The 122,500-nt window shown below is 38.2% G+C and overlaps 10 protein-coding genes and 1 long non-coding RNA gene across 13 annotated transcripts in view; 5 read left to right on the top strand and 6 right to left on the bottom strand.

The window, feature by feature from the left end:
- Positions 1-11,272: 11,272 nt before the first annotated feature.
- On the bottom strand, positions 11,273-30,297 carry LOC110047419 (immunoglobulin-binding protein 1-like). Of its 3 annotated transcripts, none has more exons than XM_020753170.2 (12): positions 30,164-30,297; positions 26,808-26,920; positions 26,289-26,373; positions 24,619-24,672; positions 18,795-18,926; positions 17,960-18,010; positions 17,550-17,619; positions 16,543-16,628; positions 16,126-16,173; positions 14,212-14,315; positions 12,354-12,457; positions 11,273-11,812 (listed from the first exon to the last, which is right to left on the bottom strand). In XM_020753170.2, exons 1-12 carry the CDS (start codon positions 30,278-30,280, stop codon positions 11,772-11,774), a joined length of 1,005 nt encoding a protein of 334 aa, XP_020608829.2. In that variant the 5' UTR covers positions 30,281-30,297; the 3' UTR covers positions 11,273-11,771. The 3 variants fall into 3 exon arrangements, with proteins under 3 accessions (XP_020608829.2, XP_020608844.1, XP_020608836.1); XM_020753185.2 differs by lacking the exon at positions 11,273-11,812 and adding an exon at positions 13,084-13,145; XM_020753177.2 differs by lacking the exons at positions 11,273-11,812; positions 12,354-12,457 and adding an exon at positions 12,578-13,145.
- Positions 30,298-30,375: 78 nt separating this feature from the next.
- Positions 30,376-40,606, top strand: LOC110047452 (protein FMC1 homolog). Its single transcript, XM_020753206.2, has 3 exons — positions 30,376-30,461; positions 35,280-35,423; positions 39,127-40,606. Exons 1-3 carry the CDS (start codon positions 30,381-30,383, stop codon positions 39,244-39,246), a joined length of 345 nt encoding a protein of 114 aa, XP_020608865.1. The 5' UTR covers positions 30,376-30,380; the 3' UTR covers positions 39,247-40,606.
- Positions 32,634-34,375, bottom strand: LOC149115358 (uncharacterized). Its single transcript, XM_089284876.1, has one exon. The coding sequence runs from the start codon at positions 34,139-34,141 to the stop codon at positions 33,113-33,115; it is 1,029 nt and encodes a 342-aa protein (XP_089141002.1). The 5' UTR covers positions 34,142-34,375; the 3' UTR covers positions 32,634-33,112.
- On the bottom strand, positions 40,381-59,597 carry LOC110047411 (uncharacterized). The gene is made up of 10 exons (XM_020753158.2): positions 59,052-59,597; positions 56,216-56,304; positions 55,016-55,158; positions 53,777-53,829; positions 52,268-52,429; positions 50,022-50,138; positions 48,592-48,657; positions 47,397-47,577; positions 46,250-46,320; positions 40,381-43,386 (listed from the first exon to the last, which is right to left on the bottom strand). The coding sequence occupies exons 1-10, from the start codon at positions 59,175-59,177 to the stop codon at positions 42,322-42,324; spliced, it is 2,073 nt and encodes a 690-aa protein (XP_020608817.1). The 5' UTR covers positions 59,178-59,597; the 3' UTR covers positions 40,381-42,321.
- LOC149115357 (uncharacterized) lies at positions 48,664-49,617 on the top strand. Its single transcript, XM_089284877.1, has one exon. The coding sequence runs from the start codon at positions 48,891-48,893 to the stop codon at positions 49,560-49,562; it is 672 nt and encodes a 223-aa protein (XP_089141003.1). The 5' UTR covers positions 48,664-48,890; the 3' UTR covers positions 49,563-49,617.
- A 10,278-nt stretch (positions 59,598-69,875) lies between the features above and the next one.
- LOC149115356 (uncharacterized) lies at positions 69,876-77,775 on the bottom strand. Its single transcript, XR_016206032.1, has 2 exons — positions 77,520-77,775; positions 69,876-76,641 (listed from the first exon to the last, which is right to left on the bottom strand). It is a non-coding gene; the product is annotated as an uncharacterized LOC149115356 (long non-coding RNA).
- Positions 77,776-79,475: 1,700 nt separating this feature from the next.
- LOC110047486 (nucleotidyltransferase MB21D2-like) lies at positions 79,476-83,662 on the top strand. Its single transcript, XM_020753243.2, has 2 exons — positions 79,476-80,912; positions 81,409-83,662. The coding sequence occupies exons 1-2, from the start codon at positions 79,535-79,537 to the stop codon at positions 81,513-81,515; spliced, it is 1,485 nt and encodes a 494-aa protein (XP_020608902.1). The 5' UTR covers positions 79,476-79,534; the 3' UTR covers positions 81,516-83,662.
- Positions 83,663-86,869: 3,207 nt separating this feature from the next.
- On the bottom strand, positions 86,870-90,563 carry LOC110047475 (sodium-dependent phosphate transport protein 2B-like). Its single transcript, XM_020753232.2, has 4 exons — positions 90,413-90,563; positions 90,169-90,298; positions 89,791-90,063; positions 86,870-89,083 (listed from the first exon to the last, which is right to left on the bottom strand). Exons 1-4 carry the CDS (start codon positions 90,485-90,487, stop codon positions 87,744-87,746), a joined length of 1,818 nt encoding a protein of 605 aa, XP_020608891.2. The 5' UTR covers positions 90,488-90,563; the 3' UTR covers positions 86,870-87,743.
- Positions 90,564-96,165: 5,602 nt separating this feature from the next.
- On the top strand, positions 96,166-103,272 carry LOC110047495 (V-type proton ATPase subunit F-like). The gene is made up of 5 exons (XM_020753255.2): positions 96,166-96,290; positions 96,377-96,458; positions 100,906-100,988; positions 101,675-101,797; positions 102,267-103,272. Exons 1-5 carry the CDS (start codon positions 96,228-96,230, stop codon positions 102,294-102,296), a joined length of 381 nt encoding a protein of 126 aa, XP_020608914.1. The 5' UTR covers positions 96,166-96,227; the 3' UTR covers positions 102,297-103,272.
- Positions 103,273-106,878: 3,606 nt separating this feature from the next.
- Positions 106,879-112,188, top strand: LOC149115355 (uncharacterized). The gene has a single exon (XM_089285670.1). It carries the CDS (start codon positions 106,879-106,881, stop codon positions 112,186-112,188), a length of 5,310 nt encoding a protein of 1,769 aa, XP_089141796.1.
- A 970-nt stretch (positions 112,189-113,158) lies between these two features.
- Positions 113,159-122,500, bottom strand: part of LOC110047505 (deoxyguanosine kinase-like) — a 9,528-nt gene continuing 186 nt past the window's right edge. The window contains exons 1-8 of the mRNA XM_020753263.2: positions 122,106-122,500; positions 121,544-121,630; positions 119,371-119,492; positions 118,470-118,546; positions 117,855-117,912; positions 116,204-116,274; positions 115,507-115,588; positions 113,159-114,337 (exon numbers count right to left, since the gene is read on the bottom strand). The exon at positions 122,106-122,500 is cut by the window's right edge and continues 186 nt beyond it. Coding sequence (XP_020608922.2) covers positions 114,221-114,337; positions 115,507-115,588; positions 116,204-116,274; positions 117,855-117,912; positions 118,470-118,546; positions 119,371-119,492; positions 121,544-121,630; positions 122,106-122,478 — 987 coding nt within the window. The 5' untranslated portion in view covers positions 122,479-122,500 and the 3' untranslated portion in view covers positions 113,159-114,220. The remainder of the gene's footprint in view (positions 114,338-115,506; positions 115,589-116,203; positions 116,275-117,854; positions 117,913-118,469; positions 118,547-119,370; positions 119,493-121,543; positions 121,631-122,105) is intronic.

The following is a 122,500-nucleotide window of genomic DNA, read 5'->3' as shown; positions in this document are numbered from 1 at the left end:
TTATTTGAAAACAACAAACGACCAGCCTCGCTTTCGTGCAGTGTTGATCATGTGATCAGTATTTACTACTTAAGTCTATGGATATGTATTAGATAAACTAAATTAAATATTTCTGGTAATTTTGTGGAAATTTATTGTAGTTAATTGTATTTCCACGCCATTTTATATTCGAGCCTCGATTCCATGTTGAGCCATATAGGTCTAAAAATGGACCCCCCATAGCAGCCGGTGCAGGTTACAAAATTGCCGACAACATTTTTTGTGTTCCTCAGGTTTCCCTTAACACATTTAGGTAGGTGGTTTGCTTTCACCATAAAAATCCCACGGAAATTTATTTTAAGACATATGCTCCCTGACTATATCAGATGACCTCCTGACCTCAGAGGTCAGTCGAGTTGTTTATTCACTGTACGGGGACTGATTTATTTACTCATGAGTCGACATGAGGCATATGGACATGAGAAACTACTTTGCTACGGTTTGAAGCGAATACTCTATCATATTTTTAAAGGACTCTCAACTGAGCAAGACGATGAAAACAGCCAGGACTTTGTGTGCCACTCAGTGTCTCGTCTCAAATATAAACATTGTCGACTGTTTTACTGGAAATATTTTACAGAACAGCTCACAAGGACACTGGGAAGTTAAAATCGTTTGTATAGCAGCAGAAGGAACGTAAGTAACGGTGAGTCGTTGTTTCCTGTTTTAAACCGTTGACTTCTAAAGAATAACCTTGTAATTTGCATAAATTTGAACTCGGTTACATGCCGTAACATTTTATTTTACTGACGGAGAACATTTTAATTCCCAGAGCTATACCTTTTCGGGTGAAAAAAACAATAACCAAGGTTTCCTAAAATGTAGATATTTTGACCAAATGATATATACCAGAGGCCATTTATACTAGTCAAAGTTGGTCTTTATTTCTTCCTTGCCGAGAGACACAAATGGCGGCTGTACAAATACCCTTCGTTGCAAAGCTACAAACAAAACTTCAAGAAACTTATTACACGATTTTAAAGTATAAGAATGAAATAATATTTGTGCCAAGTTTTGTTTTCATAGGATTGTTTTTACGCCCCCGCTGTTTTCGTAAAGAAGCGTGAAATTCTGAACATTTTAAGCCGCGAAAACCGCCATTATATGCAAATTGCGAACTTTCTTAAATTTTGGCCGTAAAATAAATCGTTGGAACTTTAAACTATTTTTCCATGAATAAGTTCACCCAAAGGTATGTTTTGGCGAAATAAAAGAAAAATCGATTTTTCGTGAGTGTCTTCCGATTCTCGACACTCTCAGAAAATCACTCTTAAGTTGGAATCGCCCGATAATAAGATGTACATAAGCTTACATGGTTAATGAATGAACGTAAGTAAATAAGCTTCTTCTAGCGCTAAATATATTCAAATATAAGCTAGATTTGGGCAACCTACCTATTAATTCCCGCTCCTTCGTTATCACTTTGGTAATTGCTGCATTCCACTGTTCTTGGGAATCAATTTCAAATACTCTGCCCTTTGGACAGTTCGCTGTAACTTGAAAATCTTTCACACTGATCGTCACTCTGAATCTCGCTATTTTTAGCTGGCTACACCGATCTGCGATTCCAAATCCTTCTCTTACTCGAAAATAAAATCAAACAAAATCTTGTCACTTTCGCCCCCGATTCCCATTTCAAGGGACCAGCGCATTGCTGGTTTTTCTTCGCCATTTCGATAAATTGCCGCAGTGACAGGCAACAGAACAAGATCGGCAAACCACCTTTCCGCCATCTTGTCAATAGGCTGATTTAGCAAGAGAACGGGAACGTCACTTGACAACGGCGCGCGCAGAACAAACACCCAAATATGGTCAAATTACAACAGAATCCAGCTTATTGCGCGCGCCCTGCAGTCGTCATCTGACCATATTTGGTTATTTGTGCTGCGCGCGCCGGCGCCGTCGTCAAGTGACGTTCCCGCTCTCTTGCTAAATCAGCCTAATCTGTAACAACACAGCGTCAGATTCCCGCCAACTTGTGACCCTCGTGACCTCTAACCCAGACTCCCAGCTGAGAGCCTTGACTTTGTTTGAGTTCTTTGACTCCAGACTAAACCAGGGCTAAACCAACGTCGGAACGGCAGTGGTGCATAAATGACCATAAATAAAAACTCCGAAATAATGCTCTCTATTTCTTATATCAGAATGTTTTCGTACTGTAATTTTTCGAATTTTGTTCCCCTGTTCCCAAAAATTGTCTAATGTTCCCTTGTTCCCTTCGATATTTTGCCAATGTTCCCTTGTTCCCCAAAACCCCTGGGAGACCCTCATTTGCTTTTAGTAGAGATTACACATTACATTTGGAAACCCGCTAGTCTGATGATTTATTCATCAATTATACATGTATAAATAAGGGTCTCTATATTTTTTCACAGTTATTTGCACGAATGATAAATTATTGTTATTTACTGATTAATGTTATTGTGACGGAATAAAGTTTTGCTGGTTGCAGTTGCGTCCCAGTGGCGGATCCAGACTTTGAGCTAAGGAGGGGGTCCGGTTTTGTTTTACTTGCCCTGCCGACTTTTCGTCCTTCAGTCATTTCTTCTCTTTTCACCCAGAATAAGAGGGGAGGGCCCGGGCCCCGCGGGCCCCTCCCCTAGATCAGCCACTGCTTCCTAACTAAAGTGGGGAGTGAGGGAAGGGCCTCAAATTTTAGCTATGGTTTGTTTTTCCTTTACGCATCATTTCCACAAGTAAGTTATTAAAAAAAAATTGGGGTGGATGCTCTAAAGCAAACAAAAGTCTTGCCTGACCACAAAAGGTTTGTTCGTGTGTTTTGGGGGATGCTATAGGGGAGGTCTCAATAATTAAAAAGAGGGAAGCTAAAAAACAGATATTGTATATATCTTTAAAGCAGAAGCTTCTTAACAGGTAGTAACAGGTACATACATAACAATCTGTGGAAGACACAAACTAAATTTCATGTTCAGACCATTTGCTACATCATCCAGGTACATAGTGGAGTATCATAACAAGGACCTTTGACTCATTTTGGCAATTTAATATCAATACATTTTGGACTGTCAGAATCTGATCTGCTTGATCTTTCAGAGAGAGAAAAACACACTCACCTTCGGATTTCCATTGCCACATTTGCTTAGCAAGAGTGATATTTCTTCGTCTTTTCACCTGGCTCTAAGTTTCCTTTTGAGCTTTTCATAATGGAAGACAAACGTTTCTTCAACCCACTGCTGATTCGAACGTAATTTTATGATTTCTTGGGCTATGGTCAGCGACAAAGTAATTGTTGTATTAGCTGGTTGATTCTCAGAGTTTTAAACGTTTCTTCCCACCTTCCCAAGAACTGAGATAAGTCATATCTCGGCTTAAGAACGGTAAAGCACCCGGTGTGGATAGCATTAGTGTAGAAATGCTAGAAGCCAGCCCTCCAATTGCTTGGACCAGCTTCTGAATATCTGCAATCAGACTCTTGATCAGTGTAAAGCACCATCTGACTGGAAGAGAGCTCTCCTGGCCAAAATACCCAAGAAAGGTGATCCATCTATTTGTGACAACCACCGAGGGATATCCTTACTTTCAGTACCATACAAAGTCTTCTGCAGAATGCTCCTGATGAGGATGCAGGATGGAGTTGAGAAGAAATTACGGCAAGAACAGGTTGCCAGCCGAAGAGGAAGAGGGACAACTGAACAGATTTTCATCCTCAGGAATATCTTAGAACAGAGCGCTGAATGGCAAATACCCTTGTACATTGGTTACATCGATTTCAAGAAGGCCTTTGATAGTGTGAGAAGAGACAAGCTCTGGACCATTCTCAGGCATTATGGCATTCCTGACAACTTTGTCGACATCATACAAGAGCTTTATGATGGAAGCACCTGTTGCGTTGTTGAAAACGGACGAACATCAGATTGGTTTCCTGTAGAGATAGGAGTCAAGCAGGGCTGTGTTATGTCAGGTTTTCTCTTCAACATCATTATCAACTGGGTAATGAGGAACACCACCAATGCAAGGAGAGGCCTGAGGTGGAAGAATACCACGGTCCTAGAGGACTTAGACTATGCAGATGACGTAGCCCTTCCCTCCAGCCGGCACAAAGATCTTCACGAGAAGTTCAGCCGCTCAAGGTATACCGGACTCTGTATCAACACCACCAAGACAAAGGTGCTACGAACAAACGCTAAGGTCACCGACACGATTTCCATTGATGGCTTAGAAGTTGAAGACGTCAACTCCTTCATCTACCCAGGTGCCACAGTCCATGGAGCCGATGGGTCACATAAAGACATCTGACGCAGGCTGTCAGTCGCAAGAAGAGCATATACCACTCTAAATCCTCTCTGGAGGTCTAAGACATGCAGCAAGCACACCAAGCTGAGAATCTTCAAGAGCTGCGTGATCTCTGTTCTCCTGTATGGCGCTGAGATGTGGAGGGTTACATCAACTGACATGGAGCGCCTGGATGTCTTCCATCGAAAATGCCTAAGAAGAATCTTTGGCATATTTTGGCCGTACACCATCTCCAACCTTGAACTCTATGAAAGAGCTAGAGAGGGTCCCATCTCAGAAACTTTGAAGGTCAGATGATGGAAATGGATCCGTCGGTCACGTTTTCAGGAGAGAGAAAGATAACCACTGCAGAGTTACGCTCACCTGGACCCCTGAAGGCAAGAGAAGGCCCGGCAGACCATAGATCATTTCGAGGAGAACCATTGAAGCCGAACGGAAAGATCTGAGATGGACAAGCTGGAATGGAGTTGAGCGGGAAGCTCAAGACCGTGATGGATGGCACTTGTTGTTGCGTGGCCTTATGCTCCACTCACGAAGGAGCGAAGAGGATGAGTGAGTGAGTTCCTACCTTCTCGGCTGCTACAACAGGCGACTTACTTCTTTGGTTGCGTGGAAACTTTTACGATTCCTTCGGATCGATCGGGAATGGTCACCATTTGTTTTGCGTTTTTTTTTTTTCGTAAAGCGCGCCTGTGTCAGCTGAGCGAAGGTGCCGCCATCCGGGCCGGAAGTAAAATGGAATGCGTAGAGCTTTGTAATTTTCATTTCTGCTGCGCATTCATTTTTTGTCAGCCAATGAAAAAAATTCGAATTTTTTGGTGCGTCCAGAGCTACTCGTCATATCACTCGACATGTCACGTGACCAAGGACGGCAGTTATTTTTCAGGTAGCGCCAATTGTTCGTTTTTATTGCAAAAGTGAAACGTTACTGTGGCTGCGTAGCTTTTAGAATTACACACAGGTCGGTTCAATAAATATCAGCTGCTGTTTTCAATCTACAATAGTGTGTTTGTTAGGGTTCAAATGTATTGCTTCTCCTTAGCGGCTTGTTTATTTCTTGCCTTAATTGTGTCTGTAAGAGAGACCAAAAGGTTTCCACACCCCGCGTTTTCCACACCCCGGAACCCCGGCCCCACGTTTTCCACCTAGCCGAAAAAATGCTCAAATATTGCTGCAGACTCCGTGGCACCTAATGAAAGCGCAAATTAATTTAATCAGGGGTCTCTGTAAAGTGCGGACCGGATGGCGGCGGATGGCGGATGATAAAATGAGGATGATAGTATGCGGATGACAAAATGCGGATGATAAAATGCGGTAACCATATTACGAATGATAAAATTCGGACAAGCATCAGTTTTGTCATTTGTTTATTTAACGCACGCCGTCCATGGTATAGTGAGAAAATTAATTAGTTTTGGGAATAAAGCTGTTAAAACGTGCAAGAAAAACAGTGTTCCGGAATATCCATATGTTCAGTTAGGAATATTGATGTGTACTTTTGGGACAAATTTCTAAAATTAGTCTTAGGTCGTTGTAGATTCCCACGCCGTGCCGGATACGCTTCAGTAAACTACCATTTCACGATCATCTGTTACTGATGGACTATTTAGTTCGTATGAAAAAAAAAAACAAGATGCAAACTTATTTCCCTGTAAATGTCAATAGTAAGTAACTGACCTTTCTTAGGTTGAAACACCAAACAAAATATATTTCTGATATATTCGATTGTGTCTGTGAAAAATCCGACGAACTTTGACGGGTTTCGCTGGAAAGGGCGTGCAAAGCTATTTTAAGCACTTCTTCATCTGGAGTTTCTTTGTGGTTTTAATGCGGACTGTTAATTTTAAAAGAGTTGTTCGGGTTTTTTTTAGCATTTTCTTTACTTTTCCCAATTCGTCCTTTTTTCCAAGTTTTTGTAATTTTTCAGATAAATCACCGATTTTACGCTTTAAAGTTGCCTTGCAATAGTGTGACAGCTGTGCTTATTAACTGTTGTACATTCAAAAAGAACTCTTTACAAAAGTTTAAGAACGTTTCCTCCTTGTGTTCAAGTTTTGTTTCCGCTATTTTAATGGCATCAAATCTGTTCCAAAACAACAGCTGTAAAATGCTCTTACCTTCCATTTCCAAAGGTCTTATTATCCTGCCGATCTGAAGATGAACCCGCGCTTTCACTAGACAAGCACACCAGGAAATGGTTAGCAAAGATTTCGAGAAATAAAGATAAGGTCGAAGTTCAATCGACTGAATTAAATCCATCAACTCCCGTTTTCGAAACAAAGATAGATTCAGTCAGAGAATCGTCGCTGTCGGACGACCCCATAGCCCTTGTGCAGTCCACTTGCGACAGAGACACCTTGTGCACAACACATGTGCAGTCTTTTGCTGCGAACACTCTGTGTGCACAGCAAACTTGTTGACTAGGGTACATCGGGAAGCCGATCTGTAACCGTGGAAGTGTTTCACTTATTGTGAAAATGCTGGTTTTCGGCAGAGGAAATTTGCTGAGAAGTAAATAGCCGAAGTCCTTCGATGTGGTAAAACACGGAGTCTGAATAATTACTGTTCCTTGATCAAAGTCTTTTCGTGCTTTTTTTTAGTTTCACTTTTTTTATAACCGGCGTAAAAATGTTTCGACCTATGAATTCTCTAGACCTAATTTTACAACTCAGAATGTAAGAAAACTTTTTTCCCCTCGATCCTATATTATCATTCATTATTTTGTCATCCGCATTTTGACATCCGCGTTTTACCATCCGCATTTGGTCATCCGCATTTTTCCATCCGCATTTTATCATGCACATTTTCCATCCGCCATCCGCCATCCGCCATCCGGTCGACTTTTTACAGAGACCCTGTAATCAGTCTTTGAGGAGTCTCATTCATACCGGCCAAGTAGCGCTGTTTATCTTCAATACTTTTCGTTGAAACGCTTCTCAGCCATCAATATCGTTGTGTGTTAATTTTGTATTGTTTTATTTTTGACAACAAAGGTGGCAACAGAAAAAGAAACTGATATTTCGTGACTATCTGATAATTAAATTAGTTTTTGTTCATCGGTGATTAGAAAATTTGCAGTTTTAGTAAAACAACATCGTTTCTGTTCCGTTTCTTCATCACTACATCAGATATTTAACTTTCTTTCATTTATCTCCAAAAACAAGCATATCTTCCATGTGTTTTGGAGAAAACAAGGGTTTCATGTGACATGCCCTTGCGAGGAAAACAAAAGTATCAGGTTACAAAGTTGGCGTGAAGAGCTAAATTGTCACGTTTGCTTCTTCAACGTATTACTAAATTTAAAATGGAGGAAAATCAACGTAAAACACCAGTAGTAATTTGTACGTAATTTTTGAATCTTCAAGGAAAAAACAACCTTGAAACATACACACTGCTAAGGGGAAAAGCCCTAGCAGACTACCAAAGTAGATACAAACCGGAAGTGAACCGAGCAGGGGTGAGTACTTATGGGACTACCGTACCACAGCTATCAATTGCACTCTGCACTATCCGAGATTCTCACTAGCTTTGTTAACAAGAGCACACTGCTACGCTACTATCTATCACATAATAGCTAGTGAGTAGCGTAGCCAATCAGAGAACGGCATTTGTGATAATACGCGAGTAGATTTGTACTAAAACAAGTCTTCATTTGGCGCGAAAATATACTCGGCTATTTGTCCGCGGACATAATCTGTTCGATGTTCTGGGTAGCAAACAGTTTTCCGAGAGCTACGTTCTCGGAAAACTATCAGCTTTGAGGAACAGATAATGTCTGAGGACAAATATCCGAGCATATTTTCGCGCGAAATGGCGGCTATCGTAACACAGTAAACGGTTTGAACCCAGGAGTATCAGTAGTTCGTATAGTGTGATCGTCCGGGTGAGTGTGGTTCTGAAAAGAACTCACCCGGGCGATCACAATATACGAACTGGAGGCTATTGTGTTTATTATCCTTGAAATATTTTTCGCAACCCACGCGGTTTTTTGGGCTTTCATTTTACGGCTGCTCAAGTTGTGTGTATACATGTAACCGCGATAGTCAGTCATGTCTTCATAGTGTTTATCTCGCGGAAATATCGTTCTGACAGTTGCCTCTTGAAAATTTATGTTCTTAAAACTAACAAATTTGCTCTCGAAGCTTCGCTTTTCGAGCAAATATTTGTTTTAAGAACTTAAAATTTCTGCGGGGCAACTATCAAACCGATAGCACCGGGACGAAAAAACAGAAATCTCGAACTCATGATATAACTGTTGATTATGCCAAGGCGTTCGTTATTATAATAATAATAATAATAATAATAATAATAATAATAATAATAATAATAATAATAATAATAATAATAATAATAAATAAATAAATAAATATTTATATAGCGCCTATCCATGCCTGCTCTAGGCGCTGTACAATTCGCCAAAATGATCTGTACTAATCTTAATAATTAAAAATGTGCATTTAAGAAAGTAATAGAAAGTAAAAATCGCTAAGAATAATAAGTTTTCTTAAAAAGATGAGTTTTGAGTTTAGATTTAAAAGAACTTAGATTGTCACATGAGCGGATAGAAACAGGTAGACTGTTCCAGAGTTCAGGAGCGGAAACAGCAAAAGCTCGAGAACCATATGTCTTCAGGTGAAAATTCGTGGGGTTAAGAAGTAATAAGTGTGATGATCGGAGGATTCTGGAAGGTTGGTAGTACGCTACTAGATCTTGAATGTAGACAGGAGATTGTTGATGAAGAGCCTTAAAGGTAACTAACATAATCTTGAATTTAATGCGTTCAGAAACAGGAAGCCAGTGTAATTCTTTCATTATTGGAGTGATGTGGTCATACTTTCGGGAACAGGTGATAAGTCGGGCAGCGGCGTTCTGAACAGACTGGAGCTTTTTTAAAGCACACTTCGGTACATTGTACAAAAGAGAGTTGCAGTGGTCGAGTTTGGAAGACACAAAAGCATGGACCAGGATCTCGGTGGTTTTCGTAGATAAGAATTTCCTTATCCTGGAGATGTTGCGCAGATGATAAGAGGCTGATTTACAAATAGAACTGATATGCGGAAGCATAGTCATGGTACTGTCAAATATCACACCGATGTTTCTAGCAAATTGAGATGGCTGAATTATGTCTTGACCAAAACGGATTGGTGGTAGAGACTGCTGCGGGTTGTGTTTCGAGTATAGATAAAGAAGTTCCGTCTTGTCCTTATTCAGTTTTAGCTTGTTAAGAGACATCCACTTGTCAAGATCAGACAAACATTCCTCAATTTTTCCAACTGCATTAGTTAATTCGACGTCGTTGTTTGTTGAAAAAGAGATATATAACTGAGTATCGTCAGCGTAGAAGTGAAATTGCATTTCGTGGTACCGTAGAATGTCAGCCAGTGGTGCAGTATAAAGTAAGTACAGGATAGGCCCTAGGACCGAACCTTGGGGGACTCCACATTTAAGCTCACGAGACTGATTTTTTTCCATCGATTAAGGTAAATTGTGTGCGGTTTGTAAGATAGGAACGAAACCATTCAAGGGCAGTGCCACAGATTGAAAACTTGGATTTCAGTCTTGTTAGAAGAATGTCGTGATCAACAGTGTCAAAAGCAGCAGATAGATCAAGCAGCAGGAGTATAACACAGTGACGATCGTCAATGGCACGCAAAATATCATTGTGTACACGTACAAGAGCGGTTTCACAGCTATGAAATCGCTTGTAGGCTGATTGTAGCGGTTCATTAAGTTGGTTGGATTCCAAGTAGTCCTGAAGACGTACTGCAACAACTTTTTCGATGATTTTTGAAATGACCTTGAGATTTGAGATAGGCCTATAATTACTAAGGATTTCGTGGTCCAAGGATGGTTTCTTGAGTAGTGGCAGTAAGACGGCGGTTTTTAGTGAAGGAGGCACATATCCAGATTCCATTGACAAGTTTACAATCCTGCAAAGCGTGGGTAGAAGCATGTCAAAATTTTCTTTTAACAAGACGGCAGGCAGAGGGTCCAGGCTACAAGACCTAGACACAACAGTGCGTGCAACTTCCGAAAGTTCAACGATTGAAGTAGGTGAGAAGGCATTTAACTGACAGTCAAGTGTTAATTTGTCCAAAGTACAGAAGAGATCAGGCATTTCGGCAGCTTCGAGTTTACATCTTATATTGATAATTTTATTTTCGAAGAAAGTGATAAAATTATTGGCCAGTTCCGTAGCCGAGGAACAAGACGGAAGACACTTCTCGGGCTTCCTGTGGAGAAGGCGGTCGATGGTGCGAAAAAGAGACTTGTTATCGCGATAACTTGTTATATCGCGAGACTTGTTATATCGGGATTCAGTGTGGTGTTGTGTCACCTGTAACTCGAGTTCCCTCTATCAATATATAATTCGTCGTGTTTCCTAACGTTTTTTCGATTTTGTGGTTCGTTGTTCGTAAAAATATCTTCCCCTAACTTCCATCATGGACTGTTCTCAGCCTCTGTATTATTCAACGCACGCAAGAGAAAAAGCGAGCGAGGCGAGTGCAAAGCACGAGGGGGTAGGGGCGGGGGCCGGGGGGGGGGGGCGAGCGAAGCGAACCAAACGAAGAATATTTACTCATTTAGCTATTTATCGCTGTCCCCACCCCCTACCCCGTTAAGTCTCTCGTTTTGCGCTGGCGTCCGGTTCTCTCGCGATTCTATCCGCCCGTTCAACGATCGAATAAAAATAGGAGAAAATAGAGGGCTTTGAACAGTCTACTTCCATCAGTGTTTATCTTGAGTATTTTTAGTTACTAAAGCCGTCGTTGTTTGTTTTCTTTATTTCAGATTAGAAGAAATGTACCATGGTCCAAGTGACTTGAGTATCTTACACTGCCAAGTCGACTGACATACTTCTTTAAGTAAGTTTACTCTGATTCAGATTAATTTAGCCGGTATAACGTCTATTAAGAGTAGACACACTTCTACGACAACAGACGGCATGGAGTAAATCACAACACAAAAGCGAACAAAATACTCTCGAGGCCAGACAAGGCATTTTTATTCATACATCTGTCGAGTGTATCAGTATGAAAACTCCTTTGATCCTTTCATTCGTTTGAATTCGTTCGCATTGTTTCATTCTGTGGATCTAGGTGTCCTAGAGATATTGCGATCAAAAGGTTGGTTTTCAAAGAAACTGCTGTACTCGAGGGGATTTTTAAAAATTTCTCCTGGGGTGTGGGAGGGACAAGCTGTCATTCCGGTAAAAATTCGTCTCCTACACAGACGGGTGGGGAGGTCGGGTGTTAGGTCAGTGGGTTAGATAACATTGCTCTATAGTCTCTCAGTTAACTGACATCAACGCAGTTCACCTCCACATAATACAGAGGGGAAAACATTTATCCTATCCGTAGGTGAAAAAGCTCTTCTTCTTAGAACAGTTTCTCAATCTGGGAAAGCGTGACGCGTGATGGCCGTCATTATAGCGTGGCATTGAACGGCTGGTCTTTCTTCAATCTGCCGTTGTCACACTAGCCCATATTCTCTCTGTTACCCCAACCACGACGATGATCTACAAAAAGAATAAACGTATAAATAGCTCTTATTGCAGTTGAGCCTGCGGTCAAATATTCCGTTGTTTAAAAAGGCATACAAACGAGGCGACAGGGCCAATAGAAAACGAAATTGACCCTTTCGCCTCGTTTGTATGTCAAACCGCTGATAGCTTCAATAACAGCTATTGGATGTCATGGATGACAACATAAGTTTGCGCAGGCTAGCGGCTGGTTCGCTAAGTTTCAGGCGGTTCGAGTACATTCTTGCAAATGGCCACACCAAATCTCAACCAGAGGTTGGGCTTCTGCGTACCATTTCCCAAAACCCTGAACCATCCAGAAGTGTAGCAGCTCTCGTAAGCTTGTAACTCTTTTGATTATTAGCAGCTGTTATTGTTTTGGGGTTTTGGGGTTGGCGTTAGGCATTGTTTCTGTTGTTTGTTCTATTGTCCTCTCAAAGGGTATCACAAGCCATTCATGCGAGACCTTACGAGTGCTGCTACCCGACCCGATCCATCTGGTTACTCCGTGTAAATAGTAAACAAAATTTTCGCCTACCATCTTTCCACTCATCCCAGTCCCTCTTCTTCTGAAGTTTATCTGGGGCGTCCTCACTTTCGGACTCTTCATCACTCGACTTCTTCTCATTCCGCTTTTGTCCACTAATAAATACGAAAGATAAGAACATTGCTTGTAGTAAGATTTTATACTAACTACTTATTAACCTTTACGGGAAAATCTCAAACCGCGTCAATCTCAATTTCAATCCGTTTTTTGCTTCGTTTTTGCAAGCCTGTAATCGGCCCGTGGGCATACTTGAGAATAATGTCCTACAATTAGCCAATCGGGCCGCGCGTTATATCGGCTACAAGAACAAGCCATATGATAAAACTGTGTATTGTTCAGTTTGGGAAATGACTGGGTAACTTAAGTTTGGAAGGCTACCACTTTGGACTAGGCTATAAGCCAATTTCAGAGTGGCAGTACAAGACATTTATTGTCTCTTTTGTCTATCCTAATTTCAACAGTACGAAATCATAGTGCATGTTAATTATATTGTGCCTGGGACCATATGCTCTCCCCTTTGGGATATATAAACCAAAGCTTCCATTTGACCCGAATTCGTCTGCGAAAATATGGGAAGTTGTGAGCTTAGAAGAACTGATAAAATTCAAGGACTTCAAGTAGTGGTTATTGTGTTTGGAAGTAATGGAATTAAAAAAGTTATCTGATAAACACAAAAGGATATGGCCACTTCACGTATCAATCGATCATTCCTATCTCATACCAACTATTGCTATTGTAAATGATGAGCCTTCCTTGCCATGGCTCCTTTAGGGGACGTAACAACTGAAAAGAAGTAATGACAGGTAATTCGCATTTTCTTTGCTTTGTATTACCCCCCCAAACGACCCCTTTGTGCAGCGGCAGGAATAAAGGCGAAGCCACGAGAGACGGGTCGACGGGGGAAGCGAGCCGGTAAGGGACTATCTCTCGCGCCTTCGCCTTTCCTCGTTCCGCCACGCACAAGAGCCTGCTCGCAGGGTAAAAATCACACGACTTCGTCATCCAATCGCAAGTAAAAATAAAATCGATCCTTACTCGCTTCCACTGGTTTCCCACGCTACACGTCAGCTGCATCCTTTTGTTTGGAGTTTTGATTGTTTCAGTGAATTCTAGGTCCTCTGTGATTGGCTGGAGTGATTACTCTGGTCGGGGTTTTACGATACTCAATTGAAAACCGCACTAAACACAGTTGAATTACCTAATGTGATAGGAATGCTTTACAGTGAAGTAGTAACTTAGTAAGAAGTAAAGAGATATTTAGGAATTTATGTCCATGATTCTTGTGAATACATAGCGAGCAATGAAGCTACCAACCTCGTTCCCAGGCTTTCTCTCCTCTGCCTGAGGGAGGCAGAGGAGAGAGAGTCTGGGAACGAGGTTGTGAAGCTACTTGGAGTAGTCAATTACAGAAAAGCACAAATATTCTCCAAAACTATCTTTTTCACCATAAATCGGTCCAACTGACCATTCTTAGCCTCCAACTAGCAAAATTTGCCTCAATGAAGGAATTCATACATTTTTGGTTAAAAGGTTAGTAATATCCATGTGAATGAAATGGTCAATTAGGAATATTGATTCTATAACCCGCCTGGCATCACAAATAAAACGGGTCTAAATCTAAGGGGACACACTAGTAACTGCAAAGATCTCTCTCATGAATTAAACGTAAACATCAATAATGACGCATTTAGGCATCAAATACTATTCAAGCTGTCAAATCTTCCACGTATAACTTAATTCAACAATACGCCAAGGAAGCAACATTCAATGTGGTTCACGGCAAATTCAGCAAGTTTTCTACATGTGACGAAATGCGAAGTATTAAGTAGATCTGGAAGATATAGCTTACTCTTTATAATCCAACACAACTTTTCCCTCTAGAATTTCCTTTTCTAAGAATTCCTCTTGTGACATGGTAGGAACACTGGGGTAGCCCGCACCAAACACTTTGTCCTGACAAAGCAACATATATTACGTGTAGTAAACGTTAAACTTTTGTTAAATTCGAAAATGCACAGTACAAGGGACGTTTCCTATAACATTCTCGGAAACCCAGGAAAAAAAACAGAAGTGATGAAAGTTTACAAGTAACTTTCGTTGCTTCACCGTGTTAACTTCGCCCTTCCCCAACTAATTCCCCCTAGGCCTCCGAGCGTGTTCCCATAACAGTGAGTGAATTTATAACACTAATTAGTGAAAGGTAAACTCGCACGGTGTTTTCGCAAATTATTCTGCGATGAATTAGGCAACAGGGAAATCATAACAGGGACTGCGATTTGGATGTCCGATCTTAATTGGCAGGGATTTTTACGATTGTTTCTCTCTTTGAATTCTCGAAAAGTTTGGATTGGTCAAAATAATAGTAAGAACAAATTATTTTTCTGTGACGAATTAGGCGTCTGAGATGCATAAATTCGTTGCTTAGTCGAATTATGCGGAAAAATCAGTCTTTGGTTGATTCGTCTGTTAGCACCTCTTCAAGATGGCTTTGACAAGAGAAGATCACGGTAGGAGAGTAAATCCCCCATATAGGCCTTGTACCCAAGGTTATCCCTCTTAAGTTATTTTTAGACTTCGTACCCAGTTGTTCCGTGGATGTTACTCGCGCGATGCGTGGACAGCTTAAGCGACTTTCTCGAAACTTCCTGAGACGAAATGGTGGGAAATGCGGAGAAAAATTCTTTTATAAGATTTGATTTTCAAAAGACGTTGCAAAGCACAGATGCTTTGTGCTCGCTTGGCTGTTCATTTCTTTGCCGTTCATCCAGTTTTTATTGTTTGAGCAGAGGACTTCTGTGTCTTATTCAAACTCCTATTGACGCTACACGTGAAAAATTAACCTCCACAGCGTTGGAGGTTTTCCTTCAATATGTAAACAAAACATAAACAAATCGTCCACGAAAACATCCGCGCAATGTGCAAGTAACTTCCGCGGAAGAACTTAGTATCATGTCTAAAAATAACTTAAGAGGGATAACCTGGCGTATGAGGCCTATATGGGGATCTCTAGCCTTGATCTTCTCTTGGTCTTAGACAAGATGGATAAATCGTTCCACTGACAGCGCTTAATTTGGCAGTGATCACAGGTCATCACAGCAACATGACAGAGTTCCTTGCCCATCGACTGTCTGCAAACAGTCAGCTGACAGTTGAGCGACAGAAAAGCAACAGTCGAGACATTTTTTGGGGGGGCGGGGGCTGTTCTTCACCTTTACCCTAATTTCTATAAAAAAAAAGTGACCAAGTGATCGCCAGGCTGTTAACCATTCCCAGACACTGGACACATTTACTGCAATGGCATCCATACCAAAGTATGGTAAAGATGCTTTCCATGTTTATATTATCAACACTAGAATTAAGGAATAAGAATTCACAGTCTGATTTCTATTTAGATTAGCCCACAGGTGCCCAAGCTCGCAAAAGAACATCACTGTACATACAGTAGTACTCAGGTTTAAAATGGGACAATCAAAATATAAGAAGTTTGTGCTGGAAACACTATTCTACATTGCAAGCCTAAAAAATACGAAGGAGTATAGATTAAAATAAATCTACCTTGCTTCCGTTCTGTGTTTCACTATTTCCCGTGAGGTTTCTGGGCTGATTTATGGCAATTTAAGTGGCTTTTATCTTCAATTCTTGACCTCTCTAAAGGGTATACTGGTAACCTGGGTACTACTGTATGTATAGGGACGTTCATTTGCGAGCTTGGGACACCTGTGATTAGCCTTTCCATCAAGGCCTGCGAAAAACTATTCCATACCTTAATCATCTCCCTTGTTATCAGGATTGGTTTGAAGCCCTGTTGAGACTAAAACAAAACATGTGGAGCAATGAACAATCAATCGGACAGACAGTCTTGCTATGTAAGAAGAAGTCTGCATAAGTGCAACAAAGAAATACATGTTAATAAAAACAAAGAATAACATCACGTCATGATTCCCCCAGACTAGCAAGTCTGCCCTTTGGTATGGCAGAATCAAAAGGTCTCAATATATATGAAGACCAAGACAAATGGTGAGCAATGCATATGAATATATGAGAGACCAGCTGCTTAAGTTGTGTACACGACTGCGATGATCATTTATGTCTTTGCATTTTTCTCTGCAGTTCATGTCTCCACACTTCAAATATAGGTATCTGCGAAAGCTAAATAGTTGAGCACAATTAGTATTCCAACCTCAGCAGCAAGGGGCTTGTTTTCTTGATTACGGTCGTTTCCTTTTCCCTTTAGTACCTTCATGTGTTCAAGGATTTCCATTTCACCTACAATGTTCCAAAGTAAGGACAAAAGATCAGCAGTGCATGTTATATTGAGATGCAGTAGCATATCGAAGCTTATAATCCATCAAATATTTGCGCTCGCATACGATTAGTCTAAACACGTTACGTGACTGCTAATTCTCCAGCTAAAACTGGGGAATATCCGGGTGATATTCCCCAATTTTCAGAACCACATGTGTTGTGAGAAATATTTGAAAGATAATGAAGACAATGGCCTCCATTTTGCACAAAAATATGATCAGATACTTGTCCTTGGTCATTATCTGTTCCTCAAAGCTCACAGTTTTTCTGGTGCTACACTCTTGGAAAACTGTTCGCATCTCGGAACAGATCATGTCCACGGAGAAATATCCAAGCATTTAGCTCACCAAATGGAGGTTATTGTTTATATAATCGTTAGCTCATATATTTTGAATCTGAATCAAGCAACTCGGATTTTATTGCTAGTCAGAGCGATTAATTTTTTTGTATTCTTGGGAAAGAAATGAATTAGCTCAAACAAATATAAACATTTAAATCTTTCTTTGAAAATTATTAGAATGTTGAAAAAAAATTTCATTAAGAATTTTGTCAGTTCATTGGATAGAGTGCCAATTTATCATGGATTACCACTGGGTGCAGATTGAAATAGCCTGCGTAGCTAGCAGGATTTGTGAGCAGGCGATTTTTGATGGTGGAGCCATCATTTCTTGCGGCTGTGAGCAGCTTCACACCAAAACAAAGCACTCGTGTGAAGTCCCTCCAGCTACACAGGCTACACAAGATTGAAATGTCTTGTCCAAACTTTTGATCCTACTATACACAAAAGTACACATAAAATGTATACTCTGTAATAATCCAGGACAATGATCTGATTTGTAGAAGACATGTTTCACCATATTTCCAACATAAAACAAAACTTACTTTGCAGACTTGTAAGATGCTCCACAACCTTACTCACCCACAGCTTCAACAGAACAACATAATAGTTCCTCTGTAAACAAACAAAAAACCTGTTCTTGAGACAGTTTTCTTAACATTCACAACAAAGGTAACCCACAAAGCACAGGAATGATGGTGATTAACATCTATAATTTTTTGAAAATTTCAAAATGAAGTCAAGCATACATGCTAAAATGGCTGAAAAATTCCATGGACTAAACTTAAAGCAATTCCTCTCCTAACAGGCTGGGTATTCTCCCTTTATTATTGAAACTAGGAATGAGGTTCTTCTAGAACACGAATTTATTATTTTGCAAGTTTTAAACATGTCTTAAATATTGGTAGTTATCAAATTATAGAAACATTAATACGAATATAAAAACTTCAAGTACCTGAACATCTTCATCACCTGTAGATGATTCTTTTAGGATGTTTTTTAGTTCCTGCAAATATAATTATCAATTACCTGTGTTAAACATGCAAGATTGATATGTCTGCATTTTCAAAAAACAAATGAAGACACCAATAGTATAACATCCATTAATAATTTTACTACATGTACATACACTATGATTGGTCAATTTAACAGTGTCTTCTACCATACAACCCACAAACATTTTGAAGCTGTTTTTGTCACTAAAATGCCTCAGGACGTTTTTCCTTTCTCTTTTTTATTTACACAAATGGCAATGTTTACCCTGCAAGCAGAGGTCCGTTCAATCTTCCTGAGTCTTCTTCCTGACTTTCCTAGGAAGATCGAAGGGACAACTGCTTGCAGGGTAAGCAATGTTATAAACCATTTACCAAAATGTAGCGTTGGCCTTTCTGTCAGTGGAGCTTTCAATCATTTGAAAATTTATTGTTAGTCCACCAAAAGCAATTTTATTGCATACCGAATTATCACCACTCTTGCAAAGATTTGTGAAGTAAAAACCACGAAGACGAAGTTAAATTTCTATATTTGTACAGTGTTTCAGTGTAGTCATTTTCCAGACCAGCTCCCATCAACCTGTCTATATACACACTAGCTCTGATTACACTGCTATGCAAGACTGCATCACTGCACAGTGGTGTTAATACTGTAAAACTTCAAGTAAGTAATGAAAACCAAATGTATGATGTGAAAATGGCAACATCAAAATACCGACAAAATGGACATTTAAAAATATAAGGTGGCTCTGAGCCCTGTTGCAGCTCTCTTGACTTGTGACCTTAGACACCTCTTACCTTAAGCTGTCTTTCCTGTTCTTTTTGTTCTTTATATCTTGTTATTTTTTCTTGTCGACTATTTGCCATTTGATTGATACTTTTTTCTTTCATTTCTGAAGAACTTGATGTTTCTGTGTATCTTGACAGGTCCTTACAAGAAGAGCACAAATAAAGTTAATTATGGTAAGTTCTACTGAAAGTCAGTAATCCGTAATTTTTTTTAGCTGTACCAAGTATACAAATGCAGGGTTTTTGTTTGTTTTTCTTTGTTAAAAAAGTATCGTATTGTAAGTGGCGTAAGTATATAACAATGTAAGTAGTGTAAATATTGTGTGGTAAGAGAAGTTAAACTACCATAATGTAAGTAACGTCATGTAATGTAAGTGAGTTTTTCCGGGTAAGTACCTTAATGAAGGTAATGTAAGTATCGCATTGTAAGTAAATTATGAGTATAACAATGTAAGTAGTGCAAATATTGCATTGTAAAAGTAGTGTTAGTACCATAATGCAAGCAACATAATGTAAGTGGAGTATTTTGTATATATCTAAATGTAGGTAATGTAAGTATTGCATTGTAATTAGTGTTCTTTATGTGGAATTTTTTTTTAAAGTTATACTGAAAGAGGCACAAAAGAAACATTAATGCAACACTTTCTCATCATAGCAGAGCTCTGGTGGCCCAAAGGGCCGCCAAACAGAGCCCCATAACTATAGGAACAGAACCACATGCATGTATAGAAATAGATGGTCAACATGGCTAGCAGCATGTATCGTGGGCGCATGCGCCTAACGACGACAATGTCACGCAACACGGCGGCTAAATAGGTCAACCGAGGCGCGCGGGAACGCGTTTGCGAACGGGAACGGAACGGATACAGAACGGGTACGAGAACGCGAACGGAACGGGTACAGAACGGGTACAGAACGGATACAGAACGGACACCAAACGGAAATGGAACGCATACGGAGCGGTTACGAATCACAAAAATGGAAAAAAAAGCGTTCTCCAGAACGCAAACTATAAGAGAACGCGTTCTTCAGAACACATGGTAGTAAGTTACGCTATCAGAGTGCTTACCAAAGATTTGGAGACGATGTAACTTTAAATACACGTTCGTTCAATTTTTGTCCAGCCCGGCGATCTTGAGAAAATGACAGAACGAATCATCGTATGTCTTTTTTTATTTCTTTTTACACGCACTAAGCAAGCATCTTCCCTGCATCTTCTTGTCCATTTCATGTTCATCGCGGCCATTTTGTTATTGTCAACAAACTTAACTTATGTCCAAATAAGGAAATGGATGGACGAGTCGAGTTAGACTGGGATTGAAAGGTTTCCTCGTGAAGAGAAACAAAACAAACCATCGACTTCTTGGTTGACCTTTATTACGGTGTTGTTCACCAGCTTTGCGGAAGGATCGGCGAGGATAAAGTTCAGTCTTTACTGAAAATTCGCCTGTGAAAATAACGTCAGTAAAAGTATCACAAAATGCTCGCTTCGGCTTTTTGTCAGTACTTTGCACCTCTCCCGTCCTCCAGCCAAGTTTCTGCCGCATTCGCCGAACAGTTTTCGCCGATACTTCAATGTTAAATCTCACTAAAAGTATTCGTGTAAATACAAGAGCCGAAAGTTCGTCTTTTGCTTGCATTTTTTTTCATCGATGGCGTTAAAAGTGCTTGGCAAGCTGGTTTACTTCTTCCTTTCCTCGGGCAATCACACAGATTGCCGGTCGCTTCGTATCGTTTCGGAAAAAGACTTACTATAAACTGGCCTTGAAGTTATAATACCATCTTCCCGTATTTTTCGAGTAACTGGACTCATATTTTCATCACGAAAATTTAAGTTTACTGTCCCTATTCTCGCATAAAGGCGACAGTTTTAACCCATGTTATGAAATGCAAATGAGTGTCGCTAATCTTGTAAACGAGTTCTCGGAAACCTCGTTCCTTTGAACGAGTTCCAAGAACGCTTACCGATGGAAAGCTGAGAGAACGGGAACAGAACAGCACAGAACGGATGCAGAACGGGAACGGAACGGATACAGAACGGATACGGAACGGATACAGAACGGATACGGAACGGATACAGAACGGGAACGGGAACGCGTGTGGAACGAAAACAGAACGCGTTCGGTCAAGCGTTCCCTGTTAGGTTTCTTCTTATCGGTACCGTAGCGAACATATTTGATATTGGACATCCATGTTATGATCAATTGACAGCTGTCAAAACAAGGTATCTGCTGACCAGTATCACATGATAATATTGTGGGCTCAGGTTTAGAGCTCATTGAGGTCACATGTTTTTTAAAGTTGACCGCTGACCAAGTACTGGTTTTAAATTGGATTGCGGGCTCATTTTAGGTTCACTTGTTAATCAGGGCCAGGTTGCTCAGGAGGTATACAAATGTTTTTCACTGCTTTTGTTTTGTGTAGTTTGAGATTATTGAAACTCAAAACAGAAAGCCTAACAATATGTATATTTGATCGCATGGGCCCGAGGGCAACTAAGGATTAATTTCACATGTATTTTCAAAGTTTTCACAAAATTGCCTGAGTCACAAAGCGACGAGGACAATTTGAAAAAGTTTGAAAATACAAGTGACATTAATCCTTAATTGCACAAGGGCACTTGCCATTACTTGTTTATCACATAAAGGGCAAATTCTGTACAAAGGAAAACTGTCAAGGTCTTGCCATCATGTAAACAGGTTTGCCAGTTGTCATCAAAGAACAGGCTAGCAGTAGAAAGGAAAAGCCTACTATAGTAGTAAGCAAAACACAGCAAGTTACATTCACTCAAAGCAATTTCTTAACAAATAAAACTTTAAGCAAGCTAATTTTGTTTTCAATCTGCTTTGCAAAGCTTGCAATGGGGTGAAACTACTCCGGTCGATGAAAGACATAAACAAGTGTCCAAACGAGCTCTAATTAACAATTAGACCCGTAGCCTGCAAGGGCTACAGGTCAATAGCCCATGAGGTGAAGCCTCATGGGCTATTGACCCGTGGCCCTTGAGGGCGAAGGGTCTAATTGTTTTCGTATCACCCAACTAGTCGGACAGAAAAGGCAATAATAAAGTTAGCAAATGCAAGTTGAAGAAATGTTTATTTGGGAATAAAACGAAAGAAAGCGTCACGCTCGATTGTGCCAATTTCGCTACTCGAGGACTATTACTAATAGTCCTCTAGTAGCGTAGCCAATTAAAATGCAGGATTTGCATTAGTCCACTAGTTGGGTGATACTAATAACTTCTAGAATCCTTTCCACTGTAAAAACTTAACGTACCAACAAAATTTACACTCTTTTTTACGCCAATAAGGTGACCTGTGATACTAATAAGGCGACCCGCAGCAAAACGGAGAAATTAACTTTCAGTTTGGCAGCCATGAAGTTCTGTAACTCTATGCTTCTTGCAACACCAGCCGTCTCAACGCAAAGTTTTTGCAGGCTGCGAATCAATGCATTTTTGGATGGAAAAATCCTTTGCTTTTCCACCAAAAGACTGCGCTTTGCTGCGTGTCAATTTTCTTTCACATTAAGATGAAATAACCACGTTTAGGTCAAACTCAGAAGCAATACGTTTCTGACATTTCTGACATTCCGTGACAATCCGTTTGAAACCAACTTAATGCAGGCGAGCTCAGCCAATCAGCATCAAGTAACCAAAAGTGATTACCAAAAGTGCCCTTGTGATTTAAGAAAAAATACCCTCGGTCTCAGCCAATCAGCTTTCAGTAATTTTGCCCTGTATGTGATAAAAACAGAAAACCTCACTGCAAAGTTACAAAACTCAAATCAAAATTTTGCCTTATCCTGGGTTAGCTTAATCAGGCTTTGAAAAACACGGCCTAGGAGCTCCGCTTTTAAGCTTGGCTAAATCTATATATCATACTGTCACTAACCCACTGCTAAAATTATTTTTCTTTTTGTACAAGTTGTAGGTCAAATTGTTTTCCAGATTATTATATGACTGAGAACATTTACTTGACAAGCACTGCTGTGCCATTTATTAATACGTTAGTGCATTTGTAATATAGTAATGGTACTGTAAATGTATACAAGCTCAAGCAATAATTGATTAAGATTACAGTATACCTTCGGGTCGGCAATTTTCTTCAAATTTGGAGTTTTGGGTCAAAGTAGTGGTCGAGGAATAATCTCTAATTTCTGAGAAAAATTTTTGAGGCTAAATATTGGCGGAGAAATAGCGGTTTTACATTTTCGCCGAAAGTAAAAGTTTACCTTTTGATTGATAGCCCTATGGAGCCTATGCAATCAACCGAGACGATTTTCACGGGAATAACCTGTATCGATGTCACGAATTGACTTCTCAGTTGTTCAGCATTGTTGTTCTGACTACCCACCATTTTTGGTATTAGGTGTAACTCTATTAAGTTATAAGTAAACACAGACCACATTAAAAACATGGACTAGTTCGAAAAAGCGAAAGCAGCGACGAATGAATGAAAATAGATCAATGAGTGAAGTGAAAGTTCGCCACGTGGATGAAGCTATAGCTATCGTCTAAGGGGGGCAAAATATTCGTAGTAAGAGAAAAGAAAGGTTCTGTAAAAATTTCGGAACTTGACAGCAATAACAGGGATGTTGACAGAGACTCTTCTGATGAGTCCGATGTCGACGAATCGTCGGACTCATTGAGACTATTTGAAATATTATCCATACAGAGTTGACCACACACAGTTGCTCCCCGCACTTTCTTTTGTTTGTTTCCTTCGCTCAGCCACTCTAGTGTTCGTATGCCAGACCAGCTTCAAGAAAAACCGAGCTACAGAAAAATTATCTTTCCCCCTTCGGCGCCGTCAGCGCATTGCGAAACACAGGGGTTTTTTAGAGATTCGCACGTAAATTTCACCAGGAGGTTAAAGGTGGTAAACTTTCCATGCACTGATTGGCTCAGTTATCTGAGAACCCAGTTGAAGGCATTTGTGCGCGGAGTTTGTTTGCGAAGCAGAAGATTTTTCCTAGCACTGTTTTCTCGAATAAATTTTCTCACTTGCAGCAGACAATTTAAAGAGTTATAACTCAAAGGGAATTTGTTCAATTGCCCTCAAATTTGGACAGCAGCTAGTTTAACATATAAACTACAACAGTGTGTCTGGGAATTGTTAATTTCGAAATACTTTTTCTTCGAGAGTGATTTTTGTACAATCACTCTACATTTTTTTTAATCCTATTTCGAAAATGTTCTGTAACTTTTTACACAATTGAATATGCCAAAACGCAGACATGTTTTTAAAGCGCTTTGTGCCCTGAAACCGAGGAAAAAATTAAATTGGCGAAATACGAAATTCGTTTTGACTTGTAGCTTTCGAAAGGTGATTTGGGCGCTCGCATTTAATGGTCGTGAAAAATTCGACAATTCATTTTATTTTGAAATTGTTGGCATAGTTTGATAGCCAGCTCTATAAGCTTTAATTTGATATAGGGGTTTAAGTATCCACGGCTTAAACTGCACATGCTACATCGCTTGGATGCGAGACACCCCTGAAGGTATACTGTAACTTAAATAATTATCTCCTCAGAGCTTTATTATCTAGCTCTCTGCACGCACTGCAGGCCTATGATGAGGGAGCATCATAGGCCTGCAGTGCATGCAGAGAGCTAGATAATAAAGCTCTGAGGAGATAATATTAACACTACTCAACTTGATATCTGGAAATTCTTTTAAATTGCACTCACCTGGAGGCTCATACAATTTTGAGAGAATTTTGAAATATCACTTGTGCCAACGTGAACATATCACTTTTATTACTGTGTATCTACATAATTTCTGTTCAACAACAACAAGTTTAAAACAATGCCAGATAGCAGGTGTGCTCACCATATCTATGACCCCATAATTCTTGCATCTCTTTAAATAGTCTATAAAATAAACCTAGTGCATGAAAAAACACAATTGTTAGTATGGCAAAAGTAGGATACTCATGTACATGTAAAGCCTGACAGACTCAGCCTGCTAAGTCCTGGTGCTGGGATAAAACTCATGTGACAAAAGAGGGATATTATTAAAGTGCAGTCATTCTTGCTGTCTGCTGTTACCTGCTCTCCCTACACACCACCACTCACTAACCCTAAGAACTACTGGTTCAGTTTTTTGTTTTGATCACCTACAGACACATCATTTAAGTTTTAGTAATAAGTATGTTCTGAGCAGTTATCAAAATGTCAGTGAGGGTCAGACTATGTATAGCACATGATTACAAAAATGATGCAGGATATCACCCTTTATAAAACAACTGAGATACTACGTGAGCTCTGATTGGTCAAAAACCTATCATTTATTGTTCAGGTAAACACATGGATGCAGCACCACACGAACTCATGACACTGGTGAGAACAAAATAAACAGTTTCAGATTTCACCTGCCAAGGTATCAGTAACACAAATATCTTTTCATTCAACATATACATAGAAATTTGTAAGGAAAAACAGGACCAGAATTTGGTCACACTATAATGTTTGATCTTGTTTTCCATGGCAAAAATTTTTTACGCTGTTTCCTTTTACTCTTGAGTTTAGAAGAAAGTTTCAAGTGCTTTAAGTGCTTTCCATGGTCTGTTGAGGACACAGTTCTGACTGCAGCCCAGCTGGACAGATCAATTTGGGTTGTTCAAAAGGCATGGAAAAGATTCCTTTGAGTTGACTTAAGTTTATCCGGCAGTAGTTTTAAGTTTGAACTCAAGCATGCATGAATAAAACAAAAAGCTTAAGCTAAAATGAATTTGGGTTCAATTAACTTTCAAGCAACAGTTTCCACTTAACAAACTACATATAGAGAAACATAGGCTTCAGAGCCTTGAAATAAAGAGTGATAAATTCCGAATAAATTTCAGATGCAGCATTTCTGGAACCAACCTTTATTCCATTTGCAAAAGATTGGAAAGTCATCACTGAATCACTTCCCTAAGTGTAAGAAGTTTTCACTACTTGCAAACTTTTTTCCTTTCATGTGACTGATTCTGGCCACAAATCCCCGCATTTCTCCATCAAAGTACTTTTGAATTAATTAATACACTTTCTGCCTTTCACTGATCGATAACCTTTTCCTCTCCTTTCTTAAAACTTTAACAGCCCTTAATGTTCTTGTTGCTTTGCCCCGCAGATTTTGTGTGCAGTGTTGACTCTGTGCTTTCATTCTTTCAGTCACTGTGATTGGTTTGCCATGTCACCTCATGAAGTTTTTGAGAACAAGCAAAATAAATTTTCCTCTCTTTGACAAACATTTTCCATACTTATTTCATAAAAGCACTAGACCACTCTTTCTCTGGTTTTATTGGTGCATTAAACCCACTTGGGATATTAGGTGAACACTCAAAAAGATTGTAAATCACTCGCATAATGGGTTGTGATTTGCAAGCTCTTCTTGTGTTTTCCAAGCATCACACATGGCTTTATTGTGCCTGTAAACTCATAGAAAGAGTGTTTAATTGCTCAACTTTTTTATTAATCAATGACCCATTCAAGATATGAAATGTTCTGGTGAAAACACACCTTTGTAATGTTAAGAGTAGTCATTCTATCAGAAGCCGTTTGTTTAAGAAAGAGGTCTCCAAGAAATGCAGGTAGCAAAAGGAATCTGAGAACAAAGAAAAACATTCAAGTTTAAATTTCATAAGCCACAAGTGGGAAGCTACCTGAGTCATAAAATATTTTTAGATGTACTGTTATTAAACAGTAGGACTGAGCTGCACATGAGAAAGTTATAATCAGCAGAATATTTCGTAAAGGACACTACTGGTAGAAATTCTACACAGAGTCATTTAGGATTTTGACAGGATCCTAAGTATAAGACCCTACAAGATTCTGCCTAAGATAAGTGAAAGTTTGATTTACAAAATTGAGTGGTGTCATAGATTTGTTGTACTTTTCAGGTATGTAACAAAGGATTAATGCTTACATTTTTCCTAACAAATCATCCCAGTCAAAGATTTTGATAGCCAAAGTGCTTGAGGCAGGAAAACTTATCACCCATTGTAACATTAGCTGAATAGAGCTTTACATCAGACTCACCTTAACTCAGAAGTAGGAACTTCAGATAATTCTTCATTTCTACTAAATAGAGCCAAACTATTGACCATTTCTGTTGCTTGGACAAAATGATTCACAGCTGTGGTGACCTTGTTCTACAAAACCAAAATAGAAAGAAAGGAATATTGTGCAGGCTCTCTGACTTCAATTAACTCGAGAAGTCATGGAAAGCAAACTTAGGGTCAGAGGTCAAACACAGTTTTTGATATCTGTGTTATATTTGTCATTTTTTTAAAACTCTTGATCCTTTGGCCTCCAAATATGGTAAGATGCAAGTAAGAGCATAGACTTCAGCATTTTGATAGTTTAGGAAGAGTTGTAAGGGGGAAGGGGGGTCTGGCACAGTTCATGAATGGGAAAAATACCGAATCATGGATCACTGATATGAAAATCCCTTTTTCCCGAAATCACAAAAGTAAGCGAGTAACATACTCTTTTCAACAACCTGCTGTTATGCTAGAAAGAGCATTTGAAGAAAGCAAAATCGTGAAAGGCTAACTAAAGGCTCAATATTCCAACTCGCATAGCTAAATCACTCTTGATAGGTAGTTGATAGTTGCTGATGCCTTACAAGGCATTAGGATAATTAAACAGAGGTCACATTTGAATGTTTTCAGCCTTCATAAATCTTCCGGAGGACTTGCGTCTTAAAATCACGTAGAACAGAGTGGTGAAATCACAAATATCGGTAAACAATTAAAGTTCTTCATGGGTTACACAAAACCTTCAAGTCACGAAGAATAATTTCCTAAATTCACATTTCACAGATCACAGATCACAGATCACGAGAGTACCCCTGTACTACCCTCTTTAGCTGATGTTTAACTGTTGCTTTGGTACCATGAATGGCTGTAAACAGGCCTTTAATATCAGGTTTCATTCATTTTCAGAAAATGTAGTAGTTACATTCATCATTTGCATGCAATAACCTTGTTATAACACATTCAACTGAACAAATTCTTGGCCTGGGAGATGGGAATTTGACCAACTGAAAGATTGAAATGCCTAATGCCCAGGGATTGTACAGGGAAGGATGTTGAAGTGTCAAACTGACTGATACGTTAGTACTTTACACATTTGCGCAGTAAAGTTTATGTAGAACTTGGGGTGATCTCCTCTGAAAAGCTTTAACGAGCTTGCTGAGATCATCCTGCTACTAAATAAGCTAATGTAAAGTCAAGCAATTCACTTTGTCAGGAAAAATATCAGTGGCTGGCAAATAAAGTCCATTGATTGATACCTAGCTAAAGGTACAAGTGAGTACATGAAATATCATATATTTCAACCTTGGAGAAAAATATGAAGACATGATTGATCATCTCAGTTCTATACACAACTTAAGGTTACTTCAAACCTTTGCGGGTGTCCTCCAGAAAAAAATTCGTACGCGTGCTGTTTTGAAGGAAACCCCCACAAACTATATATCAATGCAAAGGTTATAAAATGTAGAATGAGATAGAATTACCTATATTCTTTTTTGCTGACTACTTTCCTAAGGCGGCAGAAGCTGTTAATGCCAAAACAACCGACTGAAATTCTGGTAAATTAATCAGGTATCAAATGCGATCATTGATACAAAATAACGGTGCAGTGTTAATCACAAAGCATCAATCTCTCAAAGCGTGTCAGCATTTTCTTTCATTTCTATTGGTTATCTTCTTAGAGATCTGTCAAGTTCCACTATCGAAAAAATTCACGTAACGTGTTGGGTTAGAGACCACCACGAAAAAAGTATTTGAAATAAAAGAATTCGCCGGCATATTTTTGTTGCATATCTATCAGTGAATGTTCTGGCCAAATTTCAAGGAAAACCGTCGATTCTACATACCCTTTTTAATTCATTTAAAAAGGAGTGATTCTCTTGAAAAACAAGTGCAAGTTTTCACCTTCTAAAGATTTATAAACATGTCACGCCTTCTCAGAGGGATGTCAACTCAAAATGTCACCAGCCAATGAAATAACAGAAGCCCTAGCGTTCTCAGTGAGGAAAGTTGAGCTTCACGGTAAAGCGATAGTGTTACAGTCACGTTTTAGGTGCATACGTTTAAGGTCGGTGGTCAACAATAAAGGGCAAAATGGAGAAAAGCGATGTGTAACAAAACAAAAAGAAACTGAGGAGCAATTGCTGAAGCGTGATTACAAAAAGGCACTCTTGATGGACATGAAATCTCAAATTGAAGGTATTTGATATAGGATCTCTGGATTAAGCCGTTTGCCGCGAAAAGGTCGCCAAGGAGTCTAAGCCTTATGGGGATTATGACGCCTTAATGGTTTATAAACTTTTATTAAAAAAACCTCTTTTTCCCAATAACTCACGTGCATTTTAATATTTTATTTTCATTTTTTGGAAAATGTTACCTTGAATAATGAACTTTAATTTGGTTGGAAAAAAGAAAATTTGGAAAAAGTAGCCCCGTAAAGGTTTGGAGTAACCTTAAGCAGTTGTGAAATTCAAGCCTGAAAAAAATTCAGGCATGAACGGGATTTGAACCCATGACCATGTATATAACTGCGATGATCAATCATGTCTTCATATCTTTCTCCCAGGCTTAAATATATGATATTTCACATCATAGTATGTTCATCTAAAATGCATCAAATATTTTTGCTCGTGTGTGATTGGTCTAAACAAGTCACATGACTGAATATTCCCCAGCTAAAACTGGGGAATATCTGAGAATATTCCCCAATTTTCAAGACTGCACATGTTGTGAAAAAGATTTGAAGGTAATAAACACAATAGCCTCCATTAGGCATGAAAATATGCTCGGATATTTGTCCTTAGACATTATCTGTTCCTCAAAGCTCACAGTTACGCTCTTGGAAAACTGTTCGCTTCTTGGAACAGCTGCGGACAAATATTTTTCGCACCAAATGAAGGCTATTGCTTATATATTCACTTGTATCTTCACCATCTCTGGATATATAACGAACTGACAACGTGACCAGCTCCCAGTTGGCTTGATAGCTCAGTTGGTAGAGCACTGCACCTGTATCGAAGAAGTCATGGGTTCGAATCTCGTTCAAGCCTGAATTTTTTCCGGGCTTTAATTTCACACCTGCTTAAGTTGTGTATAGAACTGCGATGATCAATCATGTCTTCATACCTAGCTAAAGGCTTAAACAAGTTCTCGCCATTTGAAGTAATCTGAGCTTATGCGCATTAATCAAGGCACAATTTATGATACAGAGGCACTCTTAGAACTACTCATATGGATAAAAATACATTGTAATCCTGAGCTTACATTTGGGAGAAATTTGAAAGCTTACACGTACATTAAGAAATTCAAAATAAATCAAATACAATTTAAACACCCCTTAAATTAACTAAACATTACCTGAAATATCTCCGATGAGCTTGGCTCATCATAATCTTCTAACTGACTGTGTAAAATGAATCCTTTTTGAAAGATATCTCTCAGAGAAGTTCCTTCCTCAACATTCTTGGCCGCCATATTAGACTCGTGTTGACAGAGACAATGTGACGTTACATGAAGGATAATCTAACACTAAAAGGTAGCCGCTGATTAAAGATTTGGTCCCAGTCATTCAAATATGGTATCTCCGGTGGTATCTCCTCCTTTACAAGTTCTTCGAAGAATTTTTAAAGAGTTGAAAGTTCTATCACGATTTAAGGTAAAGGCTGGGCTAAACTCCAGAATACCCGGCCACTTATTAGCATCTCATTGAATAAGAATAGCAACTATTGTTATATACCTCGTTCTTCAAAGCCCTCCGACACGGGTGAATAAAGTGGCCGGGTATTCTGAAGTTCTAAACGCATATTGGAGAGTTGGTCAGCGATCGAATTCGCGCTCCCTCCTTTGGAATACCGTAACAGTCTTTCATTTTCTGTCTGAAGCTCTCAACAAGGTGATCTATAAAATTATTAAGGTTAACAGCTCGGTTAACAGATTGAAATGATCAATAGACTCGGAGAGAAAGTCAAGGCCGATGATTACTAGTCCCCAGTCTCTTTGCAAGCATTGTTTCTACTGGGAGGAGTGAAGGTAATCTACGATACTCCGTAGAGGACCTAGAGAGTATAGAGAACGATAAATTTGCAATAAATCCCACAGGTATTTTTAAGATAAAGTGGTTCTTATAAATTCTGATAAAATAGCCTTTTTCATAATTTACTTTTCTAAATATATAGTCTAAAAATATAAAAAATAAATATAAAAATATAATCCACCATGTATGTGAGGCAATTTCAAGCAAATTTTAAAATGATAAGAGATGCTTTAACTCAAGAACAATGGCCAGTTGCCTCTGTGAGAAAAACCTGCAGGCAGTAGTTGTATTCATCATCTCAGACTCAATATTTTTATGTCTCCTTTCCCAGATGCAATTAAATACAACTTAATGAAAAAACTATAGTCAATTATTTGGTCAACAGCCGAGCTTTGTTTGCAAAGAGCGCCCCCCAAAAATGTAATCCAGATCCAGTGTTGGGATAAATTTTGGCCACACGAGGTGGCCGCTTTATTGATTAAATTATACATAGTCAAATAAAACTAATTAGGAACGATTATTTCGTTCGTAAAGCTCTAGCAAAGGTGAGGGCACGAGAAAAACGGCAGGCCCACAATAAAATACCCAATACAAAGAAATAAAAAATATACGAGGTGGAGGAAGGGAGGAGGAGGGTTGAACTCGCAGAGTGTTAGGTCTGGAGACAAAGAGGACGAACTCGAGGAACACGCATCATCTTATAGGTCTCAATGGAAACGAGGCTATGTACTTTTCCGTCTCAACTCGTGACTATTGCCAAATAATCAATCTATTGTTAGTTAGGTCATCAGATAGTCTCGTGACTATTACTCAATCCTTTTGTTACGTTGCACAAATTACACTCCATCCCCCTCCGGTTGAACCCTGCTCACTGCCATTCCTCCCTAGCTTACCTTAGTTGTTAAACTGTGATAGTTACATTTAATAATTAATAAAAGTGGGTAGGAGTCATAAACACTTTTATTTGGCGGCAAATAAATTCATTTATGTCTCCTTTCCCAGATGCAATTAAATACAGCTTAATGAAAAAACTATAGTCAATTATTTGGTCAACAGCCGAGCTTTGTTTGCAAAGAGCGCCCCCCAAAAATGTAATCCAGATCCAGTGTTGGGATAAATTTTGGCCACACGAGGTGGCCGCTTTATTGATTAAATTATACATAGTCAAATAAAACTAATTAGGAACGATTATTTCGTTCGTAAAGCTCTAGCAAAGGTGAGGGCACGAGAAAAATGGCCGGAAGCCTCCAGAAGAGAGGCCCGCCCCACCCGAGGACTGGTGACCAAATAATGATTGACGTGATTGTATATAAACAGCAAATAACCACATCACCTGCGTGTGGACTAAACTTGTAAAGAAACTACCTTGGTCGATAGGCTAGGTGTACGAATATACTGGAGAAAGGCGTTAGATTTCCACCTTCCTAACTGGCGGATCTGTGTGTCGGTAAAACCTTTGGCCGCAGCCCAAGTGGCTGCTCCTATTCGAAAACTGTGCGATTTGTACAAAGCAGGATCGAGCTTACAAAAGCGAAGTGCCCTATTGAGTTGCTCCACAAAAAAGTTTCTTTTAATGGGCACCCCGTCTGGCCAACAAAACAAAGGACCGCGGGCGGTTCCTCTAGTAGATATGAAATCTAATATAGTTCTCACTGGACAACATAAGTCTTCTTTATAGAGATAAATAACAAAGGGGGGCCCGGTATCACTATGTTTGTACTTAGAAATTGTGAGCTGCAGGGCGGTGACCTGCCCTAGGCGGTTGAGTAACTGCTCCAGCTACGGAAGCATAATAAGATTACTGTGATTGCTACTGTTAACTGTGATCTCGCCAATACGCAAAAATGCAAAAAAGGCTAAAGAGCACATGGCTGATAACATATGCAATTGATACGCTGATTCCGTTGTGTGCTCAAAAGAGGCAATGAGTCGCGTTAATATCGGTAATGTAATTGGAAGACGCACATCGTGCGACGGAGCTAACTTGCGATAACCCTTGAGAAGTTGTCTAATGATTGCAGTTTCTGTTGGATCATTGACTCCTGCTAGCTTGTGAGCATAGCCAATAGCTGATAAATAACTGGTGACAGTTGAGCAAGCATAATTAAGTGAATAAAGGTGTGACACATATAGTGCTACAACAGCTGGTGTTAAAGGTAAAACTAATGTTGTGACACCTAAAAAAGATTGTGCCCAATCTGTAAATAGTTTCCAGGATCGTTTGTATACTTCAGTAGAACCCTTATTTAAGCTAGCAGCTAAAAGCGTTGTAGTTATAGAGGCCAACTCTCCGGAAGAAGAGGCACTGGAACAAGCGTCGGTTCGCGATCCATGCCCTGGCCAAGGGACTTGAATTTCGTGACCTGTAAGCGCGATAGAGCATCAGCTTTGACATTGAGCACCCCAGGCACGTGAATAGCCCGAAATAGAATATTATGCTTTAAACATTGCAAAACAAGCGCCCGCAAGCGAGCTAATAGCTTTTTATCTTTGGTTGTTTTCTTATTAATTACTTCTACTAAGCCTTGATTATCAGTGTGAAACAAAATACACTTATTTTCTAGTTTTGATGCCCATATGGAAATGCTTACAACGATAGGAAACATTTCTAGAATTATTATATTTGTACCTATCCAGCGATCGGGCCATTTACCGTAAAACCAGTGCGAGCCAAAAACTGCACCGTAACCTAACAAGCCTGCTGCATCGGTGTAAAGGTGCAGTTTTGTAGATGAAAGCCAAACATAATCTAAAAAGAAGGATCTGCCATTGTAGGCTTCTAGAAAAGTAAGCCATAATTGAAGATCAGATATGGTTTCACGATTTAGACGTATAAAATAACGGGGGCGTTTAATCCCCACCGTTAAATTAATTAGACGGCGCAAAAATGTTCGGCCGGGTACGATAACAGAACAAGTAAAATTAAGAAGACCGATTAAAGATTGTAATTCCTTCAAAGTCACTTTTTTCCTAGTTATAAAATCTTGAATAAGAGTATGGCATTTAGTAAGCTTGTCACTAGGAAGTCGAGCTTCCATTAGTGTTGTGTCTAGTTCAATGCCCGCGAAGGACAAAACACAGCTAGGCCCCACTGTTTTCTCAGGCGCCATTGGCACACCAAGTTCATCACATGTCCGAAGGAAAGCTTTTAACTCATTATCACAGGATGAAATAGAATTGCTAACGATAAGAAAGTCATCTAAAAGATGCAAAATGCCTGGTATCTGCAATTTATTACGGGCTATCCATTCTAGAGTGGAGCTAAAAAACTCGAAAATTTTACAAGAACTCGAGAGCCCCATGGCAAGATTCCTGTCAACATAAAATTTATCCCGCCAACAAATACCCAGCAGGTTGTAATCCGAGGGACTGACCGGAATAAGACGAAATGCGTTTTTTATATCAGTTTTAGCAAGCGCACAGCCCCTGCCTGTGTGCCTTACTAATCTAATCGCATCGTCAATATTAGCATAATGAACACTGGATGCAATTTTTGGAATATGTGAATTGATTGAACGCCCCTCTGGGAAAGATAGATGATGAATTAAGCAAAACTCCCCAGGTACTTTTTTAGGAATTAGGCCAAGAGGCCTAAAATGATAAGAGATGCTTTAACTCAAGAACAATGGCCAGTTGCCTCTGTGAGAAAAACCTGCAGGCAGTAGTTGTATTCATCATCTCAGACTCAATATTTGTTTTGATGAATACAACTGCCATGATTCCCTGCAGGTGCATCTCATGGAGGGAATAGGCCATTACTGTAATTACTAGGGTTTTTATAATCATAAACCATTTGCATGCTTCCACTTTTGTAATGTTTTTTTTTTTGAAAATATCCATACCCCCCCCCCCCCCCATGTTATGTTTATTGGGTTTAATGCCTCCAAATCACCTCCTGAAATTCCAGTTTAGCTTCATACTTTCCTTTAACAATTTTGACCATTGAGATCTTTCACCCCTTTGGAATTTTTGATAACCTTCCATGGGTTGAGTAAGGATATTTTCTGGAAGTACACAGTGGGGATTTCTTATTAGAGTAGGGGCACTCATAAAAACAGCTAACACTCAAAGGGGCTTACTTATTAGAACACCTGAGCTCTCATTAGGAGGTGAAAAAATCAAATCATTACAGTAATCTAATTGGTTCTTAAGAGTGATCAACCTGATTATCACTGTTACAAAAACAGTTGCCAAGAAAAATACAGAATCAGATTCAACTTAATTTAGGGTTAACATAATTTCTGAAATTATTACTCAATTTACAAAATTACATAATAATTATTATTATTAATATATATTATTATTATTATGATTATAATTATTATGATTGTGGGTGATGAGAAATTAGAAAATTAGAAATTAGAAAACACAGGCAATAAAAATTCTACTGTTCTACTTGTTACTGAGATATACATGTATATTTTCATTTATTTTCCTCAGGAACCAATCACTTCCAGTTTAGAAGGTCAGTATCTTATATCAGAATATCGTCACTTTTCTCAGGCTGGAGAAACATTAGCACACAAGCTTTACTGTGACTGTCTGTTCTATCTCTGCCTGCTTCAAAGTCAGCGAATGGCACAGGTACAAACTAATTTTATCATTGACTCTGCCAACTCTGTTAAACAGTTGAATCAATGCTGTTTGGTTCTTGTTTTACCAGTAAGAGAAATTTTGGCTAGCTAGCTTGAGCCAAAAACTATTTTGATTATTTATTTTGCACACAAGGAAGTTCCAGTTTAAGACACTGAAGTCAACCAACCAATCACCACACACCCTTGTTTTCTTGAAAGATGACACTGTTGAATTGCACTGTTCCAAAAAATATCCATAACAACAACAACAACAACTTTTATTATTACTATGACTCACATATTTACAATTTTTACAGAAATAGATATACAGATTAAGTTAAAAATGCTTGATAATAGCAACACCACGAACCCGCAGGTAGCCTGGGCTAATCTAGGTGGGCCACATCTATATTTATATTAAAAAAATAAGTAAATAAATAAATAAATAAATAAAAAATAAGATTGTCATGCAACTACTTATAGAAGGATTTACAAAACCATTTAATACAAGTACATTTACATATTTTGATTGACACTAGGAGCTGTGATTTACTAGTGATAAACTAAACTATGGTTAAAATTAATCAGGAACTAAATTCAACAACTTGAGTCAGGGTGTCAACTTCAACATAGTCATCCCTATCTGAAAGTGTCTCAAATAAAAATCTACGAATTGTTTTCTTAAAGATTGGTTTAGATAAATCTCTCCAGTCTGGAGAAATTTGATTCCATAATATCGCTCCAGTTCTCGAAAAAGAGCGTTTGAAAATTTCCAACTTAACTCCTTTCCGAAGATAATTCCCTTTTGCGGCATGCCTTGTGTTGTACCCATGAATTTCATTTGACCTAGTGAAAAGAGCTCTGATAGGCGAAGGGGCTAGTTTTTTCCAAATATCATGCATGAGATTCACAACTGTGTCAAAATAGATCATATTTACAGGTAAAATCTTTGATTGAATGAAAAGAGAAATAGCATGTGCATCACTGGGTGCAAAATAAATCAGTTGAAGAGCTCTTTTTTGGAGAACAAGTAGTTTGCCAATGTTCGACTTGGCTGCGCGACCCCATACACAAATCCCGTAGGATAAATATGGCAGAATAAGCGAGCGATAAATCATTAAAAGAGTTTCAGTTGGAACAAAGTGTCTTAGCCTGGCTAGAATTCCAATAGTCTTACTGATTTTCAATGAGATAAAGTCGATATGGTGCTTCCACTTTCGGTTACAATCAATAAGAATTCCCAGAAATTTCACAAAATCTTTACGATCTAGAGAACAGAACTTATTGGCACTGTTATCATACATTTTGATTCTAATTTCCTTATTAATCTTCTTCTGGCTCAGACAAAAGATGACAAAATTGGATTTCTTGATATTTAGAGTAAGCTTATTGCAATTAACCACTCCGAAACTTTACTCAACTCTGAGTTAACTACTTGTTCAAGTACTTTTAAATTTTTGTGAACAAATAGGATAGTGGTGTCGTCTGCAAAAAGAAAGAAATTTAATTTATCAGAAGATTTGGGAATATCATTAATATAAATAAGAAATAAGAGAGGACCCAACACAGATCCCTGGGGGACACCACAAGGATTTAGTTCTTTAGGTGAGACATGCCCATCGATTTGGGTTACTTGGGATCTTCCCTTAAGATAGGATGAGAACCATTCTAGTATAATTCCTCTGATTCCATAGCGGTACAACTTATCTAATAGAATTTCATGATCAACTGTGTCAAACGCCTTTTTCAGATCGATAAACACTCCAGTAGAGAACATCCCTTTGTCCATGTTGTTTTGGATCCTATTTACTATATCAATTAATGCATGCTGTGTAGGGTGTTTCTCTCTAAAACTGTACTGTGACTCATAAAACAGACCATTTATCTCAAAGAACGATTTTAAACGCTTGTACATTAGTCTTTCAAGGATTCTGTTGAATATAGAGAGCAGCGATATAGGACAATAATTATTGGGGTCGGTATCCTCACCACTTTTGAAGACAGGGACCACTTTAGCTAGCTTTAATTTACTAGGAAAGGTTCCCTCAAGGATCGAAGCATTCATTATTTCCATTAGTGCAAATACTAACAGGGCATGGGTAAACTCCATGTGACTTGTTCAAAGGTAATAGCGATATCTCCAATTCTACTTCACCAAATAAAAGGTCTTTGGATTATTAACAAGAAATTCCGAAAAATGGTGTTCCGGGTGGGGTAGCTTAGCAGCTAAAGCTGCTCCACATGAAGCAAAGTGTTTGTTCAGGATCGAAGGTAATTCCTTCTGATCATAGATTAAACGACCACTGCTTTCATCCTTTAAGGCAGGGATTTTTTTCATTTTTTTCCTTCTGCGATTAATGAGTTCACTTATACCTGCCCAGGTCTTCTTCATGCTGAAAATATTCCATTGAAAATAGTTATGAAAATATTGTTTCTTACTTAGTCTAATTAGAGTTGAAATTTTATTTCTATCTAGTCTATATTGATCTTTAACGTTAGAATGGTATAGGCTGTTCTTAATATTGATTGATTTCCTTATACCCTTGGTAATCCATGGTTCAGAAAGTTGTCTTGCTCTGCGTTTTGAGACAATTTTAAAAGGCACGTGGGTGTTAACTACCTTGTTGAGTTTGTTGTAAAGTTTTGAAAACAATTTATCGTTGTTCATATTTGGTAGAGAAATTATTTTATTCCAGTTAATATTTGACACCTCCGCTAAAAATTTAACTTCCGAAAAGTGCAAAAAATCACGGACTTTTTTAAATCCGTTAACACTCCTTTTCATTAGGTTATTTGACATTACACAGAACTGCAAAAAGTGATCACTGATATCTAAAATTATATTACCACAGGATAAGAGATTGGTTGTATTATTTACAAGTATGTTATCAATTAAGGTAGCAGAATTTCCGTAAACTCTTGTAGGTTTATCTATTAATGGGATAAAAGAATAGCTCTGTAGCGAGAGTAGAAAATTATGCGCATAATTGCAGCTTTCAGATTTGAGGAGGTCGATGATGAAGTCGCCAACTATGTAAACAGTTTTGTCACAGGCATTAAACCATTCAACCGTTAAGAAAGAAAACTCTCCGGAGACATACTCAAAGACATAGCCACTAATGTTTGGATTAAAATCAATTTCCATACCTTCCTTATGGGAAGTGTTTTGGTTTGACCACCCCAACCCCCTTCCAACACACATCTGGAATTCCAGTTTAACCTCATACATGTACTTTCCTTTAAATTTTTGGGTTTTGAGACCCCCTTCCCCCATCCCCTTCCCATTTATGGACCTTTTATGGGGTGGGTATTGATATTTTCTGGCATTGCACAATGTGAGCACTGGATCTCAATTCATTAAACTAAATTCACAAGAATGTATGAAGTACAGATGTCTTTCAGATCAGTGAAGAAATAATTACTCGTTAATTTAACCTGTAGTTATATATATATATATATATATATATATATATATATATATTTGTTAGGTAGTCTGTCGGAGTATAGGGTCTTTGAATCTAAAGAGTGTAGTAATGTGTATTAGCATAGTTATTATTATAAGGCCCAGCACAGATATATCACAACACTGAACAGTAATGAGCAGTGACTACTAGTCATTTGTAGCAACCATTATTCACCTGCGAGATCGTCTGTATTTCAATTTATCCATTTTACATCCAAGAGAAAACCATGAGATTTAATTAATTTTGTAGATGCTTCATGCAAAGTACAAGGGTGCCGGTGAGAGACCTGTTGAGGAGGTGGCTGGCTTAGTGGGTTTTAAGCTTCCAAAGCAATACCAAGAACCTCCAGGTGATACAAGTAAAAAATGACATGAAGTGCTTCATGCAGGGCAAGGATAATTTCCATGCAAGATAAGTTTTGTTGCCGTTATTCAACTGCAGCTTATCAACAAGTGGTGAATTTACTGTACCAATAGCTGAGGTTTAAGAGTGTGTTCCTTTTTGATGATCTGGATCAGAATCAATGATTCAAGATCACTTTGATTGTGGTACATTAAAGGAGTCCACAAATCCTTGCCCAAAATGGATTCATCTGTTCGTTTGATGCAACATGATCCAAGTGGTCTTGGATCCTTGATGCTGATCTAGATCATCCCAAAGGAATGCATCCTAATCATCAAGTGACTGACCCAGTTGATGGTCAAAGCCAGTGATAAAAAGAAGAGTGGGAGGCAAAGATGAAACCATTGGGTGCCATGATTACAGGAACTTGACACAAGGAGTTAAAAAGAAAACAAGTACTTATGATGTTGTCACCCATTGCTGATTTACAAATCTGTTGTTTCATGCTTTCAAATGGAGCAAAAAATCTGATCAGAGACTTGACTCTCAGATCACCATCAGCTGCTGTTACATCATTGTTGTCACATGATTCATTGCTACATTGCTATCATCTCATGACAAGAGATCTGCAAGATGGCTGCTTAATGTTTGCAGGACAGAAATGGTTATAGATTAAAGTGCCATTTTGTTTCTTTTGTGATATTTTCTATTTCTGGTGCCAAGTTTGAAGAACACAATATTCCCTGAGATATTCTCTCTCCTTTCTTTCTTTCCTAATTTGCATAATACAAAAATGTCAGTAACTCTAAAGAGAAAGAAGATATTCCAAAAAGGAAAATGCCATTCTAATATATTTTGAAAGAACTGTCAAATAAGCAGCAATTATTTTTCATTTCATAGGCACTTTAAAGTAAACAGGTAGCTTGACTAAATAATGTTTAACAGGACCACGATTTTAATTTAACAAAAACAGGCATCATTTTGCCTTATGTTTCGTATTGACGTTTCTTACTGAAGAAAGTGATTGATCTGTGATGAGAAACACTCTTGTGTTGGATACATCACCCAACCGTTTTATTTTATGCTTCGCCTTAAGATACAGATAGCTACTTAAACAAATTTCAAACATCTCTGATAAACAAAAAGAATAACTTGAGATAATTTTGGATCAGCTGAGTTAAAAAGCTTTATTTCACGGTAAGCTCTTCTAGCCAGTTGCAAAACCATGCATTGTCAAGCAAATTACACCAGTATTGGCCTAAGAAGGCAAATGGACGAGACACCAATGTACTTCAAACAATCAGCTATTAGCAATGTAGAGCTGTAAAAATTTACCTTGTATGGTAAATATTTGCCTAAAAAGGCTAATAAAGATTCATATTTATAATCTTTGCTTAGAATACTTGTAGTCTCGGCTGTCCCTGTTTTATGAATTACTTGGCAAGGACATAGAATTTCAATATGAAGATATTGTTGCTTTAACTAAAACCTTAGTGAGCAAATCTCATCCAGAAAATATGCAACTAACTGTAACAAACAGATCAGAGTTTAAAAAATAAGTCACACAAGTTTTTGTTTTATAATATACCCAGGCTACTGTTAAGGCAACATCAAAATAAGCTTCCAGCACTTATCTTTATCTTTCTGTTCAGATTTCAACTACAATTTGTATTAGTTTCAAATACAAATAATTCCAATTACTTTTTGTAGCCAGTACAATGTCTCTGATTTGTCAGCTGTGCTATCAAAGCATGGCTGTGAGGCAGTTTATGCTAATGTTGAGCTGCCAAAGTCTGCTGCTGCTGCTGTATAATTTTGTACTTTTCCTCTCAAGGAATTGGGCTGTAGAAATTATAATTACTGTTGCAAACGTATTTTACGGGGGCAAATGAATGCTGTCTGCAATAACAATGAATACACTACACCTTATAAGCTTAGGAACTCTTTAGAGTTCAGACCATGTTAGTCTAAAAATTATCTTTACAAGATCTAAAACGGCTATGTTTCCGGGACCATTATTGCAGTTCTCGTTTTTCGTTTCATATCTATCTATTGGTATCTATTACAATGTTAGCAAAATTAATATACCTTAAACCACTCACGTCTGGTTGAACTCTTGAAGGGAACTTATGAACCCCTTACTTTTCAACTTTGAAGATACAGTGGAATCCTGATTTTTTGAACCTCCATGGGAAACGAAAATTGGATTGAAAGATTGAGTAGCTTGAGAAATCTAGGGTCATATTACATTGTTTGAGGGGAGGGAAATTACTTTGGGTTCGCATTATCAGGAGATTAAAAAAATCAAGGATTTGATAAATCTGTATTCCACTGTATATCCTCAATGAAAAATAGAGGCCATTGTCAAGTTTCCCTTTGCCTCTGTTTCAAAGGGAGTTCAGGTGCAAAATCTTAAATTAACATTTTACAAAAAAGGTCTTGCACTAGGATCCAATTAAAACAGAGACAAAAGGCAACACAGAAGTGGTCTTTTGACTTATTGCACTATGCTTCCGGTAGACCATTGCATCTGCTATATCTAAGTTGTTTCCAGTGACAAGACCACAAGTCTTTCACATATAAAAATTCATGACAGCTTGACTTTCGATGTGATTAGAGATACTTACATTAGGTTGAACAGACTAATGTACTGTCTAACACAAGCGCAAGTCAAACACACTGTGTCAATTGCACTGTATTAAGCATAATAACATGTTTGACATGCGATTGCAGTCTTGTAGTGAGGCAAACAAATCATGGATGTTCTGGCCTACTGGAAAGAGTAGTACTTGAATTTTCTTGCTCTTATAAGATTCACAACAAGTGTCACCGATCACCTTAGGAGAATAAACCCTGAGAACAAGGTTGGAGTATGATTTTTTTAAACTTTGGTTGAGCTTTTGTACCAAACAGGTTAAATTGCTCAGTTGATTTATTAACTACAGATGCATAAACAGGCATGTAAAACTTTAGGTGACATATTTGTTATGAATCAAAGACAGTGGAAAATTTGTTATCCAGCAGCATTTTCAACAATGAATAGAGCAGCTCCATGCACAGGTTCCACTCTGTTGAGATTCAAGCGTATATTGAGCCTCTTATTCAACTCTGTGATTCAGTCAATGGTACATTGGATACTGCCTCATAAGTAGCTACTCCATTTCTCATCAATCCAGGCTCAACAAGCTGTGTGTTTTCTTGTGGCCTGTTTTGACCTTGAGGGACTGAGTGAACAATGCTATCATCATGCACCTGGGCAAAGCTTACAGCAGCAGTGGCTACTGCAGGGCGTGAACTTTTCACTGGACTTCCCTCTGATGTTAAACAAACAAGGGCTTTCACACGATCTTCTGTGAATGAGAACTGACCAACTGGCATGTTGGTAAAATCCAGCTTAGCTGGCTCTTTTTCTTCACTTGGATCCTCCTGTTTCTTGGCATCAAGTTCTGCCTTTAATGAGATGTTTTGGCGGCTCTTTCCAGATGCCATTCGTTTCATCATTTGTTTTCGGTTACAGAACCAAACTCTCACAGTGACGGGTTCAAGTCCTAATTTTGTAGAAAGTTCATTAATTTCTGCAGTGGTAGGCTTTGGATTCTGCTCAAAAGTGTGAATTAAATACTGAAGAGTTTCATTTGAGAAGGAAGTTCTTCTTTTACGTTTTTTGCACATTCGTAATCCTTTGGCGCACTCTTGTTCTTTCTGTTCAATCCATGCTTGCAAAACTGGCTTCATTTTCTCTGCTGCCTTAAGCCCAAGATTTTTTGACTCAAATCGAGATATAAATGACTGGCTGTAAGAGGAATGTCCATTGCTGTGTGACAGCTCATTACCCACATCTTCCTGGGTGTATCCCAGAGCAATCCGTCTTGCTCTGAAGGACTCGATGAAAGCTTTCATATCTGTTGTTAAACAAGTATCTGACAAGGTGCCAAAAATCTGTGCAGAAGAATTTGGGGACTCTGAGCTCTCTGACACAGTGCTTTGGCTCATCTCTTGTGATGGAGATGGCTCATCACTCTTTCCCACCTGGATATGTGGCACTACTGATGGAGGGAGGCCAAGTGAAGCAGCTGGAATGGTGTAAGTGGAGAACCCTGAAATGACACCCTCTCCAGTTTGAGAAGCTGGAAGAGCTTGTATCTGGCTGGTAATAAAGTGCCCCATCTGTGTGCCAAGAAAACTCTCAATTAAATATGGAAGCAAATCAATATGCTACCTGATATATAATACACTTAAGCTAAAAAAAAAAATGTAAACCTTATTTAAATCTTATTACTTAATCTTATTAATTAATTACTGGTCCAGAGGGAAACAGTTTTGTTTTCTGGAGGATCTCAATGTTTCCTGATAGGAAGTCTAGAGAAAAAGCTCAAGATTCAAGGGAAAACAAATAACTATCTGTTTCCCAAGGGACCAGTAAGTAAGTGTTTTGTTATATAGCTGGAGTTCAGTGTAAAGTAATAAGGTAAGGAGAAGTCAAAGTAACCTATGGTTAATGCAAAAGCGGGCAACAATTATGTAACAATTTAGATTTAGCTGTTGGCATGTGTGCTAGCCATGGGTAAGGGCGCTTTCACCCATGCATGGGTGAAAAATGATGTAGCTGTGATCTTTGTATTCTCAGAGCTTATAAAATAAACAGAATTTTGTGTGCACTCTGATTGATTCAAAATGTGTTTTTGGGCTATAAAACAAAGAACAGCCCTGTCTTGTTTTTTTTCAAAGATTGACTTTATTTTGATTAGAAGAAAGACAATCACAGTGAACTACATGTACACAACTTACGTAGCTGTGACAAAACCTGAAAAATATATTCCAGCCCTTATCACAACTACCTAAGTTCTGTATTTCACCATGATGGTCTTTCTTCTAATGAAATCTTTATTTCACAGTTCAAATCTATCAATTTCATATATTCTATTTCATTAACTTCAACCACAAAGCATTTCAAAGAAGCCAAAGGCATGTAATCTACTCTATTTGAGAACACTTTCAAGAGAAATAGAGAAAACACTCCCTTGCAACTTGTGTGTTACAAAATAATATACACTTCATCACTGGCCCTGAGAGAAGACAAAGCTAAGTGCTTCCCCCAAGGGAACAGCAGTTAAGTATTTTGTTATATATTTGGAGGTAAGTGTAAAGTAATAAGGTAAAGAGAAGTCAAAGTAACCTATGGTTAGTGGGAGAGAGGGTGAAAATTGCTTAATTGTTACCCACAGGGCAAGATTTTGATTTAGAGAAAGAAAACTTTGCCAGTATGGCAGATCATAACAGATCTGAACGGAATAGAACAATCTTTGTTTACAGTGTCTGCCTCATTAGCATACGCGATACAGTTTCTACACAAGCCACAAAAACTTCAGTTCTGAATATTGACAGGGCATACCTCAATTAATTGTCCCAAGGAATTTGAGTCTGATGAAGTGAATACTTTTTGTGTATACAGGTTTAAAAAATCAAAATTTTACAAAGGATCTATGAACTCATCAACACTTTTGCCACCCAGAAATGTTGCAGTGTTTGAAAGCCAATTTCCCTTTGAATATTACACCCAAAGTTCCGAAACCTTCAGCTTCTCTGTGCAAATTTGTATGTTAATTCAGGGGAAAAATGTAAACAATGCAGCCAGCAAAGATTCCCCTACAAAACAAACAAACCATAACAGCAGAAGATGCTATGGTGGGTTACAGCAGTAGTTGCAATGAGTTACTATTCTTTACAGAAAGAGTTTGTTGATAGTCCTTCATACTCTTAAGGCCAATCTACTTATCTCAATGATTTGGGATAGCTTTGACTTGTTAGACTTTGTCAAATTAAGTTCAAGTTATTGAGGATAAATTTACAAAGAAGATGACCTTTATTGACGTAGTGCAAGATTCAAGTTATCAGGGGTTTGAGTAACTGTGAGTTCATGCTACAATATACACTTAATTAATGGTTCCGAGAGAAACGGTTTTATTTTCCAACAAATGTCAAGACAAACATTGAGATTCTCAGGAATTAAAACAAAATTAACTGTTTTGCAAGGGACCAGTAATTAAGTGTCTTGTTAAATAGCTGGAGTTAGTGTAGTTGAAGGTTTACGTGCAAAAGGGGCGTATATAGCATTTTGGGCTGATTTTTATTTTTTGCAAGATCGAACTGATTTTTGGCAGACTGACTTGCTTTGACATGAAAAGCATCGTTGTGTAATTGTTTTTGTTGGTTTGTGCTTTGTTTTCGAGAAATAACGTATGCAAAAAACTCAGTCTTCCGAGTGGCATCTTTTGAAGTGAATCCTTCGAAGGTGGATTTCGACACAACGCGAACTTAAACGGTTACTTTCAGCAGCTTCGACAGCACGTTTTTTTTTTAAATAGATGTTTTTATTTTTGAAAGAAGTGGAGAAATAGACTGGAAAAAAAATCGACCGACCCCATATCAAACCGGTGTCACGACAAAACAAACTCGAATCCGGCCTGTTTAGTGCCTTATTCACTTGCGTTACCAAAGCAACAGTAAGAGAATAGCCCAATTATTATGAATAATAAAACTAGCGGCAAATGCCATGCTTCGGTGACTTCGTGGTTTAGCAAAACAAAAGGTTTCTTTTTTTTTGTTCAACAAAAGATCTCCAAAAGATACCCTTGGAAAACTGAGTTTTTTTGCATACGTTATTTCTCGAAAATGACGCGCAAATCAACAAAAACAATTATGCAACGATGCTTTTCACATCAAAACAAGTCAGTCTGCCAAAAATTAGCTCAATCCTGCAAAAAATAAAAATCAGCCAAAAAGCTATATACGCCCTTTTTGCACGAAAGCCTTTAGTTATAAGTCACGAAGTCTAAATAACCTATTAGTGGGAGAGCTGGCAACAATTGCTTAATTGTGTTTTATTATAATTTTTTTTTTGGAATAACAATGCAGAATACCTTGTTCTACAGTAGAGACCCATAAGCATCTACGCTTTTTTATGAATTTCTATATTGCTCTCCTAGTAAACCCTACAGAAGCATCATGTCAGCACTCGCCATATACTTACTTGAACACTGGACTGAATCTGGTTGGTATTTTGACAAAGTTGATCCGAAACAATGACAGACCTTGTGTTTCCTAAATCAGTAACAGAAGGTGTCTCATTATGGTTACAGTGACTTTCAGTTTTAAATTCATGCCAGAATGTGAAAAAGGCCTCTCAGGGGTATCTTCTTTGGATCATGTGTACTTAAGTCATCTGCGATCAATACTCTCAATCAATACCCTTGATGGACATCTCAATCTATACTCAATTGACATCCCAATCAACACTTGGTTGACACTCTATTGACACTTGATCAACAGTCGGTCAATAGTCTGCCGAGTGTCGAACGACTCATATGCATCAATCAATTAGTCAACTTAGTTGGCTTCTCTGGGCTTCCTTGCCTATAATATACACTGATATGTTGATCGAGTGTCAACCAAGGCATCGATGGAGTGTTGATCAAGTATTGATCAAAGGTATCAATCGACACTCGACCGCAGATGCCTTTAATACGCATGATCCTATTCTTCTCATGTTTTAACATTTCTCAAGAGTGACTACTAGACAGGTGTCAATAACAAACACCTCTACTTATATGAAAACAAAGTCTGGTATAAAATTTTATACCCTTGGAATGCTAAATAGTATAGCTCATGATCAGCTAGATTTTTTTTCCTTTTTTTTTTTCTTAAAAAAACAATACTTGAACTTCCAAGCAAGTCTGCATACATAAGACTATGTAATGATACTCTTGAGAATTCTTGCTTTCAAATTTCAAATAGTCACGTGCATATGAATGAATAATTTTTAGATGGATAAATGAACAATTCTCTAGGCCAGGGAATATCACATGGTCAGCAATGAAAACAAACTGCTCAAGCTCAAAAGTTCTATTATATAACCCACTGTAATTCTTTGATTTAAATACTGCACTTCTTTGAGTTGTGTTAAACTGGGTTCAACTCATTGAAAATTTTCGTATTTAAACCTAAAATGAATGTACGAGCATAGTGGATCAAACACCAAATGTACAACACAAGAAACAACAACACAAAGGTGTGATATTTGTAGCATATGATTTACTGTGCATCGTCAAAGTTACAACAGAATTACACTGCTTTATACTGTGACAATGTGCTGAATGATATAAAACCAATTTAGGTACCTTGCATCACTGAGGTAGCTATAAACTGTTGATGCATTTTTTTAAGATCAGCAACAATCTTTTCCTCAATTTCACGCCCAGCCTCCAGCTCGGAATCTGACATCCATATGGCTGTCTCTTGAGATGGTGTGATCATAACAACAGTCTTCTTACGAGTTTGTAGGATGTTGGATACCACTACCTATATGTATAACCAGGCATCTGCATCAGTTACACAACTTATACTGTTTCCTGTAGGCAGACACCTTCCATGAGCAGACACTCTTGGCCTCAGCCACATACAAGCACTACATTTCTAGCCTTCCAAACACTTTTTCTGATTATTTTAAAGCAGTTAGGGGTAAAAAATCTGGCCAAGACAAACAAGCATTAGAGATCACTGTTCTGCCATTTTGTTACTTTCAAGTGGTAAAATTCGTAGTTACATAATCCATGCCATCAAAAACCCTCAACAAATCAACCCAAGCAAAAAAATGGTATGGCTATACCCCAGGCATGAAAGAAATGCTCTGCCCAAATAGCTGAACAACTCAAACAATGGCCAATTCTCTCTATGAGATGTGCCTAATGAGAATCATGGAGGTTGTATTCATTAAAACAAATATCCAGAAAAAGATGATGAATACAACTACCGTGATTCAATGCTTGCACATCTCAAAGAGAGAATGGGCCATGGATAGAACAACAGCACTTTTAAGCATTCACTGCATTGGTGTACTTCTTAGGGGCACCAATATGGCAACTGTTCAGTACAAAAATGGTTATATAAATTGCTATTTGTTTTTACTTCATGATTAGATCTGAAAAGAATAGATTTAGATTTCAGACTTCTGATGATGTCAGATCAAAACCACTAACTGGTAGGTCACTAGACCCATGAAACCCTTACATTGTATGTACACCAGACCAAGCATACTACATGTATTTCACAACCAAAATTTTAGAATAAAAAGAAGAGAAAATGTACACTATTTGTAAGAACCAGGCCGAGGATTGTCAATAGGCAGTGACTTTTCCAATGCCGTGCTCTAGCTGTAGAAAGCCTGTATTTGCTGGGGAAATTCATCCAATCAAGAATAAGTGAGGAAATTAACAAGGAAGGAACTGGCTTTTTAAGATGCTTCCTTTGGAATAGACTTGGTCTTACCCACTAAATTTGAACAAAATAGTCAGATAAGAACGTTTTAGTACTTACCTGATGTGAGTACTTGGCTAAAGCTTGTCTTGCTTTCTTGGAGATTATGTTCATATCTGTCTCCAACTATAAATAAACAAAGGAGTTCATTTTAATTCATTAGTTTTAGGTGGCTCCCACATGACAAGAACTAATTTAGCTGTACATTTTTAATGATAGAGTTTTCAACATAGGATAAGTGATGAAAAAACTGTTCTTGTTTATAATTTGTAATGCCCAAGTGAGACCTCTTAAAGTAACATACTATTGACTAAGTCAGCCAATCAAAAATACTGCATGATTCAAAGGTACTTGGATGTATGACATGGTTTTTCTCTTTCGGCTATTTGTTCAGTTGTAAGATTCTCAAGTCTAAATCCAGAACTGACCTGAAAAAAATTGAATTTTTATTATTATTATTATTATTATTATTATTATTATTATTATTATTATTATTATATTACTTTATTATTATCACATTATTACTTTATTATTATCACATCTCGGGTGATCAGCTGGGAAGAGGTTCTAATCGAGCTCCAGATGCGAGATTAGATATTCATGCGCGCGGGTTCTGGGAGAGCCAACGATCAGCATTCTTTGACGTGAGGGTTTGTCACCCTAATGCTGATTCGTATAGGGACCTAGAGCTCCAACAGATATACTGCAACCATGAGAACGAGAAGAAGCGCCTTTACACGAGGAGGGTTTTGGATATCAAACAAGGAACTTTTACACCCCTTATTTTCACATCAACAGGCGGCATGGGAAACGAGTGCTTGCAATACCATTCCAGACTGGCGCAGCTAATCTCCATCAAGAAAGGAGAACATTATGCTAAAACAATCTCCTGGATAAGAGCAAGGACATCCTTCGCTTTACTAAGATCCGCACTAATCTACCGAAGAGGTTCAAGAGCTAGAAGGAAAGCCTTTTGTGACTTTAAGAACATTGATATTGACGTTGAAACCCAGGAGGGAGCCATTATGTAAACACTGTTGAAATAGGTTTTAATAGTTTATTTCTTTTATTTACTTTTACCTTGTAATATACTGATAATATACCGATATTGACGTTGAAACCCAGGAGGGAGCCATTATGTAAACACTGTTGAAATAGGTTTTAATAGTTTATTTCTTTTACTTACTTTTACCTTGTATATACCAATTTGTATGGAATATGTTAATTAATGTTATCATGATAATAGTAGTATTAGTATTAGTTGTAGTAACCATGATATCATGATTAGATACGGAAACATGTTTTACAGGTTTAACAGACATCAAATTATGTAAATATTATAGCATTTTGTAAAGCTTAGCTCTAGTTTTTGTCACTTACTTTATTATTATTATTATTATTATTATTATTATTATTATTATTATTATAATTAATCTTTCAAATAATATGTTAAAATATACAAGAAGAGTTTTTGAAAAATGTTTCTGCACCTTAAATGAAACAGTAAATGCTTGTGGTATCCATTCTTTCACTAAAGGAGCCATCATTTTGGGGCACTGTACCAAGTGAAGCTGCAGTGGAGCATTTGATTGAATTTTGTGTTTCGGCTGTACAATATTGTAAAGAAAAACACAGTCAGCATTTAAAGGGAACAAAAGGGTAGAAAACAAAAGGTTATTTTACAGTTAAAGTCAGAAAACCATGAACACCTAAAATATGTTGGGAATGTTTCTTGTAGCCAATCACGAGCGAGATCTTCAACCACAGAAACCACAGAAAACAGATGAGTTTCCATGCACGGAACACAATTTGTTTTGTTTTAAAAGGTCTCAAAAGAAAACCTCTATTCTGGTTAAACAAGAAATTAGATCATTCCTGTTACAGGCTATGTATTATAAACACTAGAAAAGAGGGTTTGGGATATAGATGTGAAAAAAACTTTTTTCACAAACCAATACAATGTGCCGGGCCGACACAACTGGCAACCATTGAATCACTCAAGCGCGAATGATCCAAATCAGTGCTTTCATTATTTCATTTCTTTATTTTGATAATGGCGAAAAGTGACGAGCAATATTGATGAAAGTGGAAGTCCTCATTATATTTCTGTAATAAGTTAATCAAATGCAATTTATTTGGGAAGGAGCAGGAGAAAATTGAGGTGTTTACTGTTAGCCACAGCTAATTCCAAAATTAGCAAACATTTGAATTTATCATTGTCATTCTTTTCAGGGTCTTTAGATCACCAAATCATTGGGCCTAAGGAATTGTAATTATTTGTGAAAATAAAGAGTAGCTACCGGTAGTTTAACCAAAGATGATTCTAAGGTTAGCAAAACCACCAAAATTTTAAAAATTTATCCACTCCTATTTATAGCCACGCCAAATTAACCGTCGCTTTGCTTGAGTAACTGTACACATCAGTGGGATTCTTGTTTTCCAAAATCCCTCAGACAACGTACTGGATGTGGTTCTTGACTTTCAGTAATATATAGAGATGGAGGGTGTATCTTGGAACAAAAACCACAAGCTACATTTACAGTTCCATGACTGATCCCCTGACAGATGGAATACATCCACTTTCTGTGGTTTCTGTGGTTGAAGATCTCGCTCATGATTGGTTATAACATAACAGACATTCCAGACATATTTTAGGCGTTCACGGTTTTCTGACTTTCAATGTAAACCTAAAATTATACATAAAAAATGATGAGTGAGGTTTAAAGAATTTCAGAGTTGGATAATATTCTGCACACAAAGGGGTTAAATTAATATTCAAACACTAATATGAAATGATAATGATTATCAGCCAGGTATGAAAAGAGAGAGGGTTTGGCTTTGAAAAAAAGACAGTGACTTTTGTTTGATTCTTAGCCGTTGAAGCTAGCTCTTGCTTTTAAAAGAAATAGTATGCGTCACCAGGTTTTTCATTATAACTTCCTGTAACAGTTATAAGGAACACGGTTGACAACTCTAATAAAAACTGTTGCCAGGGAACCTGTAGCAAAAATTGCCGGAAATTGAAACACATCACCCAGAATACTCAAAATATTTCTGGGAAACTAGAGATAATATATTCGTATATTACAAAACAAACATTCAAAAAAGCTTTTAAATTTCTAGAGAATGGCCTGATTTCACTATGACATAGCACAACTTGAACAATGTTTACTTGGTTCCCCCATGCATAATATCGCAAGACAATATCCTTGAAATATTGACAAGACATAATATCATTGAAATAATATCAATTCCAGATCGACTGGACAGGGTTCATGGCCTGCCTGGAAACACTGTGTTAACTGCTCTTGGGCAAGATACTTTATTCTCACAGTGCCTCTCTCCACCCACGTGTATAAATAGGTACTGGCCAATTCAATGCTGGGGTGTAATTCTGCGACATCTGGCCTAGCATCTCATCTGGGAAGACTAGAAATACTCCTCATCCCCTCACGTTACTGAAACTGGAGATAAGGGCAAGCCTGATAGACCACTTGGCTCATATGCAGACTTCATGTTTAACTTTGTGGTTATGTTAAATGTTTGTTTGGGTGTATTTACAGACGTTACTGATTTACAACATTAACTAGTCTACCATCTTTCATAAAATTTACTTTCCAGACCAGCCTGTTTCGTTGGGCATTTAAAAATTCTGTTGCTACTCTGGAGATATAGTACAGCACATACTTCAAATTATATCTAAATTCCACAAAGAATTAAACTGCATGTGGCCTACCAAATCTTGAGGAGGAATGTAGAAATCAGAGACAGCAGCTGCCAAGTACAACATGACTGTGGGTCCATGAGGTGCAAGAGACTCTGCCACACCCCTCAGAAGGAACAAGTACTCAGTCAGAGTACTAAACTCAATCATAAGTAATGTCCCAGCAAGTTGTACCTGACAAGAACAAGCACCAACATACAACTATTATACAACTTCAGTTTACAAAGGACAAGGCTATTGTGGGTGGGAGAATGCTGCTTTAAGGTCTAGATATGCAAGTTTAATAAACAGTAATAATATAATCAATAAATCCCAACAAAAAAATCACTGAAGAGATCAGTGATCATCACAGTTATACACACAACTTCTGCAGCTGTGAAATTAAAAGCCTGAAAAAAATTCAGGCTTGAACAGGAACTTGAACCAATGACCTCTGCCATACCGTTGCAGTGCTTACCAACTGAGCTATCAAGTCAACTGAGAGCTGGTCACATTGTGAGTTCATAATATACCTGTAGATGGTAAAGAATGCAAGTGCATATATGAAAGATCATATATATTATGAACTCGCTCAAGGAATTTGAATCCCGTTCAAGCCTAAATTTTTTTCAGGCTTTAATTTCACAGTTTGTGTACATAACTGCAAAGATCATTGATGTCTTCATATCTTTCTCCATAGTTCAAATAAATGATCTTTCATTTATTCAATCTTAGATCAGTGAGCAAAATGTTCATAATTCAGGGTACAAAGAAAACCAATTTTTGACCTCTACAGGCAAGATGTGACTATGATGCACCAACCTCAAAGTCAATCTCACTAGCCCCAACAAAATTTCAACTCTTACTCGGCGCTCAAAAAATTGACATCTGGTTGTCAAGGAAAAGCATGTGTTGATTTTCTCGATGGGCAAGTAACTTTTCACACTCACTTCCCCTGGGCAAGGGACCAGGCAAGTTGTCTGCCTACTAAATAAAAAAATGTAAACCAAAAAATATTTGCCCAGGGCAAGCAAGATTTGAGGACTGCTTGTCCAAGGGGCAAGCTAGAATTTAAGTTTTTTTTTTAAGCCTTGTTACAGTCCTTAGAACTACAATTTGAATTTCCTCAAAAATATTCCCAAGAAACTTCACTGGCCTGTCAGGCTAATAAAGGACACAATCCTCAAGCCTTGTTACAGTGCTTAGAACTAAAATTTGAATTTTCAGTGCTTACAACTACAATTTGAATTTCAGGGCAAGCAAGATTTGAGAACTGCTTGTCCAAGGGGCAAGCTAGAAGTTTTTTTTTCAAGCCTTGTTACAGTCCTTAGAACTACAATTTGAATTTCCTCAAAAATATTCCCAAGAAACTTCACTAGCCTGTCAGGCTAATAAAGGACACAATCCTCTAGCCCCCATGCAAAATCCACCAGCCTTGGGCTACTGGACACCATTTTCTTTGCACACTGAATCTATCAGAGCTTGAAATATAGCTTTAATGCAGCGCAAATTATACCAAAAATCAATCACAGTTTTGCATACCTGCCTATGCATCTTGAGTACTTGTGTTAGTTTTGGTACTTTACAAGGGTTAACTAGTAATAATAAAGGATATCTATCTATCAATCAATCAATCAATCAATCAATCAATCAATCAATCAATTTAATAAAGTGGCATTAGGTTGCCCTCCATATCTGATGTAGAGGCTCATAAATGCTTAAGAGAAAATTAGTACAAAAATTATTGTTTAAAGAATATAGAACATATTAAAAATATAGAATATAAATATCAGTAAGAATACATATTAAATGTTTTTCCTACAAACACTAACAGGATAAAAAAAAAGTAGATACACAACCAAGTTAATATAAGCAACTATGATACCACCCCAAAATTAAGAACAAGATGCTATTTCCCTTTAGAAAACAGTCCTAAGAAAATACACACGCTGATTGGTTAAAAATCGTGTTTCTATAACTCAATAGAAACACAGAACTAGCATGAGCTGTCAACGTAATGATGGTATGAGCAAAGAGAATTTGCATTTTGATAATCAAAGTTAACCAGTTGTTTTCCTTTTTTTCGTCACGGTGTTTTCTAAAAGAAATAGAAAACATGTTCTCCGTGTTTCTATCAAGTTATAGAAACACTCGTGAAAGTTTGGGAGAACTCAAAAAAGCTGTGGCCCTCTTGCTGCTAATGTGTTGTTCCAGAAAATATCCATACCCCTCCCACAGAAGTTTTTTTAGCTTGAACCCCCCCCCCCCACCCTGCCCCTCCAGAAATTCCATTTTAGTGTCATACTTCCCTTAAAAAATTGGGCTTTTGAAACCCTATTTCCCCTTGGAATTTCCGTTAACCTTCCTTGGGGTGGGTATGGATATTTTCTGGAAATGCACAATATGATATTTCTTGCGTTTTTATTAAATTTATGTTGGAGTCTTTCTGATAAAAATTGTATGGTTCCAGAAAATATCCATACTTACCCTAAGGAGGGGTTATTGGAAATTCCAAGGGGAAGGGGGAATCAAAAGTCAAATCAAAAATCCCCCCATGGGAGGGGTATGGATTTTTTCTGGAACAACAAATTATATTTGGCTATATATTCAAAGTATAACAAAGTTTGATGCATTAGAATTTTTAAGAGTGTCTCTACATCACACAGCAGCCTATTACCCTTACATTTGCACATTAACTAGGAATGAAGTGTTTCCCATTTAATACTACTTGACATGTATAAATCCTTATTTCTGTTTTCAGAAACCATGATTACTAACTACCTTCAATCTGGCTTGATCCATCAGGCAAGTTCTTGACTTGCAACAGTTCCATAACATCTTGAGAAGGAACATGGCGAGTGAAGGGACATAAAGACCCTTGCCTGTGTAGAAATATCACTGCATAGCCCTGCTGAAGAAAATATCTTGGGAAACAAAATTTAAGGAATGAAATGCTATATAGAGAAACCACAGACGTAATTACCAAATAAACCTTCAATAATTGCTACAGTTGTTTTTCTTAACTTACTATGCTGAGGAGCTCAAAAGTGTAACTGTGTTTAATTCATTCACATTATTTCGTCCATGCAGACTATCCAATTAGAAGTCAAAGATGACTTTTCTTGGCTTCTGATTAGATAGTATGAGCTGAGACCACAATAAGCCTGCAGATTTTGCTCAAAGTTCCTAAACAATGGATAACCACAAAATAATGACACTTTTCAGGACTAAACTTTCTCTTTTTATCACAGCATAGTCTGCAAACAAGACCTTTATGACTTAAAAGCTTAGTGATTTTAATTGGCATACAGTCATGATATGCAATCATAATGTTAAATTAATCCAACAATTTCACATACATGTATCTGCTCAGGCAACGTCTGATGACAAACTCTTATTTCCAGCACTGACCTTTCAGTTAGGACTGACTACATTTTTAATTACAAAATGTGAATGCTTCAAAAAGGATGTCCAAATAAAAGAATCCCTTGACTGGAATTTCAAAAGTTAGGATTGCTTGTGTGAAGGTTACTTCTTGAACCTAAGTGACCTTGTAACCTGCTAACAAGTTAACATGCTTATGTAGCCTACTCTGCATATCAATGAATCACTCCTCACATGCTTATCTCCCATCTCCACTCAAGAAGTGCCCATGATTTTTGCAAGGAAGATCCATAGTGATGACCTAGCTCTAAAGAGACCAGTGTTACTTTCTCTGATTGGTCTTATATTGCTAACTTTTGGATTTCAAGTATAAATAACACGCGGTCCTAGACACTATTCAGATCTCTTAACAGTTATGTTAAATTCTCTACATTTTTTTTAAGTGGGAAAGATTGAAAGTGCTAGGGGAGATCTGTCCTCCTGGACTAATCTCTAACCCTCAACCTTCTGATCCCTGAAGAACATCTATTTAAAAACTTGTTTGTGCATAGAATTATTAAGATTCATTCTTTCTGTGTAGCATCTTTAGCAGGATACTCAGCTGAAGCAGATCCTCTTGTTCCAATGCTGAAATTGTCAATGAAACGAACAGCATTTTCCTCCAGTGGAACACGGGTGCCTCCAGACTATAAAACAGAATTGGTACATTAATTAATTTTTATATTGACTCACTTTCTAGATATATTTGGAAGCAGATGAGCAAATCTCCTTATAGCTCACAAATTCCAAAGGCAGAAAGAATACCCTAATAATTGTTAAAATATATTATTCTGCCACATCTGATAAATTAAGATCTCAAATAGGGACCTAAAAACAAAAAAAACTGGTTGCCAGAGTGTTGTCATGGAAGTCAAATCCAATGGCTCAGCCACATTCTTAAAATGGATCAGTTTCATATTCTTAAAGTTTCCTTGTGATGGACAATAGGGAGCTTTAGATTGGACTACGAGTACGAGATTGAGCACGAGTACGATTTTCAATTTTCAAATCAGTGATGTTTCCAGAGCCCTAGTTTTTCATGTTGGTTTTAGGCCGAGAGGGTAGCTCATGGGATGAAATGGGTATGTGTTGTGATAATGTGAAGCCTGAAAACTAGAACTGAAAAGTCGTTCTCGTAGTCGTACTCAAATCTTAAGTCCCCTACCACCTGGCAAAGGAAACCTGCTTGGCCAAAAACCACCTGGTGCCAAACTGTGAATGACTAAGCTCAGTGAGGTAAAACTGACATTGGGGCTAGCACAACATGCTGCACAAAATAGAGATAAATGGAGAGGGAATGTTGTTGCCTTTTGTCCCACAGCTTCATGCCATTGGGAACTGGAATCACTCAGACATCAGAAGATTGGGGCTGACATGAGTCAGCTCAAGATGAAAGCCCAAGACAGAGACATCTGGAGGACTCTTGTAGGTGGCCTATGTCCCAGGAGGGGTTATAGGGGTTTAGCAAGCAAATAACTATGTCCTACAGGGGAAGAAGATAAAGTAAGTACGTTATTGTTATAACCAAACAGTTGCAATCACAATTGTCCAAGGCAACTGTAAGGATATTTTTTACTAAGATCTAAACTCCATGGTGAAGCCCTGAGAGACCATTAGAAACTTCATCTCCTGAGAATCAAAACAGCTTTGAGCCAATCCACATTCCAATAAAGTGCTCGAAAGGAATGGAGCAACCTTCCCAAACAATTCCACCCCTGCAATACCCTGACAACTTTTAAAACAGAAACTTTTAAATTTTTAATTGACTTAGATAAGGCACAACACAAATTTTATGTAGTGTGTAGATTTTCCACTCTTTTAACATCGTGTATCCAAGCTACCTTCTGGCAACATATTTTTCATGGTGCCCTTCACCAAAACAGAAAATTTGACTTCATCAACAGATTAAAGGATTTCCATCTCTGTTGACATGCTTTGCAGTGATCATAATACCACTGGGTCATGTTCCACACATCTTGTTCTTACTTTTGTTGGTAGTTTCTGACATCTGTTTATTCATCTTGCCCCAAAACTCCTTCACAGTCCCATGTTACTACAACAGTTTAACCCACCTCCTGGGTGTGTAGTTTCTCCTGGACTACCATCAACTGGTGCTATTCAAAGACTTCAAAAGCTACCATCTCACAAATTTAATTTTACTGCATAGTTTAACTTATGAAATGTAAGGTCTCTGAACAGTCTCTTGGCCGAGACGAAACACCGCATCAGACTAGCCATGAACATTTCACAAGTATTTGACAATTGTTTAATATAACTTAACTTTGTTTATAAGCACCAACATACATTAGCTGACTGCCACACAGGACTGTTAAGTAGAGTTACACAAAACTTGATGACACAGGATATGGTTGACTAACAAATGTCAACTTCACAGCAAATTAAAGCTCAAATTGATTCACTTTGGTCAAAAGAACTTTTCGATATATTTTTTGTATATAATTTTTAGTTTGTGTCCTGAATGACATGTGGTGTAAATATCAAAGATACCTGAAGTTCTTTTCACAAATGTCATTTAAGCAAGATTTGGAGCTTCAAGGTCCCACTCTTTAAAACTATTTTCGGCATTTATTAAATATTCAGGTGAGCACAAATCAAACAATTCTGAATAATTAGTTCACTTGAGCAGAAGATTATTACATTCTCTGTTTTATTCTACTTCTGCTCACTGCTCTTAGCATATAAGCTTAAAGCTGGGTTCGTGGCCATGCGATGTTCTTAGCTAGTGCTTTACGACAATACAGTTACTGAGAAAAGTAGGGAAGGCGTGATTGAAAGACGAAATATTATGCAAATATCACATTTTCATTACAATGAAACTTAATGGTCTCGGATGAGAGAACAAACGCCCTTTCGACAGTAGTACTCGCACAAGTGGAACGAAAGTGGGATGCAAATTTACCTTTAATCTTTAAAGGATTAAATCTAAACATGGTCACGCTGTCGTACACACATATATTAAACTCAGTAACTTTCTCATAATCGATGGTGCCAAGGCATCTACGAAAACTGAACATAACCTGAGATAAATTCACTTAGGTTCTGATAACTACAACACGTTTAAATTGAAAGTGAAACGGTCGTTGTTTTACGCTTCCACGCTTCACTCGTCACATACGAAGTTTTGGTTGTGTAGTTTTTAGCAAACCAATAACTCCATTTAAACCATCAATTCCACAATTTGACAACCATAAACTAAGCGTATATGTTTTTTTCGATTTACTTTGCATTTCTGCTGCCTCATTTAGCCATAATATATACTGTTCCTTGCATGTTTTAATCGTAATGGCAAGATTAAGGAGCGTATGTGCATAGATTTCCGGACTGACTGATTCCTGCAAGAAATGCCTGTAGTAGATACGGATTGACAACTCACCGTCACAAAGACAATGTCTCTTCCAGCTGCCCGTTGAGTTCCTGCAAATTCACTAACAGTAGCTCTGACTTCTTTCAAGTTTCCAGGAGGTGTTTGTCTCGCGAAAAATTCAACCCAATCCGCCATGACTCATGAATTATCCCTCATTACATATTCGGCTTTGATTTTTCACAAATCTGTTTCCTCCGCCTTCAGTAAGACCAGGTATTCGTTTCTTTTTCCAAACAGGCCTTAGTTTGATAACTACACTTGGTGACAACGCAATTTCTTTCCCTAATTTCGCCTATTCAAATCAAAATTTAAACGCACAGAAACCGAGAAGTCACAGTTAATTTCGAGATATCGAAGAATTAATTTCCTTAAGACTGCATAAATTATTACAGACCAAAGTCGTTACAGCCAATCAGCGGACAGAGTAAAATCCACACCAGCCCTTACGTAAACAGAGCAGAAAGCAGAGCAGAACAGAGTTGAAATTCCACTGTTGCGGGAGTTAATTATTACTATCTCAGTTCAATGTTTTCCCCCCAATTTCTCATTTTCACTTTCAAAAATAAAACATGTAAGACAATTTCATACCAGGGTGTATGTCACGTGACCTTTGTGGTTCTGTTTTTCACCTGCCCACGCATAGCCTGCGAACGCAGACGTATTTCCGGCTGTCGCTTGTCTCCGCCGAAAATAACGTCTGCGAACCCGAGCCAGGAAACGATTTCTGTGATGTAATGACTTTTGTTTCTCCTTGGCCAATCAGATCCTATGATAGAATGAAACTCGAGTGCTCCTCGCAGCGAATACCTCGCGCAGTAGTTCTGAGGCTACTTGAGCTAAGCTGTGATTGGCTTAAAATTCCTACGTCACATAAATCGTTTCCTGGCTCGGGTTCGCAGATGTTATTTTCGGCGGAGACAAGCGACAGCCGGAAATACGTCTGCGTTCGCAGGTTAGCCCACGTACGAAGAGGTAAAAATAAATTGTTGCGTGGCAGTAAAATGTTTTCCTCGTGCTATCGAGGTTGTTGTAGTATATAAACGCGTAACGGAGGAGTCGAAGGATTTTTTTGAGGGGGGAGGGAGGATCCTGGATACTACAAAACTGTTTGTCCTCACAAACTGATTTTCTTTAATACGAAAATACAGCTTCATTGCTTTTTCGGTTTTCCCACTCGTTGAGTAAAGAAATTTTTTTTCCTAAGAGTGGACGGACTTATCAGATGAATCGTATCCATGCATGGTCAAAGAAGGCTTTCATTATCCAAGCTAGTTCTTTAGGTGTCAACCTGGTCATCAGAAGCTGTCAGTTCCAGTGTTCTAACTTTCAACCTTTTTTTTCCTCTAGCGGATTTTTTCAACCGTCTTCTTTCTTTCCCTTTGCAGGAGACCACCTCTTGGATTCTTGCAGGGGCTCATGCTGCAATTTGAAACAGGTAAGTGAAGTCATTTTGTTTTATGCATATGTAATAGCTGGCGGTCAGACAGTAGTTAAAACTTCCATTTTCACTACCCCGTTAAGTGTAACAATCACCTATGGTGTTTATGAGTCAAGAAGCCGGAAGGCGGGTGGTGCACGCGGTGTATAGCAGCAAGCATGAGCGCTGGTTCATTGCGGAAGTAACGAGGAGTTTTTCACATTAACGTTCCCACACAAACAGGTCCATAGCTGAAGAAGTAATGACTGAGGCGATGTTCATGGTTATATCCTCTTCCAAGGTATTTAGCAGTGTTTAACTTCCCCCCTCCAGAAAAGAAAAACAACAACAACAACAACAAAATAACTAGGCAAGTGCCTCGGTTTGCTTTATACTGGCTACGGCCCTGCTAACCAAGGAAATGTAACTTTATTAGTTAGTTACCTGCCATAACATAAAAATAAGATCAGCAGCAGTAGAGGACTAAACAAAGATTCCTTCATACGAGGTGTGATAGTTGATGTTAGTAGTCAGAATACTACTACTATTACCATTGCCATTGTCACTGCCATTGCTCACAGGGCAATAAAGGGGAATTATGGGCAGTTATGTCCCTGGTTACAGTTATTTAACCAAGCTGAAATTTTCCCTAATTATAAAATTTGCTTGTAGACTACGTGACATGTCACGTGATCATTTTGTTAAAATTTAGTACCAGGAGCCCATCACTCGGAGCCTTCATAAGTACTATCAGGAGCCATAATCGGGAACGGAGACTGTAAGTCTCGGGATTCGCGCGCACCTATGATATGGGACAATTTTTCTATTTTAGAACAAATTGCGCCATCCTGACGTCATATATCCGCGCGGATTCACACATGTGTCGGGGGCTCTCGCGTGGATGTTGTCACGTTGTGTGATCAAATGGTGAGAGTTGAGAGATTCTTTTGCGTATTTTTCACAGCGATGGCAGGGAATAAGACAGGGAATACGAACCAGGGCGCTTATATGTAGTTTTATGCTCTGAGCTAACGGAAAAGGTGGGTTTTTCAGGGTCGAAAACAAGACTTCAATCTTGCGCTGGGAATGAATACTAAGATCTGCTCTCCCTAGTTGTAAGCTTACGCGTATGTTTTTGCGTTTGTTCTGACTTAAGAATATAGCAAGAAAACTCTACACTCTGGTATCGAGTTAATTTGTGAGTTTCTCAGACAATGGTTCATCATAACCAAAACCTGTTTTGACGGTTTCTTATCGTTTCTGCTTGTTTGGTGAGTTTGCAAAAGTTTTTGAAAGGAAAGTCTGACGCGTACAATTAGCTCATTTGCATAGTGCAGCTCGTGCACTTTCAAGTCCGAGTCGGTGTTTGAATTGTCAACAAATCTTGACAAAGATTTCTTTCGTTATCTTTTGTGCTGAGATGCTGTAACAAATTTCACGAACGCAAAAAAGGCTACTAACATCAAGTGTGTTTCTTCAACATAAGCATAGTGAAGTTTTACACTGCGAAGATGAAAATAGACAAGGAGTTTTGATAGCTCGATCAACAAACTCGAAATCGTTATTCCAAGTTGATTAAAGAAAGCGTCATCGTAACTTTGCTGATTATTTCTGCTTTATTCACATATTTCCAGCTTAGCTTTTAATATGTTCTCAAACATTTATCAATCTTAAACATATTTAAAAACTATAGAGTTATTGTTTGAGTTCGATGTACGCTTTCACACGAAAGAGCGGCGGAAGTACAATTTGTCGTGTTTACTGACTGTACTGAAAACACGCATCGGCGGGCGCTCTCATTCATTGACAACAGAGAATTTACTGGATTTTTACACGAATAAAACTGAGCAGTATCTACGGACGTAAAGTTATTGGGCCTTGGATGAAACATCAAGCGTTGCTTAAAATTCAAGCGAAACTCAAACTAGCAATTATTCAGGAGTGCTCAACGGGAAAAATTTTAAAATTGACTTGTTGCTCGAAAGTATTGATTGATATCCAATAAGATATAAATAGTTAATAATTAACAACCGTGGGAAAATAATATCCGCTCCGCATCGCCAGCCAGTAGAAGATAGCCAAATGAAGTTGCCAGCCAGGAACCGTTTGGGGGATGCTTTTTCCCAGCCAGCACAACTTAAGAAACGTTGGTTTTCCCAGCAATTTTTACATTACTTTTTGCGCCAGCCAGGAAGAGTATAAATAACTTTTTAAATTCAATTTTAATTTAATTAACTGAGTTAATTAAATTAAAATTACGTTGGAACTAATTAATTAATCAATTAATTAATTTGACTCAGTTATAATTAATTAATTTATTAATTATAACTAATTAATTAATTAATTAATTATAACTAAATTAACTAGTGAACATAAAAAAAACAAAAAATTTTACTTACCTCAAAAAGGAAACACTACAATTATCATTGAATGGCAGTAAGATTAGGACAGTTCTCCATCCATGCAATAATTCATCTAGCAGTGATTTATAGCCCTCCGCAAAACAGTTGTCGCTGAAAGTATCATAACTGAACTGAGTCCAAGGCCATTCAGACTACAAGAACTCATTGCTCCATTCAACTGTTAATGAAAAATGCAAAAGAGATTGCATTTTTTCTTCCAAATCTATACAGGCTTCAATGGAAATGTAGCATGCATAAAAAAAAAAAATAGAATCCAATAGAATTAGATGTTTGTTGTAAAAAAAATCTATAGAAACCATTTATTTTGCGATAACATGAGCAATAACTAGAAAAGTAAAACTTACGATAAATTAATTGCTTAACTGCCACTGCTGTTTAGGGTTGTCAGCGTTTTTAGGAAACCAATACCACAACCGACCCAGGTTCAGACTGCCTTAGTTACCTTTTGAAACTGGTAGATAATTTCAAATGTACTATAGTGGATTTTATGCTCGGATCTGTTCAATACTTAGAGTTAGCTCCACTAATTTGCAAATTGTAATTGAATTTTTCCTCTCAGTCCATAATGCGAGGAACAAGGGTTGGAAATGAACCTCGAGCTCGCACATTCAAGTTTTTAAACTGCTCTGGTGCACCTGCCCCCTTCAAACTTAACGACATAACTTTTTGACAGCCCCGAGTATATCTTTAAGTATTGGTGGCACTTACGAGAAATCGTACCTAAACCTCAGAATCTATAATCCAGACCGTATTAATTGCCCCTTGCTAGCTACAAATAGAAAAACTCAACATTGAGAAACTAACAGACATTTTGAACTAGTTTTCATTCTCGGGCCAGAGCAATATTAATAGTTCATTCGTTTGCAAATTTTGAAAGAATTGTGAGAAAAAAAACAGCTCTGGTGCACCTGCCCGTTCAACCATAGTCCCAACTACAAGTGAATATATGAAAGACCATATATCTTCTTATAATCCCAACTGCAGCTCCGAGTCAAGTGTTGGCGGCACTTGTGAGAAATCGTACCCTAGTCTCAGAATCTATAATCCAAAACATCCTAATCCTCGTTAGCAGATGCACTAAAGAAAGTGCATTCTTGCCCAAACAGCGTCCCTCTAGGAAGCTACAACATCATCTAACGATGTACTTTTCTAACAGACCATATGCAAAAATGGCTACCAATGCCTTCTGTTGTCTGGTCACGTTTCTTATAACGTGATCACACTAAAAAAGCAAATGGAACAAAATACTAAAAACGCATTGGCATTTTGGTTTAAAGGTTACAAAGTAGAGACTTATTTGACGGATTATAAAGGAATAAAACGACTCTGGCCTACATAGCCTCACTTTTTTGATAACGTATAATTGTGAACTTCTCTAAAATAAGTTAAGATGTTCAGAAGAAGTTTTGGAGTCGCTTGCGAGATCACAAACACTTTTCTAAAGTAAGTAAAGATGTTACGAAGTTTTGGAATCCCTTGCGAGATCACAAACACTTTTCTAAAGTAAGTAAAGATGTTACGAAGTTTTGGAATCCCTTCTGAGATCACAACTGAACACTTCTCTAAAATAGGTTAAGATGTTCAGAAGAAGTTTTGGAATCCCTTGCGAGATCACAAACACTTTTCTAAAGTAAGTTAAGATGTTTAGAAGAAGTTTTGGAATCCCTTGCGAGATCACAAACACTTTTCTAAAGTAAGTAACTTGAGTAGTTACGAAGTTTTGGAATCCCTTGCGAGGTCACAAACACTTCTCTAAAATAAGTTAAGATGTTCAGAAGAAGTTTTGGAATCCCTTGCGAGATCACAAACACTTTTCTAACGTAAGTTAAGATGTTACGAAGTTTTGGAATCCCTTGCGAGATCACAAACACTTTTCTAACGTAAGTTAAGATGTTACGAAGTTTTGGAATCCCTTGCGAGATCACAAACACTTTTCTAACGTAAGTTAAGATGTTACGAAGTTTTGGAATCCCTTGCGAGATCACAAACACTTCTCTAAAATAAGTTAAGATGTTCAGAAGAAGTTTTGGAATCCCTTGCGAGATCACAAACACTTTTCTAACGTAAGTTAAGATGTTACGAAGTTTTGGAATCCCTTGCGAGATCACAAACACTTCTCTAAAATAGGTTGAGATGTTCAGAAGAAGTCTTGGAATCCCTTGCGAGATCACAAACACTTCTCTAAATATTAAGTTAGGCTTACATGTTTCAAGCAAAATTTATCTCCATTAAGCTTACTTTATTGCATTTGACAGAGAACACTTTTCCCCTAATTAGCTGACGTGTTTTCGCCAGTTTAGGAAAGTCTTTTGAGATCAAACACTTATTCATAACCGTGTTGGGACTAAGTGGAAATAACTCCGAATTTCTCGAAAAGATATCAGGATTCTGGGATAATTTGGGAAGATTACCAGCAGTCGTCTACAAGTAAAATAATCTTTTGTTTTCTCACAATTCTTTCAAAATTTGCAAACGAATGAACTATATGTTTAATAAACATTGCAAGACCACAGCAGCGACCCTAATTCAAAATTTGAGCATTTTTTAGCGCCCTTCGTTCGTAATAGTATGAAAGTTAACCCGGTATCATGATAATCAAACATGCTTCAGTTATTTCGTATTTAGAGAAGGAGTGACCTGAGAGAGTGTTTTTTCGAGGTAAGGTCATCATATCTGGTCATCGGTGGGCAACGATATTTTCGCGCCAATGTTAAATAAATTAAATTTCAACTCGTGCGTGCTGGCGGAACGAGAAGACTTCTCGCAGTTGCACTTGTCCCGCTTCGAGAAAGATTCGACTTATGGCAAGCCTAAAAAAGACGAACTGTTATTCTAGCGTCACGTGCCCCTCAAGAAACTATGGCACACGTGATAAAATTTCGCTGCTTTACATCGCGATACAGTTCTTTCGGGATTTGCGTCAAAATTGCACGAAAATACAAACGCCAAAAAATTGCATCGTTTGTAACCCTGGAAATCCAAGTTACCTTTCTCTTAAAACAAGCTTTGTGAATGTAGAAACAACGGAATGTTAAGCTACGTATAGAACCTTGTTTGTCTCCTTGTTTGGGACGCGTTCAAGCCGAACTCATACAAATAAAATATATATAAGTATATTCGCGCGCGCTATTAAACTAAGAATAACCTGATTGGTAACCATACAAATGAAGCACAAAAGACGCTCACAGAATTCCACCCTTGAGACTTCAAGACGTAAATTTCGTAGCAAAACATCAGGGACACCCAAGGGAACGGTGGAATATCTTTTCGGAAGAAGTGTAAAATCAAAGGAAACAACAGCTCATACGTTCAGATAATAAGATTCTCTTAAAGTTTCTGCCACATTACCATTATTCTAAAAAATCCGAGCAGAACGAACTGTTCCATTCTCCATAAATATAGCAGTATCATAAATATAACAGTATCAATAGCCCAAAAACGATATAGCGAAAAACAAAACAACTACAATCCGCGACTTTTGCTTATTAAAATGTCCTGATCTGTCTGTCTGTCTGTCGATGTATGGTAAGCACACACTCAGATGAAATGTTCGCGATATGATGAGAATACTTGTGCCTAGAATTTGATTTAAATTTAAATACTAAGTGTATATAAGCTTACTAGCTATACTAGTAAACATGTTACATCTAAAGTAGACGGCGCGCATAAGCATTTGTCAAAGACGATACTATTCCCGGTACTATCGCACGAAAGACATACAACAGCTTACAAGACTGACACACCTCAGTAAATGGTCTTTAGCTGCAATAGCCTCACACGAAACGATTCCGACAATTGCTGAAACAAAATTGTAAACATCTAAATAAGTAAATCAAGAATTTTCGACATGTGTTAAACAACAAAGAAGATCTGGTCGTCTAAACGGAAAGTACACCAAGAAGATAATGCCCGGGGATAATGCACATAAAATTAATTGTTATCCAACTTGGTCAGAACAATAACGGCAAATACAGAATAGTAGAGTAGGTCTGAAACTACACAGCTAACAGACAAGAGAAAGCATAGGAAACTTACCTTGTTGAAATAAAATCAACTCTCCTATTAAGAAACCGTTTCCGACTCTGTAGAGCGCTGTAGCCAAAAGCTTTGGCTGGGAAGTGACCGTACCCGGCCTGCAATAGCAACGTTTTCGCTTTCAAAGTTGACAGCTCAGCTGTCACACAGGGGTCATATAACTGCTGTGTAATATGACGCAGCGCATGCCTGGATAGACGAATCCTAAATGACCATATCACTAGGCCTGAGTCCATTCTTCGCGCGAAATGCCTTCGGTTGATGAGTGCATGCTAATTTCCCGGGGCTAATTTCCAGAGTGGCGGCTGGTAATGGAGTCTACCAGGGAAAACCTCACATTAAAATTTACCAGCTAGATTCATGCCAAAAATGCGCATTTTCCAGCTAGGATAAGCTTCCGAGTTTAAACCAGTAAGCAAGCAATTGTTTTGAAGCGGGCTTCCCAGCGAGTTCCATGCCAATGCTTCAGAATCCCAGCCAGCGCACTAAGCCCTGCGGAGCGGATATTTTGTATATCGGCTTCGGTGAGCACTCCTGATTATTTTGTTTTACTTTTCGGTCGCGATAGACTGACAAATTCCTCGCAAGTGTGTGGCAAGAGGAGCTAGGAAACTATGAAGCCCTGAAGCTCTGCTATATCTAAATATATCCAGCTAGTTTTTTGCTGTGTAATGGAAAAGCTGTTAATCTTCAACATATGTGAAATTTAAATTGGAGTAATGTACAGCTCATGTAAAAGAAGCATCCATCGGAACACAACTTGGTCAGCGATATATATAAGCTTACAGCGGAACATACCTAAATTCGATACTGTCTTACTTCACTCAAACTGGAGCAGCTTACGACGAAAATACTTAAGCAAAATTCCAACAGACGTGAACGCGTTGAGTTGTGGGCCAAAAACATGAAAATTTTCGGGAATTTCGGACGCCATGTCCTCCGCGCGACATCCGCAAAAATCCTCGCAGCATGTACGCGCGTGTGCCGCAGGCGATGGCGCAACTTGTTCTAAAAATAGAATTATTGTCCCATATCATTGGGACAACCCTAATACTAGAAATGGCGCGCGCTTACGGTCTCCGTCCCCAATTATGGCTCCTGGTACTATAACATAGAGTCAACCCTTTCTCGTATCATTCTAGTTTTAGCGGAGCTTCAGCGCGCGAAGCGCGCAGCGAAGCACCATGGGTAAGCAAAATTGATAACCCATCAAGCCGAGAAAATTTGGTTATGACGTCAGCGTACGAGCGAGCGAACGCCGTCCGTACAGACTCTGGGGGAAGGGGAGGGGCGTCTCGCGGTAGCCCTCACGGGGAAGCTGGGGAATGCCATCTGTTCTGGGCGGGATTTTTCAGAAAAGTCAGGGAAAAAAAAAAAAACTTATTTCTATTTGTTATGTTGACAAACGATCGGAGGGGTTGATCTAACGTTTTCAAGATAGGGTTTAACTGAAGCAGAACGTGAAAGAGAACGGCAGAGAGCAAGGGTTGACAGCCAAAGAAGTGGCGAAGAAGATCGCGAAAGAGCGGGCCAGGGCTAAAAAGGAGGCGAGGTAGTACTGAACAGTGCTGTGAATTAGATCGAGTTAAGGCTAGAGAAAGGATATGAAATAATACCGAACAATGCCGTGAGGCAGAGCGAACAACGGCTATAGAAAAGAGCTGGAATACCCGAAAAACTTACTCAGAAGACTACACAACTTCGCGCGTCGAGATGTGCAGCCGTGCAAGAAGTCACATGATTTCATCAGGTGATCAACAAGAGAAATCAAACTTGTTTCTTGTGTTTAGAGGAAAAAACACAGCGGGAAAAGAGTAGTTGATTCGTTGATCTATCGAAAAGATTAGTTCAGTTCAGTCTTCGCAACTTTTGCTGGAAGTTTCTGCCTATAGGATTCATACTGAAGTGAACTGCCAAATTGTTTTACATAGAAACTTTCGCGTTTTCCATAAAAATTATGTAGTTGCTTCGGCGAGATAAGCTTAGAAGTTAAGCTTATATTTTCAATAGGAGTTTTAAAGTCTCCCTGATTATCTGATTTGGAACCATACTGGGAGAAATTTGATAAATTTCAAACAATAAGACTAGAGTCGTTGTTGAATATAAAGTTGCATACTGTAAACAAACAAGCTTAGTTTTCTGTTGTTTTTCGCCGTATACCGATAACCTCACGTCTAAAAGTAATAGAACTGTATTTGTAAATACTGCCAGCCGAGTTTTGAAGTTTTCTTTGTTTTAGTAAGGACAGCCGCTTTGTAGACTGCTATAATTTCTTCTTCTGTTTACCTTGGGAAGAAGGAGAACCATCGATTTGCTACCCTTGACAGCTTTTGACGCTCGTATGTTGTCGTCCATACTGCGTTCACAAATTATGGAGACTTCCTCGTTTTGTTTGGTTAATTTATTGGGTTTAGTGAAATGTTTGGCTGAATTTCTTTTAAGGTTATTGGTAAAAGCCTGGTTAAGCCACGGCCGAAAAAAGGACTGCAAAGCCGTCGGCGAAAATAATATTCAAATTACGCTTTGGCGCGAATAATTATTAAACTTGAACACCGCAAGTCTTTGAGATTTTGGACGTTTTCTGGCTTCTAAATGCATTTGTTGGCTTTAACTGGAATGATAATAAATCTTAAACGAATTTTCTGTAACATTTCTGGTATCCTTCGTTTGATTCAGGTGTAGTGATACCCATATTGTGTTTATGTAGTTTTCCTCGGTTTTGTTGTTGTTGTTGAAATGTCGAGTGGATGATTAGTATGACACTAGGCTTGCTGGTGCAGCAAGTATGGAATATAATTTTCCGAAATAGTAAATCCATACACTCTTCTGAAACGTGGTAAATTGCTAACAGCACCTCCATATTCCCCTTTTGCACATGAACATGAACTATTTTTTCTACATCAATCAGTGACCCTGCATGCCATTGGTGCCACTGCATTTGGGGATACACGGTCCCTATTTTTCAATTTTTTGGGGGCTTTTCGTGTTCAACTTTGGTGCATGTAGGATATATTTTTTATCCATTTAGCTGTAATTTTACTGATGTCTTAATTAAACATATCTTGGATTTGGTTGACCAAATGCACATATGCATCAAAACCTCCGAGTGTGTTCAATTGTCTACATGTAGTGAAGGCAAAATATGTGTAGATGGTATAACTTACTTATAGCTTACTGATTAATTTTTGACATAATTTAATTACAAAATTGTATATTTGATGGGGTCACCCAGTAGTTAACAGTCCCTGTAGTCCACAATCTTCGTGGAGAAAAAAAAACACATCAATTATTGAAGTTGAATTATAAAATTATTAATGGTAGCCCACATGTAAGTATTCATCCACAAAGTGTTATTTTTACCATTAATGCCAGGGGAAGTTTTTCATTGTGAATGTTGCAATGTTGCAGTGGATCTCATTATATTCCTGTATGCTGTTCTTAATACTGTACAGCTGTCATACCTTTAACCGTATCTTTTTACAGTCACTTTTGGGAAGTGTCTTAAGGCTATGTAGAATTCCAGTATTTTTTAAAAGGTAGACAGTATTAATGGCATATTTTATGAAAAAAAAAATGAACTATCGATGGATGTACAGCATGAAGGCAAATAGCAATGCACAATTATGTTACAAAATACATGTACAAATTCATGCCACCACTGAGTCAATTGTAAACATTGTAATATTTAGATTTAGCCAAGCCTAAAAGTGGAGCTCCTGGGCCAGGTTGCTCAAAGCCCGAGTAAGCTAACCCAGGATTTTGATGTGAGTTTTGTAACTTTGAGGGTTTTTTTCTGTTTATAATGTCTGGCCTTCTGTTTTGAGTTTCAATAATCTCAAACTCCATAAAACATAAGCAGTGAAAAACATTAGTATACCTTCTGAACAACCCGCCCTGATCAAGAAGTTAACCTAGCTTGAGCCCACGATCCAATAGAAAACCAGTACTTTGTCAGCAGTCAACTTTTTAAAAAACAGGTGACCTTGATGAGCTCTTAACCTGAGCCCGTGATATGGTCATATAATACTGGTCAGCAGATACCTTGTTTTGACAGCTGTCAATTGACCATGACATGGATGTTCAATATCATACATGTATGATTAAACTATGGCCGCCATGTTCCGCGGCGTCAGCTTTGTTGGGCGCACCTGCCATGATCCACACTGCTAGACATGTTGACCATGAAAAAATAGTTCTATGGTTTTCTACTTGTATGCGTGCATGTGGTTCTGTTTCTATAGTTATGGGACTCCGCTTGGTGGCGGCCCCTGGGAGCTCTGCTATAAAGGTGGCTGTGTCATATACTGTTTCACATAAAATGGAAAGCAATAAGTTCATGGTTTAAGGTTACTGTATACCTTGAGAGGTGTTTCGCATCCAAGAGAAGTAATGCTCCCCTTTCACACCGTACTGTAGCTACCTAAACCCCTATATCAAGTTAAAGCTTATAGAGCTGGTTATCAAATGAGACCAAGAATTTTGAAAGAAAATGAATTATCCAGTTATCCAGGCCCCCTAAGGGGAGTGTCCAAATCACCTTTAGAAAGCTACAGGTCAATGCAATTTTTTTGCTAATTTAATATGTTACTCAGATTCTAGACCCAAAGTGCTTAAACATTACAATATGTCTGCATTTTGCCATATTCAATTTCAGTGAACATAAAAGCTACAGAACAATTTTGAAATAGGATTAAAAAAATATATGAAGTGATTGTACAAAAATCACTCTTGGGGAAAAAAAAATCAAAATAAAATATCCCCTAACATGTTTTTGTTGTTTACATGTCAAATTAGCTACATCGCTTAGATGCAGGCACATGGTAACCCTAAAGACACAGCATTTACAACAGAGTGATTCTAAACTATATCCTTATTCTAGATCTAGACTACACAATTATATCATGGTCACTGAAGACTGCATAACCTTCATGATCTAAAGGCAAGGACAAGATCAGATCTACTGACTTTTTCAAAAAGAGGAAGCTTGGGATTGCATAACCCCAGATATGCATGTTTGCCAAGATGACTTGACATCCCAATTTGTTTATATTTTGTTTTTGTTTTTTTTAACCAGCACATTCAATGCAGACTGAGGACAACAAAAGAAAAGCCACTAACTGGAATGCAAACAGTTTTAAGACCTAAATGGAAGATCAAGATGTCTATAATTATTTGGACCTGGACAATAAACATAAACTGAGAAGAACGTTGAAGCCACTAGATGGAATGCAAACAATTCATAGACACTGCAAAAGTGTTACTCTTTTCTTTTCAGTCCAGACTGAAGTGTCATCATGTTCAAGATCATATATTTCATGAAAAGGTTGCAAGGATCATATTTGAAATAATTTTCCTAATAGGTCTATTGCAATAGTGGATGACATCACCCCAGCAAAGACAGGAAGATCTTCCAGTGTCATTTGTTGATTGCAATTATACAAAGTAAGTAAGAGAGATACCAAGTAACAGAGACATGCTAATTGAACTTTGACAATCCTACCTGCAAGACAACTCAGAAGACTTGCATGAACTCTCCAGATCACATGAAATACATCAAATGAATGGTTCTTGATCCTTCTCAAACAGTACTCAACAATCAATGACACAAGATGCAACTATGGTACTGACAAACATGATGCCTGTGCTAACCTTTCATGAAAGCATATACATTGCTGATGAAAACTTTAAATAAGCATAAAAGCAAATGACTTTTAATTAATTAAATTAGGAAAAAAGTAGACAGAGTTCTAGAGCTGGTATTCTTGGTTTGCACTGTCACACAAAAATTAATTTGAATTGACCATTCAGTGGATATATTCAAGACATTGTGATATTATAGGAGATAAATAAAGAAGACACCTTTCCAAGTTTTAGCTCTACAGGCTGTGCATCTTCCCAAGCTTCAGATATTTGTTGAAATATTTTGTGCAAATTTACAGAGCCCAGTATGGAACTGCCATGTTGGTGTACCTCCATTGTACACCAACATTGCAGCAGGCAAATGTTGTAAACATCTGGAAGTTACTTTGGATATCTGGGTGGCTGATTAACTGAACTGAACAAGCAAATATCTAAATATTAAGCACTTTTCCTAATACTTTAACTTCTAAAAAGGCTAAAAGCCACGAGATAAGTAAATATTTTTTGACAAATGCTTTCGTAGCTTCATGTTACACACCACCAAAACTCTGAAATTCAAAATGTGCTTGTTTCCAGACAAAGTAAGTTATTAAGGTGAAAAGTTGTTAAAAGATATAAATTTACACCCCTCTTATGCCTGATGAGGATAAAAACTTTAACTGGTGACTCTTTAGTTTTGGATTTTAGAAAATGATCATGTCATGTGCAAATGAAGATTATCCTTGAGGTCAGATTGGGTAAGATTTGAGTCCTAGATTGAATGGTTTTTTTAGCATGAACATCTCAATATTGATTTTATTTCAAACAAATTAGAACCTAGAAGTTCACTAAACAGCTTAATTATTTAAGTACCTGTATTACCTGTAAGGCTTATAAGTTAAGGTTACAGTATACCTTCGGGTCGGTAATTTTCTTCAAATTTGGATTTTTGGGTCAAAATAGTGGTTGAAGAATAATCTCTAATTTCTGAAAAAAAAAATTGAAAAAGGCTAAATATTGGCGGAGAAATGGCGGTTTTACGTTTTCACTGGAAGTAAAAGTTTACCTCTTGATTGACAGCCCTATGGCGCGCATGCAATCAACCGAGACGATTTTCGCGGGAATATACCTATATCGATGTCACGAATTGACTACTCAGTTGATCAGCATTGTTGTCCTGACTACCCAGCATTTTTGGTATTAGGTGTGTCTCTATTAAGTTATAAGTAAACATAGACCACGTTTAAACCATGGATCAGTTCGAAAAAGCGAAAACAGCGAAGAACGAATGAAAATACATTAATGAGTGAAGAAGCGAAAGTTCGCCACGCGGATGAAGCTATAGTTATCGTATAAGGTGGGCAAATATTCGTGGTAAGAGAAAAGAAAGGTTCTGTAAAAATTTCGGAACTTGACAGCAATAACAGGGATGCTGACAGAGACTCTTCTGATGAATCCGATATCGATGAATCGTCGCACTCATTGAGACCATTTGAAATATTATCCATGCACAGTTGCCCACACACAGTTGCTCTCCGCGCTTTCTTTTGTTTGTTTCCTTCGCTCAGCCACTCTAGCGTTCGTATCCTTTTTAGTCTTCCCCATTTTGCCAGACCAGCTTCAATAAAAACCGAGCTACAGAAAAATTATCTCTCTGCCTTCGGTTCCTTGAGCGCATTGCGAAACACAAGAGTTTTTTAGAGATTCGCGTGTAAATTTCACCAGGAGGTTAACGGTAGTAAAGTTTCCCTGCACTGATTGGCTTAGTTATCTGAGAACCCAGTTGAAGGCGTTTGTGGGCGGAGTTTGTTTGCGAAGCAGAAAATTTTTCTTAGCGCTGTTTTCTCGAAGAAATTTTTTCACTTGAAGCAGACACTTTAAAGAGTTATAACTCAAAGGGAATTTGTTCAATTGCTCTTAAATTTGGACAGTGGCTAGTTTAACATATGCACTACAAAAGCATGTCTGGGAATTGTCAATTTCGAAATACTTTTTCTTCGAGAGCGATTTTTGTACGATCACTCCACATTTTTTTAATCCTATTTCGAAAATGTTCTGTAACTTTTTACTGCAATTGAATATGCCAAAACGCAGACACGTTTTTTAAGCGCTTTGGGCCCTGAACCCGAGGAAAAAATTAAATTGGCGAAAAACGAGATTCGCTTTGACTTGTAGCTTCCTAAAGGTGATTCGGGCGCTTGTATTTAGTGGTCGTGAAAAATTCGACAATTCATTTTCTTTCAAAATTCGTAGTATAGTTTGATAGCCAGCTCCATAAGCTTTAATTTGATATAGGGGTTTAGGTATCTACAGCTTAAACTGGACGCGCTACATCGCTTGCGCGCGAGACACCCCTGAAGGTATACTGTAACCTTAAGGGAAAACAGCAAGTTCAACTCCTTCTACATGTACATGAGGGAGTTGTTTGACTCAAGAAAATAGCTTTTAGCTTCTGAACTTATTAGCTTGCAAAGAAAGTCATGTCTGATAGCACAAAGCCTAGCAGTTCCTTGGGAAATTCTTTGAAGAAATTCAAACTACAGAAGTACTGTGAGAGATTAATTTTTTGGGGGCTAGCGAGAATGACTTTTAGACAAGTACATCATAGTTACAGCTTACTGAGAGGATAGGCCAAAAAATTGGTTTTCATTTCTCCACACCCTGCTTATACTTAGTTATACTTTGCGAGATGGTGCAAACCGTTCCAGCAGAAGTGAAGAGCACTAATTGTATCTTCAAGTTAGATACAAAAATCTCCAACTTTACACAAGGGTACACTTATCTATTAACTTTTGATATTTTTGGGGGAGATATGGTAGAGATTTAGGAACTGAGTAAACAAAAGATATAATGATTAATTATAATGCTGTCTTTCTGCTTAAGGAGGCAATAAGAATGTCACCAAGCACAGGAGACAGTTTTGTCACATGATCAAAATTTCCATTACATTGAAAATGCATGCTCTTTTGTCAATGATCGAATCTACAGGTGGATATACACAACTTCTCCCACTTCATATGAATGTCCTAAATATAATGGGTGACACCTCAGAATGTCTGAAAAATTAACTACCCTGAAAATTGATGCTTGAAGTACAAACAGCCCTATGCATTTTAAGCTTGCTTGCCAATAGGAGAGGAGTGATGTGAGTAAACAATTGAAAATCTTTTATGTTGTACTTTCTGGTTGTGACTCCTGCAAGTCAAAACTACATACAACAGAAATACCACTAACAGCTTACTTGTTAGGGGTTCAAGCAAAGTTTCCCAATAATGTATTCTTAAAATGCAGGAAACACTATTTTTTAAAGAAATACTTATTACAGTCAAACTCACAAAACCATGAACACCTAAAATATGCCTGGAATGTTTATTGTGTAATAACCAATCACAAGTGAGATCTCAAACCACATAAACCGCAGAACAAGGATGTATTGTATAGGTCATGGAACTATAAATTCATGTATAGTTTTGGTTTTCGCTTTGTCCCAGGATAAACACTCTGTCTTTATATATTACTGAAAGTCCACATAATTGCTATCCTTTTGTATCAAGAACCACATCCAGTATTTTAATAGTTTGTGGGATTTTGAAAAACAAGAATCCCCCGATGCTTACAGTTACTCAAGTAAAGCGATGGTTAATTTGACACAGCTATAAATAGGGATGAATAAAAATTTAAAATTTTGGTGGTTTCACTAACTTTGGTATCATCTTTGGTTAAACTAGCAACTCAGTTTGCTTTCCAATAACTGCAAAGGTACCATGCACTTCAATTGTACAATTTTATAACAGTGGTTGGCCTTTTTAGGGACAACACATTATAGTACATTGGCCAAAATACAAATAGTCCAAAAACGAAGAACAGTCTAGAAAGTAAATTTAACAAAGCCTGTAATGATTACAGAATGATTAAGCCTTATTATTGTTTTAGTCAAGCAACACATACTTAGTATAAGCTTTTGCAGACAAGGATAGTACAAATCTGGAATGATATTCCCACAACTCTGGTTACCATTGTACTATCTAGTGAAACCACAACCTGCATGCCTCTTGTATGATTTGTTTGTCAAATAGAACCAATAAATTGTATCCATTTTAGCATTCTGCAAACAGAATATAAATGGACATAAATAAATAAACAAATTAATTATTCAAAATTATTCCATTAAATTACTGTAACTAACATAATAGCCACCTAATTTGTTATAAACTACAACTAGATTCTAACCTGGGACCTACAGAAATTTGATTACCTATGATATTTTGAACTTTAACACCCAACATTTAAGTACATTGTATATGGGAGTAGACTCTTTTTCCTTTATGTTCTAAAGATACTAATTTATGCACTGCATCATTTACTCTGTACTGATGATACTGCTTACAAAATTCCAACAGTTTAGCTGTTCTATACATTTAAATGATTCTGTGGTTATTTTATGAAAGGGCCTGTACGGTCGAATATTCCTTGATGGCCTATGTAATTTAGTAATGTACAAAGATGTTCCGATTTCACTTCCACTTTCCTGGCAATCAAATTGAAAATCGTCAGTGTAAAACGCAGACTGTGGACTGCAAACCGGGGTAAAATGCAGACTGAGAGTAAAATGCAGACTGCAGACTACAGACTTCATAAGTACGTATCGTTTTATAATAATAGTATCAGGCGCTGGTCTTAAACATGATTATTCAGGCTAATTGCAGTGAAAGACTGTGCTCCGGTCAGCTGAGTCGCGCTCCGGTTAGACTGAATGTCACTCCAGTTGGCCTGGACATCACTTAGGTTAGCCTCCAGTTAGCCTGTTTTCGCTTAGGACTCAATGGTCAGTCTACATTTTAGTCTGTAGTTTGCAGTCCGCAGTCTGCGTTTTACACTGACCGAATCAAAAATCTAGTGCAAAATAAGCCTACTTACACTGTAACATTGTAATCAACCCTAAAGCCTACCACTATCAACAATGAAAAATATCAGATGGCTTACCTCTTAATCTTTTCAAGAAAGTACCTATTCTTGTGTCAACATTTCATGGCGTTCAACTTCGAATTTTTCTGTTGCGGATCTTGTTAGACCTTTCGTGAACACGTTGCTTATGATCTGACATGTTTATAACTGAGCGTTAATTTTTCCGATACCTAATAAAGAGGAAAAATCACTTGAAACCTAAAAACTCTGATCAAAATGGTTAAATCCGACGTGTTTTTCAGGGTTATATACTTGCCACGAGCGGCGAATTAATGTACTCGAAAGAGGAAAATCCGCTGAGTGCAGGCGCAGGGCTACGTGAACGGCAACCCAACATGGGACGATTTGTGCAACGAACGTTCGAAGAGATCTAGATAGAAAAAAGTCGTGGGGGAGGGGGAAGGGGTGGCCTCTTAAGTTCCCCTGAAATCTGCCCATGAATTAAGGCTCAATTTTCGCTTTCATTATCACATCATCTAGACTGCGAGCAGTCTCTCTCTTCCTCGAAAATCCATGGGGAAGAACGCAAAACAAGTAAGCGCGCGAGCGTGACTCATGACTGTGAGCGTGACGTGCGAGCAACGATGCCGCGAGCCGCTAGTAGCGCGGACATCGGAAGACGGCTGCTAGCGGCTCGCGGCATTGCCATTCGTCGCTCGCACGTCACGCTCACAGCCACGCTCGCACGCTTACTTGTTTTGCGTTCTTTCCCACGGTTTTCGGTATAGCATGCGTGGGGCCGCGCACACGAGGAATGTGTTCAATACAGAAGAACCCTTTCTCTGTTCTTCTCACACGTTGATTTATTTGGTGCATACAATTCAGCCCAATAGCCCTTTAAGTTTAATGCTTAGCTTTTTTTATTTGCATTACAATGTAATCCAACACGGATGCCATGCAAGTTGGATTATAAACAATTTATTGGCTGAGGTTTTTGTGATATCCGGAATAATCAAGGTGGAGGTAAGTGAAGCTGATAACACTAACCGAGCCCTTGGTTATTTCGGATATCACAAAAACCGAATCTAATAATTGTTTTCTTATACATTGATTTAAAGAAAATAACGACAAACGCATTACCGCACCGAACACAGTTTATTTTCGACAAGCCATGTTCTTACTTCGCTGTCCGTGAACTTGACGTTACTCTTGAAAATCATGCATGGCGCGCGCAACCTACAGATTATTCACTGATCTGCTAGCAGATTAGTGAATAATCTGTAGGTTGCACTGTTCCCTAGAATTAACTGTAGTTTTTTTTTTTAGCCAATGAGAAGACAGATGGTGACTACAATGTATAATGATTTTAACTATTAACAACATCCAATTAAAATTCTGAGGACCTCCGCTTTTAGGCCTGGCTAAATCTATATATTAGAACTGTGATTAGCGCAAGGGTCTCTTGGTTTCCCACGACATATCTTGTTCCTGCAGACAGAAAATGCAAAATTATAGAGGGCAAAAGTGGGATCTCAGTCTTTGCTGTAACAAAGAATGTTTTTAATTGGGGTATCGTTGGATATTGAAAAGGGTTCGTGTGAAAACTCCCACAAGACCTGTTTCTACAAATAGAAAGATATGTGGAAGGGTTCACTCACAGGGCATTATAGGAGATGGCGGCTCCGGCCGGGTAATGAGCTCCTGTTAGTACTGATAGGCGATTTGCATGATAACGTCATTTGACTACAACTTCCAGAATCCGTCACTTTTTCTCATAGGGCGTTGTTATTTTTAAAAACCCCTCGGTGGCTTCAAAATTTAAATGATAAAGAAAAAGTTTTATGATCAAACTATACGACTGAGAAAATTACTTCATTGTGATTAGCTGAAAGCTGGCAAATTTATCATTAATTTTTCAATTTTCGCTGCAGTGTAAATTTATGCGTGCGTGTTTGTCATAATTTTCCACAGTGTTTTTTTAACAACACATAAAAAAGTTGACTTCGTCCCCAGTCCTAATCCTACAGGGTACTGGTGACGAGAGTTGTTCTCGTCTTACGAGAGGGAAGCTACAACATTAACAGCGGTTCGTGATGTCCATCGATTTTCGATCCGGCGTGAAGCTGGGTGATCTGAGGCGAAAGCTTTGGTCGCGTTACCGATCCAACTTAACCTTTCAAGTTCCTGGAGGCCAATCAGTGCTTGGTTTTGGCGATATTAATGCTAGGTATGATTTAGACAACTTCTTACAGAATGAACTTCCAGCCAAAGTGAAAGAGTTGGATTTACGTTTCGACTTAGAGGTTATTCAGTCTGGAAGTTTTACAGAAGGAGTGTCTTTGTATAGGAAACACTCTCACGATGAGACAGTTGAACAGGAATACGACTTTCTTTTCTTAATAAAAGCACTGAAGGTTGATTCCAACGAAAATATTAGGCGCATTTCCGTCGTTGAAGGCGGAAGTACAGAGAGGGATGAGATAACGCGGGGTCATTCATGGATTCGTCTGAATGACGCCGTTCTTCAAGCAACATGGCAAGATTGCGTAATTGAGCGCAAATATGAAGTCTTCCTGTCGTCAACAAAAACAGTCGAAGTGCTCCACGCAAGAATTGAAGAAGTTTTTAGAAATAGCTCCTTTGGAAAAAAATGTGTTTATCGATTTGAAGTCAACGGGCCAGCGGTCACCCTGGTCATGGATCTTAGAGACATCAGCGAAACCCAAGTCACTTTCAGTTTTGATTTTGTTTTGGCGTTGGACTGGAACGAATGGCCCATCTCTGCTAAAGAGTGGATCACGCGACCCCGGGAGTGGCCAGAACAAACAGTCGTAGCGGAAGTTGTCAACAGTGGCGTATACTTGGTTCCGAAGGCCTCGAAGTACGGCGATCCTGAACTAGAATGGAGAATCTCTTTCTCAAAAGCTGAGAAAAGTATATATTCCTGTTTTCCGAAACCGCGAGGTGAATATGTTTTTCCTGGTGGGAGGAAAATCACTTATGATCATCTTCTGATTCCTGATGCCAGTTGCCGCATTGAATGCTATCGCATATTGAAGGAGATATTCAAAGAGCACCTCTCAATTCCCAAGATTCTCAGTTCTTATCATCTCAAGACCATCATGCTTTGGGCGTGCGAGAAACATCCTGAAGATTTCTGGGAAAGTGCCAACTCAGCAATCTGCTTTTTGGGTCTCCTTGACGACCTTCTTCATTGCCTGGCTACTCAGCGGTTAGAACAGTTTTTCGTGCCGTCAATCAACCTTCTCTCACATCACGACAATGGCTTCTTGTTGACCTTGACGAGAAAGGTGTCCCTCATCCGCACCACGCCACTGCAATACGTAAAAACGCCTGGGGATGACTTGGGAATACAACTGACGTACAGTGATTCGTTTATTGAAGATTCTGAGAAAGCTCAGTTGGAGGCCATGAAAACGTGGTTCCCTGGAGCTGCGAAAAAATCACAAGGTGAAGTGTTTGCCCAAATGTGTTACAGTTACACAATGACTGAAAAGTTTGATCCCTCGAGAGTTGACAATACGTATCTTCGAGATAACCAGTAATCTAAGTCAGTGACAAACGTCTATCATCAGACTTTTTTTAAAAAACTGCTTTACATGTTTTTGTTTACCCTCGTACGTAAAGCTGGGTAACTGACGATTTATTTCTGATATCTTTATTTAGAAGCTGTAGGCACATCCATAGCAAGTCAACCCTAATCATGGTCGCCCTTTGTTAAAGCACTTGTCAGTGACTAATGATAATTAGAAAACAGTCCCAAGAAAATACGCGCGCTGATTGCTTAAAAACCGTGTTTCTATTAAACAATTAGATTATGAGCTCGAGATTTCTATCGCGTGCGCTCTCGTCAGCTATGACGCATAAAAATCGAGAGCGAATTATCTAATTGTTTTAGTATAAATCTACTAGTTGTTCACAACTTTCATCTAAATGCTCTTCACAGACACGTCGAAAACACAAAGAAGCGGCCGCCAGCGCACACTGTATATTGCAATTCCTGAAGATGCTCGGTGCGTGTTCTTCCTTTTTATAGAAGGTGCGTTCCATTGATAGTAATACGGCCACAGTTCGAACCAGATGCATTTGTTTCGATTCTGCGTGTACCAAAGTGTTAAGACATGGGGATTCACTGTCCTTGATTGAGGCCTTAAGTGTTTCAACGACATAGAGGGAAACAACACAAACAAATCTTCTCTTTCCTTGTTGGTAAACACCGTGAACCTCAATCAATCAACGCCAAACGTTTTCAACCCATAATACCAATCGACATCGTCGCGCACGCTTTTACGCTTTTGGGGGACAACCCTTGTCAAAATAGCTGTATATCAAATAATCTAATTACATATTAGACAAGCATAGATAAGTCACTATGGCGGTAATATCGCTCATAAGGTCACGCGGTTTGAGTTTTGTAACTTTTGTGCTCTTAACCCCTTAAATAATAATAATAATAATAATCCATCAAGTAATCCAGCAGACTTATGAATGCCCTAGGCTCACGGATTGAACTCGGCACCATAAGTTAAAAGCGGCAAGACTTTAAGGACTTATAATACTACTAATAATAAAAAGTGTTAAGACATGTAATTCATTTTGTTTTCTGCTAATTTAATAGCTGTTCTTAGTCACTACTGCGCTCAATACAGCAGAACACCTGTGGTGTTAATGAGTTAAGACATTAAGAGAAGGACAAGTGTAAGCGGGACGGTAGCGGGTAGGAGAGGCGGTTTGTGATGACGTAGCGATAAGTGTCACTCCGGCATTAAAGATTTCAGGGGATTTTCATATAACTTTTTACGAACCTGGCTCAGAGGGTTTGACTCTTTCTTTTTTTTTTAGTCTTAAACTTAATTTAGTTGTAACGAGTGAGTACCGAGAAGGAAAGAGAACTGAGAAAGAGAAGTCACGAACGTAAGTGAGTTACTGTGGCTAAACTTATACGACGGAGGTAAGGGGGGTCTGAGTATCCCTTTTTCTGTTCATTTTTGGCTGAGATACTCCGTATCCCGTTAACTCAGTCCAATTTAGTTGTAACGAGTGAGTACCGAGAAGGAAAGAGAACTGAGAAAGAGAAGTCACGAACGTAAGTGAGTTACTGTGGCTAAACTTATACGACGGAGGTAAGGGGGGTCTGAGTATCCCTTTTTCTGTTCATTTTTGGCTGAGATACTCCGTATCCCGTTAACTCAGTCCAATTGCAAATATTTTTGAATTTTCCAACTGGATATCCTGGGATATCTGTTCTCAATACCCCATACCCCACCATTTCTTTTCCACCATGCTGAATCCCGTTAATTTTTTTTACCTATATAGCCCGTATCCTGAGAACCCCTTCAGCGCCGAATTAAGTTTTTAGTGCCTTAAATTAAAAGTACGAGCGACAAATGATTATAGCGCTATACGTAAACAAAACAAAACAAAGAATAAAACGAGGTTTTGGCATTACTACCGAAGGGTACAAAACTTAGCCATAGGTAGTAATTTTTTACGCTTAAACTTGGTTTACTTTCTTTCCCGTAAGTTGCACGCGTTTCTGATGGAGATAACTATAACCAAGAGAAACCTCAGCTGAACAAGTTAACGCCACCTGGTTCTACATTTAGCAAGACAGCCTATTCCATTCCAATCGTACTTATTATCGTTATTATTACTTTTTTATTTTTTTTTTAAGTACTAAGCATTACAGCATTATTATAGCGCTGTACATAAGATAAGGCCAGGGCCCCTCTGGATACCAGCCATGATGCTGAATGGGCCACCGTGGCTATATAACGTTTTGCTCTACATTACCAGTACAACAGTGACTAGTGACTAGATTAACGAATATATTGATATCTATATATTTTTATGCCATAATTCACAGGAAACTGAGAGGAAATCAAAGGTTAATGAGTGTGAACGACAAATTACGTTCTAGCGTAACGAGGAGAAAGAGTAACCTCAAGGGACTAGTCAAGCCATTCTCTTTACGTTATATATTTTTTTCTATAAATTACTTTACAAATAAATTATTTTATTTGTGTAAATTACAGGCAAAAATCAAGATACATAAAATTCATAAAGGATCGGATAACCACTAAAAATGAACTCGAAGTCGTTTACCAAGAAAATGGAATTTTTGATAACAGATAGTCTTAATTATTACCACGCATACTACGAAAAAATAAAAGTACAGAGAAAAATAACATTGAAACCCACCTACGGTGAAGTGCTCTTCTTTTGGCACGGTTTATACCACCATCAAACCAATCTTAGTCTATTTTACTCGCCACGTTCTTTTAACCCAGCTGCTGTTGGATTAAACTAATGAAACAAACGAACATTCCAGGAAATACAAAGAGAAAGGGGTGTCCCTCTAAAACTTAGCTTTACAAAGTGAGTATGGGTTTCATGTAAAAGATCTGGCTTTACTCTATTCAGACCCAATAACCTGAAGTGACTCAAAGTAATCTGAGGTTTGTATGCCATAAATTGGGATTAATTAATTCTTTGTTATACTGCTTACAAGCCTTACAAGACTCCGTCTCGGTCAATAAACACGCAAAAAAAGAACGAGGCCAATATCCAGGCATCTTGACTGAACAAACTTGGTCAATAACCCATACGTACTCTTTAAGCTCGTCACGCAATCTGTCCTCGTCGCTCGGGAAATTTGCGCGGAACGAGCTACGTCTGCGTACGAGGTGAACGCTAAAATTCAAAGGTGCTTTTGTTGCCAAAATATCCTGACACAGTCAATTTCACATTGACTCGTTTTGTTTCCGACGTGCGTCAGTTTGGAGCCGTTTCGCAGACAAACAGCAGAGATATAATAAATATCTTACTATAAACGTCGCCTTTTCGGTTCACACTGCCGCGATACTGCAAGCTAATGCAAGTTACTTCAAGGTACTCATCATCGATTTGAAGGGAAAAAAATTCGGAAAAATCGAAGAGGAAAAAAACTCGGTCCTTAACTTACAGTACGGCAATGTGCTCCGCGAAAGGAGGTGCATCGTGAGACCGTGAAAGTAACCCACTTGTCTATAGTCTTGCCGTTACTTTGATCGTCACGCAACGCTCCTCCTAAATAAAGTGAGCGCGACTGGGTTTTCTCTTTGTCCAAACTTTTTCACTTTTCAAAGAGCTATATAGAAAAATCGGCCAAGAATGATGGAGTAGGACTCTTACTGATACTCTATCCCCCCTCCAACGGGTTGGAATTAAACTGACAGAAAGCCCAGTGAGATATATTGAAAAATTGAGTTCTGGCAGTTTGTTTTAATGTTTAAAGTAATCAATCAAATGGAAGAAGCTATTTCCTTATCTCTTACTGTTTAATCAACCTATAGTTACCAAAGAGAGATGGTTATGCAAGGAGGAAACAAAGGTGACAATTGTTATATTTGGGAATATTTTCTATTGGTTAATCCCTCTGTCAAATGGAAATAACTATTGTCTTTGGTTCACGGTCAAGGGCAAAAGTTTGTACGGAAGTATATAAAAAGACCTTTGTCAGGCTTCACAACCATTTCTCCCTAATGACTATGATCAAACAGTCCCTCTGAAATGGCTTAGTGTTGACAACAACCAGAGACCCAGAGCTCAGTTCCTGGAACTTTCATTAACACAAGAAATAAATCAGAAGGGGTTACCAGAATGTCTTCCACTCCTGTGTGCAGGTTTTGTATAGGGGGAAAGGGAAAGCCACAGAAAACAAACTTTCACTGAAAAGTTCTGAACTTGTCTTAAAAAAATTCCGCAACCAAAATTAAAGAAACCCTCCGATAATAGTGGGCTCAAAGCTACCCTTTAACCATTTTTCCTGCCTATTTATTTGACCACTAGGATCACAAATATGGCCCTATTCTCTCAGAGGATAGCTTGAAACCAACACGATGATTAGCTTACAGTGACCTGAAGTGTTCCTTTCACCCTTACATGGCAATAAATCAGTGTTACAATAATTCCTATTTTCCCTACTTTTCTTCAAAATGCCATTTTTGCCAAACTCCTCAACCTTTTTCTAACTTGACCATTTCCTGACCTGTAGCTACCCTGTAGTACTAGCTCTGGTGTTTCCATTCTACAAACTGTCACTCACTCATTCTAATATGTGTACTTAATATCTAGGAACATTTGGCAGGGAACAGATACTGTACCAGCTCAAAACATAGAACAGCTTAAGTGCCCATGAACTTGACAAGGACTATTTCAGGTGCAGAATGCATGCGCAAATGGCAAGAACATGATTTTCAGACACAATGTTTCAGATGGAAGTGATACAGGCATGTCTTATCACTTGGTTGTCTGACCATGCCATGGGACACGAACGTTTTGGAGAAAGAATTCAAAATAGTAATTCAAAGTGGCTGGTGCAACAAAATTTTATCGGATACTAGTATTGAAATTTTGGTGCATATTTCAAGACAAATCTCAAAACCTTTTCATCCCGTTTTCAAATCAGATGCAAAGATCACACAACCGAACCTTTGAAGGATGTTAGTTAAAAGGATGACACACTTGTCACGCCTAGACAAAATTTGATACAAGAATTTAATGTTTAACATTGTCAAGTTAAAACCCATCAAAGGTAACCGGTGTAGTCACTTTTAGAGATATCTCAGAGGAAGTAGACATGGTTAAGTAACCAACTGATGTAATCCACCTTAACAGAACAAAAGGCTAGTAAAGCAATTTTCAACTGTGTCAAATACCCAACTAATACAATCACCCTGGCCAATCAGAAAGGGTTTAGACAATCCAGTGAGCCACTTGAACCTTAAAGCAAATGTCACTGATGGAGGCACTGGAAAATGTGTAAAGTTACTATTGTTTTTACTTCCGAATGAATGTCAAAGTGGCGCAAGTTCTTCAATACAATCAAAACCAAGACAAATATGAACTTCCGTCAACACTCAAGAGAAAACACTTTATGATAGAAAGCCTGTAGATTTGAAAGCTCTGCACCATGATTGTCAAATTCAAAGCAGTTCATTGTTTTGATCTGGTAAGCAATGCATTTCAGCAAGACAAAAATATTTTGACAAAGCACTCAGTGAAATCAGTTTTATTAAAAGGACTGATGAACAAAGTGAAAAAATCAAATGATAAGATCATCATACCTTAAGTTCACATGATAAATTTTGAAGTAGTATTCAAGTCTCTTTGCTTTGAGAATGTTTAAAAATCCAAATGTTGTCTCCTTAGCAAACTTCCTTAGTCATTTCTTATTACACCTCAGTTGGTGAGGCACTGTTTTTTTTCTTTCAGAAAAATGTTTCTTTTTACACTTGCTGTGTTGTTTTAATAAACAAATTTGTTTGATTTTCAGCCAGTTAGCTTTCTGGAAAGTTGAAGAACCTGGAAAATGAAACAAACAATGATCAGATGAATCATAGAGCAAACCAAAAAAATGGACTCAATTTAAGTCGACCCAATTACTTGTTTATTGCCATAACAAACATTAATACAATGTAACTTTAAATTAATATCTATAAATATCAAACTTACCTTACAAAGAAAGCAAGATGCATGTTTTATTAAACTTTAGACACAATATACATAACAATTCATAGGGTGTCATTATCCTGTTAACCCCATTTGCACCAAAAGATATCAACAAATTGGAAACTGCAAAGGACCAAAGTAAGTGCACTGAAGTCAAAACATTGCTGTTAATCCAGGTCATTTTGTTACTATCTCAGTAGCTGTTGTTTCCCTCAGGTGAAAATAGGGTTTACAGTGTGCTGTTAAAGAACTAAGATGCAACTAAACCATTACCTGTAGCAGTACAAAACTTTAAAACCATTAAGATCATATACACATGAAACACAATTCTTGCGGTGAAAGGGAGCAATGATTTGAAAAACAACCTAGTATGTCAAATGGTCTATAGATTGTTAAAATAAAAATAGGCAGCTTGCACTAAAATGTCACTTTTTTTTCTTCGATGATTTGCCTTTTATCATTAAAAAATTTCACTCTCAAAAGATCGTACATGTAGCATTACAAATATAGTATAATCATACTACAGTGGTTGTCAAAAAATGACATCTTTGTGCACACTGCCTACTCTCCTTCCTGGTATTACTTGGGAGAATTGCATGGCCAATGCACATCACAGAGCTCTCAGTAGTACTTTGTAGCAACTTGATAAAGGTTCACAAAAAGGGAGTGATTATCATTTAGAGGGAAGGGGTGTAACTGGTACTGAGAACTTACGAGAACTCTAATAACACACTGCACATTGTTAACTCACAGAGCTCCTAAATAAGTAAATAGAGATAAGGAGGTCTATTATACACGGGACTCCAAGTTGGAGGTCCTCTTGGCCCTATCTGAGCGACAAAGCTTGCTCAACTCAGTGACTTTGGTAAATACACGATCATGGGGCTCTAAAGATCGTGTCCACTTGGGCAGCCACTCCCAGTCGTGCAACACTTCTGGTAAATGACCAGGGGCTTTCCTCTGAAGGATATTAACGATAACAATAAACAAGAAGAGAAGCAGGAGGGGAGCTGCAACACCAAGGAGAATCTGCCAACCAGCCAAGGACAAGCCAAACACAGCTGCCGGAAGCAGGAAGAACCCAAACACCAGGTAAGCTATGGCAAACCATCGGTAGTCAGCAGTTTTGTTGCCGAGGGTCTTTGCAAAACTGATGGGTACTTTTCGTAGATAAGGAATAGGATACCACACAAGGATACCGGATATGTTGAAGAACAGATGGCAGAAGGCTATCTGAAGAGCTTTGTCCAAATTTGATGAACTGGCCAGGGCAGCCAGAACACCTGTAGCAGTCGTTCCAATGTTAGCACCCAGGGTCAATGGGAAGGCTCTTTCAAGAGACACCACTCCAACTCCAATAAGAGGTGTAAGTGCTGATGTGAAGATAGAACTGGACTGGACCAACATTGTTAATCCAGCACCAACTAGGATAGCCAAGTAACCAGTCAGATGTCGGAATGGTCCAGGAAAATCAGCATTGACAGTCTTCTTGATGATTTTGGCCATTTGACCACGCAGCATGGAATGCAGGGTCTTTACAATGCTGACAAGGCAGACGCACAGCAGGCCGATGGAGAGTACCAGCAATATGATGCCAATCTCTGTGTCGTTAAGTGAGGTGCGACTGAAGAGAAAATTGCATTTGACTTCTTCTTCAATCGTCTCATTCACAAGCATGTAGCTGGTCATGTTAATGGTAGCGTTAAACACAGTTTTATTAACTGTTTCAGTTCTCTCCTCTTTGCAGTGTTTGATGAGTGACATTGACTCAGCTGACTCATCTCCAAGTGCAATCTTCTCAATAATCTTTTTGTCTAACTGAATGATAAGCTTGGTAAAGGGCTCGGTGATCACTTTCAGTAGCTTTTGGTTGGTTCCTTTCTTTTGGGTGAGTGGAAGTCTCTTAATGATCTCCCCAGTTAGATGCAATAAGTAGTGCGTGATGACTTCTAAAGGCAGAAATATGATCACAGACAGCCAGTTAAATATGTCATGAACAGTTGCTCCAGCAAAGGCACGACGGAACTCATTTCGTTCAGCAGCTTGTGCCAGGGAGACTATGGTGTTGGTGACTGACGTTCCAATGTTGGCACCCATTACTATTGGAATAGCAGGTTCCACCTGCAAAACTGCAAAGATACATAATACATTAAACTCTCTTTACTTTGATAATGTGCACTACAAGGCACTTTGAATAGAAGGCTCTGCTGGAGATATGTTGTCTTGCCTCCACCAATACTAAATTTACCCTCAGAATTTACACGAAACCAAACATACAAAGCACAAATGTCTAAATGTAAATTTTAATAAAAAAAAATTGTGCTCATCAGAACCACTCTTTTCCAGATCAATTTTGTAGAGTCATGTTAGGTGGCAAACTATTCCAAACATGTGGACGAAATACAATTCAAAGATTTAAATATAGGCTGCCACTTGAATGTTTATGGCTCAGGTCACATGTTACGTAAATGACGCTATTAGGAAAAGTGCAGGCCTATAATAGTATCAGTCCACTATTATTTCATATATTTAGCTTAATTAAGCACAGCACTTCCCTAAAGGTTAAAACATTTTTCTTTTTGTTTTGCTTTGGTTACACATCACGTTAAATATGTCCAGGTTTGAATAACATTCTTTACGAAGGGAAAATAGCGTTACAAGTGAACTTAAGATCAAACCCTTAGAGAGGTTAAAACTCGACTTATTTACATACATACAACTTTATTTGCCAATTCAGGTTTACAGAACAGAATTTGTAAATAAGCAAATAGGATCCAGTAGATGGACTCGATTGTCAAATCATAAATTGTTCAGAAAGATAACTAATAAAACTTACTCCCAGCAGCGACCATTGAAACGACGATGGAAGTAGTAGTGGAAGAACTCTGGACAAGAACGGTTGCCAAGATGCCGATCATCAAGCCGGCAACGGGGTTGGACAAGATCTTGTTTGAAGCAAATGCTTCGCCAGCCGCTTTTCCACCCAGCAATCGGAAGGCACTACTGAGAAAGTCCAGCGAGCAGATGAACAGGTAGAGAAGAGCGAGAAGAAGGAGTACTTTGCCAACGGAAAGAGCGACTCGTTTCACTTTTCCACGACCGTCAAGTTCTGTGGGCCCGCCAAAAAAAAAAGTACACTGTAAGACGCGGGAAATTTGCCGAAATTAAAAAAAAAAATCACAAAATGACAACAAACAGTAATACGCAATCGTACCAGACCACTTTGGTCCAAGATCCTGAAGTTCTGGCAAAGCCCATGGATCAAATTCTTCACTGATTTCGTCCTCGTGTGGCGGTTGAGTTCCCGCCTCTTCCTCCGCCGGCAAAAATGCCTTGTTGTGGCTCTGAGAATGAAATGATCAATGAGATTTTATCAGGATTTCAAGACAGCGAAAAAATTTTGAAACTAATCACACTTAAAAGCCAGAAAAAGCGTGCATGTGAAACTTGAGACCTACCGGCAAATTCTCTTGCCCGCGATTTTCCATTTCCACACCAACCAATTTGGAAGAACTCGTTAACAGGTCCGCCATCTTAGGTGAACTGAACGAATTTCTAAAGTGTTAGGATTTTTATTGAAGCTTCAGCCCACCTGACACCTGTAAACCAATCACCTTCGAGATACGTCATAATCTCGCCTTTGATTGGTCACTGTGAATGATCCGAGCCATTGACATGATAGTCCCACGTGCCAAAACTGGACTTTGGATTGGCCGGAAGCTGTACTCCACTCAGTTCGTACACGTGTAGCCTGTTCGTTCAGAACAAATAACTTTACGTTTTCCCGTCCTTTCACCTCTTTCACTTTGGAGTCTGTTTCATCCCAGGCGCCATTTACTGACAATAAACCGAGAAAAGGACAAAACGTTACTCGCAATATGAATCGTAACGAGGAATTCTTAGATTAAGATAGATGCGATATTCAAGATGGCAATTCATAACAGGTCTGTAGCAAGTTGTCGGAAAATGTTGTTTGGTCGTTTCTCATCCTCTTTACTCATTCTATCTGGCTAAACTACAGGGAAGATGAACTGTATAGTGCATCTTGGATCAACCCATCAGCTATCGATAGTAGACATCTGGCCACTTCTGTTAATGTTATTGATGTTTTCGTAGCTTCAAACTAACAAACCATAGCTTGAAGCGTGCATCTGAAGTAATTTTCCCGCTATATTAGGGACATCTGAATTAGTAGATTCTCTAATGCAGCGACTCTTTTGGTCATCTTTTGTCCTGAAGTGGGACATATGAATGGTAAAAATGACCGGATAGTGTTGAAATTTTAACTTGGGCAGAGTAGCAGGCGTGAAACGGGGAGGGAAGCGGGGAGGGAGAAAGGGACGCACGCTATGAAATTTACGCCAGTCATGTCTGCTGTCACATGAAAAATAGGTGACGTTTCACTATTAACGCTCGACCGTGTGTTCTTCGCACGTTTTTATACGAGGAAAACAGGAAACCTCCTGATAAAGATTTCATTACGACAGATCACGTACCGATCGGCTGCCCAGAAGAACACGATCACTGGCTATAGGTTATCTCTGTTGAAGTGTTGAAAAGTAATAGGGTCATAACTAGCGAAAACGTTCAGGATTTTTGCTCCTTTCGAGATTTTGTGGTCACGTTCCCTTTTTCGTTCTTGATGAAACGTGCGTCGATTGCGTGTGTCACGCATGGCTTAATTCATGGAATGCAATCAAACAACTTCAATTTTGTATCATTGCACTCTCGTTTTTTGGAAGAAGTATTTAAAATACTTCTTTCAAACAATACAATGGAATAGGACGTGTTTTTGTCCGTTATTTCATGCTCTTCCTCCCTGAGATTTATGCCAACGATTTATTGCCGTGCCGAGAGATAAAGTTTTCTTTGGATAATGTAAAGAATAAAATCCGAAGGCAAACACTTATCGCGTTGGCAATAACCTCACTTGTATTTGCCAGGATCAATATTGTGTAACTACAACAATCCAACACGATCCAACAAGGAACAAACCGTCAAGTTTAAATAAAATAAACTTTGACTCTGCGTTAAGGCTATCTGAAAGTGATACTGATAAGGCACTTGAACATGTTCCACACGTCCTAAGGTCGCTTTTATGAGTTTAAGCAATGTAATGGCCGCTTGAACATTTGTAGAATGCATGCAATGATTACACACCGGATGGATCGCACCGGAAATATCCCGTACGTATTCGTAGGATATAGTCTTGCGATGAAGCCGGTGAAGACTGGATGTGGATTGTTATATTTCACTGGTATTGATTATTGATCAAGACTGACTGCGGAACAGTTGCGATAAAATTCTCAGACAAAACATGGTCAGCTAGGTTGGAGAGGAACGAGTTTCACTCTCTTGAGAATCCCATGTAAAGCGAGTGAGACGGCTGAAACAGTAGCTAATAGTGCAAATCAATCCGTCTGTAAAAGCGTAAAAATTGCATAAATGATTAATACAACAAGACATGAAGACAATGAAATGAAAAAAAGAAAAATCAAAGAAATCAGTCGCTTTACCCCACGCCGTTACGGTACTGGAGTGCTGCTCCAATAAAACTACCCCAGAGAAGCTACTAGATACGTAATATTTTTAAATAAATCTGCAGAGAAAGCGAACTGACTCGATATTAGACACGCTTGTAGAGCAGACTTGTTAACATTATTCAGTTTGATCCGCCATGTAATTATTTATCAGTTGTCACGCAGTGCTCCATGGTTTTCTGGAAGAATTTTGGCTAATATTTCTTTAGTAGGAATTTGGAGCAAGTTTGACTGAAACGAATCACGTCAGCAAAATTTTAGTGGGGTCTAGCTTGGTAGTAGTACCATTAGTAATGCACTTGAATTCACTATTCAGAACCATAAATCATGAGGTATTGAAAACAATGCATTGAGACTGAAAGAAATGGCAATACTATACTATACTTATATTGCAGGCGGTTATGCCGGTTTATCACCGATATATAAATATTTTCGATGACATTTTATTTCAGTCCTCACAGGGTTTCCGGTAAAACCACTACTGAAAGTGTTCATTACCTTGCAAGGTATTCGACGCCTGAATGGAGCCCGAGAATTTTCTTTCCTCCGAACTTTGAATCAACTTAACACGACTGGGAAAAATTCTGAATACAGCGACTAAATGTCTCGAAATGTAGCAATAGAAGACTCTGAAAAAGACTCTTAAACTTTTGTCTTAATCCTAACTCATGTATTGTGCGTTAAGAGATGAGATTTTACACTTGCAAGAGGCAGGGCAAGAGATAAGGAAAACAGATCGATCCAGCAGGACTCCAGCAGGGCTGCAATTTGCAAATACACGACTTTTACGAATCAATCCTTCAGATTTTAGAACCATGCATCCGATTCCAGTTTAGTGGGTAGACCGAGATTTTCAAAGCATGTGAATCAACGGGCATGATTTTACAATGATCATCCGACTCTGAAAAGTTTAATGCTCTTTTGCTTTGTCATTTAAATGTCATACATTATCTCTTGGTTTATTTACTCGTACATGAACTTGTCAGTAGAGGCCGGTATCGTGTCGTTCGACCATAATCACGCCGCGATATGTTACAAATATACTAACGTGCCGATTATCGAATTCCCGACACACAATTCCTGGCTCCCGTGTTTATTTATTACATCCACAAGAAGTTCCTGAACAGGCCGATAAAGATTGAGTCATAATGGGCACATCACGAAAGGCGAATAACTAGTGCTAAACACTGCATTGAGATTTATACATGATGTTATCATGATAGCATGTCCGTCAACTTTCATAATTCTAATTAAATTTTTATAAACGCAAGCTTCTGAACTCGTTTTAGAAATTTAATTTTACAAGTTAGTTTTGCAGGAATTTCTACGTGAGAAGACTGCAGCGTAATAGCGTTTCAGCTGTTTATCTACGTTACTGATGACGTAAAACGGCTCAACACATAGCTGTTGTTGACTTTGTTTCCGATTGTTGATCAGCACTTGTATAGATTTTTTTTAATATCTTCCGGTTGGAAATATTCCAGTATTACATTTCAGAGTAAGACCAAGGAGATCCTTATCAGACTTCAGACTCAGTACAGGGTACTTCAGACTTTAACCTCTCGTGATGGCTCGCCTTACCGGATTGTGATAGAGACCTCTGTTGTGCCATACAGATCGCGTGTAAATAGCCTGGGTAAATAGCTTTCAATAAAGCTTCTCGTTACGGTCCGGCCTGTGCTACGGTGGTAACTGAAAGACGCACAATTCTAATTCGCCCAGTAGTGTGAGAACTTGTCAAACAATTCTAGGTTTGATTTGCACGAAGCAATTTGTGTTGTACTCTTGTCGCCAAACGGGTCCAAAACTGATTGTTTAGAAACTACGCCTGTTTTAGGGCTTCAAAGCCCTTTTCAGAATCGTACGATATTACGCAACACAAATCAGATTGTTTCACGTCAGCGAAACCAAGCGAAACCTACGATAGAATGAAATCGCGACTGTCTTGTGGGAGACGAAAAACATTTCCGATGTAGGAGTTTGAACGTGTGTGAAGTTATGTTATCGGAATACAAAAAAATGACCATTGAGAAGATTTCAATTTTTTGGATGTTTCCAGAGGATCTTGCATTTTCAAAGGCTCTCACGAAAAAGTTTGTTCCTATGGCTTGTTGGGCCGAAAAAAAAAAATTCTAGTGATTGTATTTCTTATCGATAGTTGTGCATCAAAAAGTAACGCAAGGCTATAGAACGCTGGCGTATTTTTACGGAGAAGTTGTAGCCCGAGCACTAAGCTTTTGGAAGGTACATGCATGGTGGGAGGGAGGAAAAAAGAAGGAAAGGAAAAAGTAATATTCTCCGCCTCCCCAAGCCCTTAGAAGTCGTAGGAATACCCGACGCTCAGGTTTTGTTACTGTGTGATCAGTTGTGGGTCCATTTATATTTTGAGACGAAAGCACTTAATTGACCCCACGGGCAGGTTATGTCAAGTACACTTATCAATTACATATATGGTGATATCAACAGAGCAGATTCTGTTTCAGGACAAAGTACACGGTAAGCGTAAAGGTCGTAGAAATATCGCCGGAATTTATTGGTCTAACATTTCAACACACCATAGAATCAACGTGTTCCGCTACTTTGCTACACTCTTTTTATAGATTTCTCTGCCGATTTTGGGCTGAAAATACTCCGGTGAATATTCTTAGTTGAAGTAATTTTGGAGCCAAACTGCCATCGATAAAGCCTGAATCATGTTATTAGCCTTGAACATACGGCTAGTGTTGTTTTTAGCTTCTTCTGTTTTTGGCTAGTTTTGCAGTCCCCCCCACCCCCCTGGGCTCCACATTACTTCAGGACCTTCCACGGTGAAAAGTCGGCTGTACACAGTAGTCAAATTTTCCTTCATGGCTTACTATTGATCAATAGTGAACCTGATACATTTCTTTTCTGAAACATATCTAGTATTTTCAATAACACTGAGTTTCACCGCTCTTCTCTTAATTAATCGGATCGATGTGGGACACCACTTATTTCGAATAAGTTGAAGTTCATTTTAATGCATTTCCTGGGGTAATCAAAATTTCCAAGGTAATAGTAAGGAAAAAAAATCCGAGATTGAGTGAGCCCCACCATAATTTTCGGGCAATTTTCAATTTTGAGCACTTCTAGAAAATTATTGCGAAGTATCGATATATTTTTTTTGCCAACGTTTACGACATATGCTTGATAGTGTAAGTTTTTTTCCCCCATCCCTCGCTTGGCGAAAAAAGAACGCCTGATCGCATAGCCTGCGAGAGCATTCTTTTCAGGTTTTCTCGGCGCTTGAGACAAGAGCCAAAAAACCCGCATGCTTTCGTAGGCTAACGAAAGCAGTACATCTTCTGCGTCTATGGAACGCTTGTGCCCTGAATTTCCATGCACTGGGATTTCTTGAAATAAATGTACTAGAGGCAAAGTTTCTGCTGGAAGATGGGATTTTATATTCCTCCCCCACCCCATTACTTTAGGTCCTTGAGGCTTCAGGACCTTCTTCATTGCAAAGTCAGAAATGTATTCTACCCGTGCATATGGGAAACCTTATCATAGAAAATAGCCCAGATAAAAATTAAAGAAATGGCTACGAAAGTATTCTTCAGCTTTCTCCTCCTTTCGTTTCCTTTCATACGTAAAGAGGACTTTGTCTAGCGAATCAGCGGACTACCGTAAAATGATCCAGCGCGTTCATCGCACGACATCCAGCGCAGTCTCCAACACATACCATACATGAAGTATCTCCTAGTAAGATTCCAAGATGGCGCATTCAGGTATTTCTGCGGGTGCGAAGGGTAGACTTGTCGCAGTGATCGGAGACGAAGTAAGCAGTTAATGGCCCATTTTTCATCCTAAAATGGCAGTTATATAAGAATAATTTTGTTTGCTTTTGTTTTTTTTCTTTTTAAGGACACTTGCACTGGCTTTTTACTGGGTGGAATAGGAGAAATCAACGGCAAGAGACAAAAGAATTTCCTAGTTGTAACCAAAGGTAAAAAAAATAGAATAACTTAAGGATGTCCTCCCTTAGGACCGATCGTTAAACTAATTCAGGGAGTAACCATTTTCTGTTGACGGTCGATTTGAGGACTAGGGCTTCAATGGTTTTTACAACTTGTGATTCTAGATCACTCGGTGAGGTCAACATCGAGACAAAAAACATCGCTCAATCGTTGCTATCGATCTTTAATATCTTTAATAATCTTTAATAAGTATACTCCTTAAACAGTGGAACTATACTAGGAGTTTAAAATAACATAATAAAAGCACGTAATAAATAATTACAATATGTATGTATACAATAAAAATTATAAGTTAGTAAAAGATAAGATAAAATAGATTAAGTATAATTTCGTCGAGACAAGTTAGGACGTCTGGATATACATTATACAAAAGATTTAATGGCTGCAAGAGCAATAGTCTTAAAATTATGATGGATGGAAATTATTATCGATGGACACATAAAAATTGTCTAGATTCACAAAGTATCACAAGGTTTGGGAGAACCTCTCAGGGTAGCACTAAGTATCAAGGACTGATCACAAGTTATCATGTCACATTAGAAAGTATTGCAAAATATAGCAAAATATCAGAAGGTGTCACAAGGCATCACATGGTATCGAAGTAAACAAAGTGCTGCAAGTTATAGCAAAACATCAGAAGGTGTAGCAAGGTATCAAAGTAATTTAACAAGACATCGCGAGATGTGGGAAAACATCCGAAGGTGGCGAAATATCAAAGTGTAATTCACAATTTGTCACAAGGTGTCACAAGTTATTGCATGTTATCTCAAGGTATTACAGTTTGCAAAGTAGCTTTTGTTTATACATTTTCATCAGTACTTGTCTACTTAGGGTACAAAACCTGGATGTAAGGTTTTTACTGTTTTTTTTCTATGATTGATGCAGAGTAGAATTACTTTGAAACCAATTAGGTGCTTTTTTTTTTTATCAAAAAGGGCTGCATGATTCATAACCTGACACTTGCCACCTCCATGTGATATGCATTACAACTCAAGATCTTTTGTTAGATATGCCATGTGCTGCTTATACATTGAAAAATAATCAAATATAAGTTCACTCTTTCATTTATATTTTGTATCGCCTTCACGCAATCTTCTTGTTCATTCTAATCATCCAACTTTGCTCCCTCTTCTCTTCTCAAGGGTAAGACAGCCTTGAGAAGACGATTCGAGAGCTGTTTTACTCACATATTCTTAATATGAAGATAAGTTCCCTTTATACAAGAAGTTTCAAGCATACACTTGTCTGTTCTTAGATACAGATGGACTAAAAATGGCTTTACGGGGCTGAAAAGTTTCCGGGCTTTCTAGAAACAGGCCCCCGGTCACTTTGTGAGATTTTAATATACCATTAGACAATGAAGAATTCAAATGAATATATGACAGATCATATCTGTGAACTGTGGAGAAAGATATGAAGAAATGATTGATCATCGCAGTTACATACACAACTTAAGCAGTTGTGAAATTAAAGCCTAGAAAAAAAAAATTCAGGCCTGAACAGGACTCGAACTCATGACCTTTGCGATACCAGTGCAGTTCACAAATATGATCTTTCATATATTCATTTGCATACATCAGTTAATGTTGCGCCGTGCTAAAACAAAACTTTCTTGAAGAATTTTCATCAAGTAATAGGAATGTAATATAGGAAAGTTTGATCCAAATGAATATCATTTTCAACAGGAACGTATTAAAAGGAACATTTCTTCAAATTTAAATTGAAAACTCAACCAGCGCACTGAGATATTGTTACAGCAGACTAACATAGCAGGGCATCATGAAGTACAAACGTTTTATGGTATCTGCTGACTAGCTTTCCTGTCAATCACTGACAACACAGTTTAGACATACATTGTAAAGAATTTACCTATGTGGCAGCAAAATAGATATAAACTGGAAGAAGAGCCCGGTCATAACAACTTAATATAACATTTTTTGCTGTCTGAAAGTAATGACCCTTCAAAAGCGACAACCCCCCGAAAGTAATGAGCCCCAAAGGCTGTTAATGCCAAAAGTAACAAGGGTTGTTACTTTGGGAAGTTTATTGTATATCATGCAAACCCACCTACCATGCTTAGTAATTAGTAATTTAAACTATTAGAAAAATGACCAATTAGGCCAATTAGGATATAAATCAATGCTGTAAATCATCAAAGAACTTGTTGTAACGTCACAAGACCTGTTTGGTTGCTTAAACAATACTATGAATTTAATGAGTGGTAGAACAGGCAGAAAAAGTTGTTTCATCAAAACTGAAGTTTTGTAAAGTTTTTAGTAACCTAATAAGTATTATTAAGAACAGAAATTAAGAAACTCTCTGGTTACCAATTCTACCTTCTCAATCTCCATAATAATTCATCAAGTTTAAACAAAGGAAGTGACGGTGTTTGGATTTCTGATCATAATAAGCATAGATTTTTATTTCTCCATTTTCTCTTTAGTTTTAGTCGATTGAAAATGTATTTCAGTCACCCAAGACAGTCTCTAAATCATTAGCTTTCATTTCAAAGCTCTTTAGAATATCACTTCTTAATTATCTTCAGATCAATTGTAAGAATTAAAAAAAGCAAGTTGTGCAAGAGTGTTTTTTTTTGTGAAGTGTCGGAGATAGGAGCATTGAGGGAGCTGTTTACAGTATTGATTTGGTTAATTTGACAAGTTTTTTTGGTTGCGATGTACAGCAAGAAAGAAACTGGGAATTTATGACCTACATGGCAATGTTACATTGCTCATGGTAAGATAGCTGAATAGTAAGCCATAAAATGTTTGACTGAACAAACTACGGTAATCTGACATGTCTCCAGATTAATGCAGATACCATCTTATATTCTAACAGGCAATTTGATTCGTTCTTTGATACAACCCACACTGTGATTGGTGTGACACACGCACATGCATAACTCCCTCACTCACTGATCACGTAGCCCTTTTAACCCCCAAGAGGAATTTTTGCTCAAAAATACTCAAGTTAAATAAGAGACCTTTTCGCATTTTATACAAGTCGTAAGTTTACCCTATTTACACAACACAACACAACACAATGCTACTTCACTGAAAATAGAAAAAAAGAGGAAAAAAACCTCTCTGACACGTTGAAAGTGTGATTTAATTAAGTTGCACTTTAACTTGGTGCCACACAGTCTTCAAAGAACATTTGAGCAGTTTTCATACTTTTTAATTTAAAAATATTGCACTGAAATGAATGTCACCTTGAAACAATAGCCGATAACTTGTCAGCTCTAATTGAATTTACTCCCATATAAAAAACAAAACTGTCAAGTTACCATTGGTAACTAAAGATAGCAAACATCTCGTGGGAAAGAGTGGTGACGATTCATCAGCTCTAATTTAATTTACTCCCTTGTGAAAAACAAGGGTGTCAAATTACCCTTTGTAACTAAAAAATAAAACTATCTCATTATATTTGCATGCAACAAGAACAAAACAATTGTTACCTGCACTTACTGTTGTAAACGTTAGAACTCTTTCAAATCTAAATAGTCTCGTCTCCTCTAAAACATGTCCTAAGAACTAGAAGTGACGATTCGTGACCTCTAATTGAATTTAGTCCTTGTGAAAAACAAAAGTATCAAGTTACCTTTGTAACTATGAATGAAAATCAGTCCATTTGCATACTACTAACTCACAAACTGTTTGAAAACTCAAGGCTCATCTTGTTCATAACGAAAATTCTCAGCCTAACCCACAAAAAATGTTGAAGTAAACCCAATATATGAATACTTCCTCCTCTTTTATAGAAGAATAAATATGGCCGTTCTGAACTCCATCGGGATCAAATCTTCTCACACACCATTTACCTTTACAACAAGAAATTTGATTGGCTGTTTATAGTAGATCCAATCTGATTGGAGTGACATACATACATCTCTTACTCACTCACTCACTCATCCATTGACCCGTCCATAACGCACCCGACGCGCTGACTAAGAGGTATTTTTTTTTGACAAAAAACTAACTCAAAAATGACAGAAGTATCCATTTTTGTCTCAGTTTAAAAACATGTTCTTGTTCAACATCATAAACTTCATAATTATTATAAATCTCAAAGTATTGACAATTCAAAATTTTGCATGGTGGTTAATGTTTCCTATGCCTCAAAGAAAGAAAAAGAATAGCTTTGGATTGGTTTAAGTTGAGAATCTTAGAATATATTTGGATTTAGAAATTATCAAGATCTAATAATAAAATGCCACTGAATTTGCGAACAGACAAGTAATAGTAATAAAGGAAATCAATATCTTTAACGTTTGGAATGGGATAGATTGCATTCAATAAATTGGTGCTGGTCTGGTATATTCTAAGACATAAGTGTCATTCTTGTAATTGTTAATGGTTTTATCATTTTGTTATTTTACTTGTGTAAGATGGAATTGAATTATATTTTGTTTTGCAGAAACATCAGTGAGTGAACTTGAAGAAGCTTTCTTGCACTTTACTAGTAGAAGTGATATTGCCATTCTATTGATAAATCAAAATGTAGGTGCAGGGTATTTTTTTCAACAATAATTATTTCCTTATTTAATGATATTGTTATATTATGAGACATTTTTGATCTAATTGTTTTGGTATGTCATAGTCATTCCTCTTCACAGACACTTTGTTAACACAAACAATTGGCCACCATTTTGATTTAAAAACAACGGCTCACTATTGGGCTCGTTACTCACTATCTACAACTGAATAGATAGTGAGTAGCCCAGCCAAAAAGCATATGGCATTCGTGATATTATACTAATCAATGGGATTATCAGTGAAGTTCACTGATATTTCTAGTGAATATCAAGAGTGAGATTCTTCCCCATGTTGTCATTAGTTCCTGTTTGTGATATTGGTAAAATGACAATCTAAACTTAGAAACTCCCTAGGAATTTGTTCATGTGTAGAATTTTATCATACCTTAAATTTTGGTTAACTTAACAAAAATTTTCTATTAATTTAGAACTCAGAGCCAATGACAATAATGAAAGTCATAATTCTAAAATGTTATCAAGAAAAGAAAATGTCCACGATTTAATGGGAAATTTCTCGCAATGAAGTTATAAGGACCATAAATATTTTGTCTGCAAATAACAGAAAAAGTAGGATTAATGGGAAACAATACATTTAAGCTGTAATGTCAATTGCTCTGTAGGAAATTATCATGATTTTTTGTTGTTGTTCAGATTGCGGAGGAGATCCGACATATACTTGATAATCATGACAAGGCTATCCCAGCCATTCTTGAGATACCATCCAAGGAACATCCTTATGATCCATCCAAGGACTCAATTTTAAGGAGAGCAAAGGTAATTAATTATATATTTTTCGTATTTAACTTTCCTAAATGTGCTACGATAATACGTTAACATACACTGTCTTGTTTCTGAGCCCCAGTGGATTATTGCGCAGATACCATTATAGCAGCCATGGGTTGCAGCTTGTTACTCTAAAACCATTACTATTGGAAACTTGAATCATATTAAAATGATTATGGCATATCTTTGATCAAATGACAGGCATATCCACGTCACCAAATGAATTACAAAATACCATTACCCAAAGACTGGTGTAAACACAAATGCAATGCTTTGTATTACAAATCTAGGGAAATTTATTTTGTTCAAAAATTTTCATGTGGAAGCTGCAATCCAAATTTGTGGAAAAAAGCGAAGGTTTTAAATATTTTCCACATAGTTTGGTCACTAAGGTTTATACAATAATGGAATTCAATTCACTTAATAAAATTTTCAACATTTCTGTTACATTTGTTTTCAGGGACTATTCAGTGCAGACGACTTCAAGTAGAGTCCACAGCTACTAACTGCAACCAAATTACAAATTTACAAGGTTCATTATAACATTTTTTGCAGATCTGCATTATTATGTAATTAAATTAAACTGTAGTATAATTACAAATTTGATAGACTGAAACAACAATTCAGACTTATTTAATAAGGGAAAAATTCCAAAAAATGAGATATTGTAAATTACATCTAGCTAGTCAACCTTAGCTTTAGCAAAATCGGCTAGTTTGAATAAAGAGGGACCTTCAGCAATTAGGACAGGAACTCCAAAGACAGCTATATCCATTGAAAAGTTGTAATTTTATTTTCCTCGAGAGTCTGGCAATTATCCCCCATTTTCAATTTGTCTATTGTTTGAAGAACTAGCCCAGACTAAATGTTTTAAGCTTGTATTCAATTCCAATGAGAAATGACGTGTCATGCAAATTTGGTAATTACACAATTTTGAACTGTTTTGCAGAGGACAGCTTATAAAAGCTTATAGTTGTATTTTGTTTATTGATGTTCTCCTTGCTGTTGCGGTGTGCTAGAGCTCCTTTACCCAGACATGGTTCATGTTGGAGAGAATTAAATCTTGAATTGGAAATAATGCCAATTGATATAGACTAGCTAAACAAGCAAAGTTGTGTGGCACCTTTTTTTCTGAAAATTATGCAGCAATTATTATAGTTACATTCCAAAGCGAGCACAGTAGTGTCCCACCTTTGTAATATACCTACTTTTTTTCCATTTAACTCCCTTTGCATATAACACCAACACCTCCTTGATATAACCATAATTCGGTGACCCCTTGGCAGTTGTGCTAGTGGGGTTCCAATCATAATAATATTATTAATATTCATGTTCTGAATTTACAGGACTGCTCATATACATTTAGTCAGCAGTTTTAGTCATTATTTGGGGAATAATAAACAGTCCCAAAATTTTAATTTAATAACAATGCAAATAAAAACGTGGTCTTATTTTATTTGGAAAAATTTGTCTGTTGTCAATCCATGTTGTGGCCGTCTGTTCAGTAACTGATTACATGTGATGTCAAAATGTGGTAAGAACTTGTTCTTACCCTGTTTTGAATCTTATGTGGTCAATTACTGAACAGACACTTGGCAAATACAAAAAGTGATAATGACATCATCTATAAATGTCCTTCAAATGATCATAAGTATTGTATGAACCAATCAAAATCCAAGGATAATTCCACCTGTTGTATAAATTTCTATTGAAATGGAAATCAACTGAAATAGATTAGTTGCAATAAGGCCCAGTTCATACGTCGCATTTCTGCCGTGTCAAATTCAATTCAATTAAGTGCGGCAGAAATGCGACTGTGGATTCATATGTTGCACTTGTGTCGTACTTAATTCAGAATTTATACTGTCGGGTATGTTGGCAAGCGGAAAATGTTTTAAACGTAGAGTATTCAATATAGCAGACGAAAATATTGAGCGACGAAGGACTTTAATTTTTCTAAAACTTGTCCGCCAATGGAACAAGAAGGGGAAGGCTGACAACGGAGCAGTATGTGTTGCAATATGTTCAGGTTGCATCGGGTCGAGAACGGCCAAGTTTCTTCTTTTTCTTTGGCAGGAAAACATTTATGCATGCTCAATACATTAACATAATGTATGCATTAGATTCGAGACGGCAGAAATTCGACGTCTGAATCAGTGTCGCATTTCTGTTGGATAATGCGACAAGACCAGTCGAACGTGCGGCAGAAATGCGGCAGCCAATTCAGATGTTGAATTTCTGTCGAATTGAATTCGTTGAATTGAATTCGATGCGGCAGAAATGCGACGTATGAACCTGGCCTAAGACAGCATTAAAAGTATTAAATGTACGAGCAGTACAAGGATGATCTGGTTATGAGTCTGAATGATTTAAAGTTGTAACTGATCCATTGTTAGTGTTATGTACAATATGAAATAAGTGTTTTATTGAGTTCAAAAAGAATATGTCATTTGCAATGAAATTTATTAATCTGAGAAAATCAAAGAAATTTTAGTAAGACTAAAATTTGATTGCTTGGTCATTTTCAGGGGTGGGATGGGTATTGATATGCCATAAAATTTTGTCTGTTTGGTGGGGTTGTTTAGAAAGAATGTTGCTTTCCAGGAATAACTGGTTCCATTTAATGCATTTAACACAAAAACAAGATGCTGTAACAGAACTTACTTGAGCTTCTTTCGGCGTCGACAAAACCGGGATCGGATCGGACCGGATCACGGATCGGATCACGGACCGGATCACGGATCGGATCACGGATCGGATCACGGATCGGATCACGGATCGGATCACGGATCGGATCAAGGAAAAAAAACCTCAAAATTCAAGATTCAAAATTCAAAATTTTGTTGAGCAAATTACACTAGAGTGACTACTGTGAGCAGAACGTTTTATTTAATTCAGGTGTGATATTCCTTTATTCTTTTATAATATCAAGCCAACTGGGAGCTGGTCACAGATGAATTTTTTTCAGGCTGTTGGGTTTTGATTGTGATGATCAATCATGTCTTCATATCTTTCTCCGCAGTTCAGATAAATGATATTTCGTATATTCGCTTGCATCAAAGGTAAACTGTCATAAAACGCGTCAACATGGTAATAATAGGACGAACGTATGAATCGAAACACAAAAACTAAAAACACTAATAATATTAAACACCTGATGATTTCAAACAATTTCCGTTTCTGAGACAAGTCTATACTTTTACAAGATGTGAGTTTGGAATACGATATTTCGTACTGGAATAAAAGGAAACAGACCATTTGTATTTCAAGGAAATATAGCTGTTTTACAAAAAAATATAGGAATAACATCGATAGTGTGAACGATAACGCAACCCGAGAATAGACAACATTTTAGGAGTTACGTCACGATTTTTGAAGTCATTTTTAGGGTCGTAAAGAGTTGCCTTTATATGGAATAAAACCTTAAAATGATCGTGTTCTAGGATAGAAAGCACTTAAGAGGCAAGAACAAATCAAAACGGAATGAGGATCGTTAAGGATGGCAAAGATTAACGAGGACTACAAATGACGAACTTGAAAAACTAGGCTAGTTTTTTCAAGATGCGCAAATCGTGACGTAGCTCCTTTAAAGCAAGTCATGTCCTTAAGCTTTCGTACGTAAGCTTTCTCATTAACTGTAACGCTAACTGTAACGTTCACATTTGACACGAAAAAGTAGCCGAGAATTAGCTACTGATACTAACAACAATTTCAAAAACGAGAATGGGAGGTTCACGTAAGTTTCAAGCCAGCTAACGATCAAATATCACTACATCTGCCTGTTCATTACAATTTAAATTCGTCGTAAATCAGGCGCTTATGTGGCTTTTTAAATGACCTCTTGTCATTCTCTTTAATTAACATGTCATTGCGTCAAATTCGGGATTCTTATTTTTATTCAACATATTTTAGTTTTCCACTTTTATTTTTTATTTATTATTATCTTATAAAGGATTCGATTTTTTTTTTCTTTAAAACGTTTTTTTTTTTTCTGTGATCCGATCCGTGATCCGATCCGCGATCCGATCCGCGATCCGATCCGTGATCCGATCCGTGATCCGATCCGTGATCCGATCCGTGATCCGGTCCGTGATCCGATCCGTGATCCGGTCCGGTCCGGTCCGATCCAGTCGACGCCGAGCTTCTTTTACAAAATGTACATCTGCATTGTTTGTCTCAGAAAATCAGTTCAGACTATGAGACCATTGTGAAGTGCAGTTAGACTGCACTTATTTGAACTCGATTATTTCGAATTCCCCGTTATTTTGAGCTCAAAACAATTTCCCTTGGAACTGCTCTTCAGTCATTCACTATTGGCTATTTCAAACTATTTTTTGTTTCCCCAGAGTTCGAAATAGTGGGGTTCGACTGTATATTTTAACACGTAAATCAAACAAGATAGGTGAACCTTTAGAAAGATCCCTCTTACTGTAAGTTACTCTTTATTACACAGAGACCCTGGCTGTTATCACACAGACTATTTCTTATGCAATGATGAAACTACTGGGTTACCCATTCTCTTCACCCTGTTCATCACTAAACATCTTATGCACTTTAACTAACATATACATCATCCTTTAATTCTATGGTCAAGTGAATCCCTGATAACCTTTTAAGATAAATAATTATATAAATAAACCCATAACTATGAGTGTTCCGAACTGAAATTTTGTGTTCATTTTGTGTAAGGCGGGTTGCCTATTTACCGAGTGGAGACTAGGTCCGAGTGATGACATGTTGTAAAAAAAAAACCGTGAGCTGGACGTTCGGGTCGAAGAGCAGATGAATATTGTTATAAATTTTGTTGCGTTTATGGAATAAATCGTTCATTTTCATGGTCCTTCGAGCCGGATATTGGATTTGGAGAAACAGTTTCGACGATTGGTCGAGCAAAAGGAGAGTTGGATCCGTTTATTACTGCGAAGAAGTTGGTTTTCGCATATCGGCGATTTGGCGCCAAACAAACCACATGTGTATTGCATCAGCACTTTGAACGAGAGGAACTTCTGTGAATGTGCAGACCTGTAATTGTTGCGATTATATGAGGTTAGTAAAATTTGTGGTCTTTCAAAATGTCGAAAGATTTAGAAGCTATCAAGAAAAAGAGAAAATTCCTGAGAAAATCTGTCACAGACACGTTGAAGTTAATCGACGAAGCCCTGTCACAACAAGATAATTATGCACGAGTTCAAGTGTTGAAAGATAATGTCGCAAGTAAGTGGAGTGACTTGCAGGAAGTGCAAGCCACGATGTGCACAATGTTAGAGGATGAAGAGATCGAGGCGGAATGTGAGAGCCATAATGAATACGAAGCGCGTGTAATTGAAAGCATGGCCAAAATGACAAGTTATTTGGCAAGTAAACAAGTTCCCGAAGTACAATTGTTAGGAAGCAATCCACCCGTATCCCAGTCGTCCTCTCAAGTACAAGTTAAGCTACCCAAGATTAATCTACCAACCTTTGACGGAAATGTTTTGAGCTGGCAACCCTATTATCAGTCGATAAAAGTTTCAGTGGTTGACAATCCGTCGTTGGCAGATGTCCAAAAATTAGAGTACTTGATGAGATCGCTAAAGGGTTCGGCTGCTGAAGCGGTGAAAGGTTTTGCAGTGGTACAAGCGAATTACAAGCCAGTTTTGGAAATCTTGAAGGAAAGATTCGGGCATGCAAGGTTAATACTTGATGCACATGTAAGATCCTTGATCCATTTGCCACGTTTGAGCTCTGATGATGCAACCTCCATGCGTAAATTCTACGATGAAGTGATAGGTCACGTTCGCTCTGTTGAGTCCTTTGGTGAAAAGGTTAATTCTGAAACTTTGGCTCCAGTTCTTGTGCCTCTAATAGTTGACAAGCTGCCAAAAAAAGTTGTGGAAAAATGGGAATTGGAGCTTAATGAGGAGAAAGCTAAACAGGACTGTGTGGAAGTGAAAATACTGTTTACTTTCTTGGAGCAATTGATAAGAGCTAAAGAGTCTTCACAGCCTCCTTCTCTTGATTCCAAAGCTCCGGCAAAGGAAAATCTTGGAAATCGTGAAAACCGTTTCAAGTTTAACCGGTCACAAAAATTATCCACCTCTGCATTATGTGCGGCAATGCAAGAGGGCAAGTGTGTCATTTGCTACAAAAACCATGGTTTGAAGTCATGTGTCACTTTTCTGTCATTACCTGTGAAAGAAAGATTCAGAAAAGCAACGTCTAAAGGCCTGTGTTTCCGATGCCTTGAACCTGGTCATAGAGCCGAAGTGTGCCAGAAACCTCCATGCAAGCATTGCCAAGGTAGACATCACAGTCTCCTGCATCAGGATTCAGCTAGTCCTCCCTTGGAAGAAGTCAAGGTGGAATCAACCCCGGAATTACTACCCTCGTCGTCAGGTCCTGCTTTGCCGTCCTCAGTTGTGGCAAATTCTGTTGCAGTGAGCTCAGGTGGAAAAGTGATCCTGCAGACCATACCAGCTATTTTGTGTGGATCAAATGGGTGTTCAAAAGTTGTGAGATGTTTCTTTGATCCTGGTTCTCAAACGTTGTTTGTTCGGCAGAGTGTAATTGATGCGCTTGGTCTTGATGGGAAGAGTGTCAAAATTGCTGTTTCTGGATTTGGTGGAGAGGCCACCAAGAGCACTTTGCGGAAGAGAACTGCGTTTACTGTGGCACCTATTGACAAATCTGGACAGCCTCAATGTATTGAGGCACTTACTACACCAGTAATATGCCGGCCAGCTGAAGCTGTGGATATTCATCCAACAAGATGGTGTCACCTTCGAAACATAGCATTTCCTGAAGAATTCCCTAGAGAGGAACAAGAGATTGATGTGCTTATTGGCTTGGATTTCTATTATTCCTTTGTGACAAGAGACATTGTAAGAGGGGGTTCCCGTGAGCCAGTTGCAGTTCGCACAACTTTGGGTTGGGTCTTCTGTGGGCCAACAGGTGGTCATGGCCAAGAATGCACTGTGTCTATGAATGTTCAAATTAGTGTTGAAGAACAATTGAATGAAACACTTCAAAAGTTCTGGGATTTGGAGTCCATTGGTGTCAGACTTGCTGAAAGTTCAATTTCTACTACTCATGCAGAAGATGTGGTCTTGAAGAAGTTTAAAGAGACACTAACATACAATGATGGTCGCTATGAAGTATCCTTACCATGGAAGGAAGATTGCATTTCATTGAAAGATAATTACCGGCAAGCGGAAAGTAGGTTGTACAATCTAGAAAAGAAGCTGCTCCATGAGCCAGTGAAAGCTGCATCGTACAGAGAAGCGATTAACAAGTATGTTGAGAACGGTGTTGCTGAAGAAGTACCTTGTGATGAAATTACACCAACAGATGGGCGTCTGGTGTTCTATCTCCCTCATCATGCGATCATCAGGGAAGACAAGCAGACAACCAAGACAAGAGTTGTGTTTGATGCATCAGCGAAAGATAGCAATGGTGTCTCTCTGAACAGCTGCTTAGAGCCAGGCCCAGCATTACAGCCAGATTTGGTCGGAATTCTTCTGCGTTTTCGAAAGAATTATGTTGGTATCATGGGTGACATAGAGAAGATGTTCTTGCAGATTCGGTTAAAAGAAGAAGACAGAGATTCACACCGGTATCTGTGGAGAGATTTGGACCCCAAGGCCACGCCTAAGATTTACAGAATGACAAGGGTCACATTTGGAGTTGTTTCCAGTCCGTTTCTTGCCATTGGCACTATTCAAGAGCATGTGAAAAGGTGTAAAGAAACATTCCCTGTTGCATCAAATGAAATCTTGAGGAACACTTATGTTGATGACTTTGCTTCAGGGAGAGACAATGTGCAGGAAACGCTGAAATTACAGCGAAGTGCTACTGAGCTTATGCAGAAAGCTGCCTTTAATTTGACAAAATGGTCAAGCAATTCATCTGAGCTTATGGAGGCCATACCAGAGAGGGACAGAGCAGCAGTTAGTCTTGTCAGCCTGGAAAGTGATCTAGCAGAAGCACATCCAATCACAAAAGCATTAGGATTAAAGTGGAATACACTTACTGACAACCTTGTCTTTACAATTGATGTGGACATTGTTAAGTCGAGATCAAAGACAGTGTACACTAAAAGAAAGGTGGCGTCTTTAGCAGCAAAGATATTTGATCCGATTGGTCTAATCGCACCCTTTTCAGTGAGGTCAAAATTAATTCTTCAAAGCTTGTGGACCAAGGGTGTTGGATGGGATGAGGAAATTCCCATGGAAGTCTCATCGAAATGGAATCAGTGGGTTCAAGAGATTTCTGAACTTGGACACCTTCAAATTTCTAGATGTTACACTGATTTGCCATTAGGTCAGAACCCCAAAGTAGAGCTACACGCATTTGGTGATGCGTCAGAAGTTGCTTATGCCTCTGCAGTTTATCTGAGAGTTGTTTGTGAAGATGGAAGGGTATCTACCAGTCTTGTGATGTCCAAGACCCGAGTGGCTCCTGTAAGGAAGATTACCCTACCGCGCTTAGAGTTGATGGCTGCTGTAATTACTGCTAGACTTTGCACCTATGTCAAAGGTGCAATAGATTGTCCCATTAGCCGCATTGTTTGTTGGACAGACAATTCTTCAACGTTACACTGGATTAGAGGAGCAGCCTCACAGTGGAAACCATTTGTTGCTAATCGTGTTGTTGAAATTCAGTCGTTGCTGGATCCCAGTGTTTGGAGGTATTGTCCAGGACCGCAGAACCCAGCTGATCTACCTACCCGAGGTTTATCTGCAAGTCAGTTACGAGAGAGTCATTTGTGGTGGAAAGGACCCTCTTGGTTGCAAGAGTCCGAAAAAGATTGGCCCGAGGATTTAAGGTCAAAACCCTCCAGTGAAATTGTTAACCCAGAGAGGAAGAGTAAAGCTAGTGTCAGTTGTGTTGTGCAACCCAAAGAGCCGTTTATTGACTTCACAAGATTCAGCAAGTATAGTCGCTTGCTAAGAACTGTTGCTTGGATCAGAAGATTCGTTAGCAACTCAAGAGTGAAAGAAGAGGAAAGAATTGACAGCCCTTTAACTGGTTTAGAGATACAAAATGCAGAAGAATGGTTGATATCTCATGTACAAGAAGCAGGTTTTCCTGAAGAAATTGCGTCATGTAAACAGCATGGTCCAGTGAAGGACAGCAACCTTGCCAATTTAAACCCGTTTATGTGTCCGACTAGTCATTTTCTTCGTGTTGGAGGAAGAATTCACAAGTCACTGTTGCCAGAAGAGGAGAAACATCCTATTATCCTGCCTTCTAACCATCCTGTTGTTAAGTTGTTAATTGATGATATTCACAGCCGTGAACTACATGCTGGAGTTGAACACACTTTGTCACTTTTGCGACAGAGATTTTGGGTGATCAAGGGACGATCGACCGTCCGTCAGACACTAAGGAACTGTCTAATTTGTCGCCATTACCAAACAAAACCCTTTGGTCAGCAGATGGCACCACTTCCTGAAGACAGAATTAAGCCTGCACCACCGTTAACTAACGTGGGTCTAGACTTTGCTGGTCCTTTGTATTTGAAAGACAGTGGTGAAAAAGTCTATATCTGTTTATTTACATGTGCAGTTACCCGTGCAATACACTTGGAGTTGGTATGTGATATGACAACTGAGCGATTTCTCCTTGCTCTTAGACGGATGATTGCAAGAAGAGGAATGTGCAGCATTATTTGGTCAGATAATGCAAAAACTTTTAAGGCTGCTAACAAGGAGCTACAGCGATGTTGGAGAGTATTGGAATCAGACCAGACCCAAAGTGCTTTGTCTGAAAAGAAGATTCAGTGGAAGTTCATTGTGGAAAAAGCCCCATGGTGGGGTGGCTTTTATGAACGTCTTGTAAAGAGTGTCAAGACGCCACTGAAGAAACTATTTGCCAAAGCAATGTTGGATGCCGAGCAGTTAACTACTATTTTAGCTGAAATTGAAGCACAGCTGAACAGTCGTCCTCTTACTTACCTTGGTGCAGACCCTGATGACTACAGTGTGATTACCCCTGCACAGATTTTGATTGGCAGGAATCTTCAAGCGTGTCCGACTAAAGACACTCATGTTTCAGAACAGACCTCAAGAGCCCTCACCAAACGTTTTCAGTATCACCAGAAGCTTGTAAATGGATTTTGGAAGCGTTGGCATGCAGAGTACCTAAAATCCCTGACACCTCTCAAGAAATGGTACAAGATTGGTCGTGAAATCTGCAAAGGTGACTTGGTCCTAGTAAGTGAGGATCGCGTAGCTCGGGGTCAGTGGTCACGTGCACGAGTGGAAGACACCCACACAGGCCGTGACGGTCTTGTCCGGTCCGTTACCCTGCGGACCTCATCTGGAAGTCTTACCCGTCGTCCAGTACAGCGGTTACACCTGTTTGAAAGCTCTGATGCTGACTTAGCTGCTGAACTTAATTGAACTTTATGAGACCTTGTTGAACATTTTAGTTGAACTCTATTGAACTTGGTTGACAAGTTACATGTAGTGATGCACTCCCTGCATCGGGCGGGAGGATGTTCCGAACTGAAATTTTGTGTTCATTTTGTGTAAGGCGCGTTGCCTATTTACCGAGTGGAGACTAGGTCCGAGTGATGACATGTAAAAAAAAACGTGAGCTGGACGTTCGGGTCGAAGAGCAGATGAATATTGTTATAAATTTTGTTGCGTTTATGGAATAAATCGTTCATTTTCAATGAGTTTGCAGTGACCTTTCATCTGCTGTTTCCTGACCAAATTTGAATTTGTGGAGGGAGGAAAACTGGAGAAAAAACCTTGGAGGAAGGTGAGAACCAACAATAAACATGCCAGGTCCTGGATTTAAACTCAGGCCACGTTGGTGGGAGGCAAGTGATCTCACCACACTGCCATCCATTCTCCCCCTTTTTTGGGGGTATTGCAAGTTGTTACTTTGTGTGGCTTGTGCCACAATTCTTATCTTCAAATTCCGTTTACTAAATCAGGAAGTTGTAAAGTGGCTGTAGTGTTTTGATTAGAGTGTAGTTTGACTCTGGGTTTGTCTTCCAGAAGTTTCCTTTCATCCCTCATTTTACTGCCTTTGAAACAAACATCACTGGCAAAAGAACTAAACAATTATTGTGGTGGTGGCAGTGAAAGATGGGTTGTATAAAGTACACTGAATCTGGTAATGTGCTATGTAAGATCTGTATCTAAAAAACAGGGAGATAGTTTTCAGCACGAGAAAGACATCTTGACGAGGTGGCCATTTTATCTGTAAAGATGTTAACTAAATGGGAAGGGGTATAACCATATTTTTGGTAAAAGAGTCTTATTACTTGACAAATTTTGACAATTTTACTCACAGAGCACCAAAAGTAGTAACAGGAGCTGGAAAATGGTGCTAAAATGTATGAACTAAACAAGATTGAGGTTTATGTACAAAAGACTTTATTTTCACAAACAATACAAAAGATGCAATAGGAATATTTGATGTAAAACAGTGTAAGTGGAAATCCACCATCTTTATTCAATTATCAGTGTAAATGTATGTTATCAATGTATATGTGCAAGTGGCTACTCTATGTGGCCACTTTCTCTTGTTGATGGAAAGAAGCTCCTTGAATGCTAGTAAATAGCAATATTTTGATGAGTGGCATCATAACATCCCAATAAAATTATTGTAAAATCTGGAATTCATTGTGAAATTCAAAAGCAGTTAAATACATTAATATATAGCATTGTTGCTAGTAATACTGGTATCCTAATTATTTTTAAGTATAAAATAACTTGAAAGATATTCCAATGTCATCAAGTAACACATTATCTTTTAAAAAAGCTTTATCAGTAATGCATGGGCATGCCAAAAACATTTTGATCGTAGCCAGCAGTTTTGTGTGAAATAATATAATGAATTCTGGTGATCGTCAGCAGTTTTGAGTAGAAGTATTTATTTTAATAAATAATTAACATTTTTTCATCAATGACAATTTATAGAACAAGGTAGTTGTAATCAGAAAGAAACAATATCTTAAATACTAAAGAAAAACTCTACTGTTAGTAAGAACAGATTTGCACTTTCAAATAAAAGAAGAAAATTTGACACAAATATAAGCCGTACATTTTGAATGTTCAATGCTGTGCCTTTTTGGATACATTTTTTTGGGCAAACATACCATGTCATAAAATCTAATGTCAGTAATAAGAAAAAGAAAACCCAAAATAGTCAATGGTTATACCATGTTCTTCTCTGTTATACCTATTGAATACATGTGTCAAGCAAACAAGTGTGAGGGTTTACAGACAGATATAGATGGAATGATACCCATAGAAACAATGTTAAGAACTTTTTCTCACTAAAAACTGGTGATTTAAAATTTTCGTTTTGAGGTCAGGTACCATTTGAAGGTACAAACTATTCTAACATTCCCTTGTTTTGCACAGTTCTTTTGTAATAAGTATCTCTTGGATGGTAATGTGAAAACAACTACTGCAGTTAATTTTCCTCCACAGGAGGCACTGAATGTTGGGTTAAATTTTTTAATTTCTTGTTTATGGTACATTGTTTTGGTTTAATCTGGAGCTGAGCTTCTGCTGTCACAGAAGGTTCTTCCTGTTTGAAAAAAAAGAAAAAGAAAAAAATCAGGCAGAGGTATCATTAATATTATTGATGAAAATTAGCTGCAACACAAAAAGTATTTTTTAAAAGATAAGAAGAATATGAACTGTATTGCTCAACGCAGACATGAAACAACCACAGCTCAAAGCAAGGCAATCTTTAACCAGCCAGTGTGGAAGCTTTTTGTGGAACTCATTCCTAAGGTTGAGCACTATGGTTTGATCACCAGACAAGTTTGAAATTGAGATCTTGGAGTTTTAACCTTGGCTGGAATCATTGTTAGTATTATTTTCAAGGGGAAGACACTTCACTCTCACATAGCCTCTCCCATCCAAAAAATAAAGTGATATTGAATGATAACCCTGAAATGGACCAGTGTCTGATCCAGGGAGAAGAAAAATACTCCTTGTCACTTCATGCGAGAGAAATAGCAGGCAAAAGGGGCTGCTACTTTTAGGTAGCTGTTACTTTCAGATGGTTAAAAACCGTTTCTGACGGTAACAGTCGTTTCAGACAAAGTGGACACGTAACACATGAAATTAAAAGTTCCACTTATGTATGTTCCTAACTACCCACATAAACAAAGCTAAATGCATGGGCTAAAGTACTATGGTCGCATTATATCAATGCAACTGATTACACTACAGTGTATCATTTTACTCTGCTGCTAGACCAAAACAGCTCATAAATCATAGTTTCAAGAAAAATTCAGTTAAGTTTGAAGTAAAATCAGAAATAACTCTGACTTCAAGTTGTCCAGTCCTGCAGTCAGGCTGTTCCATCCACACTACACTTAAGATCAGAGAGCCTCTCTTTTAGTGACTTCTTCAAAGGACTGCTTTGGGTGGGCCATTACTTTCGGGGTTCAATAGGAAGGTAAAAAAAATTAATGTTACGTTTGGAGAGTCGTTATTTTTTGGAAGGGGGGAGGGCATTACTTTCGGAATTCTAAGGTAGTCACCAGATTGATGGGCCACTTTGCTCAAAGGCAGGCTTTACCTAGATTAAATGGTGAGCACAAATAAAATCTTTGGAATGCCATGTAGCTTGCATTGAGCTTATGAACACCACCAGCAAACATCTCTTTTGTATATAATTGAAACCTATTGAACTAGCAAACCAGTTGTTCACACTACTGCAACTAACATTGGTATGGTACAAACCTCTTCATCCTCACTGATAACTGCTTCTGGAACAGAGCGATCTAATGTCAACACTTCCTTTACCAGTGACTCATCTAATACTCTATGAGAAAAATAATTGATTAGCTGAATCATAACCTTAATGTCATTTAAAGGATAGAAAAACTAGTTTGAGCCTTTTTAGCCAAAAAGCACAATTTCTCTCTTTTGGAACCTGTAATATTGTTACATTGAAAGAATAACTGGAAGTCATTAAATTGTTGGGGCAAAGTGAAAAGTTCCGGAGGGTGACCTGCAATAAACTAAAATCCAGGGGGAATGAGAAACCCTACATGTTGGTAAGATGTCTGAATACCCAGTCCTTAGGATGGAAATATGCTTGTAAAGTTACAACACCGGGAGGCGGACAGGGAGTTCAATGTCTGTAGTGGGAGATGGGATGCTGAAAAGATTGTCAAAGTACTGTACCATGTTATAACATTATCTCTTATCAGTTGCTATGGATTTTCAAATTATAAAACTTTGGCTTCTGATTGGCAGACCCAACTTGAGTTTCAGGACAATGTTATGATCAGGTCTAAATGTTCAAAAGTGTAAATTTCCTTCTCATAGATGGAGAGTTTCAGGATCTTCAAGGTTCTTTAAACTAACATTTAAGTCACTTCCCCACTTCAAGTTTTTTCTCTACCTTCTCTCCACTGCATTCAGCAAAACTTACAGTTTGTTAAAGAGACCTAGGTCCTCCTGACTCCATCTGGAGATGTGACCTCTTTTGATGTCCTCTGCCACCTAAATGAAACAAATATCATTTAAAAAAATATTCAAAAAACATAGGTTAATAAAAGTGGATTTCAGGATGTGCAGCAAATTGACACCAGTGGGGGCAAATAATCACATTTAAATCAAAATTTATAGAAAGATATCTAATCTTATGGCTAGTGCACTGAATGTTAGAGTGAAAGGGTTGTTGAGGAAAGTTTTTCATTTAAAGATATTCAGTTCAAAAAGATTTGCCTGCCTGTGAAAATGTTAATGAAACCCCTGCTTGGGGATGACACTCCCACAGCAATCTTCTCAACTCGATGAATGCTAGCAAATTGTAAGCAGTAACCTATAAAAGATTTGTATGTCATCCAGGAGTTTTAGGAAAACTACTGATCGTCTAAATGTTCTACACTTAGATGTAATTAAGTGCCATCCATCTTTTTCTGGTTGCCCTGCATTTTTATTATTTATTTATTTATTTTTTTTACCAAGTAGCATCCCAAAATGTGGGAGGGATGGGGATTCCAAGTCACTTTATTTTACAGAAACTGTGATGAGTTGTCAGTTTTGATGCCAACTAGCTCCTCAGAACTCGAAATTTCAAATTATAAATGACGTAAAAATTACTTCATATGTTCTTTTGGTGTCACCTACTCTCCCATTGGCACCCTCCTACATCAAAACTTAATGAAACCTACTAACTGTAGGTAACAAAAGTTTATTTGACATGTAAATTGCTTGTCTTCAGCTATTATTACCATCTTTACCCAAACCAAGGCCTTAAAAGCTGTGCAAGTATGACCAACAGTTATGTTTACTGGTAAACATCCAGTACATTCTCATTTTCCACAAAATGAGTGGGCTACTTTTGTTTCTCATTGTTCTTTACTATTGTAAAACCATTTGACAATCAATCAGTTACAAATCTGACTATGAGAAATGTTCTTCAGGGTTCGAATAAAACTTAAATCCAGCTTGCCCTTTGGACAAGGAGATCTCGAATTTTGCTAGCCCCGGGCAAGTCTTAGTTATTAATTTTTTTAATTTAGTTGGCAGACAACAAGCCTGGGCCCTTGCCCGACAGGCAGGTAAGAATGAAAAGTTACCTTGAATTCCCAGCAGTGAAATCTACTGGTACTTAGAAAACAGTCTTAAGAAAATATGTGCACTGATTGGTCAAAAAGCGTGTTTCTATAACTCGTCTCTATCACACGATAGAAATCGAGATCAAATAATCTAATTGCTTAATAGAAACACTGGTCAAAGTTTGGGAGAACTTGAAAAAGCTGTGGAAACACTCGGCTGCAGCTTGTGTTCCCACAGCATTTCTCATTCTCCCAAACTTCCTCTCGTGTTTCTATAACTCGATAGAAACATCGTACATGTTTTCTATTTCCTAATTATTGGACAACTGAACAATTTTTTTCAAGCCTTGTTCTTTAATAGGGAAAACTGCTGGGTGGATTTGGTTTTCTGTGCTTCTGTAATATGTGTTGGGCAGTCATGTGAGCATTACAATAAATAAACAAATCTAACAAAGAAGACAAAGGTATTAACTCAGTGTTTGTTGAATGAGGCCAAACTTCATTAATCCTTGGACTCACCTCAAACTTATAACCAAAGTCTGTCCAGTTGTACTCAATAACCCTAGAGCCAAGGTTTCTTGAAGAAAAAAACCCACATTAACACAGTGTGGTTAGAGATATTATTTGATTTATATATTGATGTAAATTAGGGAGAAAAACATCTAGAGGTTAAAACAAGACTGGAATACAACAAGTGATGAAAGTTTCAAGATTGAGGGAATGCCTTTTAAACACATAGAACAATATATGATAATGTATGCTGTTCAGTAAGCTGTTCCTATAGGTTCAGTGTGCTGACGTAATATGTTTTTGGTTTGTGCATTGCCATGTGTTATTTAGTCTCCTTCGCAGCCATTTTTTGGATGCCATGGCATGCAATGCTCCCAGTGAGCATTGTGTGGCATCCCAAAAAATGGCTGTGAAGGAGATTATGTGTTACTCAGTTCTGTTCCTTGCAACAATGTACATGACACAGTTGTTTGATTAAATAGTCCTAAAATCAGTGGCCCTGTAGCAGTGTTCATGTAAATAGATCCTTTCATCAAAATCTCAAGCTACAGGTGCAAGAAAATTAAATACTACCTGTAGCTTAAGAAAATATTACACAGCAAAATGTCTGAAAGATCTTCCTACCTCATTTCATTTAAAAATGTTTTATAAGATGCATCAAGTCCTTTAAGGTATTCTAATGGAATCCCACTCTCATAGTCCTTAAAAAAATATATGCAGTATGTTAGTGAAAATGACGTCAAGAGAGAGATCACTTGGAAGATGAACCTCTGCTGAAAGTGGTCTAAAGCTTGGCAAGAGTCAATGTGTATCTAAAACAACTCTTACAGTACTTCTTTCCACTCAGGTCATGACTATGAATGGGTATTGATTGGCTGGTAGTAAATTTAAGGAGCCTAAGGCTGCCTGACCTGTATGCTGTAATAACAAGTAGTTTACAATGGAATTCAATTTGACTTGGAGAGAAAAGTGAGCCAAATTAACTCAGATGATGGGGAAAATACCCGACCACTGGCCCCTACTGACAGCCTTGATACTAGTGAAAAATTTTGAGGGAACATGTCTTTTGGGCTAGCACATCATAGTTTTGTACCCTATCCACTATACCCTGGACAGTCAATGATGTTTTCAACAACCAGGCCCATAAGGTAGATTACTAATAACATCTATATTTATGGTGTTTGTAAGGTTCTTTTTTCTTTTCCTAAGTAAAATAAATCAAAATTTTGACTCTCACTTGAAATTGTAAAGCTAACCCAAAATTCCAACTCAAGCTGACGAAGATTCCACCACAAACTCCATTGATCATTTATGAGAAGTAAATACATTACTATCAGGGCTGTCATTAAGGGTTGCAACCTGTAACACCTGTTATGGTTGAGTATGCTTGATTTTCCCTTGATGCTACGGGTGAAATTGCCTCTTTTTGATAGGATTCACCCACAAAGTAACAAGTTTGTGACGGGTGTGGAGAACAGGGCTACAGGTGACTTAAACCTTACTGACAGCCCTGACTACGACATACCCTTCCTCGCCCACGTATACGTTCATTGCATGTCTCAGGTGGAACATCGAGATATAAGGTGGTGTGAGGAACCAGGACTGCCTTTAAAGCTTGCTTCTTCAAGTCTTTGTAGTACTCATAACCTGAAGGAATTCATTTCAGAGCAAATTGTTATAACTAGTGAGACAATCTCAGATAGTGCAGAGTGTAATTTACGGCTCTGATGCAGTAGTCACACAGGCCCTAACCCCTGCTGTTCTTTCCCTAGGTAGTCAACTGGGCCTTTTCCCCTTTGCAGAATATGAGCGTTCAAAAACTTGATAAGACATAATCTTAGCTGTGTGTAGGTTTCATGTTTGTGTTTTGCCGAAAAATAACTTACAATTACTGTTTGTCAAGAGGGTTTTAAGTTTATTGTGGTATTTTATCTTGAGTTTCATTCATTTTGTAGCATTACTTTTCACACCAACACTTGTAATTTGATACTTTTGTTTTCCTCATGAATGTATGCAACAAGATACCCTTGTTTCCACAAAAATATAAGATGTGTATTTTTTTAACTTACTGCTGGAGATAAATGGAATATAACAGTTAAATATCTGCTAAAAAGTCAAAGAGGAACGACTTTGTTTTATTCAAAATGTAAATTTTCATTTCACTGATAAACGAGAATTAATCTAATTATCAAATAGTCACGTTGCATCATGGAATAGTGTGTTCTAATTCTGTTGCCAGCCGAGTTGGTGTGAACAATAAAACCACATCAAACTAATAAACAACGCTATCGAGTGATATAACTAAGGAGCATTTCAACGAGAAGTATTGAAGGTAGAGATCTTTACTGGACCGAAGTTATATCCCACATCGGTGAGCGACTTGCCTCATTGACTGATGAAATTAATTGGAGATTTCAGTAAGTGTCACGGAGACTGCGGCAATAATAACAAAGTTTCTTTTGTTGCAAATTTACTAGTTTTACATGTAACTAACATGGGAAAGTTTCGGCTGAATATGATCTTTGGGCTCTCTTTCAAACAAGCTGCTAAGGAGAAAAAATATGTTCCCATTCTCTATTTCAACCCTGGCAAACACAGAATAGTTATAAAACAGCAGGCGACATTTGTTGAATCGAGCTAGGGAAGATTCCAGAAGATATGCAGTCACAGTAGTGTTCTTTGCATCCCAGCCAAAACGGGAGTGTGATATCACTCATTACAAAAATAAAAAAAGCCGTGCATCTGAACGCGAGAATGGAGTTTATCACACTAGCAATGCTAGAATGCACACATCTTATATGTTATGAAACGTATCTTTCACCTAACATATAGTCGACTTTGACGCTAACTAATCTGCGCACGTGTTTGGAGCAAATTGCTTTTGTTCTTGAGAGAATGGCACCACAAGGATAGCATGAGATTTGCAAAACCATATATATATTTTTATCCTGTGATCAGAGAAAGTAATGTAAGTATGACACGTTTTGCGTAATGCACTTGGGTACCTACTGTACCCAATCCCCCCTTCCCGCAAGGCTAATCGATTAATTGAAATTAATTAATTAACCAAACATTAAAGTTTACACCTTATTGGCGTTAGCGACTTAGCGAACAGCAGCCCACTAACCCATCCCAATACTACACTCTGCACTAAAAATAAATAGGATAAAAGTTCTTTTATCCAACTATTTCAGCCCAAGTTCAAAACATGTACGATGTATATTTGTATTGGTGGTTAGACTGACTTTCTTTATTCTCCTTGTTTGTTAGTCTGCAAAGCATGAGTTTTGTATAAGCAAAGTCTGGTAAGGTAATGATGGGTCAGGGGTAGTGGGGCAAGCCCAGGTCCCACCACGTCTTGCCTTGTCGAGTTTTTTGCTCTCAGTCCAATTTATGCATGTAACAATCAGTCTTGAAATAACATTTAGAAGACAGGAAAATCATATTGATCATGGTATGGCTCAATTCAACCCAATGAAAACCAAGCAGGAATTTTACTGCTTAGCTTTTTAAAACCCAGACAAACAAACTTTTGCTTAACGTAGTATCACAGATGTTCACTGCTGTTTGTCAAACAAAAATGTGGAGAAACAAGTGTGTTTTGAAATGCAACACTACATATCACTTTATTTCTGAACTTACAGAAAATATATTCAGAGACAGGGTAACTAATTTTTTGATGTGGATATAATTTGCACCTTCTGGAGAGATGGTCCCTTGCTGATAATTCACTTCAGCAAATACTGCATCACTGAAAACTGATCTATCCAATAGTACTCCTTGACCTGTAAAAAGGTTTTAAATATATTTAACCCAAGAGCACCATCATAAAATATATTGCATTTAGACCATTTACATAGCGGTAAGTATAGTACAGTACAACCACTTCAACTGGGACAACCTCGGAGTTTTCAGCTAATTAGTGCATGATTTTAAACCCCGGGAACAGAATGTCCTAAATGCCAAACTGTCTTCTACTGTACCCTCCTCTTCTGACTTGTAGAAGTTACCTATAAAATTCCTGTCCTTTATTCCTCCATCACCTCTGTGTCTAATGATTACTCGTTTCTCTGAGGTTATCCACCTCCCTATCCCATTCCACATGTTTGAAAGGAGAGAGTTTTTCCACTTTTGTTAAAGGAGTGGTCAATATTACCCAGACCCTGAATTAGTTTTTGACTGATAATCATTTACAAAAATGCAATTTGTCCATAATAATTGCCTTTATAGTAAGTTTATTTTATTTTTAACTCTACTGACCAGTTTGAAGAATATGTTTGGTGGCATTGATGTAAGTTCTGAATCGCTGATTGAAGATCCAAAGTTGTAATTTCAAGGCGTACTTCTTTGGGTCACGGTAAAACTTAGCTAGGTAAGGATTCTTTGTTGTGGGTTCCAGGAACACACGATAGTTTAACTGTCTTGCCAGCTGGCACGCTAGAGTTGATTTACCAACCCCAATGTTTCCTTCCACAATAACAAGTTGTGGAGACGTCGATGTATTTGGTCCGATTGACTTCGACCCAATCATTGTAGCGTTTAGAACTGAGCTTGACAGGGAAAATTTGAAGCACTGATATCTGCTGGGAAAACGGAAAGAACAGCATTGTACCAACGTAGAGATTCGACACATCGCAGCTCTGCAAATGTCTCCA

The sequence above is a fragment of the Orbicella faveolata genome, unplaced genomic scaffold, assembly GCF_042242905.1.
Source record: "Orbicella faveolata isolate gen_17 unplaced genomic scaffold, um_ofav_v1 contig_13, whole genome shotgun sequence".
NCBI lineage: Eukaryota > Metazoa > Cnidaria > Anthozoa > Scleractinia > Merulinidae > Orbicella > Orbicella faveolata.
Note: the sequence above shows the minus strand (reverse complement) of the source record. Positions and strands in the feature narration are given on the sequence as shown.

Coding starts and splice junctions, on each gene's coding strand:
- LOC110047486 (XM_020753243.2), top strand. CDS start 79,535: ATGTCCATCGATTTTCGATCCGGCGTGAAGCTGGGTGATCTGAGGCGA. Junction 80,913..81,408: donor AGCTGCGAAAAAATCACAAG/GTGAAGTGTTTG, acceptor TGCTCTTCACAG/ACACGTCGAAAACACAAAGA.
- LOC110047475 (XM_020753232.2), bottom strand. CDS start 90,487: ATGGCGGACCTGTTAACGAGTTCTTCCAAATTGGTTGGTGTGGAAATG. Junction 90,299..90,412: donor GCGGGCAAGAGAATTTGCCG/GTAGGTCTCAAG, acceptor TTTCATTCTCAG/AGCCACAACAAGGCATTTTT. Junction 90,064..90,168: donor TCTTGGACCAAAGTGGTCTG/GTACGATTGCGT, acceptor GCGGGCCCACAG/AACTTGACGGTCGTGGAAAA.
- LOC110047452 (XM_020753206.2), top strand. CDS start 30,381: ATGGTATCTCCGGTGGTATCTCCTCCTTTACAAGTTCTTCGAAGAATT. Junction 30,462..35,279: donor AAGTTCTATCACGATTTAAG/GTAAAGGCTGGG, acceptor TATTTTCCTCAG/GAACCAATCACTTCCAGTTT. Junction 35,424..39,126: donor AAAGTCAGCGAATGGCACAG/GTACAAACTAAT, acceptor TTAATTTTGTAG/ATGCTTCATGCAAAGTACAA.
- LOC110047419 (XM_020753170.2), bottom strand. CDS start 30,280: ATGGCGGCCAAGAATGTTGAGGAAGGAACTTCTCTGAGAGATATCTTT. Junction 17,620..17,959: donor CAGGTGATGAAGATGTTCAG/GTACTTGAAGTT, acceptor GTTTGTTTACAG/AGGAACTATTATGTTGTTCT. Junction 11,813..12,353: donor CTGGGATGAGTGGAAAGATG/GTAGGCGAAAAT, acceptor TTCTTTTTGTAG/ATCATCGTCGTGGTTGGGGT.
- LOC110047495 (XM_020753255.2), top strand. CDS start 96,228: ATGGCGCATTCAGGTATTTCTGCGGGTGCGAAGGGTAGACTTGTCGCA. Junction 96,291..96,376: donor TCGCAGTGATCGGAGACGAA/GTAAGCAGTTAA, acceptor TTTCTTTTTAAG/GACACTTGCACTGGCTTTTT. Junction 96,459..100,905: donor TTTCCTAGTTGTAACCAAAG/GTAAAAAAAATA, acceptor TTTGTTTTGCAG/AAACATCAGTGAGTGAACTT.
- LOC149115358 (XM_089284876.1), bottom strand. CDS start 34,141: ATGGGGCTCTCGAGTTCTTGTAAAATTTTCGAGTTTTTTAGCTCCACT.
- LOC149115355 (XM_089285670.1), top strand. CDS start 106,879: ATGTCGAAAGATTTAGAAGCTATCAAGAAAAAGAGAAAATTCCTGAGA.
- LOC149115357 (XM_089284877.1), top strand. CDS start 48,891: ATGACATGGTTTTTCTCTTTCGGCTATTTGTTCAGTTGTAAGATTCTC.
- LOC110047411 (XM_020753158.2), bottom strand. CDS start 59,177: ATGGCGGATTGGGTTGAATTTTTCGCGAGACAAACACCTCCTGGAAAC. Junction 55,159..56,215: donor AGAGGATCTGCTTCAGCTGA/GTATCCTGCTAA, acceptor TTGTTTCCCAAG/ATATTTTCTTCAGCAGGGCT. Junction 50,139..52,267: donor ACATTCCTCCTCAAGATTTG/GTAGGCCACATG, acceptor AATATTGTACAG/CCGAAACACAAAATTCAATC.